General features: G+C 42.4%; 6 protein-coding genes across 9 annotated transcripts; 4 read left to right on the top strand and 2 right to left on the bottom strand.

The window, feature by feature from the left end:
• Positions 1–1,380: 1,380 nt before the first annotated feature.
• Positions 1,381–10,999, top strand: tbx20 (T-box transcription factor 20). Its single transcript, XM_068570499.1, has 8 exons — positions 1,381–1,510; positions 2,685–2,922; positions 3,929–4,093; positions 5,117–5,225; positions 7,041–7,199; positions 8,086–8,162; positions 10,376–10,485; positions 10,671–10,999. The coding sequence occupies exons 1-8, from the start codon at positions 1,381–1,383 to the stop codon at positions 10,997–10,999; spliced, it is 1,317 nt and encodes a 438-aa protein (XP_068426600.1).
• A 10,958-nt stretch (positions 11,000–21,957) lies between these two features.
• On the bottom strand, positions 21,958–31,928 carry herpud2 (HERPUD family member 2). The gene is made up of 9 exons (XM_068568916.1): positions 31,760–31,928; positions 30,037–30,441; positions 28,415–28,492; positions 27,182–27,289; positions 25,363–25,499; positions 23,921–24,046; positions 23,246–23,581; positions 23,046–23,157; positions 21,958–22,676 (listed from the first exon to the last, which is right to left on the bottom strand). The coding sequence occupies exons 2-9, from the start codon at positions 30,181–30,183 to the stop codon at positions 22,479–22,481; spliced, it is 1,242 nt and encodes a 413-aa protein (XP_068425017.1). The 5' UTR covers positions 30,184–30,441; positions 31,760–31,928; the 3' UTR covers positions 21,958–22,478.
• Positions 31,929–33,274: 1,346 nt separating this feature from the next.
• pkdc (protein kinase-like domain containing) lies at positions 33,275–37,093 on the bottom strand. The gene is made up of 3 exons (XM_068570466.1): positions 36,919–37,093; positions 35,050–35,432; positions 33,275–34,200 (listed from the first exon to the last, which is right to left on the bottom strand). Exons 2-3 carry the CDS (start codon positions 35,418–35,420, stop codon positions 33,609–33,611), a joined length of 963 nt encoding a protein of 320 aa, XP_068426567.1. The 5' UTR covers positions 35,421–35,432; positions 36,919–37,093; the 3' UTR covers positions 33,275–33,608.
• A 1,319-nt stretch (positions 37,094–38,412) lies between these two features.
• On the top strand, positions 38,413–45,444 carry ankmy2a (ankyrin repeat and MYND domain containing 2a). The gene is made up of 10 exons (XM_068570064.1): positions 38,413–38,592; positions 38,790–38,854; positions 40,523–40,661; positions 40,766–40,864; positions 41,265–41,425; positions 42,316–42,530; positions 42,914–43,049; positions 43,196–43,324; positions 44,011–44,140; positions 44,442–45,444. The coding sequence occupies exons 1-10, from the start codon at positions 38,427–38,429 to the stop codon at positions 44,561–44,563; spliced, it is 1,362 nt and encodes a 453-aa protein (XP_068426165.1). The 5' UTR covers positions 38,413–38,426; the 3' UTR covers positions 44,564–45,444.
• Positions 45,445–48,718: 3,274 nt separating this feature from the next.
• On the top strand, positions 48,719–51,533 carry sostdc1a (sclerostin domain containing 1a). Of its 2 annotated transcripts, none has more exons than XM_068570525.1 (2): positions 48,719–48,896; positions 50,538–51,533. In XM_068570525.1, the coding sequence occupies exons 1-2, from the start codon at positions 48,719–48,721 to the stop codon at positions 51,002–51,004; spliced, it is 645 nt and encodes a 214-aa protein (XP_068426626.1). In that variant the 3' UTR covers positions 51,005–51,533. The 2 variants fall into 2 exon arrangements, with proteins under 2 accessions (XP_068426626.1, XP_068426625.1); XM_068570524.1 differs by having other exon boundaries at positions 48,719–48,926; positions 50,559–51,533.
• A 1,067-nt stretch (positions 51,534–52,600) lies between these two features.
• Positions 52,601–91,720, top strand: crppa (CDP-L-ribitol pyrophosphorylase A). Of its 3 annotated transcripts, XM_068569933.1 has the most exons (10): positions 52,601–52,973; positions 54,722–54,977; positions 57,857–58,006; positions 62,398–62,502; positions 63,773–63,818; positions 65,490–65,587; positions 68,978–69,052; positions 69,252–69,344; positions 74,503–74,634; positions 90,742–91,720. In XM_068569933.1, exons 1-10 carry the CDS (start codon positions 52,729–52,731, stop codon positions 90,844–90,846), a joined length of 1,305 nt encoding a protein of 434 aa, XP_068426034.1. In that variant the 5' UTR covers positions 52,601–52,728; the 3' UTR covers positions 90,847–91,720. The 3 variants fall into 3 exon arrangements, 1 of the variants encoding a protein (XP_068426034.1); XR_011077201.1 differs by lacking the exons at positions 74,503–74,634; positions 90,742–91,720 and adding an exon at positions 66,816–67,030 and having other exon boundaries at positions 69,252–69,302; XR_011077202.1 differs by lacking the exons at positions 69,252–69,344; positions 74,503–74,634; positions 90,742–91,720 and adding exons at positions 66,816–67,030; positions 68,668–68,761.
• Positions 91,721–101,810: the final 10,090 nt, after the last annotated feature.

Genomic DNA, 101,810 nt, shown 5'->3' with positions numbered 1-101,810 from the left:
GCTGTGAACAAGTGGCTGCAGTGCAATCAATGAAACGGCTCCTTTGACAGTCGTCGCTCCGTCTGCACAGGAACCAAAACTCCCGTTCTTCAGCTGGACAGACGGAGGAAAGAAGTCGTTTGTGACGTGAACCTTTCTCTGTAATTTGATAGATTTACTGCATCTTTGGCTCAAGGGCCCTTGAAGGAGATACTGAAACCTATATTGCTCCTGATGCATGTTGGGAAATAAAAAAGCAGAAATAACCAAGTTGCATGTATTTTTTTCTTCCCACGACGTGGAAAGTAAAAAATAATATAAGCATTACATATTTAAAGAAAATATTGGATTGCATTATGATGTACATGTTCAAAACAGGACAGGAGCTAAATGTTATATTTTGGGACACACATATTGTAATGCAGTAGTGTTTGATAAGTAATCAATATATTTCATACGCAGCTGAAAGAGATATTTGGACTAAAATAACTCTGAATCTCTTCCCCATTATTTTGGTGACTGACATTTATGATGATATTGCATCTCGAAATATCAAAACTGTCTGAGTGTTGAAGCTGTCATCGACACCTCTGCTGCTGCCATTAATTACCAAACAGCACCATCTCAGTGAACGTCTCTGGGTCCCAACATGTGGTCCGGGGCCCCCCCAGGGCTCCGTGAGAGGAACACAAACATTAAAATAAAGTTCTCTTTTTATTTCCCTCCTTTAAATTGTGCAATGGGTGCAACGTTTCCTCGCCACATGTTTGCCATTTCCTACTGTCATCACCACACTTTGGATGAAGTCATATCTTTAACCACACTCTCTTTGGCGTGTAGAAACGGGCCCTGACAGCTCCAGGTTTTTATTTTATTTTTAATTGGCTTCTCGCTATCAGAGCTGCTGTGGGACAGCGGGAGTGTGACGTGGAGGCAGAGGCAGGGATTGGAGGGCGGACTGGGGGACTATAAGGGGAGGGTGGGTCGGACCGGAGCTTCCCAAAGAGCAGGCGGACGCAGACTTGGCACCGCAGGACGCGCAACAGTCAGAAGTCAGTCCGCCCCGTCGTCCTTCAACATGCAGCCAGCGAGACGCGCAACCCGGCAGTGACAAGTGTTTCCAAAGTGGAGCGTGTGTGTGTATGTGTGTGTATGTGTGTGTATGTGTGCGTGTGTGTGTCCGCTCAAGCGAGCAGACTGTGCGGCTCAAAGAGCGAAATCCAGGACAAACTGTGCAGTGCATTTTCTTTTCACTTTTTTTTTTCTTCTTCTTTTTCTTGGAGCCAAAGAAACCGGCGGAGTTGAGCGTTTGTGGTGGAATTTTATTTTATTTTTTTAATTTTTATTTAAAAGGGGGATTTTTTTTAATTTTTTTTTGTTGGTCCAAACCTTTTCCCCGACATGGAGTACACGTCGTCCCCGAAACCGCAGCTCTCATCCCGGGCAAACGCTTTCTCCATAGCCGCGCTGATGTCCAGCGGGAAGCCCAGTAAGGACAAAGAGACGGAGGAGAACACCATCAAGCCTCTCGGTAAGGATGCAAGAGGCCCGGACCGGGAAAATGTATATTATTATTATTATTATTATTATTATTATTATTATTATTATTATTATTATTTAATTCAAGTGGTTCGCAGGGTTTCAGCTGTTAAAGTAGTTTTACCCGACAAAACGTGAGGATTTAAGTGAGCAAAACAGAAGAAAATAAAAGTTGAATGAATATTAGAATAGTATCAAGTTTTACAGCACGCTGAGAAAATAAAAAATAGGTAAATAAATGAATTGGACAAGTGCTATGACAGTGAGGTAAAACACGAACCGCGAGGCCTACATATAAATACACAGGTATCATAAATAAGGTGACAAAAAACATCTGCAACATCCCCATCATTTTGCCAAAAATAAATATCCCGTTACATTCACCTGCGCGTGACGGTTAAAACAATACACTATTTATATGTTAAAGCTAATCATTATGACTTAGACACACGAAGTTGAAAGGCTGAGAGATTGACTGCTGGCTGACGCAGTGAGTTGTTATCTATATTCATGAGCTAAATTCAAATAAATGCCAACACCTGGCTGGACTTAGCAGAGCTTTGCGAAACAGTAAAGATCAACCTGAATGTTATTTCATGTATTTTTGATAAGAAACGTGTGTGTCATTTAAAGCTTTCATTTAGTTGCAGAAATCAGCCTGGGTCGCTGACTAAAAATATGTTTTATTTTTTTAAAAAAGTAAACATTCGTAGTTAGTTTATTTATTTTATTTTCACATCCATAATTTGATTGAAATTGTAAAACAACTTTATTTTCCCTGACGATACAAATATGACGATAAGCATGTGTTATAGATGTGTATACTAAATACAAGATGCAGGTTTGAAATGATAAAACAGTGTGGATAATACAACAATGATGATAATAATAATAAAGGACAATATAAAACATTCACTTATATTCGATGCTCATGTCTTCACCAACATGTCTCTTTTTACTCCTCGATGACGCAGAGCTGCTGCTCACTGATCACAACAGTTGCTGAAGTTATATTCCATGTCTCTGCACAACGTGACAATTCAATATTTAATGGAGGACATGAAAGCCCAGTTGTGGCTTCCAGCGAGGACAACGAGCTCATAGCTCCTAAGATGAAACGTCCTCTTTGCGTATCTGATTCTGTCGGTGCTTGCTTCAACAAACAGAACAGTTTGTGGAGAAGTCCTCCTGCAACCAGCAGTCTCTGGCGGACCTGTCCTCCCTGGACGGCCACGGGGACTTCAGCGGGAGCGCGCCCGCCGTGTGCACGGAGCCGCTCATCCCCACCACTCCCGGCATCCCCAGCGAGGAGATGGCGAAGATCTCGTGCAGCTTGGAGACCAAAGAGCTGTGGGACAAATTCCACGACCTCGGCACCGAGATGATCATCACCAAGTCTGGGAGGTAAACGCGTGGACTGCCTTTATTTCATCCTAATTATGATCTTATTAATGTATTAATAATGATTATTATTTGCGTTAGTCCCATGCAAGACGTCTTAAGAAAATCAATTATAATAATTATGCATAATGAACATAATACATAACTTGCTTTATCATAGGACAACAAATACAAATAGGATTATTGGATGGCAATGTAAGGACATCAAGTGGTATTTTCAGTTTGCATCTTAATTTTTTTTGAAAGCTCACCTGCAGCTCTCTGTGAGTTGTTCCTCACGCACGTGAACGTAGACGTGCCGTCGTTTCAAAGCACCTGAATCTAACGTTTCCCTGACCTTAAAGTCTGTGGGGGAAAAAAGAGCTCGCTATAAGTTACTCCATATAACGCACGCGCACGGGTCCCCAGCGGCTGGATCTGCACTTAAATTACATAAGAAGCAGAAGAAAATAATTATTTGATCATATCATGAAATAAACACACAAAGGGAAGGCTATTTGAATACGTAGCGTTTAGTTTCTGAAGTTATATTGCATGTTTCTCCACAACGTGACCGGTTATTCAATATGTAATGGAGGCCATGAAGCCGAGTTGCAGCTACAAGGACAACGAGGTCATAGCTTTTAATTAAGCATCATGGAGCGGTTTATAAAATATAATAAACATCAAAGGTATTTGGTTCATTCGAGGTAAATTTAGATTTGAGAAATTTGATTAAATAATAGGCTAAAAGTACATTTTAAATAGCCCGGAGTTTTCTTGGAAGGATAGCATTGAGGAAATAACATAGAATAAGTGTTAAATAAAAATTATGAAAATCCAATAAACTCATGAAATTGACTTCTATTGTGTGGCCAGATTATTCTCTTCTGAGGGGAGATGAGATGCAATGATTTAGATTCTGTGATGAAGCAAAACGTATGTCCAAATATATTAGCTATACGGTAACAAGAAGAAGAAGACACATAGATAATAATGAATTAACAATTATCACATTTTCCTCCATCAGGAGGATGTTCCCCACCATCCGGGTCTCTTTCTCCGGGGTGGACCAGGACTCCAAGTACATCGTGCTGATGGACATCGTCCCAGTGGACAACAAGCGGTACCGGTACGCGTACCACCGCTCCTCCTGGCTGGTGGCCGGCAAGGCCGACCCTCCTCTGCCCGCCAGGTAACTCGCCCTGCACACCTTGAGTGACAGCGGGACCTGTGCACATATTCATATGTTTATATGACAAACCCACTGAAGGCTCGAGGCGTGGTTTATTTTATGTTAGTCTCGCTCACCATGCTCGTCGGATTACTTTGCAGCACTTCTCGGTGTTGGAAGCAAACAAACGGGGTCTCCCGCTCACATCAGGATTTTTCTTGTCCTATATTCTTAAACGTGTAACATCATCAACAACTCGTGAAGGAAAACGGGGAGACCAAAGACGCCGTTTGGAGACCGAGGAAATAATGTAATCTTTCCCAGGAAGCATCCGGGATCAGTCACGCGCGCTGATTGATGTCATGAAGCAATTGGCATCTGAAGCCGTGTTGATATCACGATATGATATGCTTCGTGTTTAGTTTCTGATCATTTGAGCGTTTGGCTAAACATTAAACAAGTTGCACACAATGATGTCATGTGTTGATTTCAGAAGCCTTCGTTTACACAAGTGATCACTTACAGCTCAGCCGAAAATAAAGAAGTCTATATTAATGTGTTATTCCTGACTTTTTGTTGGGAAATAGACTCTACAAATAAACAAAAATGGAGCTTCTCGTTTTTTTTGGTCCGCGTGGGGTTACACTAAAGGACTTATAGGCTCACGAGCTCAGCATTTAAATACAATCCTGCAAGCTTGCAGACTTATAATTCATAACCAAACGTCTTATACTCCTCTATTTTTGGTTAAATGTTGGACTAAATGCCCACAACGTGTAAATTCCTGTTTTTCAGTAATACAATTCTTTTCTTAAATAAGTGCATTTCGATTTTATACTGTTCCTGTCTGGCTCTCCGATGTTGAAACTCTCTCAAAACCCCCTTTTTTTTAATAAAAATAAATAAACGAAAACAGATAAATGCTTCACATTATCAGAGACAGTTCAGGAACATTCGCTCCAAATGTCTCTCAGCCAATCACAGCAGAGGATTTGATCCGCTCTCCTCCTCCTCTTCATCCTCCTCCTCCTCCTCCTCCTGCAGGTTGTACGTGCATCCGGACTCCCCGTTCACCGGAGAGCAGCTGGTGAAGCAAATGGTTTCCTTCGAGAAAGTGAAACTGACAAACAACGAACTGGACCAACACGGACACGTGAGCGCTTGTTACTTTATTCCTCTTTTGTCTCGAGGAGAACAAATACGCACATCGATCATATTTTAACCCTCGTTATCAAAATTGGTAAAAACACTTCCGGTCTTGATGTGCATGTCATATAAAGACATCATTTTTAATAACAAAGCTCTGTCAAGTTTAAAAACTCACCCGACAAGAGCAAATTGCTCCTTTAATCCTCCTTTCACGGTTTCACTGGAGGCACCGAGCCAAGCAGCAGAACCACGAACACATCCAGCGCAGACGTGTGGAACAAGGGGATTGTTATCTAGAAGAATGTGTGTGTGTGTGTGTGCGTGCGTGCGTGTGTGTGTGTGTGTGTGTGTGTGTGTGTGTGTGTGTGTGTGTGTGTGTGTGTGTGTGTTTTAGTCCAAAAATAGCTCCTGACATTTACACAAAAGTAACCAAAGCAATGATTTAAAATGTTTGACTTTTGTGCATTTTGTTCTTTTTTTTAATGAAGTTTCTTATTGATAGTATCATATGAGAAATAAATATTGAATGAACAACAGTTTGTAAATAAGATTTCTCTTTTACAAACTATTAAAGCAGGTTTGGGATATGTTTTTATTTTATAAGGTGAAATTATAATTCAGCTGCTTAAGTTTATGAATGTAAGTATACCAAAAAATGGCCACGCGGCATTTTAACAGCAACAAAGCATTTTATGTGACCAATTCAATGTTATAATTTAAACAACTCTTCAATGTAATATGAAGTTAAATAAAATAATATTTTTTTCCCATAATGTGATAACCGGAAACTTTTTTTTTCTTTTCTTATTTTGCTAAAGCCTTTTGGAAAATATAATACAATCAATTAGCAGAATAACAACACTGACATCTTTATGATGCAGATCCTGTTAGATGGCTTTACAGAGAGATGCACTATTAAGGAATTTAAATGAGAAAAAAAAATCTTTGATAAAAAAAAATCTTTTGATGAATGAGAGGTCATTACTTCAAATATTATTCATTTTTAAATTATAAAAGCAGAACCTTTTTGAGTTGATCAAGTTAAATAATCAGCCATATTGGCAAAACATGTGAGGGATGTAATCATATGGTAATGGTGCATAATTTTGTATCATACATGTTCAGAATTATACACCCCAAAAACACAACTGCATTCCTAAGCACCTATTCTACATTGTGTAAATATATATTATAAATATATATACTAAATATATATGCAAAGCTGCACTAAGTCAGCAGCAATGAAGAAGAGCCATTCAACAAATGTTACTGTTGCAGTTTTGTTTAAGTATTTAATTATATATGTTTTACTTTTGATCGTTATATTTAGTTTGTTAATTGACAATATTGTATTTATAAAATGTAAAATTTCAGGAATAGATCTGGACCATGATTTATTTTTGAAGTTATTCTCAAATCAAGAACACTGCTTCAAAGGCCTTGTATTGTTTTGGAGCTGTGAGTCACATCACATGGTCTTCATGGAGTTTCATGTTGTTTCATTGTTATTTTTGGAGCACGTTAAAGATTTTGGGAGTTAGTTTCATTGCAAACATAGCTCATAAATGCAAAAATTATAAACTGCACTTGATCATACCTTAAATATGTTGGTAAGTCAGAGGAGCTAAATACGATGAAATCTTGATTTTGAAAATGGCAGACAATAGAGACACATGTCCTCCATAATAATGTAATATATTTAAACTAATAAATGACGGAGTTGCCATATGACAGATTCTGTCGGTCGCCCCTGACAGTGTGACGGTTGAACCTGTACGTTTCCACCAGCATTGATTCTGGCTCTGCTCGTCCTCTGCAGATCATCCTCAACTCCATGCACAAGTACCAGCCGCGGGTCCACATCATCAAGAAGAAGGAGCACACCGCCTCCCTGCTCAACCTCAAGTCAGAGGAGTTCCGCACCTTCGTCTTCGTCGAGACCGTCTTCACGGCCGTCACGGCCTACCAGAACCAGCTGGTGAGTGATTGACAGCTGACAGCGACCAATGGGGGTCAATGGGGGTCAATGGGGACCAATGGGGACCAATTGGGACCGATAGGGACAAATGGGGGCCAATGGGGACCAATACGGACAAATGGGGGCCAATGGGGGCCAATGGGGGCCAATGGGGGCCAATAGGGGCCAATGGGGGCCAATGGGGACCAATAGGGGCCAATGGGGGCCAATGGGGACCAACGCTGCTGTTGGTTCCCAAGACATTTTAAAACAAGGAGCTGCAATCTCAAATGAGTGACTTTTTGGGAGCTTTATAGATTGTTCAGCATGATCAGTTCAAAAGTTGTAAACTGATGATCATTCTTGACCTCGACCTTGAACTCATTTGTGAATATCTGCTGTGGGCCACAGGTGTTATTTAAAAGAGAGTCAGATACATATTTAATCAACACTCAGGTTGATAAGTATCAGAGGTATCTGACTGTGTGAGAAGCTGTGTTCAGATCTCTAAATCAAGTAAAAGTATACATCACTCTCATTGAAGTCAATGTAAACTACGTTTCATTTCGCTGACAGTCATAGTCATTATAACATGATTATGTGTATCTATTATGTGAAATAGAAGTATGAAGTGGCATGAAATGGAAATACAATGGAAGTACAAGTGCCTAAAGGTTGTATTTGAGGGGATGCAACAGCAAAACGAGGAGATCAGGACGTCATTATTAATGACTGTACGTCATTATTAATGTCTATAAAGCTGCCCTGTGTGGAGAAGACAGAGCAGACTGCAGGGAGCTGGAGAGAAAAGACAGAAACAGACCGTGAACATGTTCTCGGCTGAGTGAATAATGAAAAAGCAGACGAGTGACATGAACTCTTTCTCTCTCCTGGCCGCGTTTCCCAGATCACCAAACTGAAGATCGACAGCAACCCGTTCGCCAAAGGCTTCCGGGACTCGTCACGACTCACCGACATGGAGAGGTACAGGGGATTCTGGGCCCTGTGTGTGTGTGTGTGTGTGTGTGTGTGTGTGCGTGTGTGTGTGTGTGTGTGCATCCTGCTGCTCATTAGTAAACACAGACACTCCACATGTGTTGTCTTCATCACTTCTTGCTTTCTTTATTTACCGTCCGTCCTTCTGACTTTGTTCTTTCTTTCTCTCTCTCTCTTTCTTTCCTTCCTTGTCGCTCATTCTTTCACGTCCTTTCTTTCTTTGCTTCTTAAGATCTTCATGTCTCATCTTTTTTCTTACGATTCCTTACTTGTTTTTTTTCTTGTTTCTCTTTCTTTCCGTCCTTTCTTCTTATATTTCTTATCTTTCCCGCTGTCTCTGTTTTCTCTCTGACCCGTTCTTTTCTTCCTCATTGTCCAATCACTATCTTTTGTTTTTATCTTTCCTTTTCTCTTTCATTCTTCCTTTATTCTTCATTACATCTTTAATTTGTTTCTTTTCCGTTTGTTTTTCTTATTGCTCTCCTTTCTTCGTCTCTCTTTTCTTCCCGTTGTCCTCCTTTCTTATTTTTCTCATCTCTCTCTCTTTTTCCTTTTACATCGTCTTTCAGTCATTGTCTTTCTTTCCTCCTTCTGCCTTCTCTTCCGGTATTCTATTCTCATCTTTTTGTCTTTCTTTTTTTGTGTGACTTTTTCATCTTCTTAATTTTCTCCAGCTCTCCTTGTATTTCTCATCTCTTTTCTTTCGTTCAATCATCCTTTTCTTTTGGTCTTTTTCACATCTCATTTCTCCTTGTTGTTGTCTCTGCACTTTTCTTTCATACTGCCCTTTGTCGCTGCTTTATGTGTTTATATACATGTGTATATTTGACACGAGTCAGATGCCACAGACATACAGACACACACAGACAGACACACACACACACACACACACACACACACACACACACACACACACACACACGTTACAAATCCCCATCCAAAGGATTTTTATGGACGCTGCCAAAACACACGCTTCTCGTAATTCCTGATTCCGGCACTACGGCCAAAATCAGCTGCCAAAATCAAACCATCTGCCCATTTCCCTCAATAAAACAGCCCAAACCAGAGATGAGCCCCCCCCCGCCCCTCTCTCATCCTCTTCCTCTTCCTCCTCCTCCTCTGTCTTTCTCTTTTTGAGGGCTGTGAATTAGACCTGATCAATTGATCTTCGGGGAGCTGCAGAAATCACATTAGTCTGGAGTCGGCCACTGCACTAAAACACACTGTAATTCAATTGGCTGCAGTGACTGATTGAAACCAGCATGGCCCACTGCCCCCCTCCCCCTTGCCTCCCCACTGGCCTGCCGTGCATTGTGGGAGTTTGCCGTGGCCTCTGAGCCGGAGAGGCCCGACGCTGATAAAAACACACACATTTGTACTCCTCTGCTGACAGATATTGCACTTTCCTAACCTAATTGGAGGGGCGGCAGAGGGGGGAGGGAGAGAAAGGAGGGGTCTGCTAATGTGGACGCATGGCTTGCATGATGTAGACCACTTGCCTGTCCACCCACACACACACACACACACACCCACACACACACACACACGCTCACTACCTCCCTAACAATTTGTGTCACTGTGTTTGAGAAGTGCGATCTGACAACCCTCAAATGAGCTAATGCACTTTGTGGGATGATAAACACACACACACACACACACACACACACACACACACACACACACACACGCACACACAATTATACAGGCACCATCTGCACAAACATGAGGACAACGACACACAGAGTGAACACACTCATGTTCATACACGTAAACAAAATATTAGATGAATGCAAATAAATATGCAGAGACATGATGCAAATAAACAACTGGTGTGACACTGAAAATCTGTGACCACAAGTTGTGTCACTTAAGATTAAAGTATTGACAAATTATTGACGAGAGAGCAGACCTGTGATAACAGATATCAAGCCTGTGGAAACAGGAGCCAAATGTGACGGGTTGAAAACACAAGATGCGTTTTAAAATGATGGATGAAGGTATACAGATTTTTACAAACAAAAACAATGATTTAATGTAATTAATTAATTATTTTATTTCTTTATTTCTTGTCTTGTGAAAAGGAAATATGTTGTGTTAACTGTATTACAGTCTATCTACTGGGGTGCAACTCCACAAAAAGAAAACCTAATATGGAAAAAAAGAGATTTATTTTGGGGCTCTGTCTTCGACTTTTGCTGCAGGGAAAGTGTTGAGAATCTGATCCACAAGCACTCGTACGCCCGGTCGCCGATCCGAACCTACGCTGGCGACGAGGAGAACCTGAGTGAGGACGGACACAGCATACACAGAGGTGAGTGGCCGTCACGCACTCAACAGATCAACCCCGGCACCGACACAGGAGCTGAGACGCATCCTGGGAAAAGAGCAAAAACAAGAATTTAACGTCTGACATTCTTTTCATTGTTTGAGTTCAAACCCAAAATAAAGTAAGTATGTCGTACCATAATACTCACATCCATCCCGTGTCTCCTGCAGGCTCTGCGTTCAGCGCCTCGGACAACCTCTCCCTGAGCTCCTGGGTCACCACCACTTCGGGCTTCCCGGGCTTCCAGCACCCACAGTCCCTGTCGGCCATGGGCGCCGGCGCCGGCTCCCTGCCTCACTCCATCCAGGGCTCCCTGCCCCCCTACAGCCGGCTGGGCATGCCGCTGACGCCCACCGCTCTGGCTGGAACCATGCAGGGCAGCGGGCCGTCCTTCCCGTCCTTCCACATGCCCCGCTTTCACCCCTACTTCCAGCAGGGCCCCTACGCCGCCATCCAGGGACTCCGCCACTCCTCCACGGTCATGACGCCCTTTGTATGACTCGACCTTGATCGACCTGATCCCCAATCCGGTGCCACCAGTTACTTCTCCACTCCGGCTCATCACAACTCATCCTGTTTGTATCCCCCCTCCCTCCCTTGGTCTTTGTAAATAGTTCACCTGCAGGTAAAGAGGATGTGACATACTGATCCGGCAAAAAAAAAGAGAAAGAAAAGGGACTGTGGCGCCTCCACAGGACCTGCGGATACATCAGCAGGTTCCTACGAACACATTAGTGACATTGTACAAACACTTGCAACCTCAAAACAAACTATAAAGCCCAATGTGAGACAATACAAGGAGCATGCTGGGTCTTGACCTTCTGAGGAACAGGAAGTGGAGCCTCAATTTAAACTTATTTCAAACAATATTTAGAAAGCAGTCCCCACCGAGGCTTTAAAGCTGCCAGGCTGATGTGGGATCCTTCAACGTGGGGACTTCTGGAGAGACTCGCCCGATGCTGCAGAGTGTGTCCGTCTTGAGTCTGTGAACGTTTCGGCATCAGAGTCTCAGCTTTCCTCTGTTTTCTAGAAAGCCATGCAGCCATATGTACAGTTCAAACGTCTTGAAAATAAGGTCACAAACATGTTAAAATGCATTGTACAAAGAGGAAAATGCAACATTTACTCGTAGGAAAATTCTCACTGTAGAGTGCAAAAAAACAAACAAACCAAAAAAATCCTAGGACGCATGCTGACAGCAGTAGACAAACACGCTGGGTAAACTTTATATGGAAAAATAATGGGATGAATAAGCTCTGAGACAGAAAAACCTTTGCGTACTTTAAAGGCCCGGTCACACCAGCATGTAAAAGCCAACACAAATAAATCTATTAGTTTCAATGGACTCTAAAGAAACATTTTTCCAGAAGTTGCACTTTGGTAATTCTGACTCACTGGATGTCGACTGTGGATAAAAGTAGGCCATCGGTCATTTCAGACACTTATTTCCTCCTGCTCTGCTATAATTTTAGCTTTAGCTACATCCTGTGCTTAAGAAAAGGATGATTGGTTTAAAGAAATACAAACGTTTCCCCCCGACAGCAGAATAACTCTTTTTATGTGTGTTTTATTTACCTCTGCTGGTCAACGGCTCCACAAGGAAGCAGTTTTTATGTTGAAGGTACAAATCTTTTGAACAAACTGTTTGTTGGGAATCATCACCAATGAGCTCCCGGACTGACAGCTCGCCAACCAGCCATAGCTGTTTGTTCCTCTTCTGTAAATTCAACTCTGAAAGGGAAACAACACATGATGGGACTCACGGGGCCATCGGCCGCCCTGAGAGGAGTCCAGAGTCACCCGGTGGCTACTTCCTGGTGTGACCGGCCTTTTACTTTTCACTGAGAGGAATTCATCCACAAAATCCATTCAAATCACAGCGTTTTTCAAAATTGTCATATTTTTTTAATTCACTGTGTGAAACGGGCCATCAAGGATATCGTCCATCTATTTCCACTCGGGCGTTTTTATTCTCTCGCAGTCACATGCAGCATCTGTGGAGAAACAGCAGTGTTTTCAGTCATTAGCAGGTGCTACCGAGCTGATTCATAGTCGCATCGGAGCGCATCGACAGGGCGTCCACACCGGGAAATAATGGCTCTCAGCCGCCTCATTGAAACATGCGGTGAGGAAGAGGAGGAGGAGGAGGAGGAGGAGGAGGAGGCTGGAAGCTGCTGGGGTCGACTCACGCTCGGTATCTGGTGCATACAAACAGCTCACTGGTGGAGGAGAGTAATTTATTTAAACATTATGAAGAAATACAAGCTTACAAGCTTACACGTTTTATCCTGAAGATATATTTTCAGTTTTTTAAACTGTTGTCTTGAACCCAGTTCTACAAACTAGAGCCAGACTGCAACTGATGGATGCAAATTGCAGCACAGAAATGCTCAAATGTGTTTAAGGTTATATTCAAAACGGTCTCTGAATGCAGTTTGTTCATATTTTTTTTTCTTTTGAGGCAACAACTTAGCAATGATTGCTTTTGATTAATCTGGAAATGGTTACCAGCACTCCAAGACCCCCAAAATGTTCAGTCAACTATCATAAATCACAACGAAATGTATAATAAGAGAAGCAGTAAAGGTTCGACAAATAACTTCATTGATTAATCAGCTGATTGTTTTACACTCTTAGCCAAACCGATTCTTTGGCTCTTTATGAAATATGTTGGTTTATGTTCTACATTAATTGGCAGATTATTTAACGTATATAACGTATTTATTTTTTACTTTAAAATATCAAACATTTGTATCAGTTTAAAAAAGTTAAATCCAGTATTCATCAGTCTCTACTAAAAACAAGAATTTGACTTAAGGACACAATAATTAACTTAATTGTTGGTTGTGTTGATGGTTTTTTGCAGTGACGTCACGTTTTATGCACAAAATCCAAAGAAACACAATCACATCTTTCAGCTTCTCTCGTCGTGAAAGGTGTGACGGCCGATGAAGACCCCTTTAATGATGAAGACCGCTTTAACGATGAAGACCGCTTTCGTGACGCTCTGTGCAGAACTCAAAACATGTGAATTAAAGTGACACACAAACACTGTTCATGTCCCAGTTTGCCACGTTTGAACGTGCCAGGATGCCCGTAGCAGTGAAATGTGGCTCTGCGTGTTCAGACCCCTTGCATGTGATTTATGTGCAAGCAGTTCATCTTATCTCATCTGTTTATTTAAGAAAGTCAGAAACCTTTTTTGATTTTCCATTCTTTGCTTTGGAAATCAGATCTTGTTCATTTACTGCTGTGCAAGCTGAGCTTTGTCTGTCAGGAGTGTTGATTTCCTTCAGTGTGAATGTAAAACACTTTAGTTTCCCTTCGTTGAACCAGACGCACTGTCCCAGAAAAAAAAAAAAAAGAAACCCCTTTTTTAACGAGACGTTTTCTTTTGTATGCCGTTATACGAATACGACACCGGATGAGATTGTTGTTTGAATGATTTTTAAGTGCAATATATTTATTTTGCTCTCTGGAAATAATGTGTAATGTACTATGCCACATTTAAAAAAATAATGTTATTTGTAAACCTTGAGAAATATATATCACCACCCAAAACTCTATGAGTTACTTTTTTCACCGAATGACATTCACTTTTTCTCTCCATGAATAACAGGTTGTCGGAAATAAATAGATGTATAGATTTGTGTTTCACTTGACACACAGTGAGATTATTTATAGTTCTAGCTGAGTATTATATCTGTATTCTGTATCTCCTTGTTTAGAGTATATGGGATATCATAGTGTTTTTTATATTGTTAAAAAGCAGGAATAGTACATCGGAAGCAAATACATTCATTTTCACTGAGAAAAAAAACATAAACACAAGCAGAATGATATTTTCAAAGCAAGAGAAACTGCATTAAACTATCACAAAACGCATCCTACACCACCACCTAGTGGTCATCTGTTGTATTGGCAAATCCTAAATGATGCTCATCGTTCATACACACAAATAAAATCTCTGGTTTCTTGAATCAATCACACAAGCTAGAATATGTATCTGAAAGTGAGCCATAAGAGGCAGTTTGAGTCTGAATGTTAACTCTTCCTCATACAGAACTAACTGAGTATTACTAGATTTAATTTAAAACTGTCTTTCACCTCATGGCTTCGTTAATGCTCTGATTGGTCACCTGTGAGACCTCACACACACACACACACACACACACACACACACACACACACACACACACACGCAAATCATGTCAAATCAGTGGCGTTTACCTCAGAAGGACCAGTCAAGATAGCCATCGACATAGAAATGCTTTGTCCTTAGCGTATTGTGTGAAGACGGATGAGAGGGAACAGTAATTCATAATGCTGCAACATGAAGCTTTTATTTAAAATACACACACTTGAGCTCACAAAGTGGGAATTAGTTAGCAAATTAGTTGTATGTTGTACTGCTGTAACAATCCACTATTCCCACTGAGGTCGAGGGAGAGTAAAGTCTAAATGTGGTGAAACACAATGTATGTATACATACATGTGTTGTTGTACAACATGTGTAGATGTTGTGATTATCAAAAGCCTGGTATTTCTCTTCTCCTCTGCTCCTTCTTCACCACCAAAATAATGAAATGTACCGTGTGAGATGTTCCTTTCATGCCGCCTCACCTGCAGTTCCCCTGACTGTCTCGTCTGTTCCCCCTGCCCGCTTCATTACACCAGCAGTGGAAATACCAGAGTTTTCCTTCCTGTTTGGTAATCCTGCGTGTACTTTTGTCCTTGGTTGATGTCAGTAAATTTGTTCCATAATATACTGACACTGTAATTTATTTTGACTCAATGTCACACACACAGCATCCTGCTGCCAGAAATATTCACTCCACTGCCAAATGTGGATTAATACGCCACTAAAAATAGTCCCAAACAAAGGCCCAGCTGTTTTAGAAAATTGTGAAATCTGTTTTAAGATTTAAGTTTTGCAGTTTGAGAACCACAGACGGGAAATGGGAAGTTGAAAAGTTCTTTTTAACTTTATCTCAAGATCATGAATTGACTAATTAGTCATCACTTAATTTAGATAATTAACTTTATCTTGAGTAAATTACCGACATGTTTTTCAGGATGATGAGACACAACTTTATGATCTCCAGCAGCCCCCGAAAACAGGGGCTGAATTCTTCATCAGGAGATCTTCCTCACTCTCCAAGTCCTCGTTCTCCCATGAATCCACACCAAAGCTCACTCAGCAAAACAAACTGCACAGCCTTACAAGAGCGTGCAAGTCCGTTTAACATAAATCATAAATATGACTTGAGAAGACTCGAAAGTGACTCGAGAGAGCTCCTCAAGTTATGGAAATATACATTTTCATAGTCCAGCTTGATGTCACACATGATTAGATTACGACCCACAGAATCCGCCAATACCTCCAAATCCACTGTCAGACAAAGCCTTCAGAGATCAACCACGTTGCATTTTTTTCAGCCAAAAATCTGAAATATGACTTATGAAAGAAACAGTAGTCCACACGGCCATGCTTGGTGTGTAATGGTGCATCTGCTCGAATAGAGCCCCTCTGTTGTGGAACCAGAGGTGTTCAAGGTCCATGAAGAAAGTTAGGGTATTTTGGCTTTCAGCGAATCTAAAATTACGGTTCATAAAATGTGCACGAAATTAATTACTAAACACGTTTAACTTCATTTAATCACTTAAAGCTATTGTTAACACATAGTGCTATTTTATAGTAGATAAAAAGCGATGATATGCAGAATTCGATTGTGGAAATTTATCCTGGAATTCCTTTATTTTTTTTCTATGTCCTATCATCAACCAATAAACCAGGAACAAATACTACTATAGTATGGACCTCTAACTAGTCTCACAAGTCTTTTCTGTATATTTTACCTTATGGCCCTTGTGGTTGAGGAGATGACGATAATAAAACGAGAGACCATCTTGTGATGCGATCACAGCCGCTGCAAATGCCAAACCGGTCCAGGGGCGTAAAGTGAGGGGGCCAATGGCCCCTTACCCTCTTCCACCCTTTCTGCTTACAGCGTGCTCAGAACGCAACTCCTCCTTGAAGTCACACCTGTAAACCTTTGTGTCTGCATCTTTGCCATCGCGGTGACAAAATCATCCCACAGACAAACAAAGATATAAACACATGGTTAAATACTCAAAACCTCTGTACTGTGTGATAGCTCCAATGGGGTCTGCAGATCAACATTTTGGCCCTAATGACACACACACACACACACACACACACACACACACACACACACACACACACACACACACACACACACACACACACACACACATATGCACACATGCCTTATCTTAGCTTTTTGGCAGGAGACTTCCTCAGTTAAGCAAAGGTACAATATTCTGAGATTCTGCCAAAAAATGACAACATGAATGAGAGTGAATTATTGAAACCAGCGCTGAGATCATAAATCATGAAATCCTGTAAAGCTATTAGACCTGCAACTGAAATATCGTCAAATGGAAGCAGGTAAATGTTGTAGATTTACATTTTAGGCATTTTGCCGAAGCTTTTATGAGCAGAAACATTACAGGCAAGCAGCTGCAATTTGATTCTATTGAATGGGTCCAACATTGTGCATTAGGCCTCCAAAAAATAAAATAGAGTCAGAGGCAAAATCCGCTCGAAATAACATTCTATGTTTTAATGTTCATGTGTTCATGTGTTCAATGTTCAATCACAATCCACAAACTGAAAACACACACCCGTATCTGCACTATTGGCTCCAGCAAAGTGTACACACTCATACATTTAAACACACACACAGACACACACTGTCGTCTATCACCAGAACCATCACCCGCCACCGCAGACGAACTGACGGATCGATGGCTGGGACGTTAGTCACCGTTTCACCAGGAAGGAGGCCCCACTTCTGCCCCGATAAGAATCGGTTACATCCTTCGAAAAATAAATAAATAAACAAATAAATAACATCCAGTGTGGCTCTGATTGGATTAAAGGGAGAGGGGAAGGGCAAGACGAGCCACCATTGAGGTATGGCCTAACAAATTGGAGCCAACAGTCGGGCCAGAGAGTCCATTTTGGGGCATAATTTACACAGTGAGGAGCATGAGCTGAATCTAATGTCATTTCCATCAATTTTGCATTTTGGCCCTTTTTCTCCCTCCGCCTCTCCGGGGCTTTTAGCGGTCGTTTGAATCGTCTGGCGGAGGACAGCCGGCGAGCATTACAATGTCGAGGACGTCATTTCGCGCGAGAGAGGTGCGTCTTTATGGCGTGGTGACTGGCTGGATGCGCGGCAGCGCGCGGCCATCGCGGCAGCGCGCAAAGAGCAAATGGCCAACAATATGCTAATAGGGCCGGAGTAGAGAATGGGGTCCCAGACAAGCCACTTAATGGATGTTTTATCTGCAGGTCGAGAGTCTCATCAGCCGCAGTCTGTCCTGACGAGACGTGCCAAGTCAAATTTAGCGATAAAGCGCTTTTAACAAACCGGCCACAAAGTGCTTCAGGGGAAGACGAAGGATGCGGACGACCACACGAGAGTTTGTGCTGAAATGTGCGGCCTTGTTGGCAAACGATGGCAAATCTGTTTCTTTAGAGAAAAGAAATTCACAATCAAAGCAAAGTTGCCCGAGGACGAGCGGAGACGACAGTCACTTCCTGCCTACAAACGGTGGGATAATTAAAAATATATATGTTTAAAGGTTTAAAGAGCAAATGTAGTCTGATGATAAGGCTGCTGGCAGATTACTTCTGATATTCGTTGGGCCTTAAACATGCTTTTTATTGAATTAACGAATAACCTCAAATCCAATGTGAAACAAAGTAGTGCTGCACCTCATTGAGGTACTAGTATTCCCATGTGTTGCTACTTTTATATACTCCACTCCATCATACAGCAACATAAATAACAAAAAAACAAGTTGGTATCAAACCAACGTGTTTGTTTTGTGACCAGAATGTTTTGACCTCTTCAGACAGTCTGCAGCTACAACCTCCAAGCGGGTTTTGGTTAGGGTCAGTCCTTGTTTTAAAGATAACTGATGCCACTTAAGGAGGTCAATGCGATCAGCTCCAGGTGCTGCTGCTTTGAGCGTGTTTTTAATATATTTTTCTTATCTTTGTGGAACATTTTCCGGTTTTATTTTAAGACTGGCAGAGCAAACGAGCTGCAAAGAACGATGGCATGGATCTGAACTTGTTGGTTAAACTGAGCCTTTATTGTGAGAACACTTCATTACCAATCCTCAGTAGCAGTGCCTCAGTGGCTCATAAGTGGAGAAAATGGTCACTACACGTATGTGGAACAGCTGCTTTTACTTTTCCACCAACGCCTCAATTGATTGATTATGTATAGATTATTTAAATCAAGCAACTCTATGCGCTACAGCAAACAATTTGAGCTCTCCAGCTAACGCTAAAAGGTTGTTTTGTTGTGGCTGCAGTTTTGTTTGAGGATCCATTGAATCACAAAGTTAATCACAAGCGTATCTTGTACGTGTTTTTGACAGTAGTGAGTCGGGGGATTACGTCGGCCACAAGATGCTGTAAAAGTGTTCCTTTCACTGTCAGACACAGCCAAGAAAATCCACTTTACATGTAACATAATATTACCTCTGACACACAATGCTACATGTCTATGCTACATTATGATGATTTGTTTAACTCTGAAATAATGACACAGGGGCCTGAATTCCTGGGATATAAAGCCTCTAATGTGTCCTCTGACTGTCCAGCTGCCAAAATCCATTTCCGGATTACAGAATGCAGCCTGAGAGGAAGACCACTTCAATCCTTCAACTTCCTCCGCAGGTTATTTACGTTTGAAATGTTATGACAAAACTATTTTTCTAGGAATCTCTTTGTTTGTTTATTGAAGAATTGTTATCAAGAGATGGAAATGTTCTAGTTGCAAATAGAAAGACTGTATATAAGAAGTGGACGTCGCCCTTTGGTTTGTAGACTGACGCTTTGATGCCTCAAGTGCGGTATTTTGGCCATCGCCATCTTGTTTTGCAACCAGAAGTGAGAGCGGAGGGCGAAGCTAAGTACAACTGAAAGCTGAATAAGACACTTTCAGGTGATTGATAATGTTACACTTAACTTCCATAAACCGAAAACACACTGTGAAAAAGTTACAGTTTCAAGACGAAAACACAAACAACTCCCAGGCAGGACGACGTCATTGTTGTGACCTGTCAATCGCAGTAAGACCCGCCTTAAAGCACACCCTGCATTATGGTCTGTTTGAAACGAGAGATTGAGACATAAACTCATGTTTAAAATGTTTACTGAGGGAATAACTCAAGAGAGAAGTAGAGACATTTTCTCATAGACTTCTATACAACCAGATTAATCGTTCCAGCTTTACATGTTTGGCTCTCTGGTGAACAAACTATATAATGATGAAAAGAAGTGCATCTTCATCCACCTGTTTTTATAATACACATTTTCAATTTCTGTGTGAGACAAAACGGTGGACAAGTATGAAACAAGAATATTGTATTTATATCATGTTTTCAAAACCAACTGGAGAATTGTGTTCCTCCTTGATGCACCCAACGCCTCACATTCACACACCAGAAGTGGATGGAAATGTGCATTAATCTGCATTTTATTGTGTGTGTGCTCAACCAACAATATGTCGTCTCAACATTAAAGGTATTAAACGCACAGCACTTTGACTGAAAGCCTGTGCGTCCTCGCAGGTGTCCTCACACTCCATCTCTCGTCCACATCTCCTCTCCGTGTTCCCTTAATGAAGTCAGTGTATCTCCGTGGCACGTGTCCAATCCCGACTCCCCAAAGACGACGAGGCCTGATAGCGGGGAAACATGAGAGAGCCGTCTGCATAACAAGGACTTATTATGATGATGAAATGTCCTACAAGGCCCCAAACACCCTTTTAAAGAAATCTCTCCCTCTGATAAGAGGGGTCTAACCCCACGGAGAGAGGGAGTGGGAGTGGGGGGGGTCCTAACCTGATTGGATCGGCGGCTTCGAAGGGGCCGCGCGTAACGAAATCAAACGACCGTCAAGCCCCTGTCATGCATAATTAATTGGGCCTTCTACGACCAACTACACAAAAATCCATGCTCATTTGATTAGGGGGTTTTGGAGGACTCTCTGAAGTGCATCGCTGTCTGAGCTGCTTCCCTGCTCACCTCTCTATCAGTGAGGAACATCGTGTCAGGGCCCGCTGCACGTCTAACTTTTCACATCCCGAGCGGGGGAGGGTAGGGGTGGGATATTCAAACTCTCGTTGAGGTGCTTTTTGGACCTCAAGGGCACAAAGCGTCGATACGTCATAGAGTCGAGGGCAACATGTGTGGCCCGTGTTTTGCTGAATGTCCCGACAACCTAGAGATCCAGACGACATCCGACAGTTCTCAGCTGGTGAGGACGACGACGCTTCCCCCTGCACCCGTTTCCTCGCCCTTAGCTGCCCTTTGAGCAAGGCACTGTTGTGAGACGGTATTTAATTTCTGTGAACACTTGAGTTCATGGCGGTGCACCGTGGGCACAGTGGTGCTTTTAGCTAAATCGTAAAATCAACACACTAAAATGCTCACAATGATAATGCTAACGTGCTAATTCAAAAGATGTTACACCCACATTCAGGCCTTTTGCAAAGCAGGAGCTACTTCCTTCTGAGGGATGAACGACTCAAGGATTTGTGAAATCTCAGCTGCCATTTTTCACATACAAATTACGCCGCTTATATTCACATCCTGTGTGAAGGTATTTATGACAAAAACACCAGTTTTTGAAAGACTATGGTGTGCCAAGTGTTAAAGTGGACATACTCATTTTCAGGTTGAGATGGACAGTATTTTTGAATGAGCCTGCGTCAGACTTGCCAATCCGACCTCACAATTAGTATTGAGTGATGGGAATATCATTAGCTTAGTTATTTGATCAAAAAACAAAGTGTTTGACAAGTTAAATTGTCGATCTGACGAGGACGTCAGTAAGATCCTCTGTGGACCATGAATGTGTTCATACATCTCTCATAGCCTTTCTTATAACACTTCTGTATTAGACTGCTCATCCTGAAGTTCCTTTTATTTCAATTATTTTTTTCCGGTTATTTCATATTTTTGTCCAGTTTGCTTTTTCTCACTGTGAGAATTAGGGTTCCACTATTTGCTCAGATTTTTGTTAGTGTTGCTTTTTGTCGTTCTGTAACTGTTTGTGAATTACATATGTCATTGTTATTATAATTGTATGCCATGTAACATTTACAATATTAAAATTATAAAATGGAACATAGAAAAAAAAATGTGTTAAGAAAATATTTCACATAATTTGGTACATAAAAGCAGGAGTTTATGATCAAAACAATGCAAACGATTTCTGAAAGTCCAGTACAAAGACGTTCAATCAGCTTTACTTTAACTACTGTGACATCTGTGTGTGGATGTCTCCACCTGCAGGACATCAGAGGAACTACAGATAAAACCACAGGAAGAGAAACTGAAGACCAGTCAAACCGCAGCAAGATTTTTATTCCAAAAAAAAAAGAAAAAAGCATATATTTAGGAATTAAAGATGCATATACTTACATGTGTAAATGTTCAAATACACAAAGTGGGAAAACAATGTGCTTCAGTAGCTGCAATGTCTTTATGCACATCGTGTGCACACATGAGAATTTCTTCAGGGTTGTGTTTTTTTTTTCCTTTTCAAGGTAGGGAGACAACAGTTCCCTGTTCTTCCCGTTTTTTTTTTTTGGGTCACATCCCTCATTTAAAAGTTTCAAAAGCATGACCGCATCACGGTTTTAAAATGGAAGACAGCTCCCTCCAGGTTCTCTCACCACCACCACGTCTTAATGAATTAACGATCAATGAAAGTAAAAAAAAAAAAAATAAGAAAAGAAAAATACTATCATTTCTGAAGCACTTAATCCATGAACACAACGTGAGATTAACTTTCTTTACGTTCCTTTATTCTCAAGAAGGAACAGGGGTGTTCGAGAGGTCGGGCAAGGTGGGTGGGGGTCTGTTTAGTTGGCCAGTTGGCGGCGTCCCTCTGGTATAAGTGACGTGACGAAGGTGCTGATGAAGGACCACACGGTGGTAAGGAAGCTGGACTCGGGGATGACGGCGGCAGCAGCGGGCTGGTCCTGGTCCTCATGGGCTCCAGCTACTTCCTCACCCCTGTCGTTGTCGCCGTCTTCCAACCCCTCATCCATCAGGCGCTCCTTGGACACAGATGGGATGATACAGAAAATATTGGTGATGCGATGCTACATGAGTGCAATCTGATTATTAAATCCATCAATGACCTTTTACGTTTTGGTTTGATTCAGCAGTTGAGCTCAATTTCAAATGTCATTTGGTGGAAACTTGGGCCAAAGAAAAGAAATCTGTAACTGGATGCTGAGCTGCAAAGATCCGGTTACACTCACAGAGACAGAGAGACAAAGAGACAAGGAGAGAGAGCGATCGAGCCCGTGGATATTGCGGCCATGTGGGACGTGCTGTAACCACCATATTTTAAGTTGAGAGTAAAATGTTGGACCAAAGGGTCGGAGCTGTTGCTTGGTTCTTGCGGAGTCTAAAGGGCTCACCATTTCCTGTATGTCCTGGTGTCTCTCCGGTTCCTCCTGTGGAGGCCTGGCCTGTTCTCCTTCTCTGAGGTTCTGCAGCTCCGGTCGAAAGGGAAACCAACCAACCTGATGCCTGTGGTAGAAAAAAAAAACACACTCTTTTATAACTTACTTATGGGAGAACATGGAAAAGTACACATGTGTAAATACAAGTGGCTCACAGGTAGACGAGCAGCATGGCGCCGATCACCATGACGAAGCGGCTAAAGGAGGAGTAGAAGTACACGATGCTGAGCAGAACACCGGCGCGGGACACCGTGTACAACCAGTCCAGCCAATCGCGGTTCAGCTCGTCGTCGTTCATCACCGCCCCGCCCTGCGCGTTCATCTGGATGTTGGGGTTGGCCGGCTGGTTCTCGGGCAGAGGGTTGGGGGCCGGGTTGGGCCCCAGCGGGGGCTGCACGGCTTCGTTGGGCTGGGCGGGCTGAAGAGGGGAGGGGGAAGAAGAGGAAGGCAGGGGGGTGCTGGGAGGCTGAGAGGCCGCTACCGCTGCTTGACTGATGAGGAGGAAAGATTTAGATGTTTAGAAGACAAAACAATCAACTCGACTTAAAGTTAGTCTTAATTTTTAACTGTTGAATTTGAGAGGAAGAAATATATGAATGACATCAACTAAGTAAGAGAATGAATCCCTATTGCGTTCATATTTATATAATGCATTCGTGGTACAAAGAACTTTACGTGCATGACCTTAATCTGAACTCAAATTTTGTCTTTACAAGTTGATGTAATTATTCATATCTATGTATTCTATCATGTACATTTTCTTATTAAATCCTCACCATAATTATCATCATCTTTAAAAATTGTGATAGAAACAGAAAAATCAGACTTACTATTGCATGTAGTAGTGGCGCGCGTACATCTGCTGCCACCACAGCATCTGCATGGGCATGTACATGGGGAGGGGGGGCATGTTGGCAGGGAAGTTGCCTTGCAGAGGGACCTGGGCTCCATCTGGCCTGTGGAGGAATGTCATGTTTGTTATCACATGTATTTACACTGCGTACAAACACACACCCAGTCTAACGACATCCTGTCTGCCGCTTTAGTTTTTCACTCTTCATTATCCACTTTGGAAATATATATTTTACAATTTTCTGGTCCTGCAGTTCTGCATCGTAAGAATCCAACACAAATTCACTGCGAATGACGACAGTGTTGAATCAGCAAATCTTTTTCAGTCTGAACAAAAAAAATATTGTAAACCATGCCGGTAAAAGGATTTGTCCCGGGTGGCATGTGTGTGACAAATAAGATGTCTGTACATGTATATACACAATATGTTGTTTGACAACACAACAGTTTGTTTACTGTATATATTTTTATTAGGGCTGGGCAAGTTAACGCGTTAATATCGCGTTAACTTTTCAATCGATTAACGCCGTTAATTATTTGATCATGCGTTGACTGCATTTAAAAAAAAATAAAAAAAATTGGGGCTTTTACTTTGAAGGCGTTTAATTTCAGTCCGCCCTCGTGCTTCCGTAGCTTTGCCGGACTATTTGCCGACTTAAGCCGGACGTGAAAGCACGTATTCTTCTGTAGTTTCTGTCCTCAACGAGCACCGTGCGAGCGAGTCGCTCGCCTCACAAAGCGGTCTGACTACCTGCAGCCTCGCGCTTCATATATATATATATATATATATATATATATATATATATATATATATAAATATATATATATATATATATATATATAAATATATATATATATATATATATATAAATATATATATATATATATATATATAAATATAAATATATATATATATATATATATATATATATATATATAAATATAAATATATATATATATATATATATATATATATATAAATATATATATATATATATATATATATATATATATATATATATATATATAAATATATATATATATATATATATATATATATATATATATATATATATATATATATATATATATGTATATGTATATGTATATGTATGTATGTATATGTATGTATGTATGTTAACTTGCTGTTGCTCCAGAGTGCTGTTATATTGTTTCCATAACATTACATTAGAATAAAAAAGTGTGCAATACACTAGTTTTTACTTCATTATTGAATTTGGCGCATAATGTGATTAATCGCAGAAAAATCATGCGATTAATCAGTTAATTTTTTTCAACTTTGCCCAGCCCTAATTTTTATACATCATTACTCTATGTTTTTAGAGGGTGCCCTATTCAAAGAAAAATACTGAAATGTGAATGAGATGTACATCAGTTATTTTGTGAAAGATTTGCTTACCACTGAGGGACACCAGCGGGGCTCTGAGGGTTATACTGGGGGACGCCGCCACGATACCTCAACCCATCATAACTTCCTGGGACTGAAGAGGGGGAGGAAGAGGCTGGCTCACCACCAAGGGAGGCCGTGTCTGAACTCTGAGGGACGAGATATGAACACCAATCAGAAGCTGAGTTGAACATGTTGCTGGATAAAAAGAAAATACAAAATCAATACAAAGAAAAGAAAAGAGAGGATGTTTTATAACAGGAGCTTTCGGGACTGAACCCAAAGCCAGTTTTAAAAGCGGCGTGATGTTGCTATGTAAGTTGTTTCAGCTCACTAATGATGGACCAATCTGACTTTTACTCTCCTTAAACCTCAACTGAGGGCATCCGCCAGTACAGAGTACTGATCCAATACCATGTGCCCTTCTTTTCCCAAAATGTTAAATCTGTAAAACCTCAGTCTGTGGAGCTCGTTGGATTATTTTCCTAAAGTAAAGTAACATGGAGTCAGGAATAGTTGAGTCACCAGCCCGTCGAGACTGAAGGAATGTTACAGCACGTAGTCTACAATACGTGCAATTGCAAAATATTTTCAGAAACCAGGGATCGAAACTCTACACATGAAAAAAACTAAAACACAAAATATCTCACATCTCAACAACACTTTATTAACGGCACACACTGGCTTGTTAGTTTTGAATGATGTGTCTGATGTAGAGAACCGTGTGTAGGTATTACCAAAAACCATGTGTTTTTTTTATTTCAAACTTTGTGTAAAGCAGATGATCTGCTTCAAATCAACAGAAAGACGTCATGAGTTAGTGGTTTCGATAATTGTGCCACAAATATCAGTTTTTGTGTCTTGAAAAAACTTGTAATAAGATCAGTGTCAGATTGGTGCATTCCTATGACCAATATCCTGACAGTCGTTACAATGATTGTTAGTGTTGAATGAACAATTTAACAGTCAAAATCCGCCTCAAGTTTAATTAATAGTCTATAAAGCAATGTATGCTTTAGAGCGGGGCTACCTCGTGAATGACAGCTCGCTACGATGGCGTTGTCTGGGAGTTGTCCTATAGAGTTGTGTTCATTGAATGCAGGGTTACTTGTGGTTCCCAGAGTTTTAAAAAAAATAGGTTGGGGGCTAGAGCCTTCAGTTATCAAGCTCCTCTTCTGTGGAATAAGCTTACACTTTCAGTCCGGGGGGCAGACACGGTCACCTCATTTAAGAGTAGACGTATGACTTTCCTCTTTGATAGAGCTTATAGTTAGGGCTGGCTCAGGTTAGCCCTGGTCTATCTTGGCTGTCTGGAGCAAGTTCTGCATCGGTCGCCATGGCCCTGCTGATGCCCCTCCTCTCTACCTCTTCTGCTGACATGGATTGTGGCTATTTGGATTGGGTTCCATGCCTACTACTCATTATATGAATAGTTTCTGTCATATTCATGTAATGTGCTGTAACTCTGTTATGTTGCTCAATCTGGTCACATGACATCTATTGCTTCTGTCTATCCGGGGAAAGGGACTCTCCTCTGTTGCTCTCCTGAAGGTTTCTAAAAAGGCCGTCCACAAACTAGTGGGTGACGTCAGTTTGACAACATAAACTTCTTGTCCAGAGTCTCCGATCTGAACACAACTCAACAGCATCTTGACTCAATAATTTAGCTGCCAGCACAAAAAAAAGCTCTAAATCAGACAAGTGGAAGTCAACTTGGTTGACAAACAAAGCTGCTATATGTAAACACAGACACATACACACACACACACACACACACACACACACACACTTTGAGCCCTTCGGCAGAATTGGAGTGTGTCTGTCTACTCACGCTGGCGTCAGCAGCAGAAGAGCTAGCCGTGGCAGGGCTCCGAGGCATGGGCGAGGCTGGGGGGCTGTGAGAGGTACACACTAGATGCATCATGTGGTATTCATCCTGCTGCGGGTCCACAAGTCAAGGATGTGGAAGGAAGAGGACGATGAGGCGGAGGTGAGAGCAGCAACAGAGCAGAGAGAGATACAACAAGAAAGACAGAGACAGAGCGAGAGCGAGAGCGAGAGAGAGAGAGAGAGAGAGAGGATTAGCGAGGAAATGGCCAGAATTCAGACAACACTTAAACACATCAGATCAAGCTATTGTTTCTGCACGTTTTGGTTCTCCCACAGATACGTAAACAAACTTTGTGTGTGGGTGTGTTCATTTTTTGCCAAAGATTTGCTGGTCCAAGCTTCTTAAACGAGTAGGTTCGATGCTTTTCTCTGTCAAACATAATGTTTAACGTGTTATTTAAGGGGTTTTAGACTGTCGAGATGTTATGACTCAGAATGTCATAGGAGAACAATTAACCTTAATGCTGTTCACCTCCCAGCCTAAGGGGTTGCTAATATATTGTTTTGCCGTGCTTTGCTCTTTTTTTCATTGCAGATGATTGGGCGAAGCAATTGAGGATGGAGCCTGTGGAGGCCGGCCCTCTCCCTATCTCTCCCCCCCTCTCTCTCTCTCTCTCTCTCTCTCCCCCTCTCTCTCTCCCCCCCTCTCTCCCTCTCTCTCCCCCCCTCTCTCCCCCTCTCTCCCTCTCTCTCCCCCCCTCTCTCTCTCCTCCTCTCTCTCTCCCCCTCTCTCTCTCCCCCTCTCTCTCCCTCCCCCAACCTGGCCTTGCAGCATGTCACAGATTCTTGGGTGGTGGGGTTATTAAGCGTGCCGGTAATAGTAAGCCCTTGTTGTGTAACCCTGTCTTCTGGTAGAGAGATAGGAAAGACACTTGTACTTTCTTTTGTTTCTTTGTGTGGATTAGGGAAGTTAGGTTACGTTCAAAGACTTTTTTGTTTGTTGTTTTGGGGCAGGCTTATTTTTCACTATTTTAAGACATTTTATAAACTAAACGATTAATTGAGGAAAAGGCAGATAGTTGTCAGATAAAATAAACTTTTGTTGGAGCGGTTGAATAAAAAAGTGAATATACATACTTTTAAAAAAAAGACTCTTTGGGTGGGTTGCTAAACTAAATATTATCCGTGCACACTATTGCCCATGCAATCACCTCATGCACAAACACAGCCTTACCTTTCTGAGCACATCTTTGAGCTGTAGGTGGTCTTGGAGAAGCTTCCCTGAGTAGACCAGCCGCTGGTCTTTGGACAGCTACAACACAAATGGCAGCGTATGGTGAGACAGAGAATTGACTGGCATAAAAACCTGGTGTAAATGTGTTTTTCTGTTACTTATTAAAACGGCAACAGGAAAGTGTGTTTAGGTGACTGTCGGTGACTGTCTGTGTGTGTGACTCAGTTACCAACTTTTGTATTCTTTACAGTGTCAACAGATAAGGGCGTCTTCGCCTCTAGGGGAAAGAGCCTGAGAGCAACTCTCAAACATCAAGTGTTCCCAATGTCAAGAAAGAGCCTCAGCTTTTAAGAAAACCTCAAAGCTATATTAAATGGAAATGTGAATGTCGACAATTCCATAAAAAAAAAAACGGTACAAACTCCATAAGATGATGGAGATGATGTGATACGATCACGGGCATCAGAACCACGACAACCCTGTGTGAAGTTTTCTAACTGCGGTTTCAAAGGTCAAACATGAACTCAACAGAAACGTTGCCCTTTTAAAATAAGTCAACATTTTGTCATTGGCTCTGACGTTCCGGTTTCTCACTGCGAGGGGGGAAGGCCTTGTTGTTGTGTTGAGTGTTGGAACATGAGAAGGTGAGTGATTAGGCACCTATGGATTAGATTAGATTGCTGGGCTACAGATTAGATTTAGAAGCTTACTAAAAGTACACACAGTATTTTACAATCATATTCTCTGCGCTTCATAAGGCTCTGCAGTTGATAAAAATAAATAAATAAAAAAACAAACGCAAAAAGGTCATCTTTTTGTTCACAAACCAACACAAAGCATTTATTAACCTCAACCCAGTCGCTACACAGGAGCATCGCATTGAGAAACATGATCGTGTGGAATCCTCTCCAAACAATTGGAGGGAGTGGTTTGAAAAAGGATCTTTTTACTCCACACTGTAAACACATAAAGTGTAACTTATAAAAACAACAAACGTTTTATAGTTGAGCGGGAGTGTTTGAAGCTCAAGAGATAAAATGTCTGTTTACTGTCACCCTTTGTTATGACGTCGTGTCACGAACGCGTAAGATAGTGGCTGACTGACTGCCTCAGCAGTTCATATGTGTATTTTCCATAATATAATTAATGAATTTGTGAATTTTTTTTCCAAGTTAAGTACATCTTACTCAATCTCTGTTTACCATCTCAACTATAAATAGAACTGATTCGACCCAAAACCAGAACGATGAAAAATGTATTTCACGCCAACACCTTCAAAGACATAGGATGGATATTTGTACAAATTGTATGTTAACATCTCTGGAGATTTTAGGACAAATAAAATACATTTCAAGCATTTTGGCTCTCTGGAAATGTGTCGCGTATGTTTTGTTGACCAACCGGTTAAATCAATTACACGAAAATAAATGGCAAACTAATAATTATACTAATTGTTAGTTACAGCCCTATACTTGTTTTTGTCCACATTCACATGATCATAACGTTTTTAGAAGTCAGTTTAAACTCCTTTTTAGTGTATCAAACTCCAAGTTAAGACAATCTGATTTTCCGGAGGAAAGCTTGTGAACAAAGAAAAAACGTCAAACACAACAGCGACTTACCGGCTTGCTGGGGTACACGTTGGAGATGTGACTCTTCAGCCTCTCCACAGTCCAGTTGAGGAAGCAGCTGATGGTCTGGTCATCATACTTCTGGTTGGGGGCCTTGATGACCACGGTTACAGGACTATCAACTGCCCAGGAGTCCATGGCTCATATTACTAGCAGGGCCGGCTCTGAAGAACCTGAGCTTATTGTGTCACAACTCAGGGTTCACCTGAGGAGAAAGCTATTTCAAACCCTCTCCATTCTGGGGCTCGGTTAAAACACACCTAACGCTGTATCTGCTCTGGGTGGTGATGTGGATGTGATTCCCCCTCTACAACATCTGCCTCATCTGTAGGGGAAGTTGGTGCTTTTTCCGACTTTATTGATGGGAATACTTCTGTGGTGATAGCTCTTGGATTTCTGGTGAAAGAAAAATATATAAAGAAAAGTCTCTTTAGAGGGAAAGGACATTGTTCACATATCTTATATATATGGCTGTGTGGAGCAGGCTTCTTCATACATGTAAAATATTTTTATGTCTCGTCTCAGGTTTTAGCCGTGGACTTAGAGATATCTTATTTCAGCCGTATTTTTCAAAGCTAAAATTTGCGGCTGTAGTTGAATTGCACTATAATGAAACGTGTATTATATTTTGTTGATTCCATTTATTTGAACAAGATTGAATATTAAAGATACTTCTCAGTATAACATTTGTGCTGTCGTCTCTCAGCTGTTTCGTTGACTAATGGGATGTTTGTGTTTAACTCGACTAAGAACTCTTTAATCCATTATTTTGTATGCTTTTCAATGCTTTACTTTATAGACACGTATGGGTACATCTCTAGTAAACACAAGTAACACCAAGAGGCTGCTGCTAACCTTTACTATTTTAGAATAAAAACCTGTTTCCTTTTTTTCCTGCATCTGTTTCAACTTATTTCATTGTGTGTTTATTGTATGTATTACTGTGATTACAGAACAAGTGGAGTATACATATAAGTATAAGGACACGAAAAATACATTAACAAGTAAGATTAAGACAAAAGAGAAGGGGAATGGGTAAAAATAGAATAAAATAAAGTACAAAATTATACATTACATTTGTTTCATGGTTTGTTTATTGATTGATGTAATTAGAAATAAAGCATTGAACTAATTCCACATGCGCGCGCAGGTCGAGGGTTTCGCTGCCTTGCTCAAGAGCCGAGGTGCCACTTCTCAAACACAGCGTACTTCTTTTTTTTTGGAGCTACTGTCACCTCTTTAAAACAATGTACTTCTGTTTTACAGGCAAAATAAAACCCATTCACGCATGAAAAGAGAAGCTAACCGCTGCTGAGGTCACGAGTTTCACTTCAGACTTTCTGACACCTGCTACGTTGCGTCATCTTTACAGTAAACTGTCAAACAATTAGCTTACTAACAGTCCGCTAGTCGAGCTAAACCCGGAGTACAGTACATATACTGCTAAACGCCTAGTTAACCGAACCAAACAGACGTGAAAGTATCTTCCCGTGACTCCTAATGGCTAAAATAGGTTGAAAACAAGGCAACAGAAACGGCTAACGTTAGCTCGGCCGTTGCTCGCAAGGAAGAAGAAGAAAAAAAAATCGATTGGAGTTTTACTACTGTTGCCACGGCGACAACGCGGTAAACGGCCCAACAGTGTAACCAGCTGCCGTGATGTTATCTCCGTCTGAAAGGCTTTTTATTAAATGTTATATTTTGACCCCCGTACCTGCTGGCGATGGAGGCGCCTTCGTCGCTTCGTCCCCTTCTCGGCTCGCCTGCCTTGTTGTTGTAATGTCGGGTGTGTGTGCGTGAGAGAGACCGGATGCCACGTCATCCGACCTCCTCACAACAGCTGATCCGAGCCAACACATCCTGTATGAAACCGGAAAGACGAGTCGAGGAAGGAGTTGGATCCCTCCTCTGCTTGGTTCATACATGACTTCAAAGGATGTTCTTCCTACCTTTAAAAAATAAAATAGTCTTTTTATTTTGACTCATGTCCCTTATTATTTCTCTTTTTTCTTTTTTATAAATTGCTGTTATAACCATGATGGTCTCTTACCTACAAGGATTTTTTTCTTCATAAGATAATATTGGGCAGAAAAGGATAACACATTTAACAACCCTATAATTACTTTGAGAGCATTCATTGGGAATGTATTTGATATGTACAGTATTTTGTCAACAGTAAAGAGTGAATTGAATTTTTATAATTCTACATTTGATTTACCCATACACAGAAGCCACTTTATAAATATATGTATATATAGAAATGAGCTATCTGAATTTGGTGTATTCTGCAATATTGGTACAGACACAACTTTACATTTATTCTTGGAAGGCATTTATAATATACACTGCCTGGCCAAAAAAAAGTCGCCACCTAGATTTAACTACTACTGCCTCCTGTAGAAGCGTATGGGGGCAGTGCTATGATCTGGGGTTGCTGCAGTTGCTCAGGTCTAGGTTCTACAATGACCAGGTTCAGCAATGACCAGGTTGGTCCATCAATGGATTTTTTTCTTCCCTGATGGCACGGGTACATTTCAAGATGACAATGCCAGGATTCATCGGGCTGAAATTGTGAAAGAGTGGTTCAGCGAGCATGAGACATCGTTTTCACACATGGAGTCCAGATCTTAACCCCATTGAGAATTTTTGGGATCTGCTGGAGAAGGCTTTGCGCAGCGGTCAGACTCTACCATCATCAATACAAGATTTTGCTAAGAAATTAATGCAACACTGAATGGAAATAAATCTTGTGACATTGCAGAAGCTTATCGAAACAGTGCCACAGCAAATGCGTGCCAAAATCAAAGCTAAAGACGGTCGTACGAAATATTAGGGTGTGGGACTTTTTTTTTGGTGGCGACTTTTTTTGGGCGAGGCAGTGTATATTCATTTATTGATGTAGAATATGTATTTTATGTTATGTAAGACTAAAAAAAGAGATGTTGTTCTTATGTTGTGTCCACAACTGCAAACTGTCTGAAAGGAAACCCAATATGTGCCAGCTTTAAAAACATTTCTGATTAACATTTCCGTACAAATGTTGGTGACTTCATGGCATTTTTATACAGGTGGGTTAAGTAATAATCAAAAAAATGATGTATTTATAAAGTAAAATTTATAAAGACCCCACCTAGTTATGATTAGGCTGGTGATGTTCAAAGGTCTTTACATGTACATATATTACTTTACAATTATTTCACTAATGAAATGTCTTTACAACAAACAATCATTTGTTAAATCTTTTCTTTTAATTTTATTTCAAATTTATTCATGTTTTATTGTACTCCTTATGATTTTAGGTTTGCATAAAGACACATCAACCAAAATGTGTGGACGTGCGAGGGCAATACAGAAAAGATGTATTTTTTCCATTGAAAGTGCTGCAGTATGTGAAAGAAAAGCCAGAGCGTTTTTTTTAAACTAATTCTTCCGGAATTGGTTTGCATGCTTATCTGTACGCAGGTGTTTGTGGCCGATTCAATTTTTACATATACAGATTTTCAGTTTCACCTTTCAGCCACATGCTCAGTCCTTCGGTTGTCTGAAGAGAAAAGTTTCTTTGTTCACAGTTTAAGTTTGCGCAGGACCTCCTTGGTCAACTGTTCACTGTACCGGTTGATCTTCCAGTGTCCCGGCATCCATCCCAGCAGGAAGCGATGAAAATCTGTCCACGCATATGCAAACATCTCCCTCCACTCTTTCTCCAGGGCAACGACGTCCACGTCTTCCTTTACCGATTGCTTTAACTCTGTGAAATAGTAGTCCAGAAGGGCAGGTACCCTCTTCTCACACTCCCTCTCCTCCATGCAGCTTCCTAAAAAATATACAACATCTTTCATCCCGCAGCCCCCTCCGACATACTGGAAGTCCACAGCGGCCACGTCCCCTCCGCTTTGCGAGAAACAGAAGTTGGCTAACTTGGCGTCCCCGTGTACAACAGTCTTGAAGAGACAGTCGTTGAGTGTCCTGTCAATGTCGCCGGCCGTGGCCTTCAGCTCGGCGTCGTCCATGGCCTCCAGCTCGTCCGGACGGGTCTCCAGGTGCCAGTAGGTCCCGACAGGCCACAAACCCTCTGGTGTCACACCCAGGAAGAGAGCGTGGAAGTGGGCCAGCCACCTGAGACAAGCCTTCATTTCTCCGTCCTTCACGCTGGTCCTACAAAAAACAAACAACAAACTGTTATTTGTCCGGCATGAAATGTCTTCCTCTTCTTCTTGCCTTTTAAATTAAGTCTTAAGATTGGCAAATGTAATTTAGTTTAATTTGTAGGATGTTCTTGAAAAGGGAAAGGTTAAAAACATAATGCTGCTCTTCCAATTACATATTCCATTTATTCATGTTTTAGTTCTGGCCACTTTCAGAGATATTTTGAGGGTATCTGCATCTAAATCTTTCTCTAATTGTATATATCATCCTACAAATTAAATTGTTCTCCTATGTTTGTTTAAATAATTAACGTATTACTTGTTCTCTCATTCAAATGTTTTGTATACCAAAGTCCTTTCATTGTATTGTTTTTGGGAAGTTTGGGAGTTTTTCTTACTGCCTGAGGGATTTTTTTTTTTAAATTTTGGCAAGAATGTTAGACTCAAGCATGAACTGAATTGATTATGATGGTCAAAGATCACTGACCTCACTGAAGGTTACTGAACCTTACATTGTGTTTTGGCCATGACTCAATAAATAATTAGCTAATTATGACAATGACAATTCTAGTTTTTAACAACCCTAAGAAAGGTTAACGTTTAGTGATTTTATGCCATATCAATTTGAATTCAATTGTCTTTACCGTTTTAAAGTAAAAATGTATATATAATAAAGCGATTTTGTATTTCTCCACCAGGAGTATATCATGGCATTGTGTAGAAACATTGGAAGTATTTAAACCATTATGTAGGAGAATAGTATGTACATTAATGTAGAAGCTGTCCTCTCATTTAATGCACTCTGCTCAGCAGAGCTCCAGACTGTCTAGTGTTTCGTACACAATGCGTGTTCGTATACCTTCTCTGATCGTAACCCGCAACGTCCAGATCCTCCAGCACGATCAGCATCTCGTCTCCTTGGGAACAAGCAGCCAGGCAGACAGGGGTCCGACAGCTCCGATCGGTGGAGTAGCTCTGGTACCAGTGTGTCTCCACTTGGTAGGATCTCACTTTACGCATGTGGGAACGATCCGTGTTCCAGCCGCCGGGATGCTCGGCCTCCTCTGGGAACTTGACGTGCTTGACGACCACAGACGGCCGGTCGCAGCCCTCCAAGTGCAGCCGCACAATCTCCCCGTAACCGCTCCACAGCGTCTGGATCTTCGCGCCGACACGCAAGGAAGACGCCCCGCATGCCCGCAGGATGAGATCCTGGTGCTCTGGTTTCATTTCCAGTCAGAGCTGAAAAGCAAGGAGGAGGAGGAGAAGGAGGAGGAGTATGTCAAGTGCATTAAGTATAAATTCAAGACTCTTGTATTTTACTTACTTACTTCTATTTCCCTACATTTCAGAGGCAAGTGCTGTACTCCCCTACCTGCATCTTGAGATGTGTTGATATTTTTTACTAGATTAGTTGTTCTCATGGACTGCAGGATGTGTTACTTTATGTGTTACTTTAGCCTCTTTGATCAGTTGTAAAACATATCAATCTTCTGGGCTACTGCAGAAACATTTCGGCCGGCCCTGTCCGTATGTATATTATTAACGGCTCATTCTTTATTAGATTTGTGTGTGTGTTTGCGTGGATAAAAAGAGAGAAAAGAAAGAGAGACTAACAGAGAGAGAGAGAGAGAGAGAGAGAGAGAGAGAGAGAGAGAGAGAGAGAGCGAGATAGTGGTTGCAGCAGCCGCATGTTACACGAGAGGTCCCGGTTAAAAAACCCGGGGTTTAGCAGTACACACACCTGAGCCCGAGGCTGCAGAGAGATCTATATAAATAAATATATCTATATAGATAAATATATTTTGTATTTAGATATTTTTAAAAAGTTGGGCTATTCTCTGCATGGACTGGCAGATGTCCAGGTAGAGATACTGAATGAATTAGTGAATTATATAAAAGGATTGTTTAACTATATTAATCAACTTTAGTCTTGAACTAATGAATAATAATAATACATTTAAATGCATCTTAAAATATAAGACATTTTCGTCACATTACTGGACATTGGTTTTCAAAGAAAGGACAAAAAAAGAAAATACATGTCTACCCGGCAGTTTGGTACTGTTAACTGTTCAAACTCAACTGAATTGAACGCTGAGTATACTCTTATGGTTTTTTTCACTTTATTTGTAGCAGTCGCCTCATTGGGCCATACAGTCTACCCACACAACTGCAGACCCGGCGCTGCTCAGGAGTAATTCAAGTTCAGTTCGTGCCATCCGGATTTGAACCCGGGTCTCACGCACGGCATGTGAAAGAGTAGACACACGTTTATTTATCTTAGTTTTACTGGCTTTGTTATGTATTAGTTGCTTGGGTAGGTCAGACTACGAGGTCATACTAGAAGACAGACATAAAAAAGACAATCCGCATGGACTCTTAATCTAGCCTCAAGTAATCTAGATGCCCTGAAGCGTTCATGTCTACCTTTTTTTGTTTTTAAATAAAACGGCCTAAACTGAGCCTTCATTCATTCTCTATGGCGACGGTGAAATCCGCCGATGTAATATATCTTTGGCCGCAAGAGGCGCAGTGGAGCCGTTTTGAGTTTCGCCAACTGAAATGTAATAAGATTTAGTGTTGACATGTTGTTGTTCACTTGAAAGCTGTAAAGTTAGTCGTGTTTTTTTTTAAAGTGTTTTAAGCGTAATTTGAATCACATGACCGTGCATAGACGTGCACTCTGAGTAACGTTACTTCAAGGTTCATCCAGTGTATCACTTACCTATCTCATAAATGTTCAGGTTTTGTCATCCAGAGAGCGGAAACAGGCTTAATTTAGGTTTCCTTTTCACACATTCAGTAGATACTACTGTGCTATATACATATATTGTAACTATGTAACAATAACTGTGTCTCAAAAATGCCAAAACTGCCGCAACCAAACGCTTTTTTTTACTCCCTGCTTTACGTCAGATAACCGGAAGTAGTCCACACACCCACAGCCTTCTGTGTGACGCTTAAAGCCACAGACGTGGAGTAAAGAGCGCTCAGTGAACACTGCTGACACCTGCTGGTTCGGAGAGCATCACCAGCAGCATGTGGTCCATCTCATTATAGCAAATGGAGAGTTTCAGGGCATATGGTTGGACACTTTAATTGTAGTTCAGTGCGGATGCCTTTAGAAAGTGCGTACTGTTTCATGCATTATGTATTTAATTGGAATATACTACTTTCTCGTGACATGACACCTTGGACTTTGACCCTCTTGTCTATATGTATCTGCCCCGCCCAAGAATTGTGGGTCAATATAGCCATAAAAAAAACATGCTGGCCCAATCCCAATGTGCCCCCTGAAGATTTAAATCCTGAATCCTCATGGACTTACTGGTGTCACCTGTGTTAAATGGTTTAGTGTTAGAGGGGACAGCACTTTGCTGCAATAAAATATCTTTTTAGTTTGCCATTCAAATTAATTTACATACCGTTTGAATTTGTCAACATCTGAATACATTAGTGGATTAAACAAACACATAGTAACCATAAATTAATGTTGCAAACAAGTGCTGCTTACATTAGTAGTGTATTTTTAAGTAATTGTGCACATTACGAGTGCAGTATGGAGAACTCTGCACCCCAAACAAACTCCCTGAAAGTCCCCACACAAGTCCACTTGACTTGATAAGTCTGTGTAAGTGCAGGCAAGATCAATTTAGCCAAAGGTGCAAACAAATACTTCACTGTACTTCCTGAATAAACTCAACGGGACATGAAGAGAGACGAGAGAAAGACTGTTCTATATTCTCTTCCTCACATAATAATATTTGCAACCCATAAAAAAAGGATACATAAAACAGCAAAATGCTGGGATTGCCCCTAAAGCTTCTCTGATAATGTGTCTGTTTAATCTATTTCTGCGACACACAGATAACTAATCTGGATATAACGATGCATGAAGACTGGACAATAAGGAACGACACCTTCTCACTTGTTGTCCACATTAAAACTTACATTTCTGAATGAACTCTCTCGACTTCTGTGGAACTGATTTTGTCCGCAACAGAACAGGGGTGTACTATCCGAAAACATCGTTGTCTGGTTTATGATTTATGCGTCTTTGTTGCAAGTAAATATGATTTTACCTGCATATATATTCCTCAGTATATTACATTTTAATTATTTACAAAATGTCTGCTTTAAAGGTACCAGGATTAAAATTAGAAGTATGTTTTTTTTTATGAACACCCCTGCTTACACGTACGTAGTGGTACGATCCAAATAACAGCTAGCTCCATGTCCGAGCTTGAGCAGACTGCCAGAGACACGAAAAACCTTCTTTTAACCAGGAACACCGCGCCTTTGCACCCTAATTTCAACCTATTAACCACCGACATGTCTACACCGAAGAAGGGAGACTTGTCCCCAAGCGAGTTGGAGTTGTTTGTGGTTATCACTGCAGGTAAGCCTTCTCCGCTCAAGCTAATCCCTCTCGAACCACTATATCCCACGTGAGCTAACTCGGTTAGTTTAAGTGTGTTATCTTGAAGCCCAGGGCTGTGAACTTAACTTGTATGCACGTGCCTGTTGTTGTTTTTTCTTGTAGAGTCATATAAGTGTGTATTTTATAAGCAATAATACTGAATTGTATCCACTTAGGAAACGTTCAAGAGGCCTCGAGGCTGCTGGGCTGCAAGGATGTTCGAGTCAACTGCTTGGATGAGGTGACGAGAGCATGTCTGTCACTTCGAGCACACTAAATGATAAACCTTAATTCAATTTAATCCCACGTTTTATGTTTCAAGTATTTGTCACGTGCAATTATAAAGAAGCAGTCGTCAGGCTTCATCCATCAATGCTCATTCAATTTTGCAGATTAAACGGAAATCCAGGACAGAAAAGATAGCACACATACTGTCATGTAAACAAGGATGAAATAATCATAATGCCACAACAATTTCCCCTTAGTTTTGGTTTATTTATTTGCACCATGTAACAAAACACCACAGATAAATAATTGCTGGCGAAAATAGAGGGAAACCTGTTATGTCTGAAATTAATCACGCTGTTAAATCTTATGTAATTATAGTTTATGTTCATTGATGATTATTATTCATGAGGCTGAAGGATCAAGTCTCGAATTTGACAGGAATTAACCTGCTGCGTTTTTTTTAATGACAATTTGACCAAAAAAAACACCTATACTGCTCGTAGTATCTAAAGTATTTGTATGCGCCACAAGGTAGATTTTTACTCCATTTACAAGGTTGGACTGTGCTACTTGAACCAAATGAAGATGGGAGCGATGCATCTCCAGGTTCTTCTGACAGCAACGATGCCTCACAACTTTTACTCTCACATTAATTTAACCGTATTCATAGCTTCTGTTTTATTGTAACATTCTCATGTTTTTTTTTAAAGCTGACAGCTTTTGCAAAGTGAGTCTTCTGTTAATACAAGCTTCAGTCTGTAACTCGTGAACGTAGTCGTTCGTGCATAAGTGTCAAATGTAGGCGAGAGAACACGGTAAGATCCTTGAGCAAAGCTTTTCCTTTGTTCGGTGACATATGTGTGGGACAAGAGGACATGAGTCAGCACACTTGAAGGGCTTTGGAGGACGTCCTTCAGGTACTCCTTTGTCCATTCTGTCTCTCCTTTGTGTCCGCCTGTCACAATCAGGTGATTCAAACCGATGTTTTGTTCAGAAACTAAAGTTGTGCAAGCACAAGACGAGGAATATGCCATCATGTCTAAAACAAATGACAGAATGCCAAAAAAATACAGAGGAAAAAAGTTGATAATCATTTTAAGTATCAAAAGCTAAATTACACATTTTTATGAGCACAAATTTAAATCCCTGGTTCCAGCTGAGGTTTGCTGCGTCTTTCTATTTTATATAATTTATATAATATCCTTCAACATGTAAATTGATTATCTTACTCTTTTTTTTTTTGTCAAATGCTGCCAGCCATTAAAATGGGAAATTTTCATCTGGAATTTAGTTGACGATGAAAATAATGGATTACTTGAAGAAAAAAAATCAGCAGACTAATGATAAACAATTGTGAGGCTTAATGCTTGCAAATAATATTTAACATAATGGTCTTCATTAAGCCGAATATTTAAACCTTACAGGACGACTTAACAACAGGTAAGGGTGCAGTCATTAGGACAACACAGACGGAGATAACCAAAATAAAATTAGCAAATTAATGAAGTTTAAACTCATTTTTATTATAATTATTATGAAAAGGGGAGTATTAAGTGTTTGACAATGTTTTTATTTGTGATTTTATAAACATATTTATATTAATGATTAAACCTTATTTTTTATCGGAACTTTTTCATGTAAATTGTCTTTAGGCTTTTGTTTTTGTTTGTCTGGTCCACAGTACGGGATGACTCCTCTCATGCACGCTGCTTACAAAGGAAAGGCCGACATGTGCAAGTTGCTGCTGCAACACGGAGCGGACGTGAACTGCAACCAACACGAGCATGGCTACACGGCGCTGATGTTTGCCGGCCTGTCAGGTTGGAACTGACCACCACAGTAATATGATACAAAAATAAATAAAATATCATCTCTTATTTTGTTTCTTTGTGTGTTGTGACTCCTCTTCCCTCCGTGGCTGCAGGTAAAACCGACATCACGTGGATGATGTTGGACGCGGGGGCGGAAACTGACGTGGTCAACTCCGTCGGAAGGACCGCCGCACAGATGGCCGCCTTTGTCGGTACGGCTGTTCGTGACGCTGTCGTTGAGCATCGTCATAAACACACAGCAAAAAAAGACGAACTTTCAGTGTTTGGGTCTTCTTGATACGCAACATGCAAAGACTAAATCAAACCCAATTGTATTTAAAGAAAAGTCTTGTTCAACCGGTCAGACGTTTATGAAGCACTGCAATCCAAGTCGGTAGTCAACAGTTTGAATTTCAAAGATCTTGATAAAGTTTCAGACTTGAATGACCGTTCCATTAGACTTTTCCCCTTCTGAGATCTTTTTTTTTTTTTTTTTAAAACAGTCGTTCTAGAGTTGCATTTAAACCGCTTATTTAAAACATGTGACAAACAGCCGTCTATTCATGTTGGGAGAAAAAAATAAATGAACCGTCTCTTCTTTTCCCTCTGCAGGGCAACACGACTGTGTCACGGTGATCAACAACTTCTTCTCCCGGGCCCGACTGGATTATTACACCAAGACCCAGGGTTTGGAGAAGGAGCCCAAGCTGCCACCCAAACTGGCCGGGCCCCTCCACAAGGTCATCATGAGCACCAACCTGAACCCCGTCAAGGTCGGACAATGTTGGTTTTTATTGTAAATGTGGTGTTAATAATAATAATAATAACTTTTTTCATACAGATAGTACCTTTTTATAAAGGCTGAAAATGAGGCTCCATTTGTGGCCAAAACACTTGACTTCCAACGGCTTTGAACAGAAATGCCTTCTTCTGTTCCGGCTTAAAAAGGGGAACTCCACCGATCTTACACATCAAGTCTGGGAGAGGGGGACTGTGAAGCCTTTCATGGCTCCAGAAGGAGCAGCAAAAAAAACAAACAAAAAAAAACAACTAATAAATTGCCTTAAGTGATGTCATCTGAGTCGGCGTCGCCGGGTCTGAACCGGCCCGCTGCTGGTCTCTGCTGCGGGCTACTACCATGACACACCAGAGTATGACAGTGGTTGAGTTGCGTTGTGGGTAATTTAGGCACCAGTTTTTGTTAAAAAAAGAAAAGAAAATGCATTGATTTTTAGCTTTTTGTTGAAACTGTTGACCATGAGTTTGATAATGTTAGAGGAGCACAGTTCTACATTCGTGGAGTACTCCTTTAGATAGCACCGTGATACAAAATCTTGTACATTTTGATGAGACAGCCCTGATTACAAATTTATAGTGAACCATTTTATATGGAAATATTGATGATGCTAAATAGTTTGAAATATTATTGTACTTCACTGTCTTCTATCCATTTAATGAATGTATTGTTTTTTGGCTTGAGGTCTGCAGCTAAGATCGGGAAAGACGAGGGAATGTTTGTCAATTTGAGCACAAAAGTGATCAAATAATAATTCAACATTATCTGTAAAAACGTCAAAAAAGACGATGCAGAAAAGCTGCAACAATGGTGGTGTTTTCTTATTGGAAACAAGTGGATTTGTAGAGCGTTCCTTGTGTTTTGCAGATGGTGCTGCTAGTGAAGGAGAACCCCCTGGTGGCCGAGGTGGAGGCCCTGGAGAAATGTCGCCGCGTGATGGAGCTCATCTGTGAGAAGTGCATCAAGCAGCAGGACATGAACGAGGTGCTGGCCATGAAGATGCACTACATCAGCTGCGTGCTGGGAAAGTGCGCGTCCTTCCTCAAGGACCGCGAGGACAAGCTGGACGGCCTCGTCAAGAGGTGAGACCGATATTTAGGATGCCGTTTCAGAGTGGTAAAAAGCTGCATTGGATTCAATCACAGCTTTTATCGCACCTGATTTATCACTGCAGCAAGATGGAGGTTTGTGTGATATTTAACATCTTTCACTGAAGCACCTAGTCATAGTTATTTACATAAACATCTGTTAAATAAACAATAATCTTTTTTTGTTTTATTTGCTGATCTTTTGGTCGAACTGACAACATCAAGCTGTTTAACTAAGATTCGTCAGATACAATCTTCAACTTGACTGAGAAATACCTGATAAGTGTTTTTTTAAATGTTTTATCCTGATAATGGTTGTAAAGTGATTTGCATTTCCATTATGAAAGCTGACCACCTCGATTTTCCCCGTCCTGCAGCTTGCTGAAGGGTCGGGACCGCGACGGCTTCCCCGTGTACCAAGAGAAGTTTCTCAGAGAGTGCATCCGCAAGTTCCCCTATTGCGACGCCACTCTGCTGCAGCAGCTGGTGCGGAGCATCGCCCCCGTGGAGATTGTGAGTTCGGATGAGAGTTCATTATTGTATCTACCAGTATTCAGCTGCACCCTAATGCGTCGTGCGGTGGCTCTGAAAAATACGTTGCTCCCGTCTATTCTCATCTCAGTGTAAATGTTCTGGAAATCCCTTTTCTGTGCTTGCAGGGTAACGACCCCACAGCTCTGTCGGTGCTGACTCAGGCCATCACGGGTCAGGTCGGCTTCATGGACGCAGAGTTCTGCACCTCGTGTGGCGAGAAGGGAGCCGAGAAGAGATGCTCCGTCTGCAAAATGGTGAGCGTCCAAACGACCCAGACGTATCAACTTACATCTTTTCTTCATGTGCAAAGAGTGTCAATGCAGATCTTTTAGAACAATAAAGATAATGTTCTATCAGGCTCTTTTTTTCTTTTGTTAGACAGCGAGAGTGTAGAGATCCTACAAAGGTCCCTGGTTAAACGTTGCATTTCATGATCGGCGTCTCAGGCCAGGGAGAGAAGCGTCACCCACATTTTAAAGGCGGCACACTGTATTAAATGGATCCTGAGCTTTGGGACATTAAAGTAGAGCTTGTTGATCATGAGATATGGTGGCAGATATAGAGAAAAAAGAAAAGAAACATCATGTAAACATCTGGAGCTTAATACCGAGCCAAGTAACCAGGAATCGTGAGTAAGCTGGAGGTTAACATTTTTGGCAAATTGGTGCCATTAAAAGTAGAAGTAGCTATTAGCAGGTCCTGTTTGTAATGAACCCAATGATGTACAGACGAACCTTGGATTATTTTGGTGCTGAAGGAAACTTAAAAACGTGATGATTCTCAGGCAAGTTCGGTTTTAGGAAGTGTCTGTTTTTTTTAACATACTTACAGATATGATAAATAATCTTTTTCTTTCTGCTACTTCTTCCTTCCGAGTTTGTGATTTTTGAATGATCTTAATCCATGTTCACAGTCCCCTCTTTTTTTTCACTTGCACTAGGTGATCTACTGCGACCAGGCCTGTCAGAAGATGCACTGGTTCACCCACAAGAAAGTTTGCAAGACGCTCCAAGAGCAGAGAGAGGAGCAGGAGGCCGAGTCGGCCGAGATGAGGATGCAGCAGAGCAAAGGTACACACACAAGCACAGATTCACTTCCAAAGAGTGGCAACATGACAAGAGGTGATTACATTTTAACCGGCATGCATCTGAACATTCACTTTAGTGGCCATAATGTATTAAACCAGTGGTTCTCAAACTTACTGTGGCTGCAATTAACCTGTTTTGCACTGAATATCTTTTCATTTGTTCGATGTAGTCTCACCTGAAACCAACATGACGGAACATGAGAACTGTCGACATTCACCTTCATATCACACGTGTTTCAGTATTACGGCCCGTCGGACTAACTGTGTTGCTTCTTTGTCTTCAGAGGAGAGTGAAGCTGTGAAGGAGGCCAGCTGCTCCATGCAGGAGCTCTCGGTGGAGGCCAACAACGACGCCCCGCCCTCAGACATCTCAAACTCCTCTTCCATCCCACCTGCAGAGAACTGAGCGGGTCAGAATCCATCCATCCGTGCAGCACCGACGGAGAGCACTAACCGAGACTGACAGCCAGACGAAGACGGACCAGCCGGAGACGAGAACCCATATTTATTATCCACCGGAGACCGTGTCGAGGGCTGCGGGGACACTGACGAGGAAGGTTTGTGGTCGCGGCGGGCGGTCATCTTTTTTTCTTTTCTTTTTTTTTATATATATATATATGTAAAAAAAAATAAAAATCCAGACAATTTTATTGTATGTAAAAGTTGATCTTCTTGTAGTAGAGCGCTCTGGGAGTGGGGGCATGCAAAGAGCTAATGGTTTAACATCGATGATGGAGCGCAATTTCTGCCTTAAGAAACTGTAGCAACCTGAGCAGGAAAGTCGTGACTGTGTAGCCAACCGCAGCAGCGGTTTGTTTGATACGTACTTGATTTGTTATTGGGATGTTTTTTTGGGGGGGGGGGGGGGTTTTGTACTGGTAACTTCATAGCAGGTTGTGAGCGGGATGGCAGGGACGCACAATATTGACCAAAAATGTATATTTTTAAAAATATAAACATAAACATGATTTTGAATTACTGTCTTTCCTTTTGGTTTAGTTTGCAACAAATCATGAGCATGGATGTCCTCTTTCAGGAAAGTGTTTTTTGTGACATTCAACAAAGAATGTTGGATTTGTTTTGATCATCGTTGTTTACGCAGCACAAGAACACAACATTGTAGTCGTGTGGCTTTGATAGTCTGTCATTTATTGTGCCGCCTGAATGGACCACGATGTTTCAGTCACATGAGGGATCCCACGAGGCTTTTTGTTTGTCCTGAACACCAATGATGTCCACACTGTCAAACAACTTAATCACGCTAAATAAAGACTGTCATCAAAGTGATCATATTGATTTATTTTTTTTGCTGTAAAGTCTTTCACACGGGTCTGAAAGCATCATATTGCCTGTATTTGTTTACATTAAAACATAAGCGGAAGTAGCGGATAGCAGGTGCTGTTGTATTGTACCCAAAGGTGCCTCGTCAGCTGTCACAGGATTAGTTTGGTGCTGAGGAAATCTGGAAAAAAAATTACAGACTCTGCGGCAAGTTCTTTGTTCGCTAGAGTTTTTTTGCAGATTTAGACAATCTGCACACGGATATACTGACAGATGTTAAAATATCCTCTGAGTCATCTTCTTCACGTCATCCGGTGCGTTTCTAATGGAAGGAAATGCGGTTTAAAGGGTAATTTTGTCCCCAACTTATACAAAATCTAGTAATTTACTCATACTTTTCTTTCACAAATGTACCAGGGCAAGAGATCACTGCTGACTTTACAAGAGTACTCCACCTATGTCCTGATTATCACTACACTCAAATAACAACGTTTTTAATGCCAATTTAGTGCGAGTCCCACCCAGAAAAATCTACTTTTACAGTTTTTTCTCAGGAGTTTTTTAATAGTTTTTTGCACACTGCAATCACGCGCTCCGTGTCGTGACTGGAAACCCCCCTCAGCTTTAGGGGCGCACTGTCATCCGTCTGCAGAAGGCAACTGACTGGAGGACACGATGGCGCTCCTGGTTATCTGGAAGGACCTCCTCCTCTCCACCAACGGTTTTCTGTTTCAAATTTCTGTCTGAATATATTTTTACCCCACCCTCCCCCCATTATTTTGAATAAATACATTGATTGTGATCTATTTTCATGTGTTTTCCTCTATAAATATGAAGCAGATTAGTGATTAAACGCCTGCATCCTTCATCTGCAGAGAAGGCAAATCTCCAGCAGAGGGCAATGTTTTACCACAATGAACAGAAACTAAGTCGGTTTACTTTAGCTTGCAGCTTCAGTTATTCACGTTGTGGTTCATAAAAATGTGCAATGGACTCTTCATCCTTACTAGCTGTACATTTTAGTACTGAAAGTATTGCAACTTAAACTTTAAGTACAAAAAAGTACAGGTATACATTAAGCAGACTGCTCATTTAAAAATAGTACATATGAAATAATTATTATTGTTGATGCATATAGTACAAACGATACTATATGCATCGATAACATTTGAAACGATAACATTTTACATCTTCAAAAGTATTGGAGTATAATGAAAAATGCAAATACTCAAGTAAAATATCCCTCAAAATGTATTTTAAGTACAGTACTTTGATTCTTTCCACCACTGTTACGTCTGCAACACGCTACTAATTCATAGCAGATAAATGCAGCGTGAGCATATTAGTGTTAAACCTTAACGGTGGTAAAAGTACCATTGTGTTTGTCTTATCGCTCTCAGGGAACAACCGCAGAGGAGATGCAGCTCTCATCCGATGTGTGTCGTCCGCTGTGGGATGTTCTCCAAACTCTGTAACCGCAGTGACCTTTTCTTTCTTTCTTTGTTCCAGGTGTTATGCATTCCTTTTGTTCCCCCTCCGGTCGACCCCCGCCACACCTCCCGTTGCTGCATGTGGGTGCTTCCTGATCCCGCTGCTTGTCAGTATGTCTATTAACCCGGCCACCTTTCGTTTCCCATGAGGGTTGAGGGGGGACTCCCGAGTCCCCTCGGCTGAGTTTCTCTGCTGCCGAGGGCACAAGAAGAGGGAGCCCTATCATATTCACCTCCCCGCGCTCATTCAACCTGGTCCCTTAAGAAGCTCGGGGGGTTTAAGTGTAACTAGTCCTTTGGGAAGAGCTGGCTATGTTGCCCTTTTATTTTCTGTCGGAAGTGGAGTGAAGGAGCCTCTGGTGCTGCTGTTTGAGGACAAACAAAAGAGAGGAAACAATAACAGAAACCGGGAAGCGTAATGACAGACTGGCTTCACCTGCTGAGGAGACTCAAAACCACCTGAATACGGAAAAAACATTTATTAAAATTTCCTTCATATGGCATTCAGAGCCTTAATATAGCAACTGATAATAAATAAATTGTGTCTGTGATTATGTTGCCGTGACGACACGACAGGTGTCAGAGAGCTGCAGACTTTTACGGGTTTCAGAGGGAATTCAGCAGACGTCTCAGTAATAGATCATCATGAGTTCTGCTGTGTTTGTGTTTGGCTCATTGAAAGGAAGCAGCAGTATGATGAACGATACGACACATCAGGGTTTTGTCAGAGATGGGCGACCCTACAGACCCGTCAGTCAAAAGGGGAGACTGTGCGTGTGTGTGTGTGTGTGCGTGTGTGTGATATTTATTGTATTTCTGAATTACAACACATTAAACATAGAAAATGTTTACTCTGTACCCTGTCATTCCGGAACGGAACCCTGACATTCCTAAACCCGGACATTCCGGAACTCAGTAATTCTGGAACCCAACACTGACATTCCAGAACCCTGACATTCCGGAACCAAACCCGGAACTCCAAAATCTCCACTAGCTCCCATACAGCAAAGAATCCATCTGCTGTTAACCTGTGATACTGTCTGTTTTTATGTTTCACTATTGTCAGCTTTCTTGTTTTATTGCTGCGTCTATTGTTTGTCTTTACAATGTAAAGTGTCCTGAGTACTCGTTAGAGCATTATACAAATAACATGCACTGTTATTATATTATTATACTATAAAAACGTGCATTTTCACGTGCACCCACATTTCATCGAGAAATATGGCACACATGTTAAGTTTTATTTCCGTCCTTCCATTCTTTCCTTCTGCAGCTGATCTAAAAATGTCTGAAAAAAACATCCAGAAATGACAATCCGGGAACAGCAGGAGTCACTAAATGCAAATAAGTCTGTTTATCAAAACCAACAGTACACATATCACTTCAAAGTTCACCAAAGTAAAGATTTAACATTTATTACATCAAAAACATGTGTTAATTACTCAGGCACGTAATACCATCACCATCATCATCATCATTATCATCATGATACTCATCATCATCATCACGATAGCCATCATCATCATGATAGTCATCATCATCATGACAGGCCTCCTTTGCTTCGCAGCATCCAAGATCAAATTCTCAAACCCTCCACAATAAAAGCAGTGGGCGGGGTCATGATACGAGCGTACCCGGTATGGTGACCAATCACAGCCTCCCAACAGAGACGCACCTGAGTAGCTGCCAAAGCGCGAGGCGGACCGTCTGTATAAAGCCCCGGGTCTCTCTCGCATGTTCTTCATCCAGCATCAGTCTTCCTCCCGTCGGACCGTACATCTCTCCGAACCATGCACCTGAGCGCGTGCGAGTCGTGCCACTCCTTGGTGGTGCTCTGCATCCTCTTGAGGAGTTGCCAGGGCTTCAGAAACGACGCCACGGAGATGCTGTTCTCGCGCGTGACCGCGCCGGTGCCGCCGGAGGTTCAGAGCAACGTGACCCTGAACCGCGCGCGCACCGGCGGGCGAGCAGCGGCCGGCGGGGCGCCAAACAGAGGAGGTGAGGACCGGAGGATGCTCCGCTTTATCAAATCTGACGCTCCTGTGTGTGTGTGTGTGTGTGTGTGTGTGTGTGTGTGTGTGTGTGTGTGTGTGTGTGTGTGTGTGTGTGTGTGTGTGTGTGTGTGTGTGTGTGAGTGTGTGTGCTTCAATAACCTTTTTTCAATAACCTTTTTGTGCTTTACAATATGTTTTTTGTCCTTTTAACCAGATATGATATCTAAATACGGCATTTCTAGGGTTTGACAATGGATTATTCTGGTTCAATCTTCTACTTTTATTCATGAAGTATGGATCATGAAGAAAACATAACTAACAGACCATGAATGCTGCTCCATTTATTTGTTTGTTTAACCTCCTACTTTATTTGATTTCCTTGGTTTTAAGGATGCAGCATGAGCTCTTGATGACAAGCTCTGGCTTTTGTCTTTCATTTCATACATTTCAAAGATCCAAATGAGAGACGCCGTTTAATCTGACACTTAAACCTATCGTCTTGCCACCACGTTTTCACATTCTTCAGAAGAGATAAAACACGGCATGCCTCAACATTTAAGAACATTTCGTGCTTTTGCCGAAAAAAGGTGGCGTGTATCACACGAGAACCCTGTAGTTGTAAAAGTGTATTTAATTGTGTTAAATAAAGTAACTCCACTAAAGTTAGGAGGGATGTGGCATATGTTAGGACTCCCATCACCACAGTGAGCTGAGGCAGCACTCAGTGTAACACACACTGACCTGGCTGCAGGTACGAGTAGCTGCGGCTAAATGAAGGTGAACAGGAAGCCTACAATTGTTGGCGCTGAGCTCCACGCCTGCAGCCGACTGTGAAGGAAGGAAACGGAGAGGGGAGAGGGAGTTTATTCATCAAACACTGAGCTGTATGGAGCCGTATGAATGAACCTGAGCTTGGGTTACAGTGGTGGTGGGATGGGAGAGGGGGGGGGGGCTGCAGCAAAATAACACAGACAGCTGTATAGCTGCTGCACAGAGGGAAACCTCCTGTTAAATCCCTGCCACGCTCAATAAAAAAAGAAAAGAAAAGTTTTTTCACATGCGAGGATGAAGGCTTTCTGACGCAGGAAGGTCAAAACGCTGTTGTGCTGCTTCCCCGAGGCTTCAAATGGGGCTCATAACCGATGTGATGCACAGAGTGAATGGCTGGACAGTGATGCTTTACCATCATAATAAGCTTTATAATCACACCGTGAAGTCACGACGTGGGAGATTGTGTTGTCTCATTCAGTGCTGAATCTCTCAAAACTACAACCAATTAGTTGACTAATAGCAATTAATCTTAATCTTTAACTTTTTAATTAGGAAATGCTGATTTTAGTTTATTGTTTTAAGTTAACGTTCACTTGTTTCAGCTGCTTTTTCTTTTTCGTACACGATTGTCAGATGGATATTTTTGGCCTCTCGGAGTATTGGTCGTACAAAACGAGACTTTTGAAGATACTACCTTGGGCTGTGAACGTTTTTACAGCCTTTTTTTTCACTATTCACAGACACTTTATAGTCAGAAATTAACCATTAGCAGCAAGCCCCGTATGATTTAGGATTTTTGTAATCTGTTTTCCATCATGTGCCACTGTCAGACTCTCACAACTCTGATTTGGGTCTTTTTCCACAGAGCGAAGCCAAATCGGATGCAGAGAACTGAGGTCCACGAAGTACATCTCTGACGGCCACTGCACCAGCATCAACCCCATCAAGGAGCTAGTGTGTGCCGGCGAGTGCCTCCCAGCTCAGATGCTCCAAAACTGGATCGGCGGCAGCTACGGCCGAAAGCTGTGGGGTCGCCGGGGCGGCGGCCAGGACTGGCGATGCGTCAACGACAAGACCCGCACCCAGCGCATCCAGCTGCAGTGCCAGGACGGCAGCGCCAGAACATACAAAATCACCGTGGTCACCTCCTGCAAGTGCAAGAGGTACTCGAGGCAGCACAACGAGTCAGACAACAAGTTCGGGGAGCCGGCCGTGTCGCCGCCGCAGCTCCTTCACAAGCACAAGTCCAAGAGCAAGAGGAGGCCGGGGAAGAACCGGCTCAGTGAGAACTGGCATGACGCTGAACCCTAGAGACCCGCTGTCTGAAAAAAAAAAACACATGCACCTGCAGGGGTTCTGTCTCAGTGACACTGAGAGAGTCCAGAGGATGTGGATTATCTTCTCAAAGCGACTGGGACTTGATTTAGGTGAAGCTGGGTCCTCATTATGATGGAGAACTCCTGAGGGCATGCTGAGGACTTTTGTGGTTCAAAGATAATGTGAACAGAACCGGGGTGAAAAGCCTTCTGGAGCCCCGAACCGACACACATTGTCCCCGCCATATATGTTCCTCTATATTCATTTTATACGCAGATGGAGATCCGAAGTCTAGAAACCAACACCAGTAAACACCAAATAATCTTTTTTTTTGTAAATACTTTGTACATATATCAAAATTCTTACTTGCCTTTTTGTGTAGTATGGCCATGTGTATAAAATTTTACTGTGTAAGATTTATGATGTATGATGTAATATATTTTCCCGTGGCAACATATAATATGGTATGTTGGTTGAAGTGGCGTCAGCATGTGGGTGAAATCTGGAACAAAGCTTTGTCATCAATCAGTCTTGTAATAACTTTATATGAAATAAATATCATCTTTTTTGATCACATGTATTGTTGTCAGTGGAGACTTTACCGGGTTCAAGATGTCCATTTGCCATGAAAACTCAATAATAGTTATGTTTTATAGACAACAGGGCGGCCATTAAGGCTTGAAACAGGCAACATTGATGTCCTAATGTTAGCTAAGATTAAGGAAACGTTAGTATTCTTTGACACGGCAAATGTTCTTCATTTGAAATAATTGATAAATATATATGTCTATAAATTATTCTTACAGACTGTAAATTTAAAAAAAACTTTTGGAAGGATATATTTACTCCATGAATAGTTTTCCAATGCCAGGCTGATGTAGTATTGTGTTCTTGTGAGACATGCTACCAAAACCTACTTTCTGCAGCAAGAACTCAGACCTGAGCGAGAACTGAGACTTGTGGCAACCTGTAGCAGCTCCCGATGCTTCTCCACAGAGGCGTCAAGCATTCAATTGAATTAACTTTTAAAAAAGTTGATTCGAAACTAAAACAAACTTCTTTTTTTTTAATCTGCAAAATATGGAAATTAACTTGTGCAAAATATGTTTCATTAAATTTGCTCCTATAATCATTGTAAAAGGTGTTATTTAATCAACCGGTTCCACTACTATTGACATTTTCAAACAATCGATTGTCCATCATGTCTGGTACAGATCTCATGTATTTACTGGCACCTAAGGATATGTAATTTTATATTTGTTTATATTGTCAGTCAAATACAATCTCAGGACCTGATAGCGAAGTATTTACCATTTTTTGAGGCTGTAATAAAATGTACACTGGGGGTCTACACATCTGCTATGGAGTATTTGAATTTTGACATTATTTAAGAAGTAGTTTTCACCACTTAATTATTAAAACATTTAAAAAACAGTCTGCTTAAGCTTACATATTTACAAGTACCCCACGTTGTTAAGCCATAATGCACTTAAGGCGCTTGGTGGTGAAAGACGAGCGATCTAAAAAAAAAAAAAAACTCCTGTTCTTTTATTTTGAAAGTCTCCACCGGATAAACGTCATTCAACGGTTCTAGCTTGAAGGCGCTGTTTCCCCCAAATCTCCATCCGCGTTGCCGCGACATTCCCACCCCGCCCATCTGTTGGGGATGGACAGTTTTGGGAATTACCTGCCGTGACACGCCCCCGCACACCTGACACATGATGGAGGTTAACGCCACCAGCGACCGTTGCGATCCGGACAGGCCTGCTCATCCCGGGGTTTTCCCGACCCGCGTGGCCGGGGAGCGCGACCACCAGCCGGCGGAACGCAGCGTGGACTTCCCGGTGTCCGTGGTTCTTCCTGCCGGCGGCACCGGAGAGAGAACCGGACTGCAGACGCCGAAACAGTTCTGCTCGTTTCTTGGTCGGCCGCTTATAAGCTACACCGTCCAGGCTTTCGAGAGGTGGGAGAATAATATAAATACCATAAGACTAAAATGTCATAAAGTCTTTTTGTGCGCAGCGTCTCCAGGTACTTCACTTCCTCTCATGGTCGATGTCTCTGTGCAATTAGACGTACTTGTACTATAGTGTTTTCTTTCTACTTCTACAGATTTAAACATTATTTAAAACATAATTAAACCGCTTTAGTTGCTTTAAAAAAGAAGATTGCGCATTTACCAAAACTTATGAAGAGTTTATGAAATTTGATTTTTAGTTATGAATGAAACCAACCAACAGTAAAACACCATTGTGGCTGATACAATTCATCAATTAGTTATGAGAATAGATTAGCTGATTGGCCAAAAAGATATTTGGCAATTATAATTGTTTAAAGTCATGGTTCTCGCTTCTCAAATCTAGGAACTTTATATATATATATATATATATATATATATATATATATATATATATATATATATATATATTCCGAATTTTTTTTTTTCAGATGCCGTTTTTTTATCCAAATTTTATACTTTCACTTGAACAGTTAAATGTTTCTTGTTGTTGTTGTTGTGTTTTATGATGCACCCTCCGCCAAGACAAATTCCTCATTTGTAATAACTTACGTGGCAATAAAACGTTTCTGATTCTGATTCTGTAAAAATGATCCGCAGTGCATTTTGTCTGAAGCATAATGAGCTTTTACGCTGAAAAATACCATATTGGCTTATCGTACAATATATAAACAAAATCAAACATCAACTTAACTGCTCATAAATGTTGACCGTAGTTCATTCTATTTCCATATTGCCAAAGGACACAAGTCTTTCTTCCACCACTGGAGAACAGACAGATTTCAGGCTGCATGAAGGTGGATGTTTACACTGTGTGGTGATCACCGCCTGACCCTCATTACAACAATGCAATAACAACCGGTGTTTATAATCAGCTGTGTCTCCTCTTAGCTTGTTGTCAGTGTTTATATGTCAGGAAATGAGTGCAGCAACATCCTGGGACAAGAGCGCAGGGCGGAGACGCTGCCTGTGTGGCCCTGGTGATTGCTGAGGGGTCGAAGGTTGTCGGTGTCTGTCCTGAACTTGAAAGTGTGTCAGATCCCCAATCCGAGTCTGGTCCCCTATGAGCAGGGATGAGTGGTCTTCAAATGTCTTCCAGATGCATTGTCATGTTGGTGGGACTCATTGTATTTATTTTGTTTGGATTTTCATAGATCATTTCTCAATACTGAATATATTGACAGGTTATTAATCATTTTGATAATTTATTGGCCCTTTGATAATTTATTGATCCTTTTTAAGGCTTTCATTAAAGGAATAGTTCAACATTAAACAAGATTGAACCCACTCTATGGTTTGCAAACTAAATATGATGCTGAAGCTAGCAGTGAGTTATCTTCGCTTAGCATAAAATTGGAAACGTGGGGAACCAGCTAGCAAAACCCCTGGTCGCTGGTCGTTTTAACACTATTTAAGTTACATCTGTTATATGTCTCTTAATTTGTTTTGGTTTGGACTGTTGGTCGGCAGCAATTTTAAAACGTCACTTTTGGCTTTGGGAACTTTAAACAAGTATTTTCTAACATTCTCCAGATGAAACCCGCATAAAACAATCAACAGATTAGCTGCAGCCCCGATTCCTAAAAGCTAGACTCTCTGGGTGGGTGCTGTGTTCTGCCTATCGTCCGTGGTTATTTCTGACTTGTCATCTGACTAAAACGGACGTTGCTGAGCCTAAATGTGCGTTCTTGCAGGGTGTCATGGATCCAGAGCATCGTGGTCGTCGTAGCCAAAGAAAATATGGACCTGATGACGGACATCGTCCAGCGCTTCCAGCACAGGAAGGTCCGGGCGGTGCCGGGCGGCTCGTCTCGCCACAGGTCGATATGGAACGGAGTTCTGGCTCTGGGTGCGGGGCAGGGGGCGGTGGTCATCATCCACGACGCCGTGCGGCCTTTTGTGGACGAGGACCTTCTGTACAAGATCGCCACAGCTGCCAAGGAGCACGGGGTCAGTAAAATAACGGCTTTTTCATTCAAAACGGATGAATATTCTGAACTGAGGCCACTCTAAATTGTTACACCTGCTGTTTTTTCTCATGTATATCAAGGGTGTTTGCTAGTTTCTGTTGATTTATTTGGTCACGTGACAACTTTGGAAATAAACAAGAGATAAAACAATTTATTAGTCAATCAATAAGATAACTTATAATCATTTTCAAGCAAAAAATGTCTCGAGTTGAGGCAATTCATGTCTTACTGGAGATCACAACAAACAACTTGACAGCGCTTCACTCTGCGCCTCCTTGGCTTCCTCAGCAATGCACCTGCCGTGACATCGTTGCCTCACACACCCAATCGAGGCTAATCAGAAACACTGGTGGAATACAGTCTGATTCATAGGGGAAAAAAACTCCACCACACCCAAGTCTGGCTTCTCGCGGTCAGAAACATCTGCGAAAAGCACTTAGCGGATGTATTAATTTCTAAATAGGCATATTAGTCGCTTGCCTTGACGTAACCACTGTGGGCATAAAGTAGAAAATGGATTCAATTTGTGACGGTGTTTTGCAGACGGGAGGTTATAAGTAACAACACAGTTTGAGCCTTTAAGCTTCCAGGGTTTGGTTTTTAACGTTGTCCAGCATCCCTGTAGCGTTGGCTGAGAGCGCTGTTCGCTTGTGCAGTCAAAAGTTTAATATTAACCGTGTCGCATTTTTAACACCACATGTTCTTAGGTCCCCAAAAATACACCTGCCAAGTGAAGTAGATGTGATTAATGGGATTCAAGATATGTGAAGGACATGCATAAGACAGATCCCATGCCTCATAGTTGCATACAGGGCTGCAACTAATATTTATTACGTTGTTGAATATCATCTTGATATATTGTCTAAAGGAAAATTGCCAAGTGGACATCTCCAAATATCAAATTTGTATCAAAATTTACGATACTGAAAGACAAGTAATATCTTTGAACGTTCAAAACAAAATTATTGATAGATTTTTAATAAAATAGCGTCAGATTGGTCTATAATTTAAATAATTGTTGATTGCAGACTTAAAACGCATGCTCGTGAACAGCCTAAGTCGTGACTGTGATCTGGAGAACACAGTGGAAACGAGGGCCTTCGCTCACATTTCATTACACTTCTGCCACGAGGAAGCGTTCAAAGCTCCGTAAATGTCAGCACATGATCACAGTTAAAGTTATCTCCAAAGCTCATTTGTGACGATGCGTAACCTCTGTGGACTGTCAGTGTTTCCAGTCGCACGTGAAGACAGGATGCGTCTATTTCCAAGAGAGCAGCAGCAGTTCAGAGTCGGATCGTAATCCCTCCCCAAAGAGAGGAAACAGACTCCGAAATGCCAGGAGTTCCTCGTGCTTGGAAAGCGCAGCACAAGTCATTAAATCTCCACTGCAGCTCATTTTTTTTACACCACGGACGTGAAGCGTAAACAAATCCGTCAAACAAAACCTTTCACCTCGGCGGGATGACAGGTTACCGAGCACGACGCAGGTCTTTGTGCGTTCCCGATGGCTCATTTTTCACCGTGCACATAAACAAAATCTTGAAAAAAAAAACAAAACGCAACAAACAAAGTCATCGTTTTTCCAGTCGTGTTCAGAACCAAAGAGGACAAACTGTTCTTGTGATCACACCTTTTTTTAAGGTTTGTTTTTTCAGACCGACAGATCCGCCGCTCCCTGGTGGGAGCGTTTATTCCATCAGGGAGGGAAAGCATGTGGGCTGAGGTCCCGCGCCGCTGCGACCAACACACTCATGCCGAGACTCTGCTGCGTGCAGGCCGCTCGGGGTTGCGAAAGAACCCGATATAAACCTTCACAGTAGGCGGTCTGGTCTACGTTATCTTGCCGGTGTGTCCACACTCGTGGCAGAGAGAGTTGCCTCCACCGAAAGAAAGCAGCAGATACATTTTTTTGTGTTTTTATTTCAACAGTATGTCGTAAAACAGGCGGAGCACGTTTGCTTTTCTTTTCCATTTGCGGGGACGCTTTCCTCTCTTGCTCCTGGAAACTGCCTCAATCACGCTATAGTCCAATATTATCCCAGAAATGTTGATTTATTTTGGGATTTCCAAGGAGTACAAGCAGTGCTGGTTAAGGTGGATTTATGTTACTTTGTCATATGGCTGCGGTCTTGACATATGATCGGGGAAATGCTCTCTCGTTGAAATGTGCAGTTATGCACAGATATCGAGATTATATAAGAAAGAAAAGCTTAACTGAAAGTCCACTTCCCGCATTGCATGATCCTTGTTTGTGTTTCATGATTATGTCGTATTACATTGTGACGAAAGTTGTTAATCGTAATTAAATCTTCCCCCCCAAAACACACTGCGGATTTCTGTCAACATTGTGATTATTTTAATCTACAATAGACACACAAATTGAAAAGTGTCTCCCTTAAAATGTAACATTAGTGCATAAAGTGTTTATTGCTGATCACAAAACAAGATTTAAAGTGGTGCTTTTGTGTGATTCTTTGTGAGGAAACTCTGTTTGACAGATCTGTTGATAAAATCAAAGAATCGATTGGTCGACAAAATAACATGTATGAAGCATGTGTCGACTGAGCACTTGTTTGGTCAAGGAAATATCTCTCTTTCTCTCTCCCTCCCTCTCTGTCTCTCTGTGTATGTCTCTCTGTCTCTTACCTGTCAAACTTTATTTTTGGTGACATCACCCTGTACGTCTTCACAAGTTCCAAGATGGCAAAAATGTTTTTAGAAAAACACTACAACCATTAATTCGGTAAACAGATCATGTTTTGGGACCCCTCTACAGCTCTTGTCTAGGGTTGTAACATCTCTCTATTATTGTAATCAAAACAAACACTAACAACGTTTTTTTGTTTTTTCGCCCAGGCAGCAGGAGCTGTCCGACCTCTCGTTTCCACGGTGATAGCCACCACGCCAGACGGCTACCTGGATCATTCTCTGGAGCGAGCCAAGTACCGAGCCAGCGAGATGCCTCAGGGATTCACCTATGATGTCATCCACCAAGCCTATCAGCAGGTAGAGTCTGTTTACTTACCTGAAGCGCTGAAGAGGGCGTTCCTTTGTAGTCACTGAGGGGCGGAGAGGTGACGACGATTCCCACAAGTAAAGGAGCGCGGTCGGCTACGGTTCTGACGTTTAATAAAAAATTTTAAAAAAGCGCCCTCTGCTTTAGAAAAGTCAGCTGCGTATCAAATCAAGCGCCCTCCACCTGGGAGCGATCGAAATGTATTTGGCTTCGTTTTTGGGGAGAGAAACTTTCCTAAAGGGAGCGTCTGCAGTCCAGAGTGGAAAGAGTTATAAAGTGAAGAGCAGACGGGCCGAAGGAAAATGCACTGAATGCAGGTGAAGAAGAACCTCATTAGAGTTTCTCAACTTGTGTTTTTGATATCGTGAGATCCAAAGGCGTCCCCAGGACCAAACTTCTTCATCTGGTTAAAATTTATAGCTAAAACTATATGAAATGCATATCAAATTTGGCTTGAAACGTATACTTACTTAAAAGTCAGTATTTCTCTGGGTTTGAAAGTCGTGTGAAACTTAGCTATCGTTTCAGTGCGGGGCGAGCCGAAGCTTTACAATGTGTCCCTCTGACTGTTCCCAACACCCGGGTCAAAGGTCAACCGAACCGACGCAGACAAATCGAGCAGTAAAGCCAGAGTGAGGGATCTACGCTGCTGGCAATCCGTCTATCTTTGTTTTGATGCGCTAAACTATTGCGACTTCATCGTCGTTGTGTAGCTCGTAGCGCATGCCAGCCCAAGCACCTTCTATTAAAAGAAAAGATGGACGCAGGCAAGCTGGCGTCTTCTCTTGATGTGTTGTTCTATTCATTCTGTGCAGCTGAAGAAGCCGAGCAGCAATCCACGAGTTGAATTTCTCCAACGGCTACATTTGTGGAAACCACGCGTAACAATCATGATGGACGGATCAAGTCTTGGAATTGAACAAAAAAAGAAATCTGATGAAATGACCGTCGGGTTGAGATGTATCCTCCAGAAATTACACCATATAGATGACAAAGAACTTTACGGAGCTCATCCATCATAACGGGCCTTTTTACAGTCCGTTCATTGTCCGGCTGATGTGCCAGAACCTGCAGGGTTTCACTTGTGACGTGGGCGCTATCGTTTTCATCTGGGGGAAAGAAACGGCACGTTACTATATTCTGCCGCACGGCAGCAGATTAGTCTGTGGAACAAATGTGAACAGCGGCTCCGTTGGAAAATGGTGAGCGAGAGCGCTGAAATTACATGCCACATTTAGGTGGAGTCGGATTAATAGCCTTTGCAGTTGAGCGTGTTTTAATATGCGTACGTGAAAAACGGAAAGAATTCACCCGCTGACGTAAACCGTAAATGTGTTGATTCGTCCCTGAAAGCGGGGGCTTATGATCAAGACTCAGTAGACGTTCATAACGCGAGCTGACTTGATGTGAAATTTGAATCGCAGAAGTTGACTTTATTTATTTTGCTACTTCACCCTTGACTCCGTTGGGCAGTTCGTCTGGTAGCCACTTAAAATACAAAAAAAAAAAAACCTTTGCGCTAAGAGCTGAAGCATGCCTCCAATTGGAGCCACGTTCGTCTGCAGTTATTTTTACTTCTGGCGCGTATGGATCTTCAGATTGCTTTGAGAGCCCTGTTGGCTTTGGCGCTGGCCTTTTCAGAAAATGAGCTCACATTTATGCTGCGGCGTCGAGTCAGACGAGGGGCGATCGAGAGTGTGTGTCCCGACTCTCCTCCTGTCGCTCTGCTCCTCTTCAGCGTTTTCAAAAGATGGGCAAAGTGTCAGGTTAGGACTGTAGGACATTTTGCTCGTTCGTAGCTTGACGTCCATTGAGGGGTGAAAAAATGTGTGTTGAAAAGACAAAGAGGGGGGACACTTTATCCAGTCCTCAGTGAAAGCTTTTGTACCGGGAGAAAATGCTCAAGGTTGAATTACCTCAAGACCTGAGAGCGTATTACTGCCATAACTTCCCTCCTCAGTTCCAGGGTCCATGCAATGAAAGACCCCCCCCCCCCCTTCTTTTATAGCTTGATCCACTATAAGCCGGGTTTAATCTCATGTAACATGGATTTGTCTTTGTAGTCCGGACCTTATTTTAAACCCAACGAGCTCGTAGCCTCAGTCCAAACTCTCATGTGATCCACACGATGCGAGCTTTCCCACTTGTGAGTGTAGGAACTGATCCTGATTTAAGATGATTTATTTATACTTCATGGTGAACATTGCTCAATGCATTTAGCAGAGAAATCCATCAGGAGCTCGTGGACGAGGGTGGGGGGCAAAACAGAGTTTGGAAAGTCAATATTGGACGGGCATATAACCAAGTGTTTGCTCACACATTCAACAGAAATACAACTTTATAAGAGGATAATATGTCAGTGTTGTGCTTGAAGCTTTTACTCCTCAAGTAGCTTTAAAGAAAATAAATTGTCAAACAGAGAATTACATTTCATTAAGCTGACAGTTTTATCCAAAGCGACTTAAATAAGTGCATTCAACCATGACTACAAACTCAGAACAACAAGAATCAAGACAGTGCAAATTCTTCAATAAAGTTAAACGACAAAGTGCTATCAGTAAGTGCTACTAAAATGCTACCACGGTGCTACTTTCCTTATTCAAGGTGTAGTTGAAATAGATGTGTTTTTAGTTTGCGACGGAGGTTGTAGAGACTTTCTGCTGTCCTGATGTCAACGCTCATTCCACCGTCGAGGAGCCAGAACAGAAAACAGTCCTGACTTTGTTGAGTGTTTAATTAAACGAGACTAAAAATCGTTTGTTGCATTTGCAGTCACTGTCGCCCATGCTTTTGTACTTAAGCTGCTCCTCAAAGTACATACAAGCAGAATATTTGCATTTGTAGCGTTTCCGTCCAATGAAATATACAAGAACCACATGTTTTTACCTTCTAACGAGCCTTGGAACTGTTGCTTGAAAAACAAGGGAAAGTAAAGTACTGGAACAAAAAATGGCACATTGCTGCTTTTTTGAAAAAGAGGCCATTTTACGAGGTACTGCTTTTATGATAAAATTAAAGTACTATACTGTATGTAATGTGGGTAACACTGTGAAAGCGTTTAGAGCGAGACTTGAACAATCTGTGACTAAAGTAAACAAGAAGCAACGCTTCAACAGCGTCACCGCCGGGCTCTGAGGTAAAGTTGTTCCATTTTTCGCACAATCCGCAACACACATCTGTGTAGCATCCACAGTTATACAAGAAAGCACATCATGTCAAGCAGAACAACGCCGGAAAAATGTTGAAACAACTCTCGGAGAGATAGGAGAGCTACACGGCCAAAGGAAACATCATGTTGGGAACTCGTTTCTCTTCTGATCACTAAAGGCCTTCACATGCATCTGGTGAAATATGTGCAGGAAACTCGAGGTGAAGGAGAATTTAATTTCTCGAGGCGACGAAAATATGATTCACAGAACCAAATGATCTCAGGAATGTCTGGACATGAACAAATGGGGAATCAAAGAGTACGCGGGAAGTCATACTGAGGTCTGAACACAATTATTTAAAGGCAGTTGTACAACGTCCACCTTTTGGTATTTAAACAAATGGTCTTTCTTTAATATTTTCCTTTGATTTCATCATTGTGGCCACGTGCATGATGGCGATTGTCGGTTGGGCCACTGAAGGCTTATTGGCAAGATATTGGGTTTGGATATATTCCTGATCTGCCAAGGATTACTCCTCATGAAGGTATTGACCTGCCTGACCCCATTTACATTTAAAGCTTTAACCCCTATTCTAAGAATTAAACTTTGATTTTGTTCTTAATACTTAGTTTCTAGAAGGAAGTAGTACTTTTAGCCATGCTAGTTTGTCTCTTTCAAACGGAAGTATCTCAACAACTGTTTGATGCATGAACAACTTTGTGGATATATATTTATGATCCTTTGCTTCTAGCTTCAACTTGTTTTTGAGCAAATAAGTCCACAACTGTTTGATGGATTGGCACTTTTGGGATCCCCTAACTTTTCCCCCTCACATGAGATGACTTGCATTTGCATCAGTCTCATCTATTCTTTGACAAGCAGTTAGCGAATGTTAGAATGATACAACGCTGCACTAAAACTAAACATCTGCATATTCGCATTTAGCCGATGTTGCGGCTTCGCAGAGCCGCTAACATGACGGGAGACTATTACCGCAGTCGTCTCAGTAATTAGCTCCATTTTTAAATGAAGTTCCTGGATTGTGCTGCCGAGTTAAATGCCACGCGGTGCATTGTGGACCGTGGCTCTCATATCGGTGCAACCAGTCGCTTCACTGCTGGTGCGGTCGCAGCGCTGCAGTGGAACAACACGGTGGACCTCAGTTTCACTGCGTGTGATGGAAACAAATTGTTGTCAACAGTCTCTGCTCTCCGTTGTGTCCCCCTCTGCAGTGCAGTGAGTCAGACTTTGAGTTTGGCACCGAGTGTCTCCATCTGGCTCTGCAGTACTGTGGCACCAATGCCAAGCTCATCCAGGGGCCGCCAACACTGTGGAAGGTAAGCTCGCCAGGGGCCCGGGGTTCGGAGTTGGGGATTTGGTGACATTATGGCTCGCGCAGCTGTGTGCCCGCTGCTGATTTATCATATGGGCACAAACAAAGCTCATGAATTGAAGGCGAGGGCTGCTGGCAGGAGAGGAGGCACTAAGGGATTGAATGTGACATCCAGGATTAGCATGTATAAATTAGTTTAAATGTAAATGTTCTGAGTTTTACCCTCTGTCAGATCATGTAGCTTTCTGGCCTCAACAGTCACCTCGCCTAAATTACACAAAGACATATTTTTCTTGTTAGACTCGGTGTTATCAAGCCGTGAAGATAGTTTTGGTTTTGTGTGCCGGGGCTCTGAGATCTCTGCCTTCACTCCAGTATAATGGACATAATTTGGTTTGTGGTTCTCAAAGCATTGGCGACATTTGAGGACATTTTAAGTAACATTTGAAGAACAACTTGTCTTTCCAGAAAAGAGTGGCGCTTCTCGACCTTTTGCTTGCGATAAATACAAAGTCATGACCCCATGGTGCAGGTTTGGTGTCTTAGCAGTTGTGAGAAGCTGAATTGAAGATTGATTTTTCCGTTTTTAAAGCTCTTTTTTGACCAAATAGTTCCAGGAATCTATGGAGCCATAGAAATTAAATCAGGAACTAAACATTGGCTTTGCAGCAGTGATTCTTAACTGGTCGATCGCAACCCAAAAGTGTGTCGCCGACCCGTTTTCAGTGGGCCTTTGCCTGGGCAAAAAGAAAAAAAACCTTTGCTTTTTATTTTGAAGGAGATTCAATTGAATCAATAAAGGATTTAAAACATGTCACATACAGGGAAAAATGTCATTTTTCTGTTCTTTCTGCACTGCGAGCTTAGCTTGGATAGTTGGCTGCTGGAACCAAACCAGAGAAAGGACCTTTTTGAAACCAATATTATTGGCAGAGAAACTTAATTTAAGCCCTTTCTGGTTGAAACTGTTTCTGAAATCTTTCCTGGTCACCTGATATCTATGGTATTTTCCTTTTTTCCTATCCATCATCCCGTCACACCAAACCATTCATTGAGAATCAGCGTTTCAATGCTTTGAAGAACCCAAATAAAATTCCATCCGTCTCCGGTGTATTTTCTCAGTAAGTTATTTTCAGGGGCCGATATCTCAAAATCTCGGCCCCAAAAATCAAAACTATCTGCATTGCCAGACACTTCAATAGATGAACATGTTTGTGTTTTTTATAATCTGGGTGAACTGATCCTTTTTAAACTCGAGTTATTTTGCCCTCCAGGTGACCTACAAACGGGATTTAGCTGCTGCGGAGTCCATCATCAAAGGTGAGTTACCTTCTTTATACATTTACATCATCATCATCACACACACACACACACACACACACACACACACACAATGGATCCATGTAGACGTGTATACGTGAAAGGTTCGAGGCAGTAGGTTTCCTCAGGCAGGTTAAATGGTCCGAAATGACTGTGTTTGTCTCTTTTTTTTGTTGAACGTAATGACCCAAAATCTCCCCTCACCGCACTGAGAGGGATGAATTCTTTGTGGCATTGTTCAGCTCCGCGCAGAGCAAGTCAGGACAAATGATACCATCACAATCGGAGACATGGAAATAAACACAGCCCCGTATTTCACCCCGCCAGCACCTGGACCAACAGTTACCTGTTTGATGATGACATAAGACGCACGGTGATTATTCCCAGAGCCGCTGATGTGAATGAATTCATTGTGTGTGTGTGTGTGTGTGTGTGTGTGTGTTTTCTTTAAGAAAGACGACATGGAAGAACGTTCTCACATCCGTCAGTTTGAGAAACTGTTGTGTGTTTCAGTGTGTGTGTGTTTGTGTTCCTGGTTCGAAGTGTTTGTGTGAACACTTGAGAGCCGCTTTCTGAATAGATGACTTTTGAAGTGAGGCGGCCTGACCGGGCTTCTTCTTCCTGCCGGTGGAGGCCGAGGCTCGTGGGTGCTTTAGAGCCGAGACACGGCTCAAAGTGACAGACGATTTCTCTGTAATGAAGTTAAAATAGCTACAACTGTTGGTGTCAAAGCCGAAACCCAAAAGGTTGTTAGATTATTCAAACATTTCTGTTATTTTTAGTGACACTGACCTCTAATCTATTCTCCACAGCAATCAGTCCTAAAACACAGAAACAAGTCAGCCGTCTTGCTCTTCCTTTGTCTCAAAGTCAACGGAATTTTTTTCTTCTTTTTTTATTATGTTTTTGGTTACGTGCCTGACATTAGGTCTGTGGTGAACACAAGCTGAAGACATTTTTAATGTTTTATTTCTACCACATAAAATGCGCCTCTCATGAATTATGAAGCTTTTTACGTGTCTTAGGAAAGGCGGTTGTAAACAAGTGGCTCAATGAGACGTCATCAAGCCGAACACAAGCGCTCGGTGGTGGTGACATGAGAAGATTATTTAGCTGAACAAAACATGTCATCATCACAAACTTGTGTTCGCCACATTTACTTATTTCTCTGCAAGAACCCAAAAGCCGATGTTTTAATCCGCCTGCAGCGCTCTATTGCTGAGAATAATCAATCAAAACAGAAATAGTGACTTAATGCAGATTACTGCTCTGCAATATCCCCCTTTCACATGTTTTAAAAATCAAAATATAATTAAAATACGACAAGCTACTGAAAGACAACGCCGGTTGGTAAGAAGCAGATTCTTTTAATGTTTTAAAGCGCAGAACAGGTAGTTTACTGCCTCAGCGTTGCCAAACAGAGAACCCACCTTTTTAATTGTGATCTAATTCTTTCCCCACAAACCTTTTATTCTTTTCTTCCAGTGATTTTTGTGTTCTTCCTTTTCTCGACTGTTTGCAATGTTCACAGCTAATTATTTGTGTAAAGCTTATCTAAAGGACCTTTTTACTGAAGGGACCAAACTAAAGTTTGCCATGTTCGCGTCCCACCAACGCTCTGACACGTCGATAAAGGAATTTCTTTCTCAGTCACGTGTCTTTCTCCTGCAGACGCTCTGTCGCGGTCGGCCTGTGTTATCACAGGTGGGTCTGCGCGCGCTGCCACGCTGGCTGATGCCCTCCAGAAGGCTGTTGGAGCCCTCGGCACGGTAAGAGTGTGTCACTCGCAGATATTTAAAGGGCCGGTTACGTCGATGACGGCATAACTGAAGACTCCTGCGATTTTGGCACTTTTATTTTCCCCCCGTACCTCGGATCCCCTGACAAACTCCAACGTGAGCTCCTACGTGGGTGGCCCCGCTGCTGAGACTTGCCATCTGCGGTCAGACCCGCTAATGAAGCCTGTCTGTGGCATCCACGATGCAACTTTCCCCCCTCCTCCTCACGTTCACCCTCCGTGCCCGACCTCCACCTCTCACTTTGCGCGCATGCAGGCGAGCAGATGGCAGTCGTATTCTCTGCACGGTGGGAGTTTGCCTGATTAATTGAGTGTTTAGCGATGAGCTCTTGTCTCCTCCTCATCCTCTTTCCACCTCTGCTCAGACTTGACAAGCTCCCAGTTTCCACCACAGTTCACTTTTAATCTTTTTTTCTTTTTTTTTGGATGCACATCAAAGTCTTTGTGTTGCAAACATCCTCTGTTTAATGATATGAAATGGTTCCTAATAAACAATAGGAAACGGTGTCCATATGCAAAACCGTACAAGTGACAGTTTGACTGTAAAATGTAGGAAAAGGTGTAAAACCACCTGGACTCCAGGATGAAGCTGATTTTGGGGGGTCAAAAGTGAAGGTTGCTGTAATCTCATGTTGCTTTTAATTCTCGTGATATCTTAGGACTGCCTCTCGCGAATTTTGGCAAATTTGGCACAAATGTCCACCTGCTTAGAGGATGAACCAGTTAGATTTTGGTGGTCAAACGTTAATCTGACCTCACAAAAACATGTTTTTGTGTAACTTAATTTGCTAATTATGACAATTTCACACAAATATCTGAGATAAAATGACTATGAAGAGGTTGCCGAAGGAGAGCCACTGTTACCTAATTTCAAGTTTACTTCATGGTTACAGAACATGTGATTTAAGTCTGAAAAGAAAAAAACTTAATCAGTCTTGTAAAACAAAGGATGGAGGTGAATCAACAGATTTGATAAAAATACAAGCTTCACAAAACTTTAAATATCTTTTGTACTGGATCAGATCATACAGGTGTTCATGATAATGTGTCCATCTCTTGAGGTGCTGGTATTTCATGCCCATCACCTGTTCCTCATCTCCAGAGCAGACGATCCGCTCACACATGGCTTCATGTATAGAAACGTGTTTCCCGGATCGTCCTGATGTAGATATAAATTCCCTGTGTGTTGGTGTTGACAGTGGAGAGGGGAGGCAGAGCACGACGCATTACACGTCTCCATGTTCCAGCCTGCTCCAAACAGTCTCTCCTCCTTTAAACTCGCTCCAAGTCCTTCATCAGCCGGTGTCAAGCGTGCGGATCTGGCCGTCCGGCGGTGGACCGGGGCCCCCAGAGACGGATTGGTCTCGGCCTCCCTCCGGAGCAGCTGATTGGAGCCATTCCAGTCTGCACTCAGGTGTGTGTGTGTGTGTGTGTGTGTGTGTGTGTGTTTCTCCGTTTCTCCCCCGGTGCGCGTGTTTTCAGAATCAGATACATCCTCCTCCAGAGAGTTAGAGAGGGAGGAAGAATAGAGGGGGAGATGAAAGGAGCATGGAAGCAGCGGAAGGTGTGTGTGTGTGTGTGTGTGTGTGTGTGTGTGTGTGTGTGCGCGTGTGCGTGTGTGTGTGTGTGCGCGCCAGCAGGATGCTATCTGCTATCTAAGGCCGTGGTTCAAGGGCATCTGAGTGGTGATATCGTCAATGAAGTCAGGTCTCGGTTTACAACCCTGTCCGAGCAAAGTGTCGTCATGTCATCATTTTATCCCGTTAGGATATTTGTGTGAAATTGTCATAATTAACAGATGAATTTTTACGTTATGGCCAAAAGTGTTTTATTGAGATCGCAGCGGCTTTTGCATCGAATCAAAGTTAACTTAAATTTGTTTACACGAATAGACGGAACGGACAACCGGAAGACATGACTCCGCCGGGCAAAATTTTGTGCTGACATCCATCATCTCCAGAAGATGAAACCTCCCAATTTTAGTGAACCCCCTTGACTTGTTCATCCTGTGCCACTACGACTTTGACACGTGTGGGTTTGAAAACCATTGGATGTAACGACACGGCACACCTTCATGTTCCCAGTCGAAACTCCAGAGGCTGTAAATGAATTGACTGTGTACATGGCCACTGTTTGCCATAACAGCTTTATAAGGTGAAGCTATGTGCCTTCTTTGTTCCAGCTTTGTTCCACTGCCACAAGCAGCCCAAATACCCAAATATAGCAACGTTATGTATATTTGAATGCAATATTTAAATGCCACATTGTTTTAGCACACATTGACATGAAATAGCATCCGTTTTTTAAATTGATTTCCAAGGGTAGCTCATTGCTTTGCCGAGCTCTTGGCTCTGCCGGCTTCTTGGCTCTCCTGGTCAATGCCGAATTTTAAATAAACATTCCCATTCTGAGCTTTCATGCCCAGCCTGGTTTAGATCATGTCAAGTTCTTCTTTTTTTTTTAAACTCTGCTGATCTACATTTCAGACTGAAATGATCCTAAATCCCCCCTCCCCCTAAGCCATAGGCAGTTATCTTTCAGTACAAATTAACCCTCCGACATGTGTTTCCCATCACCATTTCAGATGTCTTATGGCTTTCCTGTTATTTTAACGGGTACAACAAATGTATCTACCGTGCCAAACTCGTCCTGGATGTTTACTTCCTACTGCGTGTGTGAAAGTGTCGATTCGGGCTGTAATTAATGGCAAAACAACAAAGATGAATGTTAAACAGACACGGTGGACACAGCCGCCTATCCGGTCATGTCACTGGTGTGCCAAGGTCGAAGCCGACTAGAAAGAACCAGAGACCAAAATGTCCTAGTTCTTTTGTGTAAAAAAAGGCTTTCACGATTCTTGGCCATATACGTCGGCCTTTGGCTCAATTTGCAGCGTAATGAAATTTTAACTTGGCTCGTGTCCGATCGCTGTTCCCCGGCTTTCGCGTACAACAGTATTTTCCTGCTGGTTCAGAAGTATAAAAGAGCCCAGAAACCAGTTTATTTTTTTGTAATCTCCTCCATTTTTGTTCTAATAAATTCTGATTACAGTTGAAGGAAGTTGGCCACTGGGTCGCATACTCCCTGAATGCGTTTGGACTCAGATCAGTTTATAATCAGAACATCTGTCATGGCAGGAAAGCAGGTGGGTGTGCTCTCCCACTAAATGATTGAAGAAGTGGCTGAAAGAAAAACCAGAAGCCTCTTGACCTTTTTGTGCGCTGAAGTCAATCCGTCATTGCACCTCAGAAGCATTAGGACAGCGGTACTGCAGCTCTTGCTTCAAGTGTCATCACTCAAGATCCCGTAACGAGCAGAATGGCAACTGCATATTTCACATCAGGCCATCTCTGTCTCGTAGGAGCTGGATGTCATCCCAGATCTGAAGGGAGGGAACTCCAGGTATCTGTTAAAGGAGAACTTCATCCAGGTTTCTGTAAGTTCACATTTTAAGCTAAACTGTTCTTCCAAATTGAAACATGTAAATATTCATCTGTTCTGGCTAAAAGAGGGCCGAGACTCTCTTTAAAAGCTTCTAGCATACTTTTATTTTTTATCTTGTTGGTCATCATGGAGAAAAACATAATTTTTGCTCCAAAAGTTCTTATCTAGTTTTGGATTTCCTCGGTCTCCAGGTTGGTCGATCCTGCCTGTCTGAAGTGGAAGCAGTGCTGACGGAGTTGCAGGCAGCCAATCGGGCTCTTCTCCACCCGCTGGTTGTCATTTGGGTGAGTTCATACTGCAGCCACGGTTCTACAAAAAACAAAAACCTCTCAGCCTCGCACATGAATACTTGTACCAAATGTCATGGTAATCCATCCAAAATGTTGTTGGTTTCACTCAAAACCACAAAAATGAACCTCATGGTGGCTCCAGATGGAAGGTCAAAGCTTCACCAAAGTCAGTAGAAGACCATCAATTTCATGACAATTCATCTAGTCGTCGTTGAATTATTCAGGTCTGGACCAAGGTGGTGCACTGATGGACCGTCACTGACGTCAAAGCCACCTGGGATTTCACATGTGTCCGACACTCCTGGACAGATTTGTACCAGTGCAGAAGAATGAATGCATAGATAACGCTTACAGGAGCTACCCCACTTCAGCAGCGCAGCAACTCTGGCACCCAGAGTTGCGGGGAGAAAACTTAAATGTGTAAAAGCCCTTGTCAACTTTTATATTTTGGACCAGTGGACCGGTGCCCAGAAAAAACTTGGTAATGAGGCCAATGAAACCTGGAATGTCTGTGATTCTGTGATGTGTTTTTTTTTCAACAATAAATAAATAATCAAGTTTAATAAGGGAAAATGACACACAGCATTAGTCGATTAAACCACTGCCTACATTTGTGTTTGGTGCTCTGGCCTCCTGATAAAGCTGTTAGTCACCATGCAGCAGAAAATGCAAAGAGGTGGATGAAATGTGCAACATACCCCCTTGTACAGTTGTCATGAACAAAGATATTAGACCAAAACCGTTTTGGTACCAAGATGTAAATATGTTTTATTTCTGCTGTAAAGTTCAGCGTTTTAACGTGGATGGCTATGGGGATTGATTCTCTTTTAGAAGCAGACTCAAGTGGCCATGTCAGGTACTGCATTTTTGGACACTTCTACATCGACTTAATTTATATAAAAACTATAGTTTATTTTCCTTTAAACATATTAATTATGTGCACACACGCAATAATTACTAGACAGGTGTGAGATAATAGCTAAAAAAAGTAACGAATCTTCACTTTTTACATTTTTTTTTTCTTCTGTATGTGTAAGTTATTAATGATCATTAGTCCAAAAACTACAATAATACGTTGTTAGCAGTGGTAGAGCTTCAGTAAGTGTATAAAGAGCAACTTGGTCTGTGTGCTCTGGAAGTGAAACGCGTCTCACTGTCGTTTCCCACCCTTTGAGTGAACCTTTCTTTGCGCGTTCCTGAATACAGACATCTGGCGCAGGGCAGATTGAGTTTCTTCGAGGTACATGTACTACACCGAGCCAATCCTTGTCTTTTTTCTTTCTTCTTTTTTTTTTTACACTTGTGAAAACGTCACCTGTAGTCCGCCTCATCTCCCCCGATGAGCTCCGTAGCTGTCTGGAAACCGTACACCTCCGAGGAGAGCGCCGCAGCTCGGCCTCGCTTTCCACTCGCAGACAACCCCACCCACTGACGGAGTAACACTGTCTTAAGAGCTCACAGAGGAAAACCCGAGAACAAACTGATCAAAGAAGAAACCTCTTTAAATTTGGAAAATTGTCCTCTTTGACTAACAGACAGAGCAGGTACCAAAACAATGACTCTACCACAAACGAGTCTCAATCACTGCAAATGGTACGCAACATTACTTCACTATAAACCCCCGATCTTATTGTACCAAGTTTTCAATAAAGATTAGAACCATACGCACACACACATTCCCACATGTAATCACACAGACTGAAGCTGGGTTATAGTGGGATCGACTCCCTAAAAAAGCATCTCAGGGTTCCCACAGCTCCCAAACGTGTTTCTGCTCCTCAGGAATTGTATCGTATGGAACGGCTTGGGTCCATGTTGACTTCCTCTCAGCCGACGTCATTGACCCACACGGCAACATTGAATATATACAGTAGAAGAAGAAAAGGGTCGTCACGTCATTGCGGCACCGTTTCTAATTTTGCAAGTACCGGTGTTAAAAGTCAACATTTACAGAGGCAGATCAAATGTGACGACCTGCCGATTATAAGACACATAATACTGTTGGCTAAAGTTAGCCCTTCAGGACAAACTGTCAAAGAGTTAATGATGAATAATATTCAGAGGGAATAATGTTTGCCAGCTCTCACTGTTATTGTTAAGAGGTGCCACCAACTGCCTTTTTATAGGACCGTTATACCAGTGTTGCAATGAACTAAGTTAACATTGTGTGGTTTGTTTAGCTAACGTTAGCCAGCGACATCTCTGTTGACATTATAAAATCGTTAACGCTTGTAAGAAATACTCCTTGTGACGGTGTAAAAGCACCAGAGGGAGAGCTGCAGTGTTTACAGCCTTACACACACACACACACACACACACACACACACACACACACACACACACACACACACACACACACACACACACGGCTCGACAATATTGGTATGAATGTAAATCACTGAGGCAAACTGCAGGCGTTGTATACGACCGAGTCCTTCATTTACCTTATTTTGACAGGCTCACCAGTTACAACCTGAACCATTATGACGTTTATCTGGTTGAAATTGCAGCCTGGTCTGGTAATGGTTTGGTTATGTATCATGATGCAGCTGCTGGATCAGGCCATTATCTGTTTGGAGACCAATGACCAGGAAAACAAACACATTTGCAGTAGATAAAAAAAAATTATGTTTTTCTATCCTTTTGATGGAAACATTTTTCAGTCAAATGAGAAACCACCCAGATCTGATGGTTTATAGAGGGACTACAGCAAAAGCTACCACGTCTGTAAAGTTTAAGGCAAAGAGTGATTAGAGGAAAACAATCCATTACTATGCAGTTTACGTTTCCTTCCCTATTTAACCTGATTTCATGGTCACGTTACGATGTGTGTGAACTGTCTGAGAAGTTGTGACTACGAGAAACAAGAGGCAGCCTCCGAGTTTCACGGTTATAAGTGATGAGGCTTAGGTCGGCACCGACGTGTTCGTCTTACCGTTTTTTGTTTTTAGCAGGTCGGCTGCTGTTAGATTGCACACGTACCGCGTTATTTATCGCGGCTTTGATCACATGGAAGCGATCAGTGGAGGCGTAATTGAGTTTGAAGTGTCGCAGGTAGCCCGGAGGGCAGAGAAGCAGACTGGTTGATGGATGTTGGATTCAAACAAAGAGCCCCATGTTGTTGATATTAGCACCTTATGTCTCGTGTTGTTGGGCGTCATAAATCTGTGATTGATGTCGGTTCCAGGAGTTTTTTCTATTATGTGGCAGACACCTTTTTTTCTTAGTAATTGCCGGTTAAAACAACATGTCGGGACACATCAAACATATTTCTGGATGACGGTTTAACCACCGAGCAACAATTATTGTATTTTAGAGGGAGGTAGCATTTATTTTAAGGGGGAAACTAAGTTTGAAGGGTTATGAACACTTAATATACAAAATAAACAAACTGAATCCTGCTTTTAACGCCATTGTGTCTTTTAGTTGGTAAGTACTCATTGTAAATGTGCAATAGTGAACTCTACCTTGTTTGTTGTTTTCTTGTATTGGGACACCGTGTCATGCATCAACGGTTAAATTAATAGTTGCAAATTTGCTTTTTAAATGTACCTGCTGTCCTTCTGTGGACATCACCTGCTACGAGCAACCACATAGCAAACGCCAGCTCTAATAACAGAACATGTCTTGTGGATGCATTTCGTTCTGGTCTTCAGAGGCTACTGGTGGGAGGAAGGTTTATTATTTCTCTTCTTCTATGGTGGATGTCCTGTGAGGCTATTAAAAAGCCATCATGCTCTCATAATGAGGAACTGACTCCAGAGAAATCTGACATTGACTGCTCCTGTTTTACATCCCCCGTAACATTTTCAACACTCTGTACTAGTCGCTGTATAAATATCAGAATGTATTTTCTCGTTGTAAATAGCCAAACATGCACTGTACAAAGTACTAAACATCTCCAGTGGATCATTTGTACATTTTGTTTTTCTACAGTTCGGTGGTTCCACTGGTCGCCATTTTTGCTACTGGGAATAATAACTGCAAAGAACTTGCATTGGCAACTGGGAATAACTGGGGAAAATTTAAGCCTTTTTTCCTTTGTGCAGTAAATCAAGTCTTCATTTTCCCGCGAGGTTGCAACCAGGTGGCGGAAAGAATTGCACAGTGAAAACACAGATGGTGTCGGTGTTATTTTGCCATAACATTGTGCAGCTCACATTAAAAACGTGTCTTTTTGCCCAGGCGGCAAACTCCACTTCTAAAAAGTGCAGCCAATTTCGAAGTGCCATAAAGTTGCATTCTCTCTGGTGCACAAATAAATCTGATTGTATAGATTTTTGGTCGCCTAAAAAATGTCTTCAGTCTTGTGTCACTTCTGAATGCAAAAAGCAAGATGCAGACGCCCAAAATGCAGAACTCAAGGCTTCAAAATTGCAGTTCACGTGCCGATGGTTGGCGTCACCGGGACTATGTCCACTTCTACAGTCATTGTGCCATTGCCACTTTAATTTTTTATATATTAACCCAGTTGTCACAAACACTTTAAATATCCTGGACTTTTAAATCCTCTTAAAGTCCCAAAGTGGAAATTGTTGTGTCACGTGTCATTTTGTTTTTTGGAGTGATTTAGTGTTTCAGACGACTCGTAGCATGAACAATCACCCTCCAAACTGAATATCACCTGTTGACGGCAAACTTCTGATTGGTATTCAGGTATCCGAGTGATAATTGCATGTTCGGACACATTTAATATTCTCCAGACTGCCGCATCTTTTTTAAGAATATATCTCAAAATAATTGCAGTGACTAAATCTTGAGTTAAGTTCCTGACAGCGGGGCGGTTATGGACATCGGCTACATTTTGGATTAGGGATGACCCGGTAATGTGAACCTGGATGTGTCTGGATCACGCTGCTCTAATGAGGGAAAATAACCCCCCTGAGACCTTCCTGATTTACGGCTGGATTAGAGAATCAGGATTTCCTCAGACAGGACTGTGCATCAACCGACCTCTGTGGACTCTCGGCACAGCAGAGTTTCTCTGAGCGCAACCTTAGACAAACAGACCTGCTGAGTTGCAACATGTTTAAACAACTGCGTCAACAATAAGCTGTACTTGCTCCAAAAAAAAAAAAAAAAGGCTATAATTGCTGCTCTTGTGAGAGATCCTTTCTATTGGCAAGCGTTTGATTGGCTTTTGTTTTTGTAGGTGCATTTGAGTGATTCCGATGAGCTGTCCGTCAGCGTGAGAGCGGCAGAGCCGGCGGCGATCATGGACCTCTCCTCGGCAGCTAAGCTCCGAAATATTCTCCTCTACGGCATCCAGCTTCATCAGTCAAAGGTAAGCTCTTGGCCGTTCTTTCTTTTCCCAAAGTCGACTCGAGTCGCTGTGCTGCGAGACGCCAAACAAAACAGAAATGTCTTTCAGGTGTCTTGTTCCAGTGACTTTTGTCATGCTTCAGGCGTGCGTGCGTGTGCGCAGAGGGGTGAGTCTTTAAAAAAAAGTATACGTCGATGTGTGCCCGTAAGTGTGATTTAGAGGGATGGATATAAACTTTTCACGTGTTCATATTGTTACAACTGAACGCCAGAGGAATGAAAAGGACGCGGAGGCGCTTTAAGTCGAAACACAAACTACAATACTCTGCATGTGTTTTGTAGGGCGAACCCAGGCGGCTTCTGCCGAGTGACGCCGATGCGCGAGTTTCTTAAAACATGCATTCTCTCTACGGACCAGCAGGGTGCGACTCCTCTGGTTGTATAGAAGTCTATGAGAAAATTACTCTACTTCTCTACTTCGTTCTTGATTTATTCCCTCAGTAAACATTGTAAACGCAAACGTATGTCTCAATCTCTAGTTTCAAGTCTTCTTCAATACAACGTGATGTTCATTTAGTAAGTTATGGTCCATTTCGAGTCAAATAGACCATAGAGCAGGGTGTGCTTTAGGGCGGGGCTCCCTTGTAAATGACAGGCGCTGCCGCCATCACAGCCGTACACGGCGTCTCTGTGTCACTCCTCTGCTTTCCAAATATGGTCACTTCGGTTCCTCGGCTATGAAAAAAACAACATGACGATGTCTGTAATCCAAGATGGCGCCGATGAAATCATCAAATCAAGGTTTGATATCGGCAGTCCACAAACCCAACGGGTGACATCACGATGACACCGTCCACTTCTGAGCCTGTGGTCGAACCTCCTCCGTTAAGATGTTTGTAATGGGAATCCGCTGCTGAAGGACCGCCAGCCAAGCGTGTGCCGGAGTCATCCGGGTGGATGCGGTTGATCTGAAATCCACAATTGACTGCTCAGTAATTATAGGATTATACGAAATGGAATAATTCATCCAGTACAATGAGAAGTGTCGGGATTCTTGCTACCAATACAGTCGTGTCATATCCCAACATGCGCGGGCGCAAACCGAAGAAGGGTGCTGAATATTCATGGCGTTGTTGGCCTTCAATGTGACATCCGTTGTGATTTATGTTCGTGACTGACAGCAGCAGCGTGATGGAGGAGTTTTCCTGGCAGCTGCGTCACTTCACAAATCAGTCGTAAAAGCCTGTGTGCCTCAGGTGAGGGGTACGGCAGAAGAGAACAGTGAGCTGGAGGAGGCTTCGGTCAGGCATTCAGCATCACGCGTCTCGACCCTGATATCACAGCGTCGCCTTATTCAAAAAAAGATGCTTTTTATGTTCTCGGCGCTGCTGGCCCACACGTGAGTCTGAGTCCACTATCGGATGTTGGACATCACGGTTTCCTTCTGAATTATGGAACGAATGCTGTTAATTAGTCATCCTGCTTGGACGGAGAGAGAAGGGGAAGGGAGTGGACTGAGATGTGTTCACCATGATAAAATGCTTATCATTATGAGATAGTGAAGCAGCAGAATACAGGCTTGCATAAATCACTGTTAGTTATTTGTTATAATGAAGATAATTCCTCCCAGATGGCCTTATTCATACTTGCGGGGATGCCTGCCAACACTTTCTCTGTCTGCCGTTTTATTTCTTTGGCTTTTGATAAAAAAAATTAAAGATCTGACGGCAGGCAATAATGCACACAAATATTCTGGCAATCAGTGTGATTGGTGAAAACTGTATTAAATCTGTGCCGATTGCTTTTTTTTTTTCTCTCCACGGTGTTTGTTGCTTGAGTCAACACAGCCCTTTGTAAACCATACACATCTGAGATGGCACTGTGATTAAAGGAGCAGAAATGTAACCGAGGCACAGCTCTGCTATCATTTTGTCATGAAATTCCACACTTTGAACATCCAGAGAAACAATGTTATTTTTCAGATTGGGCACATGAAGGCTGACGTGTGTGTTTTCTCCACGTCAAAACAGCCTGGATTTTTTTAATACGTTTTTAATACGTGTTCTTCTTCTTTGACATTCAACAGCCGTTTTGTATCAATAAACTCAGTTTATATTGAGATGTTACATCCAATACATATTGTAGTTTAAAATAAGTGCTTATCCATCTAAATGCAAATTTGTTAGTGTGATTTTTTTTTTTTTCTTTTTCTGTATGTGTCGGGTTTTGTGCACTGATACACCGGCTTTAGCTGGACTGAGAATGAAATTACAGAACCCCAAAGTCAATCTGTGAATCTCTGACAACGTAATAAACCATGACATTGTGTTGATGTGAAAACATTGACCATATTCGGGCTGTCCCCCTAAATGTCATCAGTCAGGAAGACCCGGAATCGACTCAACATTTATTATTTTCTTTTGCTGCGTCGTTGTTCACAAAGCCAAAGGACTTCACACATCGACTGCTATTATTATACGTCAAAAAGGTTTGTCCTGCCTTTTTGTTAAGATTGAAAGAAATAATAAAGTTTGTCTTCTCGACTCGGACTGAAGAGCATCTCAGGCACAACTCAATCTGTTCAGCACAATGTGATTGGTCCAAAATTAGCCAAACTACCTTTTAGCCAGCTGCTGGCGCTATGATTTAATAACTGAACTATAACCGCACACTTGTACTTTCTCTAAAAATAAACAATATATAAAGTGTGTGCAGGTGTTTTGAGTTGACACAAACTTGGAAGGTAAGGGAATTTTGTAGGCAAGGTGAATTTATATATAAATCAAAGAGATCATGTTTCAAATAATTTACACTTTGCTGAACTCTCTGAGGTGAGGTTTGAAGGGTGACGTCGTCCCAGGGATACAATCACTACCCGCAGTACACAGTACTTAATTCATACTTTAAATACCCAAAAAAAAAGTAAGTTAGTTGAACATCAGGCGATCATTGTAGAAATGCCGACCTGGGTACATTTTGTGAGAAATGTGCTCGGTTTTAAGCTTGCTTGTGTTTTTCAGACGTTATGTTTTTGGAATGAATAATGTTTACTTTTCTGGATTTAACTGCAACGTTCCGAGTACTATTACCAAGACATGCTGCCGCCAGATTTTAATACTTTAATATTATAATCAAAGCTGCATGTCACTGGAAATATATAGAATCCAGCAAAACATCCCCCCTCACCCTCCCCAAAAAAGCACATGTCCCAAAAGCAAGGAGGCCTAGCCAGAACCAGGTTTTCAGACACTCTGATGCTCAAAACCACTACCGCCAAGGGAGCTTTACTTACAAAACAACTGACAGGATAACAAGGTATGACATAAATACTTTGTCTGTTTTTAATACAAAACCTTGTTAAAGATGTTCCACCATAAACTCTGAGACTCTTTTTGTTCCTCCCTAAATGATTTCATTCTCTGCTCCGACATGACACCAGTTCGAAGAACGACCATTGAGGACATTCATGCGCCCCTCGCCTCTCGTCGTGCATCACTCCGAGCAACCGCTGGACGCACACCCGCCTCTTCCGAAAAGTACAACCATTCGGCCAACCTAATTTTAACCTCTGACGAGAGAGAATGCATGAGCGCATGGAACAGCGTTCGGCTCATAGAGGTTGGGAAAACGATCCACCTCATTGACCTTTAGTGATGTCTTTTTGGATAAAAAAAAAAGAAAGAAGTGGATTCTCTCAAACGAGGCCTGACTGTGGTTTCACGTTATTCAGAGGAACACTGAACCGTGGAGGCACAATGCATCCAGCAGCGTGTCGCTGTGCGTGCCACTTCGCTTTGTGGAGAAAAGAGAGGGAAATGTAGTCACGGGCAATAAACAGCGGTCGCTCTGGGGGGGAAAAAAAAGGACGTGGTGATCAAAGCACTTCTATAGCGCCTCTTTCCGTTGTGTGTTTGTTCCCTCCGCGAAGAGGCCCACGAGCCAAACATCGGGATGCGACTGTGTGAAAACATCAAACCTGAAGACGGTGGCTGAGGGTACGCAGACACCGGATCTTCGTGAACTGACTCCATGTTGTGAAAAACGGTGACGGTACACGCTATCGGTGTCTGCCGCGGCGATAGGAAGTGTCATTGGATCCCTCCTCGCACAGGGTCCTGGCGACTTGTCATCCGCTGAAAAGGGAGTTGTCACGGTGATATATGGGTGTTGTAATCCCTGCAGTGAGAGCCCTGATGTTTACCCAACCCCATATTTCCTCCTCCTCAAAGAGCCCGGACCGGGAATCGTAAACCTGAGAAGAGATTAGCCGGCCGGGGAAGAAAAGAGTGAGAGAGAAAGGAGAGGAGGGAAGGAGGGGGGGAAGAAAAGGAGAGGACTCTATAGGTCTATTCTCCCCTACCTGTTCAGATCTAGGTCTGAAAGGCAGACAGGTGAAACCGAACACGAGAAGCTCTCGCGGTGACACTCGTGGAGTTGCACCCTCGCAGGGGTCAAGGAGCCCAGGAGGGACCGTCGTCCCTGTGGGTTCCGCACACTCCAGGCTTTATTTAGCTGCATCAAAGATCTTAATGGGGAGACACAGCATTGCATGGAAGGAATCGAGAGGCTACACAAAATATTATTTAAAAGGAACTCAAATTTGATGCCACCGCTAGCTATTGAGGCTAACACGCAACGTTAGCATACTGTATCGGCTACATTACCATCTTTACTGTATCCCAGCCGCGGGGCGATCTCATGGCGTCTTTTTTGGCTGCATGGTACATGGATCTAAACTCAGAGCTTTGACATCATGTGCAATGTTTCATCGGTCAAACGTGTAGTTCCGGAGTTGGCAGATTTGCTCAAATCGAGGTCCGTCTGACTATGAACAACGTCCTCCGCCTCCACAAATGTTCAGCAGGGGTGTAAAAGCTTTCATAAGAATCCACAAATCAGTGATTTATAAATTTGTATTTGGAATTGAAGTCTGTGCTTGGTGTGAAGCGGCTTTAGTAAGAGGCTGTTTAGTATTAGCCAAACGCAAACGCCTGGATACGAAGGACCTCACAGTGACGATGTCAAACATGCTGCGTTAATAGTTAATATTAAAAATGGAAAATTAACAGTTAATACTAAATAACCCATTTAGCTTGTTAGCAAGCTGATATTTGCAAATCAGCAATCAAAGAAAGTACTGTTGAGGCTGATGGAAATGTCACTCGTTTTGTTGATATTTAGTCATGAACCAAAGGATGGACCAATTTAAATGTTGACTTGTTACTGTAATTAAATATGAGGGGCTGTACCAAACTTTATATCGTGGATTTGGGGATATTTCACTAAAGAGGTGAAAACTTTGTCCTGCTGGTGGCGCTAGACGAGCACCAATGTCAGTGGAATTCATCATTTGGGGAACATGAATTCATGTAGAACATTTCACGGCGATCCGGGAAATTGTCGATGAGATATTTGTGTTTGAACCAAAGCGGTGGACCGACTTGACATTTCTATCCCTACCGTAGAGCTATTATGGCTGAAAAGAGAATGTTTAAGTGAGTTTATGAAGTCATAAACAATGAATCACTGCAAAGTTCCATAACCGGAATCTGGCCCTTTTTGGTTAATTCCCGTAAAATGAATTACACACTCCTGGGGAATTTTCTAAATTAAGCGCCAAGGGAAAAATGATTTCTCCAGAGGTCTTTGTCCACACTTTTTTTTAATTTATTTTTTTACTTTTTCACACTACATCTATCCGGCGACATACTCAGTTTATCCTCTTCAGTGGTGAAACCCTACCAAGCAGCCAAGTCTCTTGCTGTGACGCTGAAGTATTTGCACCCTGGCGGGGTCGAGGGAGATCAGGTATGGCTGCCGTCTCCGCTGCCTCAGCACACTGTTGACCTTTGTCTTGAGTAAATCCAACAATGACCGGTGTCATATGTTCTGGGATGAATGAGTGTTGGAACCTTAAATGTGCTCCGATAGTCTATCTCTACTACGAGATGAATGGGTGTATTAGCCTTTTTGGCTCGTCTAGTCTAATTGACAGCCGAGGAGAAGTTTTAAGAAAGAAGGAAGGAACCTGTAACAGACTGAATGTCTGATAAGTAAATGAAAACTTTTTAGAAAGCAGCAAAGATAAGAAATCACGTGGCATTTCGGGAAGCTGTTTTCGGCTGACAGACTTGGGAAGTTTTTCCAGGTCATCCACTGAACTTATCGTCCAACATCCACCCTGCCCCTCCACCCAGTTTCCCCCCGCTGTTTGCTTAAGTACTTGTCCTTTTAATGATAATTATGTCTTAACTTTTATCCAAAACCCCTTGGAAATGTGGACGAGAGCACTTGGCTTCCTCGGTGGAATCCTGACATCTCTATACAGACAGAAGCCCCCCCCCCCTTAGTGATGTATTTGTAGAGTGTTAGGGTCAGGGCCCTGGGAGACACTCGCACTGCCGCAACATGTGCAGGATATCACGCTTGATCTATCGCGCTCCAGATGTGTATCGGTATGATGCGAAACTTGACCGCCGGAGTTTGGCTCAAGGAATTAGACATACCAAAGCGGTGTTTACTCAGCTTTCATTTCTTCGATTAAAAAAGACCAGCGAGCGCACTGTTCGGGCTGATATGACTTGATTTGGAAATGGCATCTAAAGAGAGAATTAGTGTTACAAAAGACGGTGTGTTCTTTACGCAGGATTGATGTGAGCCAGCTCTTCACAATTGGTTGGTTAACGTGTGTTTGTGTTTGTTTTGCCACTTTGATTTTTCAGCTGTTTCTGACCACCCACAGAGTCCTGGTTCGAGTTTTCGTCCAGCTCTTCAGGTTGTGTCATGGATGAGCCCGGCTCTGCAGGGATTACGCTTTTATTCAACAGGCCTCATCAAAGACTGTTTTTTCGGGTGCTCACTTTCCTGCTCTGCTTGTGTTTTTGTTTGCAAGGGACCTCTCGATACACATGCTTGTCTGACTGGGTGTGGTGGAAAATAGCTGCGGAATAGCACACAGTGGACTCAGACCAGGGAAAACACCACCAGATGGCAGATGGCCCAAAGCGCTGGTAAAAGTTCAGCTCAGGCTGGTAAATGTATTTGCTCCTCCAGTCACTTGGGAGGGCCTGTACACCTCTGTCACGGCTAAACAATCCAAACTATTTTAATAACAGTTTTATTTTATTTGAAATCCTTGTCTCCAACAAACCCCCAAATATGTTTCTGAATACATTTGAGGCGGGAAATATGAAAAGCAGTACCAGAGTCTTTATTCATCTGATCTGTATGTTGCGAGCTTTCGGCCTTTTCTGATGGACGGACCCTCATTTTCATTAAATGGAGGTTGATTCATGATTATTCAGCGAATAGTCGGTCAACTTGCCGAGCCGCGTCGGGAACTCTTGCTATCCATAAAAAACCTAACCATATAAAACCTAATCGGATCCGTCGTCTTCTACGTCTGTGGATTCGCTTCATCTCCAACACTATTGTGAGTTGGCTCAATGTTGTGAACCATTGCATCGCAGAATCTCTCCAGATATCTAGACCCATTGAGGAGTCTTCTTGGGAGCTACAGCCAACACAGCAACACAACGTGGTTCAAGAACCCCGACGCACTCATTGGGGATCCCTCCTGATCGCCGGTAGTCATGCGGCGTGTGAGTGAATTCAAACCACAACTACAAGACCGGTGTGAACTTTCCAGATAACTTATGACTTTGATAGTTTTGCAGTGTGAACTTAGCTAAAATGACAAAAAATGTGCTATCCGTAACAAATACCAAATCTAAATTCCGTGGTTTAAAGGTTGAAAACCATTGACACGACCCTTCAGCAACACTGAGCGGATGTTCGATGGGGCGACAGTAAGTGTTTCACATTTTGTGGTTTAGAGCGACAATTGGCTTCACATCTAGGAAGAAGGTGTGGCTCACAGTATGGCTTCAGAGCCGTACAACCACGAATCAAACTTTTGTTTGTTGGATTATTGCCGAGATCAGACTGAAAGCAACACTTACTTAGTTGACTGATTTAAAAAAAAAAACATTTTTTTAAAGCAAATACGGGCGGTGAGTTTTGGGATTTGGGCCTCGATTCCAAAATCAAATTTCCTGCTCTGTTGGAAAACCCCAACTGGAAGTTTATTAAAACATAAATAGCCACATTTGAATGTAGGATTCAAAAACGTAAATCTGGTCTGGGATTTTAACGTCTTTGAATGAATCTCCAGGTCATGAAGCGTCATGTGAAAATGATTTTCCGTCACGTTTTTCTCGTAGCGGACCCTTCTGGTTCTCACACTCCATCTGTCGAGCCACACGGCCGGCTTTATCCCCCCGATGTTTAGTCTGCGGTACACCGATATTTTGACAGCAGTACAAAAACAGTGTTGCACCTATGTTTGTATGTTTGGCTGCGGGCCGACTGTGATTACGATCTTGTGCTTATTAAGCGTGAAAGTGAGGGCACTAAGCCTCAGCCAGGGCGTGCATCGCTGAAACCCCCGGCTTTTTAATAAATATCTTGTTTTGTGAAATGCTCCTGCGCCTGACCTCAGATGGCCTGGGATATAGATTGTATTTGGCTTCTCTTGGTCGGGTGTAAGGGATACAGTGTGATAAGTAAATGAGGCATCAGTGTAGGGTGTGTGCATTGTTGAGTCTCTTTCTCACCGAACATGTGGGATTTGGTATGTCCCAGTTCATAAATCCCACCCATGCCTTCATGCTTTCATACCTACTCAACTAAAGAGCCATTGTTCTGCCTACTGTTTTGAGGTATATGTCTTTCGGTGAGTTGATTTCAAACAAAGTCATCTCTCATCAGTGCATGTTTAGAAAAAGAAAAGTTCTCAATGAGGTTATGCAGCGGAAATACAGCCCCCCTCGATTCAGGGGATGACTTCTCTGGAGAGCAGAAAGAGAAGTAGTACATTGGAAGTGACTGACATACTGCGATGTTTGCCCAGCGGACGCCCCTACACAGGATATTTCTCAAACCCGCGTTGACAGCGCTTTCCCAGTGTACCGTGAAAGGGTTGTGTGGCAGCAATTGTTCTCTCAATAGAGTCTGAAAAGCAGTTATCAATGCATAAAGTTCACCTTTTCTGTGGCTGGAAAGTCTGAGGGAACTTACAAAAGTAGGGTGGGGAAACTGACTTATTCATTTTCCTCCATTATGATCCCTTTCAGATGAAGTGAGGCGGAGTGGGAACGACATGGGTATCTAAAGTACAGACAGGCAGCCAGTGACACTAAATACCTTGCACAAATTCAATAAAACACATTCCCAGAAGTACGAAATAATGCTCATGTCCCTGTCATCTCGGTCAACTGCAGCTCTCAGTCGTTCAGTTTGGGATCCAAGCTCCTTTTTATATTTATGGCTGAACTTTCAGTGTAAGGATGATGTATACTCTGAAGGTTGTTACGACCAACACTCAGCAGTAAATATTACAACGGACTGGATCTAAGTGTGTGGAGGTATTTTCTCCTCTCTGTGGACTTTAATGTATCTCAAGTACCAGAAGGGACGTTGACCACCTTTGATAGATCGCGTCTCTTCCCCCCCAACAGAAAAACTGCAACAATATTCTTCAACATAAGTACTTTCCCTTGTTATATTTGAGGATTTATTGTTGGATATATCACAGCTGAAGCCAGACATTATCCAAACCCACATATCCTTTTTAATTTATTTATTTTTTTAGTGGCGAACGTTTCCGATGTTTCAAAAGATACCAAACATGTCAGACTGAATTTGCGTATGAAATTATGCAGAAGGCATCCAGAAGAAGTCTATCCATAACAACATGGAGTCTCGGGTTTGAATGTTTCCCTCGTATACCTGGAACCAACAGCTGAAGAATCAATGTGATACTGTCAGACGGAGGGAAATGGCGGCTCCTGAAAGCTGCTGAAGGAGTTAAATGCAGGACCTTTGCTTGCAATTGTCTATTTTCTCTCTCTGTGGTTTTCATTGCACTAAATGAGTCTCCGCAGCACCTTAGCGGTGTTAGATTTTGCGATGTAATCAGAATTTTGGACCAGGCCAGTAATTGGACCTGTTGCCCTATTCGCAGTTTCGCCCCCAAGCTACTGCCTGCCTGTCTCCAATGATTCACGGAGGGCAGCAGGACCACAATACCCACTCGGGGACGAGCTGTCAGAAGCTCTGAAACACTATCCCCTCTCCAACCAAAGCGCTTGGGTGTCTTTAAGCTGTATTGTATCACTCTGGATTCAACACGCGGGTCATTTAGGGAGAGTTTTTTTCTGAGAAAATGACCATCTATTAAAAGGGCAGAAGTCGGGGGTAACCCTCAGTTCACGCTGGATGGATAGCAATGATGCTGCCCTCAAGTGGTGGATACAACTAAGAGGACTGCAGCACCCTCCTGTCACAGGCAAAAACACAGGGATATAAAAAAAAAAGGCCATCAAAACATACTAAATGCTCTTGGTTCTGGTAGCTGGTGTGACTCTAACAGATCTTTCCAGTTCTCGTGGCTCTGTGCCAAGCTTTTCCATAAGCTGTTTTTCAATTCGGACCCAGCACTCTTGGCGTTTCATGAAGGGAACCGAAGTGGAAGCCCTCAGCAGCAGCAGCAGCCGCCGCCGCCGTCCTCGGGCCGGGGATCTCGGGAGAGTGACGGAGGCATACAAATTGTCACCGTTAAAGGTCCTAATTGCCTGAAACCTTACAGCTTCAAAGCGGACTCCTCTTGTGTGGCAGAAACTGCTGCTGCTGCGCGCTCCTCTCAGGCGGAGAGGGTGATTGCATCTGTGGCATTAAAGAGAGAGTTTGAGGTGCGTGTGGTCTGCTGAAGCTTTCCTGCCCCGTTTTCTCCATCCCTCCCCCCCCTACACACACACACACACACACACTTTCTGCGTTTCAAAGACCTGTCGCCTCGCGGCTTGTCAAAATCCTCCCTTTTTTAAACAGTAAGCAAAAATGGGAGCTAATGATTGAAGTTCCATTCCATAAACTTGTGGTTGGCAGTTTGGTATAACAAGGCTGTTGCATGTGTTTGTAGGTTCGTACACATGGGAGTGATCGAGAGCCTTTTGCTTTTAGTTACTGCCCAGTCCAATGATTATATATTGCATTGTTTATGTAATAAAACAACGCTGTCACTTAATTTCAGATCAAGACTTGTAGACTGATCCAGGTTCTGGATACATGAAGAGTAAAAAAAAACAAACTGAACACCCCTAAAGTCCCCAGTCCTCTCTCCAACTATGACTCGTATCCAGTGGTATTTTCCCCCGTGATACCAGTTCATATATTGTTTGCGAACAGTCTCTATTTATAAACGTGAAATATGTCAAGAGAAACTATATAAATGTCATTTCGGCCACCGAGGGATTGGACGCGTCAGTAATTGAAGTAGCAGAGGCTCTGCTGTCAGTGGAAAGAAAAAAGGAAAGTGTTGTGTTTCAGAAAATGTAAATGTGTTGCTTTCCCATTCAACATGGCATAGATTACTGGTGATGGCCCTTCCACTAATGTGAATAAACGATGATACTTTTGGCTCGTGCAGCCTTTAAGTAGGGATTTGTGGCGGTTATTCATTATCAAGTGGAAAGTTAGTTCCCCTCATGTCTGATAATAGGTACGTTAATCTCGTGAAAAACGCTTTTTAGAGCAGAATGAAATAAAATTCTTGCGACTGCACTAAAGACTTTGGCACACGGAGGGCTTTCTGTCTCTGGAACATAAGAGGATTAATTCCTCACCGTAAACAGGTGAGGAGCGGCTCAAACCGCTCTATGAATCAGACTAATCTGCTCGCTCCAGGTTTTTAATCTCGCGTGGCTCCAAACGCACGACTCCAGCTCTGTTGGTCTCAGCGCTGCCACCACAGGGAGAATTATTCAGCCTTCGCAAACTGGTTTCTCCCAAGAAAGATCTGCTGGAAGAGACACTGGGACAGAGACCTGGAAGACGAAAGAACCACTGGAGGAAATGTTCTGGAGAAATGCAAACTCCTCGTCCAGGGTCCGTTCCCCGGTGCACATGTACGCGTATGTAGTGTCTTCCCACTCCGTCTGTCCTATGCGTGCACGCTCTGTCATGTGGCCCAACACGCGGGGGTCTTCGGGGACCCGTGACAACGAGCCGTCGGGTCGTTTACTCCCTCCTGGATGGTCCTCGGTGGAAAGAGGAGACACGGCATCGGGTCAGGAGGGATGCCAGCGCCTTCACTAGAGCTGTGAACGATGATCAATCAGTTCCTGAGCTCACATATAGATTTCTGCCTGAAATAATTTACATGTGTAAATATCTCTGAAGCCTTTTGAGTTTGTTGCTGTTCAGTAATTCTACCCATTTTTCTCGTGCTTTTTTTTTTTTCTTCTTCTTCTTCTCTCCACCACATTTGAAGCATGAGTGGCAGTTGTGACGACTTCAAGCTGTGCCACGAGTCAATGAAGAGCTCAAGTCATATTTGCGTTCCACTGTGCAGGCAACTACTTGATTTAATAATGTTGTTTTTTATGAAGCATGATTCATATTTCAAAGGCCAGATATCTGGGGTGGAAATAATTCAGCGTTTGGGCTCAGAACTTTGATCCTCCTTGGTGATCTCCACTTGCTTTTTCTGACTTTCTCGTGTGCAAACCCAAGTGTGTTTTTGTTTTGTTTTGTTTTGTTCTGCCTATAAGAAAAGCAGACCCCTGTAATAGAGTCATTAGCTGTGGTTTGATTGCCGTAGCTGTCTTCAATATGCCCGAGACACCGGGGGTTCTCGTGACTTTCCCATCGTCCTCGTCAGTGCACTTGGGTGGTAGTCGCCCGACGATCGTGCTCGTCACATTCATCATCATCCCCCCGTGGTGTATTAGCTCCTCCGAACACATGCAACATCTCAAAATGCTTTCCGTGCAAAGACGTAATTTCTTTTAGATAGCGATCGGAGGAATGCTTTCATGCTAATGCTGATGGTGTGTAAACAATGCAAAGATGCAATTAGACGTCACGAGGACGCTTTGATTTTCCCGCGCCGAGCTCCTGACTGATCACCGATCACTGATGAACCTTTGCATATTTTCTGAGGATCTGTGGCGACACGGTGCCATCCGCGGCTTTCTGTTGGCTGCTTGCAGATGTGCTGGAGCTCCCCGGCGCCTCATACTTGTGATTAAGCCACAGAACAATGAGTTGGGTACGCTCTCAAGAAAAACAGGAAAGCCTCACTGCTCCATTTCCTTTTGATTTGTCAAAGATTTTTGCCAGTTTTCGATCTAAATAGCAGATTAAGAGAAGGCCGAGCGCATGCCTCTGGAGCTCATTTAAAGCGATCATATTTTGATTCCATCTTCCTTTCTTTTTTCATTCCTCCTCGCTGCTTTAATCAACGAGGAGGCTGGAGTCGCTGATCTGTACTCCAGTTCCCCCTTCTGTCGGCTTGGTGTGGAAAATCCATGTCATCCGACTCCCCTCCTCCGCTGGTTCTGATTAGGGGAGGAGTGCTCCGGGAGTTCTGGGTCCCGGGGTCTCTCGCTCGTCATTAACCACGGTCAGGCCCGATTCTACGCTCATCGCTCTCGCACCTCGTCACGTTCCCGTCCAGTTCCTGGACTGACTGCGGCGTTATAGGAGCTGGCCGGTAAAGTTTGGCTATGAGATGGGAGAGAGAGAGAGAGGAAGGAGAGAGATTATTTTTCTTCCTGGAGTTGATCACACACACGCCTCCAAATGTGTGAAAACTGCTGACACATAGTTGTAATGCGAAAAGCACTTGGAAACCAGACCTGAAGATACTTTTAATAGGATGTTCCATATCACAAATCAGGGCTATTTTGTAATTTCAGTAGGATTTATTTTTAATATACTTTTACGTTCCTCTCTGTGGATGTTGGGACATTAAAAGCTTTGTGAAAATCCTTCTAAAATTATTTTATTTCCCTCCTAAGCAAACCTGGCTTTAAAGAGCTGGCCGATGAAATCGGTCGCCGACCCAAAAGAGTGTCAGATTGGTCCGTGAAGTCAAATTCATTCCCGTTTTATTGGATAACGATTTACTTCAGTTTTCGGAGTTATTGCCATCATTTTTTGCGTCTGTTTTGATAATGCGCAATCGCCAAAGTAAAAGGTGTTTTTCACTGCAGATGCTTTGACATCTCCGAGCAGCACAAGTTGTAAAGGTTTTTGCTGTTGTCCATCCTGACTCACTGTCACAACTTCCTAGAAAACCCAAATGGAAACGAGAGGTTCTTCTGTCATTAGTCACTCTTGCACTTTTCCTGAAGTCACAGCCGGTGGAGGTGCTAAAAGTAAGTGAAACGGGGACGGACTCACCAGTGGAACAGGTGGAAAAAAGAAAAACAAAAAGGTTTAACAGTATAAATTATGACCCAAACTGTCACCCTTCAGTCATTAACTTCAACATTTTGTAGTTCGTCTGGTAGATAGAAGTCTATATAAATGACTCTACTTCTCTCTTGATTTATTCCCTCAGTAAACATTGTAAACTTGAGTTTATGTCTCAATCTGTAGTTTCAAGTCTTCTTCAAGACAGCATGATGTTCATTTAGTAAACGAAGGTCATTTCGAGTCAAACGGAAAGACATAAAGGTGTTTACGCTCTAGGGCGGAGCTACCATGTGATTGACAAGCTGTCCGTGTTATTATCTTAGATCTTGAACCCTTTCCCTAATAATGGCTTTTTCAGCATTTGGTTGTGCTTCTGCAATAAACAAGAAAATGCCAAACTCAAATCTTCAAAACCGTAGTCAACAAACCAGTGTGAAGACGTAACATTGACTATACATCTGTGTCTACGTGAGCTAACATCGCTCAATTAACATAGCATATTGGACAATATGAAGCCTGCTTTTGTCTTTGTCTGAACTATGAATATTGACTGTAAATCTGCCACAGTTTTCATTTCAAACTACATCCGAGAGCTAAAAGCTTAGCGTACAATTAGTTTTCCAAAACTGTGGAAATAACAATTTACAGATCATGTAAGTGTAATGTCTTATCATTGTGTGTGAAACATTTGCTCGGAAACCAAAATCTATCCCGGGCCTTTCTTTCCCTTCTTTACTTTGGTCCACATCCTGTTTCTTTTTTTGCTGTGTGTTCTTTGTATCCTTTTAAAAGAGTCCTTTTAAATATTTTTTTATATGTTCTCCCTCATGCATGCTGCTACATCAAAAGCGCTGTCGAAAGCCATATTAAAGTCCGTGATCCATTTATGCAAAATGTTCAGGTAGAGCATGAAGCATAAATCTACGCAAGGAACAAGTAAGAAAAAAAGAAAAAGTAAAGTTCCTTGAACTGCAGTGCCTTTGAAAGATGGAAAACAGGTCATTCTTAGCCCTCATCAAGAAACTAAATCAAAGTAGGGAGTCGCCAGGGCCCGAGGAATGGAGTCGGGGGAGTAAAAACCATTAAACGTGCATTGTGCAGGCGGTGTGCTGAGAACAAAAAAGAAAGAAGAAAGAGATACAGAAGAGAGGAATCACGAAAGCAAAACAACCACAACACTAGAGTTCGCCTTTTGAAAAGAAACGGAGAATGTCTTCGGTGTGGTTTCGCGTAGATCGGTCCAATATCATGCACCAACGATCTCAAAGCAGGCCTCGTGCTCCACAAGCTTCAGAGGAGTTGACATCAACACACATTTGTGAAAGGAGAAAGTTAATTGTGTGGCGCCCGCTCTCCCTCCCCCTCGCCCTCTTTTGGTAAATTGTTTCCGTCTGTTGATTTGAACATAAAATAACACGGGAGTCACGAAAGAAATCCTCGATTCCTCAACAAATTCTGCGTGTCTCTGACCTGGCCGAGAGCATCCTTGTGGGGACGTCTGAGTCCAGGGTGTCGTCATTTCAAAAAGAAGAAAAAAGAAAGAAAATGGCAGCTGATGCTAAATTTTGGAACCTTGCCCACTTCTGTGGAGATGTTCCTGGTGTCACTTACTTTAGCTATTCCTTCAAGTGGAGCGAGGCTAGTCAGAACTGGCCGCTGGTGTTCAAATAAACGGATGACTCAGACGGAGTCGTGACTAGTGGGACAAAAGGATAAACGTGAACAAATGTGAGTTTGCGTGGAGATGTCTTGCTTTGTTATTGCAGGATTCTCTACCATGAGCTCACGTAATGAGTGTCTGTCTGTAGTTTTATGGGACCTCCCTGTCTCTCCTCCTCTTTCTCTTCCTCCCCTCTCTCTCTCTCAGGACACAGAAGGTTGGGAGAGGTCATTGTCGAGGGTCGCTGAGCTCACGTCAGCTCTGATCCGGGAGAGGAGCCCCGCCCTGGTGGGACAGCTTCTGCAGGCCTGAAGGGAAGCGGCAGCAAAGAAATCCCCTCGGAGTAACTCGTGAACACTAACACGGTTTCTTTTTCTACCCATCTCTGATTCAATGCCAGTGTAAAGGGGCTCTCCAACTCTTTAAGTGTGCAGACTTTCACGCTCCGGATCCCATAATGCAACAGTTTCCTTCCTGGTAAACACCCACATCTTTGGAACATTCAAAGTCAAGCTCCTCTTCGTTATAATCGAGCATCATTTAAAGGAAGTAAAAGGTTGAACATGCAGTCACGGCCAGTACAAAGTGTCTTTATATCTGCATGGATCACTAGATGATGCCCTCACTGAAAAGTATTCAACACATGCCACATGTCCACTTAAAAGGTATAATATGCAGCACTGATTCTCGGTATTTGCTTTCTCTGTCGGCTCATTGACAATTTTTCCTTTTTTTTGACAAACACCAACGAGCAAATTGCTGCATATTCAGGTCTTTGCACACTGGGAGCGTGACGAATAATCAACACGAATATGCTGAATACTCTTTTTTTGCTTCAGAACCTTTCTATCTGCAACGATACAACATTTTTTCTGCTACATGTTTTTGTTTATTTGATTCGCTTCTCTCCCATCAAAAAGGTGTGGCGGTGTTTTTAGAAGTGAAAGCTGCTGTATGATGTATTCCAAACGTTTGAAGCTTTGTGGTATTATTAAAGACACCACAACATCAACAATCATGTAAAGATTCAAGACATAGGGCCTATACAAAAAGAAGAAATTAGAATAACTCTTATATTGTGTCCTAACCACTGCTTTTATTTCTGGATTAAAATGTTAATGACTGATATGTATTGAGGTGCTTATATTTTTGTACTCCATTAAAAAAAATGCTGATTTAAAACGAATGTGGCGTTATAAAGATGTTTTTTCATATTGTAGGCAGAGTGCTTATTTCAGAAAATGTTCTTTTGATTTTCATGGAGAAATCCCAAACTATTTAGATCTCATACCTCAGTAGTTGGAGCAGGTGCACCTCCTCTAACGCGTCCTCACACAACTCATCAAAAATACCCGAGAGGCTACAGGACTAGATTCAATTTGTAAACATGTTTGGTGGCCTAGAAGATATGAATCGAGAAGTAGTGTGTCCTCGTCCATGTTGAGAGCCATATGGAGGCAACCCCTCGATCACAGATTGGCTCTGAAAGTCTTGAGAGGAAATCGCATCCAAACTGAACTTAAGGAAATGAATTTGAGTAAAAGCACTTGTTCCACCTCTGGAGCAGAACTGAATATGTGATGATCAAGAGACATTGAACTGTGTTCCTGCAGGTGACTGCAGCTGTCCTCAGGGTTCATGTTGTCAGAGGGAAAAGGTTGAGAAACAGTCGCGCACATCAAAAGAGACCTTTAAAAGTGTTGATGCCGGAACATTCCTGAGGCGGCCACAAAGGCCTCGTCGCTCAGTTCACCTCTCGCACTCCCAGAGCATCTCCAGTTTCCTGCGTTCCTCCGTCCTCGGCAGCTCGGCAGAATTCCAACCGATGATGGAGAGCCGCCTCGGGGCGATCTTCAGATTCCTGTAATGAACTCCTCAACAACAATACGCGCTTATGTTTCAGGGATTTCTCAGGAGATCGTGACCCTCGGTGTAATACGACGAGCGCGGCCAGCAGCTTATAGTGTAAAGTGAAAGCGAGCGTCTGCTTATTTTTTATCAATTCACTCATTTGTATGTTTTTATTTTGTTGCCTTCTGAGTTCTCCGTCTTCCTTACACTTTTATTTATGCATGTGTCTTTACTGTCCCTCTGTGTGTGCTGTGTTAAGAATGCCTCAGTAATTTCCTTTAAAAAGCTGGTCCCTGTAGCTTTAACCTTTTGAAATGCAATCCGGATTGTTGTATAAAACTGTAAATCATAGCGTGTTTTCTGACAAAAACCGTAAAAACTGCTGTATTTGTATGTAGTGAACACCATAAGTAATATACAAGTGAAATATTTGGTTTGGTACTTGAAAAAATTCAAATGTCACAGATGTGTGCAAATGTGCCCCAATGCACATTTTGGAGACCTCATCTGAATTTTCTTTGTACTAAACCCTCTAACTTTGTTCTGCTTCACTTTATTAAAGTTAACCTTTGCAGAGAGGCTGTTCACACATTGTGCTGTGATCTGGGTCACAGTCGGACCTTAAAGCTGCATCGTTTCAAACAAATAATCACCCTGAAAGTGCATTTTTTTATAGGCAGTTGTTGGGGACTATTTATAGCGGTGGATTAATACACATTTGGGGCTTTGAAAAAGTTAACTCCAGCAGGGCGGCGAACAAAATAAGCTCTGTTCATGGTAACGAAGGAACGTAGCCTGCTGCCATGTTTCTACGGTAGCTCAGAATGGACAAACCAAACACTCTCTCTTTTAAGGATAGTTTGTGTTTTCGTGTTTTTTCCTTGGCCACCACAATCTTCCTTCAGGCCTGACACACGGGAGAAGATTCAGTTTGTCACAACCTCACCACCAGATGGCATCAGATCCTCCACACCGCACCTTGAAGGGCCTTGAACTCATCTGCATGCGTTGAAGTAAAACATAAATCAAAGGAGTCGGTCTGGAAACAATAATCATGTTAGTCGTGGACACAATCAACAGTCCTGCTTCTGTGCAAAGTTACTGTTCATTTAGTAGAGCACCTATGTGATCTTCCCTTTTCCTGAACTCATGTTTCATGTGATTCAGTTGTTGTGAGCGGGACATAAACTCATGACAAGACAAGCTTCAGGTGACCGTGACTGTTTCATTATCTCTTAAAATAGAGAACTAAAAAGTCTGGGTGGAAGTACAATATTGATGCTACTCACGTGCCTGGAGATGAGAGATACACGATGTATTCCTTTGAGTACAGTGCCACCTGCTGGACATAAACAGTAATACACCTGGTCTTGAGTGTGAGGCTCTCTCTCTCCACTAGAGGGAGTTATAGCACTTTGCTCTGCAAGTGGTCTTACTCATTTGGCAAATTGTGGATGTTGTGGTGAGACAGCCTTTTTCTAACTTTTTGGGTGTGAGATGTGGTATGAATACACTGACTACTGTATCTGTCAGAGGATTGGGCTGAAAAACAAATACTTTGGCGCAATAGAGATGGACACAATAGGCCAAATTCAGCTTCATCGATTCTACTATTCAAGTTTGTGTGAGTGTAAAATATCAGTGTCTCAATAGACGTTATGATACAAGACAAGGCAATTACAGAAAGAGAATAATGATGTAAAGTGAATATAAAAGCAAAAATACAAGCTCAAACAGTCATGTAATTTGTACTCAAATGGGAGTTGTTATTTTTATACATGCACTCACGCATACATCTCCAACTCTTTATTCTGTTTATTCTCGCTGTTGCAATTATTTTACTTATGTGCACTAACTATTAAATGATAGTGTAATATCTATATCAGGTAGAAATTAACTAAAACTTATTAGACATGTTTATATATATATATATATATATATATATATATATATATATATATATATATATATATATAGTTTATTCTGTATGTAACACTTTTACTGCTATTTGCTAAACTTCTAATCTTGGACAAATAAAGTTGGTTTTCACTCTCAATTTAGTCATTTTAAACTGTGTTTGCCTCACAGATTGGGTGATATTTCTGTCCTTTTATAATAAAGGTTATCCATACTGAGCCTTTTTTAGGCATGCTGAAGTGAACAGGAAAGATCAGTCTGCTATTTAAGCGTAAACAGCAAAAACAAAAGGCCTCCACTAGTGATTTAGGGCTTTAAGGCGCTGACCATGAACCACAATGTCTGGGTGAAGACATGTTGATGCATCTCTCTCACTCTCTTCATCTTTCTCCTGTCAAATCTAAAAAGCCTTCTGACCTATGATTGATTTCAAATTTGTCTTTGAAACACAGATGTATCCTCTTTTTAATTTCCTGACCCTGTGATGAACCGTGTGGTTGTCTCCTGTCTGCGCCGCGTTAGCTCAATGCTAAACCAGAGCCGCGGGGCTTTGGCTGATACCTCAGCCCCGGTGCTGTTTAGATAGCGCCACAGCTGGTGCTGCAGGGAGGCAGACCAAAGCCAGATCCCACAGTTTGACGGTCTGCAGGTCTGCCAGGCTCAGACGGCACGTCGTCACCCCGACCAGCCGACCGCAGCTCTGATTACGGCCTTGGAAGTGTGCGCTCGCCTTTTCCAATGCGAGCACACTCGCTCCAGTTTTCCTGGGTTTGAAACCAGTGTGACAGCCCTAAATTTAGATTCCTGTGCCCCAAGTTCATCCCGACTGAAAGGATTCCCAAATCTGGATCACAATAAAAGCGGCACGTCCATGCCGGCAGCGCCTAAAAGAAGCCGCAAGAAAGAAGCCGCCTTCCTGGAGACGACAAAACAAACACAGCGAGGAGGTCAACGGGAGCAGACCGAAGAATATGAGGACTTTGGACGGGTCCGGAAGCTCCGTGAGGTGGGATGCCAAGTACAATAACGCAGCTATGAATACAGGAGGGAAGGTGTTCAGGAATTTGACCTCATGAAGTCATCGCGAGCCCACATTGTCTGGTATCCTGGAGCGTGGAACTCGTTCTGATTTTGTTGGACGTCAGTGGTCTGTTTGTGTTGCTGTAACACAAACGTGTCCCCTGAAGTCCCACCAGCGCTAACAATGAAAACACAGGTGTAATATAAATGTTTGCAGCATTCAAAGTCGCTCCTGATTAAAGCTGCCGCAACAAATGCCACCTGAATTTTCGGAGAGCAACACGTGTGGATAGCAGTGCCATCTGGTGGAGATTATTTTTGCATTTCATGGTGGATTGAATAACAAAAGAAGTCCAACTGCCAAATCTTAGCTGTCGTATGCACGTTCGCCATCTTACAGACACAATATTGTAATAGAGGGTGCCGGGAACATCATATCTAGCGGTCTGGAGGAGGTTTAGAGGCCAAGTCAGTGTGAGAAAAGCAAAAGAGGAGGGGGGAGGGGTGAGGGGTATTAACTATCTACAGATCCAACATAAAGAGCTGCATGGTTTTGTATGCAGCCCTCATGCACTCGCTGTAACATCCTGGTGTTTAGAAACATGTGCACGCTAAATGACCTTTTCACGAGGACTATTCGGATCACGTTAGGTCGTGTGCATGCAAATGCAATTAACATTCTTCAGGATAAAATAGTCAGCTGACCGGTGCCAACTGAGACAGATGATGAAACATCGAGACAATCGAGAGGACGATCTCGGGTCAACGTAATCAAGAAATGAACCGGTACAAACCAGAACAAAAAAACAACAATCCACATTTGCATTGATTTGTATTTTATTTGTAACAAATGTTGTAAAGTTCAGAAATCTGCCACCATTAATTGATTGAGCTTTTTGTAAATAATGCATCTGCAGTTTAAATACATATAATTTGAGTTTTCTGTTCACGTGCAGTGGGATTGTGATGAAGTTACTATTCAAACCCTTTCTCAGCACTCACAAGTTTTCTCTCATTTCAAATGTGAACATTAATAGAAATAAAACTGCCTGAGTTGGAAGTAGTTTGAAAATTGATCATGAAAAAGAAAGTGTGCAACAAAATATAAACCTGATCATTTCCATTTTTGAATTTTTCCGAAAGCAAAAATCAATTCACTAAACTCCTTCCTGCTGCTCGCTGTCACTTGGTTATTTTGGAAAATATTGTAATTTGGGGTAAAACTTGTTTACACCAGTAAGCTTGTGGAGGGGAATTTGGGGATTTCATGACACGATAACAAAATCCAGGAGTGCATTTGCTTGATCATGTCATTTCCCACAGCTTACTGGAAAACAAAGGCAGATGTTGGGAAGAGCTGCCAGACTCCAACACTGTTGGGGAATCACTTTTATTCCGTCTCGCGTGGTCGTGTTTGAATACCAAACAACTGCAGAAAATATATATTTCTTAATGTTCCGTCTTCTCCGGCCCCCGTACCCACTCCCACATACTTCCTGCGTCCCCCACTCGCTGACCGCTCCTGAGGGCCAAATTAACTCCACATTTCTCCCCTCCTGAGCCGTCACCGGTCCGCACACAGCTGAGGCTCGCCTTATGAATGAGCCTCAGCAGGACTCTCGCTGACAGCCATACATCTGAAACAACCTGCCGAAAATGGAGATTCAGTGCAGTCGGTGCAGTGTGAGGCCTCTTCTGCCCGCTGCCGCCCGGGGACGAGGCCCGCGGTGTGGTGCTGTGGTGGACCACAGCTGTTGTTGAAGATGAGCCGCAGCTCACTTCAGATGAAGGCAGCGGCTGCATACGGTAGTTTAAAGTAAAGGTTTGACATCCGGTATGTCGGAAAGACAGAAGCTGATCCACATGCGTGAAAAATGTTGGCGTTGTTTGTTTCTGCAAACCTTGGATGCGTTCGATTCCAACGTTTTTGATGCAGTATATGGAAAGGTTCGTGGGGCCGGTGTGAGTGGAGGAGGATGAGTCACACGTCACCTTCACACAGAAGACCGCCGTGCATGTCCCGTGTGAAACAAAATGCTTGTCACGTAAGAAAGTCCTCTAAGGACGGTTGTTACATCTTCATGCTGGTCACGTTGTGACGCTGTAACACAAACTATGATGTTCCTTCTAACCAGAACCGAGTATGTGTGTAGCCTGAACCTGATCAATTGTTTCACAGCATTAACTTGGTATATAATGGCTGATATGAGGTTTTTATTAAACATATTTTAGGTTTGGAATTGTGGTTTGCTTAAATGTACAATGGGTTTGTAATGTCCTGCCAATACTAGAGGAAGATCGCAAGGACCCTTCAGTGAATGAAGGGATGACACAATAAGAGAAATTAGACATTACTTAAAACATCCACAGTTCAAGAATACAGACATAATTTGAAACAAAACAAACTAACTTGGTTATGTTTAGTTAAACATTAGAGTTTGGCTTGAAGTACATTTGTATGTTATTTAAATGTATGAGCGTCAAATCATTTGAGTCAAAGTCGGGTCCACGGACACACACATTGGGCTTGTTTATTAAACTCCTGCGTCGGACTTCCAACCCAGACACAAAGAAGTGGACTAGAAATGACTTTGTGATGCGTCAAAAACAAACGTAATTCATGAGAAAATACATTTCCCTCATTTAATTAACAATGCAGTGCCGTCGTACGGGACCAGGCTGCTGTTTGATGCTGCGTACACAGCTAGCTGATTAACTGAGACTAAAATAATGAGCTAAAAGGGCCTTAAAAGTGTTAATAATTCTAGAAAGTAGGTTCATCACTATGCACAAATCCCTTCACAGTGCATTGAATGCAAATACAATAAAAGGATGGATTTATTTGTATATACACCTGAGCAATTTACTTGATCACAGTACTTTTCACCTCTACATACAAAGTCTGTTGTAATCGTTGTGGACTCCTTCACTCAGCAGCCCTGAGATCCAAACCGTGTCTGCACGACCGCTGCCAGAGACCTGGATGAGATGTAACAGAGTTTAGTAATAGGGTGAATTGGTCCAAATTGGGTCCAACAATTATCTACAATTATGGCGGAGGAGGACGCGATGGCACATCGGAGCTGATTATTTGTGTTCGGAGGCGGCCTGGTGCTGCGGGTTAATGGGTTCTCCATCATCAGGAGAACAGGAGGGAATGAGTCATCTGCATGTGAACGTCGGGTTGAGTTTTCTTCTTTGTGCTTTTAGCTGCAACAGTCTGTGTGGAAGGAGGACGTCCCACGAGCTCATAACACGAGACAGTGCGGAGCGTTAACGTAAAGAAATGCTGTGGAAAAACATTCATTTACAGGTTGTGAAAAAGGAAAGGAAGGAGGGATTAACACAATGGAAGTGGCGGATGAAAGAGGTCGAAAGGAAGGATTTAAATAAGAAGGGAAAGAAAGAAGGAAGGATTTAAATAACGAAAGGAACGGGGCCTAAACACAAAGGAAAAGAAGGAAGTAAAAACTGGAAGGCAGGAAAGAAGCAAGGAGGGAATCAAGAAAAGTACAAAAGATTAAAAGAAACAGATTATCAAAACAGGAGGAAGGGAAGAAATGAATAAAGGAAAGAAAACATTGAGCACAATAAAAGAGTGAAGCATAAAACAATGCAAAGAAAGGAGCACACCAGCTCCTGAACCGCTCGCTGACAGAGGAGGACGATGAGATTATTAAAAAAACACTGATGTCTCATCTTGGATTGTGAAATCATTTTCTCTCACTTTGCCTCCAATAAAGTTAATGGAACCGAGCTCAACCCGACGGGAGGGAGGAGGAGAGTTAGTTGGAAGCAGCTGTGGATTTGGTTGTTCGCGATTCAGACGATGAAATATCATCGGAGCTCAGCACCTCCTCCCTCCTCCCTCCTCCCTCCCTCTCTGCATCCATCCTGGACGCTTGTCTCTGCTCCTCCGCTCCTCCGGCGCCGATCAATCAAAGCCCACCTTCAGCGGGCGAGACAGGACGTCCATCCATCACAGCTCCCACCCACACGAGCGACAAGTCTCCAGTCGAGTACGGAGACATTAATACACGTCTGATTATTCTCCCTCAGAGGTGGACGCTCCACTGGTGCTGTTTACTTGGTTTTGTTGAGGCAATAAGAGTATTTGTTTTAAAGCCGTCTCCTGGGCGGGAAGTGAGAGAAACACCTGAAATCAATGACCAATCAGGAGAGGACGGTCAGAGAAGCAGGAGATGGCAGCCGGCTGGCGGGCAGCACAGCTAGCGGGGGACTCGTTCTCCTCGGTTCTCTCCCTGAAGGGTTTTTTCCATAGACTGCATGTAAAAAATGAGGCTTGTCATTGTCGCCATCTTGGATTTTTGCAACCAGTGACCATGTTGAACTGCACTAGTACCCTGGTAGTGGCAGCGACCTGTCAATCACAAGGTAGCCCCGCTCTCAAGCATTTCCTGCTTATGGTTTATAATTATGGTCATAATTTACCGTACTGAACATCATGCTGTCTTGAAGAAGACTTGAAACTAGAGATTAAGGCCATAAAATTAATGTGTACAATGTTTACTGAGGGAATAAATCAAGAGAGTCATTTCCTCATAGACTTCTATACAACCAGAGAAGTCGCCCCCTGGTTGTGAGTAGAGAGAATGCAGTTTTAACACATAAAGCATAGACTTCTATGCAACCACAGAAGTGCCTCCTGGTGGTCAGTAGATATCATTTTCTCATGTGTTAAAACAGCACCTGCCACATGGTCACTTGCATCCACCTATACCTTGTTACCTTGTTACCTTGTTACCTTGTTACCTGTTACCTTGTTACCTGTTACCTCCTTGGGAAAACACGCAGCTCTCGTAAATATCACGACTCAACACGTTGTATCTGGTTTGTTTAAGACAGGACATGTAAAAAAAAATTAAAATAACAGATATCAATAATGCTGCTGCTAGAATCATCTGCACGCATATGATGTACGACATTAGATGACCCAGTCAGCTGACAAACTTTATTTATACAGAACCCTTCAAAACAAATTACCAAAGTGTTTTACACAAAGGAAAAGTGATGTGCATGACTCGCCCCGTGATCCTGGTCCGTGAGAACAAGTTACCAGTTCGTGGCCTCATGAGGATGAGGACAGTAACTGTGCAAACAAACAGAAATACAAACTAAACCAAAAGCATAACTTCTTTGATGTAGGAGATAATAATGAAACATATAAACATGTTAAATGAAAATGGATTACAGCATATTAGGGGCATTAAGTTAAAAAAAAAAAGGTATTGGACATGGACAAGGGGGTAATAGAGAAAAGGTGCTGAGCAATTTTATTGTCGAGTAAAGTAGACCTGAGTGACGGCAGCGTGAAGCAAGTTGTTACTTGACCAAAAAAAAAGTTTTGGGGGCGGATGTAATTTGTGACTTTAATCTCGTTGAATTGCCCAGTTTTTTTCTTGGAAATTTACGGCTTTAATATTGAACATTCTCCATCTTTATTCCCCGTCTCCCAGGCCACATATAATATGTGTTTCAATTTGACCAACAATGGCCCTGACAGGCTATCGTATAACGTATAGAAATATAGAATTTAATAAAAAGCTGTTTATAAAAATAATATGCGTTTCATGAAATGTCCTTTAAAAGATGTCACCGATTCTGCACGGATTTACTTTTTCAGGGAATCCGGCCACCACCACAAACCTGTGACAGCGCTTAACAATCATGTCAGAGATTGAATAAAGAAAAGTCCAACTTGTGATTCAAAAGAAAAAACAGTTTACGAAAACGGAAAACAGAAGCTGTGTGTGATTGTGTAAGGCCAAAACAAATCTGTCTGAATTACTGTGAAAATGGGCTCAATCTCAGCTGCCTATCTCTCTCTCTCTCTACACACACACACACACACACACACACACACACACACGGACTAACTACACCGTAGAGACGAATCCCCAGCTGATCTTTCCCATGAACATGTCTCCCTGACTGCGCTCCCCGCGGGCCACGGTGAAGCATTGTAAGCATTTTCTCCACGACTGCTGAAAAAAAAACAACCTCAAACACAACAAACGCGAGTTAGTCATCGCGACCTGCCATAACGTCTTGATTTGTGTCCTAGCGTGGGAGCTCAGCAGCACCCTTCTGAGGGATCAACTCATCAGTTTGAGCATGAAAAAAAAAAAAAGTTCTGGAAGCTCGCTGCATCTTTCCCCCCAAAAATGATTTATGAGGCCGAATCATTCACAGCACTCACTTCCTGTCAGTGAAATCTCCAGACGTCCTCTTCTGTTTTATGCTGTCACGTCCCATCTACACGGCTGGCTGTGGAATTTAGTGCACGGCTGGATTACTCTTGTCTGCACATGTGTTTCTCTGCGGGGAGCTCTGTGCCGTTTGACCGTCCTCGTTCGCTTTTAACGCCTTTTTTTTCTCTTCTTCTTCTTCTTCTGAATGTGCAGACCGACTTTGTGTTTTTCTTCATATATTTCTTCATCATCTCTTTGGCAGTCGGTTGAGCATTC

The sequence above is a fragment of the Clinocottus analis genome, unplaced genomic scaffold (assembly GCF_023055335.1).
Source record: "Clinocottus analis isolate CAN_PGR_092001 unplaced genomic scaffold, fCliAna1.0.p SCAF_9, whole genome shotgun sequence".
Taxonomy (NCBI): Eukaryota; Metazoa; Chordata; class Actinopteri; order Perciformes; family Cottidae; genus Clinocottus; species Clinocottus analis.
The sequence above is the reverse complement of the archived record's forward strand: the minus strand, read 5'-3'. Positions and strand labels throughout refer to the sequence as shown.

What these genes read in the sequence shown, in the direction of transcription:
- tbx20 (XM_068570499.1), top strand. Translation starts at nt 1,381, where the DNA reads ATGGAGTACACGTCGTCCCCGAAACCGCAGCTCTCATCCCGGGCAAAC. An exon ending in CGACTCACCGACATGGAGAG is followed by an intron (nt 8,163 to 10,375) that starts GTACAGGGGATT and finishes CTTTTGCTGCAG; the next exon opens with GGAAAGTGTTGAGAATCTGA. An exon ending in CGGACACAGCATACACAGAG is followed by an intron (nt 10,486 to 10,670) that starts GTGAGTGGCCGT and finishes TGTCTCCTGCAG; the next exon opens with GCTCTGCGTTCAGCGCCTCG.
- herpud2 (XM_068568916.1), bottom strand. Translation starts at nt 30,183, where the DNA reads ATGGACTCCTGGGCAGTTGATAGTCCTGTAACCGTGGTCATCAAGGCC. An exon ending in CGCCACTACTACATGCAATA is followed by an intron (nt 23,582 to 23,920) that starts GTAAGTCTGATT and finishes CCTCCTCATCAG; the next exon opens with TCAAGCAGCGGTAGCGGCCT. An exon ending in ACCAGGACATACAGGAAATG is followed by an intron (nt 22,677 to 23,045) that starts GTGAGCCCTTTA and finishes TCTGTGTCCAAG; the next exon opens with GAGCGCCTGATGGATGAGGG.
- pkdc (XM_068570466.1), bottom strand. Translation starts at nt 35,420, where the DNA reads ATGAAACCAGAGCACCAGGATCTCATCCTGCGGGCATGCGGGGCGTCT. An exon ending in GCGGGTTACGATCAGAGAAG is followed by an intron (nt 34,201 to 35,049) that starts GTATACGAACAC and finishes TGTTTTTTGTAG; the next exon opens with GACCAGCGTGAAGGACGGAG.
- ankmy2a (XM_068570064.1), top strand. Translation starts at nt 38,427, where the DNA reads ATGTCCGAGCTTGAGCAGACTGCCAGAGACACGAAAAACCTTCTTTTA. An exon ending in GATGCTCCGTCTGCAAAATG is followed by an intron (nt 43,325 to 44,010) that starts GTGAGCGTCCAA and finishes CACTTGCACTAG; the next exon opens with GTGATCTACTGCGACCAGGC. An exon ending in GAGGATGCAGCAGAGCAAAG is followed by an intron (nt 44,141 to 44,441) that starts GTACACACACAA and finishes CTTTGTCTTCAG; the next exon opens with AGGAGAGTGAAGCTGTGAAG.
- sostdc1a (XM_068570524.1), top strand. Translation starts at nt 48,719, where the DNA reads ATGCACCTGAGCGCGTGCGAGTCGTGCCACTCCTTGGTGGTGCTCTGC. An exon ending in CGGGGCGCCAAACAGAGGAG is followed by an intron (nt 48,927 to 50,558) that starts GTGAGGACCGGA and finishes CTTTTTCCACAG; the next exon opens with AGCGAAGCCAAATCGGATGC.
- crppa (XM_068569933.1), top strand. Translation starts at nt 52,729, where the DNA reads ATGATGGAGGTTAACGCCACCAGCGACCGTTGCGATCCGGACAGGCCT. An exon ending in TGCGGAGTCCATCATCAAAG is followed by an intron (nt 63,819 to 65,489) that starts GTGAGTTACCTT and finishes TTTCTCCTGCAG; the next exon opens with ACGCTCTGTCGCGGTCGGCC. An exon ending in TCCAGCTTCATCAGTCAAAG is followed by an intron (nt 74,635 to 90,741) that starts GTAAGCTCTTGG and finishes TCTCTCTCTCAG; the next exon opens with GACACAGAAGGTTGGGAGAG.